The following is a 112,808-nucleotide window of genomic DNA, read 5'->3' as shown; positions in this document are numbered from 1 at the left end:
GGTCACTAGGTCAAGGTCATGGTGACCTGAAATAGTAAAATGGTTTCCGGATGATAACTCAAGAATGCATACGCCTAGGGTCATGAAACTTCATGGGTAGATTGATCATGACTCGCAGATGACCCCTATTGATTTTGAGGTCACTAGGTCAAAGGTCAAGGTCACGGTGACCGGAAATAGTAAAATGGTTTTCGGATGATAACTCAAGAACGCATACGCCTAGGATCATGAAACTTCATAGGTAGATTGATCATGACTTGCAGATGACCCCTATTGATTTTGAGGTCACAAGGTCAAGGGTCAAGGTCACGGTGACCCGAAATAGTAAAATGATTTTCGGATGATAACTTAAGAACGCTTTTGCCTAGGATCATGACACTTCATAGGTACATTGATCGTGACTCGCAGATGACCCCTAGGTCACTAGATCAAAGGACAAGATCACAGTGACAAAAATCGTATTCACACAATGGCTGCCACTACAACGGACAGCCCATATGGGGGGCATGCATGTTTTACAAACAGCCCTTGTTAATTTTATTATTGTGCCCCCAAAAAGTGGGAGGCATAAAGAATTGCAGGTGTCCGTCCGTACATAACCTCAAAGCTTTTGCTATCAACTCCTCTTAAACTGTTGGTATGATGATTGTCCAGAATTTTGGAAAAATAACGGTCACTTAATATATAAAATTCATTTATTTATGCCTTCTTTTTCAAGAATAAAGTATTATTAGATTAATGTTTAGTGAAAGTCCTCTGCATCTGACTAGAGGATCTCCAAAAATGTCAGGGGACATCAGTGTCTTTGACAAATCTAGTGATTATTGTCTTAAAGATGAGTTTTAACAGCCAATTTATACAACTGTATGCTCTTGTTCAGCAGTAGTATTACAATGCACACACAGAAACCAAATGAGCCGAGTTATGTGCAAAATGGGTGTCATTCCACATGCGCCCAGCATAACTCCAGACCAGCCTGTGCATTCACAGTCTGGTCAAGAGCTATGCTTACCCCTATTAAGTAATGCAAGGTTGAGTAGTTTTATTAGCAATCAGGATAGCTACTGGCCAGACGGGGAAGTAATGCAAGGTTGAGTAGTCTTATTAGCAATCAGGATAGCTACTGGCCAGATGGGGCTTATAAGCAGATTGGTCTTATGCTATTTTGGCCACATATGGTATAAGACCAATGTTTGCATTTGTTTTAATATTTTGGCTGGCTTTAAACATGGTTTTGTTTGTTAAAGAAAAAGGCGATCAAAGGGTGGTTTCTGGATATATTTTAGTTTGTATCGACCAATCTTAATAAAGCTTAATATGCAGCAGGCTTGAATGAAGATTTATCTTGGAATTGTTTTTGGGTGATGTCATTTGTTTTAGTATTTTGGCTGGCTTTAAACATGGTTTTGTTTGTTAAAGAAAAAGGCGAGCAAAGGGTGGTTTCTGGAATATATTTTAGTTTGTATCGACCAATCTTAATAAAGCTTAATATGCAGCAGGCTTGAATGAAGATCTATCTTGGAATTGTTTTTGGGTCATGTCAGCCCAATGTGACAAAAGTAAATAAATTGTAAACACTTTATAACTCGAATTTGTATGGAGATATTGCACTGAAATGTTGTGGTGAATAGGTATCTTACATGAAGACCTAGTTTAGAAGTCAATGCCACTTTTAATACAAAATAAAATAAAAAAGCACTAGACATGTGGTTTCCAATCAATAACTTAGTAAGCATCAACAAATCTTGATGAAACTTTGCAAGCTTGCATGCAGACCAAGCTAAAGATTTAAGTTAGGGTGTATCAGGAAAAGGTTAAGATCACAGTAGCTAAAAATTGAAATATGGCTTATGCTCAATAAATTAAGTCAAGATTGAGGTATTGTATTGAAATTTTGTTTGAAAGTAGTTTACATTAACTCTTTCAGTACGGGAACCGAATTTTGAAAGCCTTTGCAAACAGTTTGGATCCAGATGAGACGCCACAGAACGTGGCGTCTCATCAGGATCCAAACTGTTTGCTATTCTGATAGTATTCTTTGAAAAAAATCGAAGAAAATGCTAATTTTAGTAATTCAGCAGGTGACATTTTAGCAGATGACAAATTTCCCAGCATGCAAAGGGTTAATACTAACCATGTGATTGTATTTGGGGTCAGTCATGTCAAGGCCATTGTGATTAAAAATAGATACTTTTGGTGTTCATATAAGGTAAATTGGGTTGAGGTCAAGATTGTTGTGACTAAAAATAGAAACAACGTCAGAAGTTGGAAGAACACATTGTGCTAAAAAAATCTGTGTAAGAAGCTTTACATGCATGCTAAGCTTGGGAATCTTTTTGGGAACAGTTTGGTCTCGATCAAGTTTACTGTTACTAAAAACTTCCCCTAAATGAACTGAGTTTGGATGGTGGAATGAATTTAGTTGCAATAATCCAAGCTATTAACCCTCCTGGTCTCTGAGCTGTACGTATGTACTCATAAAAGCTCATAGTAGTCAAAAAGAACTAGGAATGGATTGTTGGTTTCGTGGAAGTGCCGCATATCCACTTGACCTATGTATTAATGGCGATACTTATCAAAGCTTGTTCTTTGTGAGTAATGCGCTGACATTTTATACCTAGCAATGTAGCCTTGTAAGTGACATACATTCAAGCCTGTGTTGCTTTAACAGACTGTCTAATCTGTGTAGAAATGACTTTATGATTTTTTTTATTTATTAATGTGTCAATTATCATATAAATATACCCCCCCCCCCCCCCCCCCCCCCCCCCCCCCGAAAAGATGCATTAACAATTACACATAACTACATAATTACGACGGGATTTAACAAGCCTGATCTTTTCGTTCAACAAGGCTTTCTTTCACTTTCACTGCTTTAAAAATAGCTTACTTTCAGTTACTTTCCCGTATTTCATGACGTCAGAGGTCAAAGGCACCGCCATCTTTGAACTTGTTGCTGAAGTTAGCGAAGTTTACCATGCGATCGATTGTGCCAAGCACCCCCTTTTCGCAGTTCCAATAACTGGATGTTGATTTAAAATCAGTAAGTAATGCGTAATTGCAATGTAAATGTATGCGTTTGTCTCAAATTCTACATTCAGTCGTTGCTTAATTGAGTTTGACAGGTGCCCGTAAATTGACTCAGAATCCTAGTTTCCAGACGCTTGGCTATTTTCGTTTAACACATATACTTCTTTGTTTAAGTAATTAATTTTATCCCTTAAATGTAGAAGAAAGAAGTTTTTAATAGCAAAATTCAGTACTTATCAAATCATAAATTAGCATTATTATAAATAAATGTCATACTCCATGTAAAGGTACTCACTTTAAAAGGTAAAATATTTAAATTAATAAAAAAGAAAACTGTGATACTGATCTTAATTGCCTGATGTAACAATACTAGTTATAACTTAATTTGATTATATTCTGATAGTCCAGTCAGTCTGTTGCATGCATTTTAGTAAAAATACCAACATCAACAGCAATCCTATATACGTATTTAACCCTTTACCATTTAAATATATATTTTCATGCATTTGTAGTCCCTAAGACAGTTATATTTAATTTAAGACCTTTTTTACTAGATTCAAATTTTTAAGGTTTCATTGTGAAACCTTAGATACTGATGAGCAGCAAACAGCATAAAACCTGAACAGACTGCGAGTTACTCGAAGGCTGATTCTGGTTTTATGCTGTTTGCACATTGCCAGTTTCACTTTTGCTTCAAAGTGGGAAAATGTTAAGGGTAGTATGCATACTAAAGAATAGCTTTAGTTTTTCACTATTTTGGAAATGGGGCTGTGTCCCGATGTATTGTGAAAAATAGCATTGTTTTGACTAAAATTGGGAAATAAGTACCGGTATGTTGCTGTTTTGCTAACCAATATTTGAATATTTAGAATGAAGGTTATTTCAGTATTATATATTTCCTAAGGTTCAACTTATATCGCTTAATTTTAGACTTTACTTTTTTGGAAACCTTCTATTGGGAATCTTAGGTCCTATTTAGGAAAATAATACTTTCTTCAATTGCGAATGGGCCCTCCTACCGGACCCAAATGGAATAAAAACAGCACTGCTCACTATCCACCAAGATCTAACATTTACAGCTTTCACTTGCATTTACACATTTACAGGCTTCTAAAATCTCTCAGCAAGCAGCATAAAAACTTAACAGAATACGAGTTGCCCTAAGGCTGTTCTAGTTTTATGCTGATTGCATACAGCCATTTCACTTTGCTTCTAAATGCAAAAGGGTTAAGTTATTGGTTATTTTAAGTTTATGTCTAGTATCTCAAAATGGCTTGTCAAGTCTCAAAAGAAGTTTTTTATAATTTATGAAATTATTTTGTTATAATGCAAATGCCTAGGAAGGAGGAAGTCATCGGTCTGATCCTCCTGTTGGCGCATTTTTTAGATCTCAAAATACACCAAGAACTGGTTTTACCCTGCAAATGGAGTCAAGATTGGTTCATTAAGCCTAAGTCTTTCAATGCAACGGAGCTAACATTAATGGGTTTAAACTATTGTTGAAAGCAACCATAGCGTGGCAACACAGAAGGAAATTGGTCACAGCTGATTCAATTTGTATTTTATTTCTAGAATATGTGACATCTATGAAAAAAGCATAGTTAATTAACCAGCGGGTAAAATCTTTTAAAAGCCATATGCCCTTAAGAGCTATTAGCTGGCCATAATTTCTTACTTCTTTAAGTTGCACTTAATTAATTTTAACGTTTTCCACTGTCTCTAATACCAAGACATTTTCCGCAAATGAATTGGGAATATCAAGTTTTTTTGTCATTGGCTGACGTGCATAAAAGATGTAAATGAAACAGTTGTCCAAACAGGTACGCCCATTGGCACAGTCAAATCACGCCTCTACCAGGCAGGAAATTGTTTTTATATAGCGGTACTGACTGCACTGAAAAAAGGGGAAGCCTGTTTGAACGAGTATTTCTTATATCCTTTTGGTCCAAAGTTAAACTTTTAAGTCCCCAATTAAAGCAGGTGAGTCAGAGAGCAATTTTACAAGTCATACGTCTGACAGGTTTGTAAAACAAACAAAGCTTAATTTAAATCACTGTGATGAGTAAACTCTGCACTTTAAAATGCTTTCAACATGTTAAATTTTCAGACAGGACAGTGATTGTATTTGTACATATGTGACTAAAATATTGTTATATTCAAAATAAGCTGTATTTCATTGTTTGTTTGATGCTACTATTGCACTTAAATAGTAATTTTTGAGGTCAATCAACTTTTTAACTGTATAATGTGCGGATCTGTTTTGTGGCTGTTATCTATGCAGTTGGGGCTATTTTACTCTTAAAGGAAGTGTGTATTTCCACTTTGTTAGTACAAAAAAGAAAGCATGGGAAAGGACAGGGTTCTTAAAAAAAATGTTGAGCAATTAATAATACACTGTTGAACAATTTATTAAAGTTATAACTGTTGTGGCAATCATGAAATCTTGTATCATTTTGACTCAGAGGATGTAATTTTTCACATGTCAAGAATGGGCAATTAAAGAAGGTTGAATATTGCTTCAAAATATGTAATTGCAGCGATTTTTTTTGTCCAATTGGGAAAAGTACCCGTACCGGTCCAATTGGGAAAAATTGAGCCGTGAAAGCCTGAAAATTGGGAAAAATCGAGTCGTGAAACCCTCAAATTGGGAAATTAGTGTATTTGATTTTATGCTCCCAAATACTTTAAAATTGATAACTAAGTGTTTTCAAGCTGTCAATATTATATTTACCTAGGTTCAAACCATAGAGCTGCATAGGGAAACTAACAAGATGTTGCATTTTCCAAAAAAAAAAGACTTTATTATTTATTTTTTTTACTTTAAATTGGGAATTTTTGGACAGCAATTGGGAAATTTGTAGTTTTTTCGTAATTGGGAATGTGCCGTTCACCGGTACTTTTTAAAGAAGGAAAAAAATCGCTGAATTGTCAGAAGTATGTAAATATCCGAGCAATTAAAGTGTCAAAAATAACCATAACAAAAACATATTCAAATAGGTGAAATCAGTTGTATAGTATAAGCTTATTAATATAAAAAAATATTGTTATTCCTGTCTTTTTTTTTGAGTTGCTCAATGTATTGAATTTCAAATTAAAAGCTCTTTCTCTGAATTTCTGTGCATGCACCATGCTACCCATCAGCATAATATTGTGCTCGTGCTTTGCTTTACTTAAACAAAATTAAAATTAACAAACAAGTTTTAATAAAGCAAACATTATGAAACTTCAGTGCCTCTTGTTCTGTTTGACAGCTTACATTAAGTAAACATTTTTTCAATGATGTCAAACACAAAACACGGCTCTTCAATTGCAGGGAACACATACTGCTCTTAGAATTGTGTTAATTGTGCACTGAAAAGAGATGGTTTATACAAAAGTGAGTGTGTTTCAAGTAAAGGCATTTCAAACTCTTAAATATATGTTTAAAATCAAGATATTGTTTTCAACAATGATTCTGTTCTAGAACTGCAGACTGTTTTAAGTTGGACTGTATCTGAATGCTGTTGATAATTTAAAAAGGGAGATAACAAATGTAAACTTGTCATTTTATTTCAAGGGAGGTAAGGCAATACTTTTAAAGGTTCTAGCAGCTTAATTTACTCATTGCAGTGGTGCTATCCAAAGCTCTAAATTAACTGTTGTTTCCCAACCCATGACTGGCCCAATTTAATTCCTGTGACCACATATAGTGGTGTTTCTGTTAATTTTTATGTCAGTAGTCCGGAAATGTTATGATTCTAAACCTGTAAAAAAAGTAGTCGTTGTTTCCCAAATCAAAACATACTTATTGGAGATATACATTATAAATAACTATTGATGCAAGATTTGAAGTTATCTATAAAAGTATGAATGTTTCATTGCAAATTAATATCACCTTTCAATACATAATTTATGTATGTTTACATTTTCCTGGTTTTGCGTTGATAAATGATGGAGTCTTTGAAGCACTTAGGAGCTTTACATGACACATTGTCATCACATTTATGTCTACACAAACATTTCTGGAGATAATCATCAAAACAGTCATGTAACCCTTTGCATGCTGGGAAATTTGTCGTCTACAAAAATGTCTTCTGCTGAATCTTTAAAATTAGCATTTTCTTTGATTTTTTTCAAAGAATACTATCAGAATAGCAAACAGTTTGGATCCTGATGAGACGCCATGTTCTGTGGCGTCTCATCTGGATCCAAACTGTTTGCAAAGGCCTTCAAAATTCAGTTCCAGGACTGGAAGAGTTAAAATATAAGTAATCAAACCCAAAAATGCTGGCAGCTGTTTTCTTCTAAGTCATTTTTTCACTTTTGTAAGACTTGTCAATATTCTCAGTAGGAAGTAATTCAAACTTTGTGGATTTGGATCCGTTCCTAAATTTTCTTTTGAAACAAAATTTATTTACATTTTTTTTAAATACGGATTCTGCATCTTTAAAAAATTTGTCAAATAATATCCTGCAAATTTACTTTTTGGATGTTCAATTTGAAGTTAATTAAGAAACTTAATAACAAAAATACTGTTAAATTGCTGACAGACAAAAACATACTGAAAAAAATAAGAGAATGTAAAAAAAGTAATAATGAACAGAATATTCCACCAGACAACTTGTCCTTTATCCCTTTACCACTTAGATACGTATTTTAATGCATTTGTAGTACCTTAGAAAGTTACATTTAACTAAAGACCTTTCTTACTAGATTTAAGTTTTAAAGGCTTCGTGTCTAACCCTTAGATACTGATTAGCAGCAAACAGCATAAAACCTGAACAGACTGAAAGTTACTCACAGGCTGTTCTGCTTTTATGCTGTTTGCACATAGCCATTTTCACTTTGCTTCTGAGTGGGAAAGAGTTATAAGCATGTGTTATTTTAGTGGAAGCAAACATTATAATTTCAGCCTCAGTTTATTAATTTAAACAGCACTAAGCTTTTGTTCTTTGAGTCTATTAAATAATAGTTATAGTATATCCAATCAGTGCTCCAGCTAGGATTTGAAAAAGGAAGGGGGGCTATTTTGTCAAAAGGGCACTTTCAACGCGCAGAATTATGTCAAAAGGGCACTTTCGAGCGCGTGTTCGTATCTGGATGCTCCCTGTTGCATATTTATTTTTATGTTATGAATAATTGTTACTTCCACAGGCTTTTTCCGCCCTATGCCACGGGTCCGAAATTCGGCCCCATTCCCAATGCAAATCTGGTTGTTTTTTTCCCAATTGAAAAAAAACATTCCCAATTCCCCCAAAAAAAAACAAAAAAAAACACTATAAGTTAACCTTATCCGGTGTAGAAAATAGAAAGTGTTGCATAATAAAATTATCTGTTGCTTTGAATTTGTTTTAAAAACTATAAAATATATTAATGATTATTTAAGACTTTCCTTATTTTCCTCAAAATCCGGCGCTTCGCACGATTTTTTTCACCTCAAAAAAGGCCAGGCCTTTTTCCCAAATTCAGATTAAAAAACCTGCACTTATCTCACATGTTCATAATACTTTGTAAAATGTCAATAATAAGTTATCAAAATAGTCGTTATTTACCAGTTAACGGCTTCTTTGAAATATAAGAAACACTTTTTACATGCGATTATTTTTCCCAATTGAGCCAATTTTGCGAATAATTTTTTTCCCAAAATGGGTGTTTTCACGACGCGAAATTCCAAAAATTCCAGTGTGGCGTATTCCCAAAATGGAGCGGAAAAAGCCTGTTCCATTATTATTAAACCATGCAAAGAACATGGCTACAATGAGGATTAAATTATTTACAATGTTATAAGAGATTTAGATCTATAAACTAAAATATGTCTAAAAAAAAGTTTATTTAGTGCTGGCGTTTCTCTGAAATTCACAAAGTTAGCCAATGGCTACAAATTGATCCAGTTGACTTAAACTTCTCTATTTGGCAACAATATGTTTTTCTTGTTTATTTAGTGCTGGAGTTTCTCTGAAATTCCCCAAGTTAGCCAATGGCTACAAATTGATCCATTTGACTTTAACATTTCTATATTTGGCTAACAATATTTCCTCATTAAAACCCATTTAAAAAGCCAAATCAAGAATTTCGCTATACATAGTCAAATTTGGCTCAAGAAAATGGCAGCCATGAAAAGCCCTGTAAAAGTTTTGCAATCCTTAAGAAATATATATGTTGTGAGTTTATTTGAACAAGTGAATTAACACATTAGTGAGCAGAATACTCTTTTGACAATGAATTTGTGTCAGCTAATAGGAATATCTGGTATAAAATGAAGTAATTTAATAAGAAAACTGCATGCTTCAATGTAACATTGAGCCAGTTTCATTATGTAATAGGATTTAGTAAAAATACACTAAGCAGTTCCATAAAACCATATAACAAAGCTGTTAAAAGCTTTGCAGTTTGAAATACCAAATGTTAATGTTGCAGAGTGGTTTTAAGGATAACCATGTTTATTGCTCAAATGCTAAGTTATCCTTTTAAATTTTCTTTAATTTTGTTATTTCTTCATCATGTAATTTTTAACACACTTAATTTCACTGTTCACTGTTTGACCCATATTTGCTGAAATCAGTGCTATTCTAGTATTAAAAAGTCCTCTGTATAAATCATTAGAGTAGTAAATTCACTGCAATGTTTAAACTGGGCCTATCTCAGTTATCAAGTTTACGCTTTATACAGGGAGTCACACATCGCTGAGCAGTGTAACAAGTTTTTTCTCCTTTCTTTACATTATTCTTAAACATAAAACCGCAAAGGTTTTGTAATGAGACAAGGGGAGGGATTTTCTATTCACAAGCCAGTTGACATTACGATAGGACTGATACAATCGTAGCATGGAAGGCGGGCAACTGCACGGTGATTACTGACCCTATGAAAAACGGCACCTATGAGTGACTAACTGAGGTTGTAGTCAATACACTGGGGCTTTGATTTTTAGATAGGCAAAACAGTGGAAAAGATTTAAGCCCTCCGAAATATGATGTAGTGCAGGATACGTTTTTCTATCAGGCAGGGCTGACAGATTTATACTTTACCTGAGTGATAACTGAAATGCTGGATTTATGACGGTGAGCTGAACAGAATTTGTACATTTTCTTGCTGTGCCATATTTTTATTGTTTTATTTGAATCGGTAACAGAGGGATTTAGCTTTGCTGCAGATTTACAGCATAGGGAGAGAATAGTTTTAAAAGTTCTATCTGCTTGATAAATCAGTGAGTGAAGACATTTGCCAGTACATTATACGGGGTTGTATTTAAGTGGTGCATAATTATTGCTGGGAGCTTGAAGACAGAGTTGTTGTTGGATTATTGTTGATTGTAAGGTAACTACTTATTGTATGTACTTTATGATAATGCTGACAGAAGACTAATTTTAAGACAATTTGTTTCAATGTTTTAATGAAAAATATATGAGTTTTGTGTTACATGTTTTATCATAAATATGTGCAGAATATGTAATAAGCCTGGTGGTAAACTACTTTAAAATGTGTTTGCCAGAATTGTAGACATTTTTTAACAAGAGTTTTGCATTTTAAGTAAGAACAAAGGTTAATTTACATATACAACAGTAAATTGTCAATTAAATGGTAATTTAGAATGATGCACCATGAACAATCAATTTTCTGTTGTGGGGCGAATGTGAAAAATCGTCTGGTATTTTATCTGTATTTTATTGGTTTACAACATACAAAAGCATTGTTTTGATAGATCATACATGCATATAAATTTTTAAACGCATGTGGTATGAAACCCAGATTGATAGTTCCATAGGGCTTGACTGGGCCATAAAACACATACACAGTTAGCGTTTGTACAGATTTTTATCTTCCCATACTTTTAAAAGTATGATCTGACTTATGCATTTGTGGTTGATAAATCTGACAATTTTTGTAAAATGTGTACATCCCTTTTTATATGAGGTAGACTTACTACTGATTTTTCACGGTAAACAAAATAACAACACTTATGCTTAATGGGCTAAGCAAAGAATACTATGATGGGGGCTCAGCAAATTATACATCAAAGGGACTTAGAGCAAAAATAGACTAGAGGGACAAACAAAAAATAGACTATAGGGACTAAAAAATACATTAAAGGGAGTAATAAAAAAATTCACTGGAGGGCTAAGCAAAAAATACACTAAAAGGACAAAGCAAAAAATTACACTAAAGGGACTAAGCAAAAATACACTAAAAACACTAAGAAAAATGCACTTAAGGGGCTAAGCAAAAAAAAACACTAAAGGGGCTAAGCAAAAAAAAGGTGCTATGAAAAAAAAACACTCAAGGGGCTAAGTAAAACAATACACTTTATGGACTAAGCAAAAAATACACTAAAAACATTAAGCAAAAAATGCACCCAAGGGGCTAAGCAAAAAGAATACAGTGAATGGTCTTTGCAAAATATACACTTAAGGGGCTAAGCAAAACAATAAACTAACTGGACTTAGCAAATTAAAAAGCAGCATCACCAAACGAAAGAATCCACTAACAGAGGCTTTGAAAATTATACACTAGTGGGATAAAGTAAACACCAGAAATACACTTAAAGGGTTAAGCAAAATTTTACAGTTGCAGGAATAAGCAAAATAAGCTAATGGTTGATTGGAGCTACGCAAAAAATACTGTAGGTTTCCTCGTATAGCACCATCCCCTGTATAGCGCGCAGGCTGTTTTTTAAATGGAGAAAAAATATTTAAAGACAATAAAACCACCAAATCGGACCGAAAATGGCCGCCATTTTACTATTGCACAATCCAATAATCCGGGGCATTGGAAAGCTTTATTAAGCATTCAAAATAGGAAGCGTCATTATGATTAGGAGCATGGGTTGCATTATGAGCACTATACTTTTCTGACAATTTTGTAATCTTCTAGCAAAAGATTAACAGTCCACGAGCATTTCGTGAAAAACGTGAGAAAATAAGAATAAGTGTACATCGTGTAATTTTTCCTCGGGGAAAGCATGGGCATTAAATTTGAATGTCGCATGGGAGACAGGTATACAGTTGTTGAGGTATGCGGGCGTAGCACTATATTTTGACAATTTTAACGAATGTTTGAAACGCCACTGTTGAACGTTCAATATTTATACGAACAAAATGCGATTGCATATTTTCACGTTCTCAAGTGTCAATTAGTGTCTCAAATGTCAATTAGCGTCTTAACAAGGCGTGGCACATATTACTCAATAACATCTGCCAATAAATTACGAAGTGCAAAATGACCCCCTTTCACACCTACCGTTACAAGCAAAAAGACCTCGTTTGCACCTTCCCTTGCCTGCTCTCCGGAATGTCGACAACAGTCCCCATCGCAATTGACCAGTCGCCAAATTATCGATCGCTCCGCCCACATAGTCAAATGGTCTAGTGATTAGAAAAGTCCGACAAGCAGATCGCAATTATAGCGGATTACGTGAGTGAAATACTATTTTTGTAACGATGTATCATGCTCTTTTCTAAAATATAAATTATTAAAGCCGCACACTTAACTAAACTGCTTTGTAAAACTATCATAAATGCTTAAGAGAAAAAAAGCGTAATAAAAATAAATGAGTTTACGGCAGACTGACTATCAGAAATGTTTCTTATACATATTATCGGGAGTTGATGAAAAATCCTTTGTAAAAATGAGCATTTATTTCATATTGATTTTGAACTTGTATAAACCGTCTGACATTCTGAGATCCACGCAACATACTGTCATTTATTAATCATCGACAATTACGCTGAGATTAATAAGCACGTGTGGCAATTATTATGTTGCCAAAACTGCTTAATAATATTGTGCATCAAACGGTATAACACGTTTTATAGAGCACACAACTGTTGTGGTTAAACTATTTATTGTGTTTGTTTTCTCATTACTCGTTCATATGTTCAAGAAATAAAGATAAAATAATAACCTTTTATAAAGTATATATAGCACCTACAATTTTCAATAATGATCGAACAGTAATGGTCATGCATTTGATATAAAAGCTGTGTAAACTCTTAAAAATTATGTCCATTCCATATGTACTACACACTTTGTTTGTCGGACAAAATGGCGGCCAGATAAGCGTTGTTGAGGGGTGTGTGAAAAATCGATATCTGATTGGCTGATCGAAAACTGTGGGCGAAGCGATCGATACTTTGGCGACTGGTCAATTCATCAATAAAGAAGTGTAAAAACACAAACAAAGAAATGTCCGCAAGTTTATTCAAACAAATTTATTTTTGACCCAAACTTCTTCTACCGCGTTCATATCTACCATTTACTGTAGCGACTTCTTGTTGTTTCAACAATGGCCCCTCTGAGTCTGTACGATTATAGGGTGGTAGTTTTCTGAAAAAATAAATGGCGGCCGTTTTGATTATTTACGATTACAAACATATTTTTACCAATTTAGCAGCCAGAATAGCATTGTATCAATGTATAGCGCGCACTAGCTTTTTAATTTGAATTTTGGAGGTAAAACACTGCGCGCTATACGAGGAAACCTACGGTACACTAATATGGAAAGCAATATTATGCAATTATAGTGTTAAAGAAAATAATGCACTTAATGGCTGAAACAATGAATACACTTGCGCTTAAGGGGCTTATTTAAATTCAAATACTGTTTACAGTGATTTTTTTTGCTCAAATTTACAGCCAATTTTCGGCTGCTTCCCAATCGCAAAAATACACGTTTTTTCCCAAAAATCTTACCAAAATGTTCCAAAAAAAAAACAACTTCAAAAAAACAATTTTTTTTTTTTTTTTTTTTTTTTTTTTTTTATTAGAAAGAAGTCTCATATAACTTAATTATGATTTCTTAAATCTAGGTCTCAACTTTATTTTTTAAACATCTTACAAAATATATAACTTGAGTTTAGTCATTTTTGTCCATAAATCATTCCCAAACTTGCCACTTTTATTGATTAAAAAAAATCCCAATTTGACCAGACTCCTTTTCTAGGAAACTCCCTGAACATGCACTTTAAAACAATATCACTTCTGTTACTTATAATCCTATTTATAATGCTTAATTTTTCCCAATTTCATGGTTTATCGCTCTATTTTTCCCAATATTTATGGTTTATTGCGCTAATTTTCCCAATTCAAATGGCACAGGCTGTAACAAATTAAAGCAAAAAAATCACTGGTTTAGGGGCTTTGGAAAAAAACACTGTAGCAAATACTCAATTACATTTATTTGCCAGAATAGTTTGCATAAAAGATGTGGGGCAAAACAAATGCTTGATTTTTTTGGTCCCTGGCAAATTAATGAGTTCATAAATATTTTATAGTTCATGCAATTTGAAAAGTAATGGCTTAGTTTGAAGATGTTACATATAGGTAGGTCGGTTTCAGTTAAGGCTTCACATTTCACTTTTAGTCACTACGTACCTATTACTGACATTTATTTGAATTGAACTGTTCAAATGTAAATTCCAAAAAAAATGATGATACCTTACATATAAATGAATTAAATAAATGATCATGATTGTTGTTTAATATATGCAAAAATAGCAAATCTTTTATTTATTAGCCTAAGACACACTAGTACTTTGTTATTTCTCAACTGTTTGCCTTTGTTATTAACCAATTAAACGGGTCTTTATGCTTAATTATGACTTGGTTTTCATTTTCTAAAGCAAGTTAACAAAATAAATATTGACCTGTACAATTTATAAGTTTAGTGCATACTATAATGGTGTATGATAAAAATGTTTTGCCATGTTGTTAACATTCTGCAAGTTAATAGCATTGCCTGAATTGCAAGGAAAAGCTTTAGAGCTTATAGTTATGGATACTAGAATTGTATTATTGAATAATTTGTCAGGAATGCCTTGACATTTGTAATATTTAAAATAAAGATATAATGTTTATTACATCTCTTACTTGAATCATTTACTATGTGTCCAGTTTAAACTGTTTGAGTATTTAAGTTTTCTGTAAAAAAAACAACATATGTACATAAGACTAAATGTTAGATGCACAGTCTGCACAGGCTAATCAGGGACAACACTTTCCGCCTAAACTTGATTTTTGTTAACAAGAGATTTTCTTAAAACGAAAAATATCACAGGAGCGGAAAGTGTTTTCCCTGAAAAGCCTGTGTGAACTGCACAAGCTAATCTGGAACGACTCTTAACACACATGCATTTAACCCCTTTTTCACAGAGCAAGGCTCATTTGTATGTATTGGAAGGTATTCGCTCTCCTTCGCCTTTGCAATTTTTGTACAACTGCTCTATACCAGGATAATGCAGAAATGGAAATTACCATTCTCATCAAGTACCCTTGAACATTGTTTACCTTTGTTATAAATTAGGAAACTTGAATGCCATTCAGTCTACTGTTAGGTTCTGACTGTTAAGATTGCTATGGTAATGAATTATACTGCAGTCCTTTATTTATCTTTTTAGAAGTAAATGTGGCAATCATTCTTTCTTCATTTAATAAACCTTTCTTTTGAATAAGTGGTCTGGTGTTTAACCCTTACTAAAATTGTAAAAGAATTTGTGACCATCACATCTGGAAAAATCTGACAATCAGCAGTCTTTGCATTTTTATCTTTAACTGTCCCCTACCGGTTTCACCGGAGAGGACTTATGGTTTGCGCTCTGTGTGTCCGTCTGTCTGTGAGTCTGTCTGTCACACTTTTCTGAATCCTGCGATAACTTTAAAAGTTTGTTATATTTTTTCATAAAACTTGACACATGGATAGATGGCAATATGGACATTATGCACGTCATTTCATTTTGTTCCTACGTCAAAAGTTCGGGTTGCTATGGAAACAAATAGACTAGAAATACTGCTGAAAATGTTGGTTTTCTGGATCCTGCGATATCTTAAAAAGCTCTTAATATTTTTTCATGAAACTTGCAACATGGATAGATGGCAATATGGACATTATGCGCGTCATTTCATTTTGTTCCTACGTCAAAAATTGTGGTTGCTATGGCAACCAAAAAACAAACAAAACATCTGAAAATGGTGGAATTTCTGACAATGGTGGAGCCGGTAGGGGACCATATTGCTTGACAATAGCCTTGTTACATGTAGAACAATAGTAAATATACACAAATTGGATTTTTAGCTGCACCTGAGCAGGAGACAAACCATGTTTTATCCGATGATAGGCACTTGAAGCGTGATTGCAAACTTAGGTGATTAAAACAGTTTTTAAGGAGCTTCAACCCTCACACATGGCACAGAATTATTCATCAAACTTCCAATAGTATAAACAAATTATATCACTCATAGCATCACGATTCAAATTAAATACCTATACAAAATATAAAATAAATACATTTAATTAGCATTTAACTGCTCAGTGGTTAATTACGTACCTGAGCTCCAGAACCATGACTTTATGAGTCACTATTTAATGGCAACTAGAACAAGTTTCAACTACATCTGGTGTTTAATAACAAAATATATTGAGATCATAATTGTGAAACTCGGTAAGAATCTTAATAATATTGTGAAAATCCAAATTACAAACATTTGTTGTGTCGATCTATCTTTAGTCACATAAAAGCAGGGCTTTTTTTCCTGATTTTGTGAAGCGGTCCTGGCCCCCTCATTTTGTGAAAAATGAGTCGCGAACTTTTCAAAATTGTGAAAAATGAATTGCGAACTACTGAAAATTGTGAAAAAACGAGTCGCGAATTGTGCAAACTGTGAAATTCAGAAATCAATGCATAAGTATAGTAAAAGCATGTTTAGCACTTAAATATTTTGAAAATTTCCTCAAATAATGTAATAAAATCATATCTTCCTTGTATGAATAGTATATTCAGGGGTTTCACTGGCCCCAAAAAAGTTGTGCAACTTTATCGCGGTGTGAAAACCGCCAGTTATTCCGACTTTATTAATAAGAACAATAATTTAAAGAACCTTACTACATTAATGAATGATGGTATTGACTGTATTTATTATTATGCTCCCCTTTGAAGAAGAGGGGGTATATTGCTTTGCACATGTCGGTCGGTCTATCGGTCGGTCGGTCGGTCCGTCCACCAGGTGCTTTACGGATGATTACTCAAGAACGCTTGGGCCTAGGATCATGAAACTTCATAGGTAGATTGATAATGACTCGCAGATGACCCCTATTGATTTTGAGGTCACTAGGTCAAAGGTCAAGGTCATGCTGACCCGGAATCGTAAAATGGTTTCCGGATGATAACTCAAGAACGCATACGCCTAGGATCATGAAAATTCATAGGTAGATTGATCATGACTCGCAGATGACCCCTATTGATTTTGAGGTCACTAGGTCAAAGGTCAAGGTCACAGTGACCCGAAATAGTTAAATGGTTTCCGGATGATAACTCAAGAACCCATACGCCTAGGATCATGAAACTTCATCGTTAGATAGATCATGACTCGCAGATGACCCCTATTGATTTTGAGGTCACTAGGTCAAAGGTCAAGGTCACGGTGACCCGAAATAGTAAAATGGTTTCCAGATGATAACTCAAGAACGCATACGCCTAGGATCATGAAACTTCATAGGTAGATTGATCATGACTCGCAGATGACCTCTATTGATTTTGAGGTCACTAGGTCAAAGGTCAAGGTCATGGTGACCTGAAATAGTTAAATGGTTTCCGGATGATAACTTGAGAACGCTTACGCCTAGGATCATGAAACTTAATAGGTACATTGGTCATGACTCGCAGATGACCCATATTGATTTTCAGGTCACTAGGTCAAAGGTCAAGGTCACTGTGACCCGAAACAGTAAAATTGTTTCCGGATGATAACTCAAGAACTCTTGCCTAGGATCATGACACTTTATAGATACATTGATCATGACTCGCAGATGACCCCTATTGATTTTCAGGTCACTAGGTCAAAGGTCAAGGTCACAGTGACAACAAACGTATTCACACTATGGTTGCCACTACAACGGACAGCCCATATGTGGGGCATGCATGTTTTATTACTTTAAGAAGTATGTTAATAAACTTAATTAATACATAAATAACAACAAGTACCTTCATAAGTCTTAATAAGCTTTATTTTTATATAAATAACTCGTTTTCACTTGATAAACCAGATAACCAACATAATATAATAAGTTTAACAATAATGTAACAGTATCCTGCATAAATGTATCAGAATTATTTATTGAAACCTAGAATCACACAAATGTATATCATCTGAAAGGAAAAATGAATCAAAAATCAGAAAATAAAGCATCTTAATTCAAATTGTTAATCAGTTACATTTAGTCATTTGGACATATATATTTTCTTTTCTAGATTTCCAGAAATGTAATGGCAATACGGTTCTCTGGTACTTTCTGAAAATAATTTAACAATTTATTAATATTTATTTTTAAAAATGTGTTTAACTAATTTTTGCAATGTGATTTTCTAAATTATTAATAAATAATTGTTAATGATTATTTTGCAAACAATGTTTATTATATTGGTTTATATTGATCTGTAAGGCCAACATTTTTTTATAAATTGGTTTACGGGAAATTTTTTAGAAAAATAGGGTCGGGGGGTCGAAATGAAAATAAAAATAAAAGAACAAAAACCACAGAGTCGACAAAAAGAATAAAAATAAAAGTTTAAACTTGTCTATTTATTTTTATTTTTATAAATCAACTTTTTATGTTACTTTTGTTATATATATCTTATTTGTAGTATATATATATATATATTATTAATGATAACAGTTAGTCATTAGAAGCAATAGAAATAGTGTTATTTAAATAAATGCTTTTATCAATAACATTTCTTTTTAATCTTAATTCTTGTTAAATGTTCTCATTGTTTGCTATTGTCAGAATAAAAAATGTACATTATTAAAAGAAATCTAGGTTCAAAGTTAATATCAAAAATTGATCCCTTGGAAACACATATTTTTCTTTGTATAAACAGTTCTTTTAATAATGACTGAGTATTAAAGACTAAATAATTGACAGGTGTAAAGAAATATTTTTCAAAAAAGACAAAAGCATAGACATACTGCATTTATTTTATTATTAATACCAGAGCAAAATGTACGAAAAAAGACGAACCCGAAATCCTTTTAGACACCGAACGTGATAGTTTTGTCAATCTGTGTCCGATTTTCTACAAATATGTTTTTGACGAGAACTATCTCATCTCCGTCGACAAACATCTCAGCCACAACATCCGCCACCGACATGGATAATGTAATATTCATAATGTGAGACTTAACCTTATTATTCTCAATAATTTCTATCTTAAAATCATTCCGTTGACGCTGGTCATTGTTATTGTCGTCAACGAACACTTTAGAACACGCCATTTTGCATGCGTAAACGAAGCTTTTACGTAAACACGAATACGATTGGTTTATTCTATTTTAAACAGCCAATGAAATGTACCGATAGTAATATTATATATAATCGGACGCGATTAAACGCTTGCGAATATAAATTTTGATTGTTGTCTTCGAAAGTTTTATTTCTTCACGCGGGACTAAAACACTGTCGGCGTACATTATGAAAATAAAATTGGAGAAAGATACTTTTATTTTTATTACATTTTGACATAAAATACGGTCGGCGCTCCCGTAAACCAATTTATAAAAAAATGTTGGCCTAAGATGTCCATTTGAAATAATTTCTGCTAATTTTTTTGGACCTGCTAATCAACAATTGATATTTTATATGACTAGAACTATATTTATTCCACATGATTGTTCCTTATTTAAATTAAATATGTAAGGTGGCATAAGTACTTTTGTTCAGAATGCATGCAAGCAAGAAGATTTTTATTAAGTAGCAATGTAAAATGTCAATGGACAGGTTTAGGTATACCCACACCCTGTATTTAGATACAGAAAAGTCTGTGTGTGTTTTTATCACAGCTTGTCCTACATATATTCAGTTTGTTGATAATAATTTTGTAGGGAAAAACTGTGTAACAAAGACATTAATGTAATGTCAAAAAGGTTACAGTGGATGAGTTATGGCATGTAACCTAATATCCTTGGAGTTACAGGTCATACCTCTCCAAGTGCAGGTTTTTATTATTATTCAGTACAGGCAGATAATTGGTGTAATTTAACCTGCATTCTTGTTGAAGATTGGCCCATGCAATATTTGCAGTTGGAAGTTTGTAAAATTGCATAAAGCATACATTCATTTTGAATTTAAAATCAATTAGTGCAATGTTTATTTAAGGCAATTATGTAAATGACTTGCCAATATAGTAACATATCTATGTTCTCAAATTAATTTATGAAATTATGAAACTAAATCCTGCAGCCACTGATGTTCACACTGGTCAATGTTTCATATGAAAATTATGTGCCAAATAAATTAAATTCCCAATTACTTTAGTATGGAGTTTAGGATTTAAAAACTAAAAATCTAGTTTTAAGCATTTGATATGTATAAAAAAAAAATTTTTCAACAACATAAATATTGTATGTATGTTATTTGAATGTAAATGAACCACACTCCTGAAAAAACTGGGCTTAATGAATATGAGAAAAAGTATTGTCCCCGATAAATGTGGGACATACCGGCACCTAATTAAATCTGGTACAATTCTTTCCATCTAGACTTGATTTACCTTAAGAAGAGACTGTCTTGACAAAAAAAAATCATACAAGCTGAAACTGTGTAGGATAATCATGGAGGATACTTTATGCACATGCACTATGATTGGTTTTCCCAGAGTGGGACTCCCTGCACATGCACTAAGATTGGTTTTCCCAGAGTGGGACTCCCTGCACATGCACTAAGATTGGTTTTCCCAGAGTGGGACTCCCTGCACATGCACTATGATTGGTTTTCCCAGAGTGGGACTCCCTGCACATGCACTAAGATTGGTTTTCCCAGAGTGGGACTCCCTGCACATGCACTATGATTGGTTTTCCCAGAGGTGGACTCCCTGCACATGCACTATGATTGGTTTTCCCAGAGGTGGACTCCCTGCACATGCACTATGATTGGTTTTCCCAGAGGTGGACTCCCTGCACATGCACTATGATTGGTTTTCCCAGAGGTGGACTCCTTGGTTTATTTTAGGGGTTTGTCTTGGGTATGATCTTTTATAATTATTGATTAATTATGCAAAGCACTGATTGACAAATTAGGAACACATTTCTGATTGAAATGATGACTGCAGGCTATTGAAATATTTCATTAAGGTGTTACAATAGATTTTATCAGCGTAAAGTAAATAAATTCACAATTTATTATAGTGTTTATGTGTGTATGCACCTGTCAAATTTTGATTGCATTCTGTCACCATGTCATTTTCAAGCCCCATCACATAGGGAAGATTTAGGGTGTGGGAAGGGGGACACGAAAATGATTTAAAGGTTTTAACAGATGGTCTTCCTTCAATCCTTTCAACACAAGATTTCTATCAGCTTATCTGATCTTTTGGTAAAAAAACTGTGTCCTGTACAGCAAAACAGGAAAAAGGTTCCCTGCCCTCACTGCTACCCCCACCCTCCCCCCAATAAAATAAATAAAATAATATATTTAAATATTGTATAAATCTGTATAATAAAAATAAAAATGCTTAAGCGCATACATTATTTTATGTTTCCATTTCCTTACAGTATTCTTATGAGTATTTATACAGTTTGATAAAGCATTGCAATTTTAATAACCCTTTCCCCCATAAGAAGCAAAGTGAAAATGGCTTTTGCAACCAGCATAAAACAAGAACAGCCTATGAGTAACTCGTCAAAATACGTATCTTATGTGGTAATGGGATAAGCAATAGAATATTGTTTTATATCTTGAAAGCAAACCTATTGAACAAATGATCTAAAGTTTTAAGTTCCTCTGAAAATTTTTATTGTAAATATTTAGTGACCAGAAAAACTTTGTTTGAGAAAGAATGAAAGCCTGAATGTTTTCATACCCAAGAACCTCGATTTCACCATCATAATTATGGCCATCAGCTTTCATATCAAAAAGGTAATATTCAATACTGAAAATATGGTGTGAATAGCATAGCCCTTATTTTACTTGCAGACGTGATGTATAACACAGGATGGCATCAGTCAACATAAACCATGAGGCCCGTGTGGAGAGCCCGGGCCCCTCCAAGCCCCCCGCAGGCCCCTCTGGTGGGCTGGGCAAGGGGAAGCCTGGGGAGCAGTCGTTCCACGCGCTGCAGGGGCTTGTGATGGCAGAGGACAGGCGCAGCAAGGAGAAAGAAATGAGCTCCTTTCAGAACGTAAGTCGATTGTAGCTTAACGCTTGAGAAATTAAGTCTTGAGTCTTACTTATTTAATCTAAGGTAACTGCATCATCCCTGTTGTTTATTAACAATGACAATAGTTTGCAATAGTCTGAACTAACATTTTGACCACATAATGATCACATCAACTCCTTTCAGAACCTAAATCGATGGTAGCTTTTTATACACCCATTTTAAAAACGGGACGTATTATAGTTTCACCCTTGGCAGGCGGCGTCCAGGGTTGGCACCAATCAACCGCCCCCGGTTTTAACCGGCGGTTTTTACCGGTTAAAACCGCCCCGGTCAATACTTCCAAAGTGGTCATTACTGGTTGATTGAACTTTACCCCCAATTCTGATAAATATTCCATGCTTAATTAAACAATATTGATAATATAAATTAAACAGACATGTTGCCAATAATGTCTTAAGCTATTAAAACCCACTATTTTATACCTGTTCATGCAATTTGTAGGCCAATCTCTCAAAATTTTGCAAATGAGTCAAGTTGGTCAATTGGATTTTGCTGGTCGATTGAATTTTTTTTCAATTCTAACGAATTATGAATGCTCAGAAAATTCTGTGCTTGATTCAACAAGAACCTGTCAATTACTGTGTATTAGTTGTTCCTAATGCCCCACTGTCTCAACAGTCTTTCACAGTCTTCAAACCTATACAGGTTAGGGCACCCAAAACTGATAATATTATAGGGCCTTACATGGCACCTTTGACACAAGCCTTACTTGTCATGTATTTTTGTCTGCTCCCGTTTTTTCATGGGAGGCTTTTTTGTCCGCCCCAGTTTTTTCATGGGAGGGTTTTTGTCTGCCCCTACGAAAATGACGGGATGGTTTTTGTCCGGGAGGGGTTTTGTCCATATTCCGAGCTGACAATGACCAATTTAAAATCTAGCTTCATTAACCAACAACAAAAAAAGATGAAACTGTACTTTTCTTAGTGAATTTTTTTTTTTAAAACAAAACAAATGTACCAGTACGATTTTTGAGTGATTGAGGTGTTATTCTGTACCTTTTCTTTTAAAATGTTTACCTTAGAATTTAGAAATGTTCTATGAATTAATGACAACTGTTAAACAAACGGGTTATACACTATAATGTTTGTATCAATATTGTGAAGCAAGTGAAAATGGCTGTTCTGTAAAAAAAAATGCCTTGCATGGGCCAGCATCAAGTAATTTAAAGCCAGAAGTTGAAGGCTGTCCTCTTTTTGTCGCTCAACAGTTTCCAACAGTTGTAAATTACAGCGTAAAAGCATAAATTCACTACCCCACTTGTGATTACAGAACAGGAGAATTACAGGCATTGTAAACTGTGTATAGTGGGTTAATGTTCAAGAAGCTAGCAGCTGTAAATCACAAAATCCTTCATAAAGAAAAGTAGGTCTGGATTGTGTCATGCATGGGGCAAAGCCCGTCATGCATGGAGTAACCCTGATAAAATCTAAAATCATGTTCAGTAATAATGGTTCCTGTTGGAGCTTTCTTACAGGGACCCTAAACCAGGGTCTAGCTGACAGTTGGGGGTCCAATGTAATCATAGCTGGTCTGGCTCTGTATTTGTCAACATTCCATTATATAACCATTAGATGAGTACTCTCCACAGTCTGGAGTGCAGTGTGTGTTTTATTACTGTACCTGGGCTATCTACCAGATGGTGTTATGCCTAAAAGATGAAACCGAGTCATGAAATTTATCAAACATCGTGTTAATTGTTATAGTCTGAAATTGTGTTATGTATGTATAATTTGCATAGCATAAGTGTCCAAACTAAGCAACTGTTCTCTAGTTAAGAATTAAGTCTCAACTCTCCACGAATGGAAGGCATTGAGCATTGCACTTTTCAGTCATTGGACCGGTATGTACATAGGTCTGAAGCTTGTGGTTTGAACTTTTCTTTACATTTTTTTAAGTCATAGCTAATTGTATAAATATGGATAACTTTAGTCAATATAATAGAAGTATTCAAAAAGTCATCTTAAAGAAATTTAGTTTTGGTTGGTTACTTTTAACTTAAAAAAAAGATTGCAATCATCCCCAATGGGTTTTCCAGTCAAGGTCAAAGGTTTTGTCACAGTGCTTTGGGATGGTTTGCCTAACGTCTTTTACATGGCTCTTGTTTGCTACTACAACTAAGGTTTGTTTTTTTCTGAGCTCTTTCAACCTGTTAGATCTGATTCCAATGTATACATATAAATTCAGGTTAAGAAAACTATGATTTTTTACTGTGATATTGTTTGGAATCTACCAGAAAGTTTCTGAAATGGTTTTGAAATTTAGAATCTAGAATCCCTCAACCTCTCATGGCATGGCTTTGATTTCTGTTCAAAGGACTAGCTTTTGGGGTATTCAAGCAAACTTACAATAAGATTTCCTACCCATACGTTTTTCTTGGGCCTTTTTCTATAGCCTTTTTCTACCAATGTGTGTCAATGTTACTTTTCATTCAACCCAGTGTGTCACTGTGACGAAAATGTCAAAATGGAGTAGTATTTTGAACAGCTTTTCATAAATTTGTTATTAATAAATTGGAGCTAAGACAGCAATGAATAATACTAAGGTTTCTGTTTTATAAGTGAAAAATATGAAGCTTGTGTTTTCAACTAACTAGTTAACAGCATTCAGTCAATAATCTTAAAAGTTCTTTCCCATTATATATTTATTTTTTATGCATAATTATACACTGTAACTCCAATATAGCGCGGTCAATGGGGTCCAAGCCGCGAAACAGCGTTATAACGGATCCGCGTTATAGGTTTTGAGCTCATTAACTGCAGGGCGCTATAAAAAAAAAACAGGTATAGAATAGCCTATAATATAGGTCATGTATATTGCCATGCTGTGTTGACGCAAATACATGCTTATAAACCGAATCGTATCGATAACAGTATACATACCGCTTTTCTTATGTGCACATTTATCCGATAATCCAATAAAATTGCAACATCACTTAAAAATAATAATCTTGAACATTAATGACGATATATGTTTAAGAAATTCGTAAACACAACCGTACGCATATATGCCATTTTCAGAAGTGTTAAGAGTACAGTGCATTATGGGGCAGAGATTTCATTGGACGAGCGACTTTAAATTTAGATTGAATGCAATACGACTCGTGTACAAAAAATTGTTTTATTGCGTCATACGCATGCAAAAAACGTGTTTCCCGGGGACTTTCTGATACCGCGCGAAAATGAAACTCTGTTAACAATTGCCGGTACACTGCATTCGCATGTAAATAAATCGTCTGCATTATTTAATTTCTTATACACGAACTGAAAGATTAAATGACAAAATACTAGAATGATAATGAAATGACAGAAAAATTTGTTTTATACAGTAGGCAGTATATTTCACAGCCGCTCATTTAATATAGTCAAACTGCAACCATATCAAAGTAAGAATTTTCAATCGTTTTGAATTACTTGAATTGTATAACTATCCCGCTTGCACTTAACTTATGGAAATTATCGCACTGAACCGCTCTGATGAGGAGTACATGTAATAAACACTGACACGCGAGTTTTTCACACCTTTATTGACATTACACAACAGATTAACACCAATTAGCTGTCGGTGTTGTTTAACCTCGAGGCGATTATAGTCGGTTCAACGGACGGTTGAATAAAGCAATCAACATGACTGTGATTGCCGCCATCTTTGAATTGTCTGAAAATACATGAAGTTGCATTTCATTCATGATATAATTTGTCATGTTAAGTTTCATGATGATCTAATTTTGTTTTGCTCGATAATGAATAATTAATTTTAATTAATTATCACTTTTTGAAATTTCACATTAACATTAAGCATGTTACTCAATCAGTGGAGGTAATCTCTATTGGATATTAATGAGACCCACCATTGGGTTCCCTCAGACAGATACAAATTAGGGGACAATTCGGGGCCACTCTGAATAACATTCCATCAGTGGCTGTGAAAAAAGCCAGCCTAATTGGATTAGAATCTGGTGTATTACATCAATACTGCTAGAAGGTGCAAATTATACAAAAATGGTGGTAATTACATTAACAGCAAACACAATATTATTAGAGTTTACTCTTTCCATACCATTTGATGCTCAGGTAAACACATTTATTGATGGCCAATCAAGATGTTTGAAAGAGTTCTTGTAGATCAAAGGAAGTGCAACAAAATTGTGTGAAACAGCTTGTATAGTAACAGATTGCTAATAACTTTGGACCACAAGCCATGGCTGGGGTCTCCCATTTGCACCTGCTTTGTGTAAATCTGATTTCTGCTCCTGGCTAAATAATAAATATTTAAAATATGCTAAAAATTTGAATAGTTAAATATTATTTTTAAGTAAAACTTGTTTGAACTCTTTTGTTTTGCTATATGTATTTTTAATATATAGAGTAACTTAAAATAAATGCTTGTTTATAAATGAAGTACATATAATATAAATTATTAATATATGTGTACTTTTTAACATATATGTTGCTGGAAACTAAATATTAATCTTATATGTACAAAGAAACATGTACATATAATTTTTAACCGATGTATGTCTTGGGCTTTTCATGTTTATATGTGAGTGTTTGCTTCATTATCATGCATACGGCCTAATTAATATTAAATTAGTGTTAATGCATTACAATAAATAGCTGTGACTGTTTTATAACTTAAATATCACTTATGTTATAAATTTAACATTATCATCCTCCCATCTAATCATAATTTAATTTTTTATTGAGCATAATTTTTAAATCACATCAAAAGAGACATAATCCCCTAGGGCATTCAACCAGTGTGTGTTATAACATCAATCAATACAACATGTGAAGGCATTTGGTCCTGCTTTCAAGGTTTCAAAGCAATTTTCATGAAGCAGGTGGTCCAGTTGTTTTTCATGGATTTTGCCCTTTGATTGGTTACTTGCTCACCCAGGCAGCCAATCAGAAGATTTGGTGCAACATTCAAACAGAGTACAGGTCTTTGTTGGTGAAAAGCTTGGAAAGATTACACTATCTGTGAATGAATGAAACTGGAAAGAAAGACTTATTTCTTACTTATCCTGTATGTTCTGATAAGTTTGTGTGAACATAAGAACAGAGTTGATTATTTAGAAGGCTTAAGTACAGGTTTTGTGTGGATTCTATCTGTGATATATGGGAAATTAAAGTTTAAATCACCACTGGCCAGTCATGCTCCACTGACCACAAACTGACCACACTGAATGTACACAGGACATATCTGAAAGGAAAGACATTGTTAATAGACAATCAACAGTGAAAATTTGTTGTGGTGTGTGAGAACCTTGCTTCATAAAAAGGATTTGTTGCATACATAGAATCATACAAATCACTGTGAAGCTTGCATCATTTAATTACTGTGAATTTATGTTTGAAACAGTTCTGTCTTCTAAGTTTGATTTGATAAAAAGCACAATGTAGAAGCAAAAAAAAAGTATTCAGCGAAAGAGTATTAACAGACAGCGTGCAGGCAGGAGGTGTGGGTTGTGTAAGTGATGCAGTGAATGTCTGATGATTAGATGACAATGTTATACAGTACTGTAAGTCCAGATTCTACGCAAACGGACGCAGAGAAACAAGATGTCATCGACAAGAAAAACTGCCTGGACCCATGTGAAAAACTCGCTGAATTCATCAAAGATCACTCTGACAATGGTTTTGAGTTTTGTAAACCGAACGCGTTAGCATTCAGCACCTATCGTGATCGCACGAGAGATGCGCACTCAGTGCTTAACAGTCCTTGCAAGCCTAGGGTGATTACGGACACGCAGAAGACCGGGAGGCTTGGGAACTCCAGACCGACCAAGCGGTCTAGGGACACTGACAGTCCCGTGTCCACACTTGATGATGTATGTATCGTGGTTTCAGGTTTTAAAAAATGCTGAACAATGGCTTTGGTGTTAGTTGTATACAGTATGTTACCGACAGAACAAGGGATAAACTTATTATTTCTGTAATAGAATTCTTTTTCTTTTAGACCCCTCTTTAGCTTTTTTTTCAAACATGCATATTTTCAGCATGTGTGCGAGAATATGCTCTTGATATCCTTTTATTGTCCCCTACTGGTTTCACCGGAGGGGACTTATGGTTTGCACTCTGTGTGTCTGTCTGTCTGTCAGTTTGTCACACTTTTCTGGATCCTGCAATAGATTTTAAAGTTCTTCATATTTTGTCACGAAACTTGAAACATGGATAGTTGGCAATATGGACATTAGGCATGTCATATCATTTTGTTCCCACATCAAAAATTCTGGTTTCTATGGCAACAAATATTTTTTTAAATCTGACAATGATGGAGCCGGTAGTGGACATATATTGCTTGGCAATAGCCTTGTTACTCTTAAAAGCTGCTACATTCCATTCCACCTATTTTTTTGACAGGTACATCGGAAGACAACGGGGATTAACAATTTGTGTTTTAGGAGAAGAGGAAAACATTATTTTAAATGAAAACCATGTGAAACATATCTTCATCTCTATACTCAAGTCAGTGAGATTGGATGGAAAGTGCTATTTTATTGTATATAAGTCACCATGATATTTCACTGACCTGACTCCGTGTTGAAAAGTGTAATGTAGAAAAAGTTGCCATTGATGCTCAAATGTAACAAAAAATGGAAAGAAACCATACCGCACAGTCCTTTTGAAAATAACTTTCAATAATCATTAAAGAATTGTCTGTTTTTATTCCAATTAGAATTATCGAAACAAAATTGAATAATATATAAGGTAATTGTGAAAAAAATATCCTGTAACAATTAGTTGCAAACTTTCAAGAAATACTAGAGAGCCAGGGGGAAATTAACAGCTTCATTTTCTTTATTTAAACTGTTTATGGTGCAGTCATGTTTAATAATACTCAGAAATAATTTCTTGAAGTGCAGTGTTAACAGTCCGTGGACAGTTATGCTATAATTTGTATAAGGGCCATAAAAGTTGTCTAGCCAGACAAATTTGTATCTCAATTTAGGAGGGACTGTTCATAATTACCTTGGGGCAGTATTTCACAAGAATTGAAGCAGGTGGTCATAGCTTCTCCATCATCTTTATATCTCCCAGTTGTCACTTCAAAGGGGGTCCATCAGAACTTGGGGCCACATAACACTATTGCCCAAGTTATGCATGCAACAAGTGTGTTTACAATCTATCATTGCTTGCCCATGCTGTTGATTTGTTATCAAATTTCTGTATCAGTAAATCTGTGCACTGTTGCAATAGTGGTTTATGTAGTATTGGCCTTAGCCATGTTTATAGCCCTTTATTGCACCAACACAGGCCTGCATTTTATGGCCCCTTGAGAGTAGAAGATAAATAGATCAGGGTCAATATTATCCCAAAATCACTTTGCTTTCAAAACAATGTGTTTTTATAAGAAATACAAATGATTGTTATCTGTGGCTTGCTTTATTGAGAACTTGTGTGACATTTTATAATGTTTCAGAAACCTTTGTTACATGCCAAGAATAATTTGCATGGCTGTAATTGACACCCATATTACAGTTTAATTTAAATGGTCTGTTTAAACTGCTGAATGTTTTTGAGGTCTTGCATATTAGAATGTTTATGTTATTAAAGGCCATAAAACACACAATTTTAAGTTCTGTAATTTTTGTATAAATGTGAAATAGTTCTTGATCAATTTAAAGGTTGTAGTTTATTTGCCTTGACTTAAAAACATATTGTAAAACAATATATAAAAATCTATGCATTTGTTAAAAATTTCCTAACATATTGAAATTCCAAACAAAGACTCACACCTTTTGTTCATTATACCCACTGATCTTTTTGAAAATGAAGAATTTAATAATTGTTGATTCTTAATGGACTAAACAATGCAAGCACAAGTCCCAAGCCGTGCATCATAGTAATGTATTATATTATATGGTTCAGGTCATAATGCTGCAAATATATTTATTAGGGCATGTTAGAATAAAATTAATTTTACAGTATTATTAATGTAAGAATATCCCCCCTCAGTAACAAAACTCTTTGAACTTCTTATGTAGCAGTTCAAATCAAATGATCATTTAACCCTTTGCATGCTGGGTAACTTGTCATCTGCTAAAATGTTGTCTGCTGAATTTCTAAAATTAGCATTTTCTTCGATTTTTTTCAAAGAATACTAACAGAATAGCAAACAGTTTGGATCCAGATGAGACGCCACATTCTGTGGCGTCTCATCTGGATCCAAAATGTTTGCAAAGGCCTTTAAAATTCTGTTCCAGCACTGTAAGGGTTAAGATAAATGCAGTTGAAATCAATGGGGTTTTTTCACCGTTTTGACAATGGTGCTGGGTCCCTTTGGATTGAGAAAATTTGCGGCGTTTTGACTAAAATAGGGAAAATAGTATTGTTTTGCTAAAAAAAATGCTTCAAAATTGAGAGTTCATGTGTTTTCAGTATTATATTTACTAAGGTTGAACTTATATGACTTGGAGATAAACAAAATATTAAGATCTAAAAAATATTATTTTATTTTTTTGGAAACCTTCCATTACCAATTTTTATCTCCCATTAGGGACAAATATATACTATTTTCCATTGGAAATGGGACCGAAAACGGGACCTGATTTTGAATGAAAAAACACACTGGTTAATTATTATGAAAAATATTTATTAGGCCTGTAAAAATTAAATAAATTTCAAATTTAAGCATCAAAATTTTTATTTTAAAGCCCATTATAAACTCTTTTGCCTTCTCATGAAGCGCTTAAAAAGTAAAGATGATCATTGGTCAATATAAGAGGTAAGTACTTAGTCAAGTCTTAAACTTGTATCACCATCTTCCTCAACAGAAGAAACACTGCTAAAGGTTATCATATGCCAGTAATTCATCCACAAAATGTAACTGTTATTAATGGTTACAGCATTAGTATGTGTCAGTCATAATTCTTTAATTTTCTTCTAACAACAGCTAAGTCGTACAGAACATGAGAGTTGAAATTCTTACTTTTCTTCTATGAAAGACTTACAGGGTACATAGCTATGCTAATATTTGGCTTTTCTTGTCATGTTATTCAGTAAAAACAAAACAAAAAGGTAACTCCATAAATAATTTTAGTTATTGGTGTGGTAATTTGTGACATTCAAAGTGGACTATTTTAATGACTTCTCAGGTATTGCAAATGAGGTGTTTACTTTGTCTTTTCTTCACTGGTTAACTGTTAAAAAAAACACCACTGTTGGTGTACAACCAGATTTGTGATATGTGTTAGGAATTGAAAAGCCACCAGGGAATGATTGTTCCTTGCAATTATGGTCACATGTTCACTGGCTTGATCTTGTCCATCAGCTTCCCACGTGAATTTCTTTTCTGTCTGAAACAGGTCATTTGTTCAGCTTCTTTAAGAAGGGATCAATTGAATATAAATGACACACTTGCTTTAAGAATATTTTTGGGAAATGTTTGTTTAAATCTGACCAGCTTTTGTCACTAGGAAGAAACTCATCCATTTGCTTCACCCAGTGTTTTGGACATCCGTCCATAATAGGTTTTTAAAGCATGAATATTTAATCCTTTATCAAGAAATTCCATCACAGCTACCGTCCGAAGGACCCTGTAGACCTTTCATGTGAAATAAAAGACGTTTTAATAACAACATTTCGTGAATGATTTACATCCAGCTCTCACATGAATGAAATCATTGGCTATTGTCAAAGTCCAGCGAATGTTTAATTAAAATGTGACCTTCCATTTAAAGGAGTTACCTGATCTTCTAAACATCGAGTGAAGTTAGTGGGAAGGGTCGTGATTATTCGCGATTAATTTCTGTAAACTTCGCCGCCCCATACCGCTGGTTGGCAATCATCGTCTTTGTGCGAAATGACAAATGGTGAATTCAGTGATAATGGACCGAGATTACTTTATTTTTCAATGAATCTCAAGTATATGGCCTACACTGGTTATCTTAAGCAAATACTGAGAGAAAAAGTTGTTGAATTTTTAAACCCCTGACCAGATCGGCATGTGTTTATGATGGTCAAGTTTGGCCCTTTAAAATGTATGACTTACCGTTAAAGCATTTGCAAAAAGCCTGTTTAGTTTTATATTTAATTTAAAAAAGGGAAAAACTATTGTGGTTTCAAAATTTTGGCTGATATTTGTGTGTAACAATCTTAGCATTCTAAACAGCTTTTGACAGTTTTTAGGCATTGAAAGGTCATGCCAATATCACCCAATTCTGTCTATTAGCATGTGTAAGAAAGAATAACATTGTGAATGTCAGAAAATGATTATCAATGTTACACCAATGCACCCTTCTCTTCACGAGCTGGAAGGCTCTTTCAAAGGTAACTGGCCAACACGCTAATTGCCTGTGGAAATGCAATGGATTTATTGGGGTATTGATTCAGTTGAACTTAACAACAACAAAAAAACTTACAAAGGCGGCTTTCTGGTCTACATTTTGATGCCCTTGCATGAGTGGTCAGGATTATTCTACCAGCAGGAACACCAAGAATATCCTTTCATAAAGAGTAATTAAATTTATTACCTGAGAGGACACGGGGAACACATCAAACAGTCTGTACAGAATCAATGAATAAAAGATGAACTGATTGTTTTACTGTCGCATTTCAATTGCTGATGAGATTTCCTGGAACAATTAATACAAAATGTTTATGGCCATTTTTACTGGCACATAACTTTGTACAATAAACAGTGTGGGCACATTTTGTTGAAGACTAAGGTAGCAGTTCATGTACATTTTTTAAGGCTTTATTATATGTAACTTAAGACTAGTTTGGAGTGGATACATGACATTTTTATGTGAAAGTAAAACATAAATGGATAGATCCCTTCCAATTTTCTTTAATAGATGTAAATTTCATGACTCATTACCTTGAAGGCTGCCACTGTTACGCTTACATCAATATTCGTACAAATAATTATCCCCCGCCATAGGCAGAGGGATATTGTTTTGGCGTTGTCCGTCCATCCGGCTTTCCGTCCGTCCGGCACTTTTGTGTCCGGAGTCATATCTTGGAAGTGCTTTGGCGGATTTCAAAACTTGGTATGAGTATATATATGGATAAGTCGATGATGCACGCCAAATGGCATTGTACACCATCTGTTAATAATGGAGTTATGGCCCTTTGTATATTGAAAAAATGCCTTTTTGAGTGTCAAATATTACACTTTTGTGTCCAGAAGCATATTGGCGGGGGGATATCAATTCAACGAATTTGCTTGTTAGATGTTGTTTTTCTGGTTGTTAATACTACCACAATATTGTCCACTTTGTGTTACGCCATAAAATTCAGTAGCAAATATTAGAAGCCGCGTCATGTGAAAATTGGTCGTATGTGGCATACGCAACGCCCATTGAAGATCCAGCCCAGCCTGCGCAGCCAAGTAATCTGGTCAGGAGCATTATGCTGTCTGCAGTTCACTCTAGGTTTCATGGTCTCATTTGTGGACAGGTTAGCAGCTCCTTAAACCTTGAGCAATCCTGGATGCATATGGCTTAAGAACCTTTTTGGAGTGATAAGTTTTTACCGCCCCCAAAGGAGGGCATAGAGTGATCGCACTGTCCGTCCGTCTTTCCGTCACACTTTCTTTTAAGTTGCGAAAAATGTTGTTTCAGATGTAACCTTCATATTTGGTATGCATGTGTTTATGGACAAGGCCTTTCCACACGCACAAAAAATTTGACCCCTTTAACCTTGACCTTGAACTTAGGGTCGGCGTTTAGGTTTCGAAATCTGCTTTTTGTTTTCATAAAAGCGTTTTTCTGTGGCATATGTCTTCCGATGGAGACATCTCTTGTTAATGATATATATATACAGGCATCATATTTTTTTCTGTTTTGTTGGTCCTAGACCGATTGGGGTCATGAAAGACCGATTGAAAATCCCAAATAGTTGGTCCGATTCTGTTTGCTAAAATTCCCATGTCATGAAATCGATTACATAGTGTACATGCTAACTAATGACATTCTTATCTTGATTAGGTGTGATAAACCATTCACTGCTGTCTCTAAACCGGTCAGGACCGGTTTATTGCACATCAACCAAGAATCAAAAACTTGTGAACAGCGGATTAAAGACGCATCCGAAAAGACACGTCTGAAAGCACGTGCTGTAACTAAACAAAACATGCCAATACATTTTCCACCAGCGTAATAATCTGGTAATATTATGAATGAAAGTCACGGATCTGATAGACAGAACAGCCGAAAGTTATGTTTATGCGCGGAACTTCACATAAAATAGTACACAAGAAAAATAATATACATTGTATAAATCTTTAGTAAAACCGTGTTAGAATCGAAATAATTTGTGTACTTTATATCTTGTTGTTGAATAACTCACGACCGGAAAATTAGATGCGTGGTTTCAAATGTTTTGCTCTCGGGATAAAATCCCTACGCATCTAAACTATCGGCCGTGGGTTATTTGACAACAAACTATAATGTACACAAATTATTTCTTAATTACTTGGTGTGTTATTGTCAGTAGCCAACCTACGCACAGACATTTGTTTGGTTCAGTGCATGTTTGTAAGTTATTATCGAGTCAACAACAATTTAAAACATCGGTATAGACTAACACAGATTAAATATTGACATCAATGATCGATGAAAAAGTCTGATAAAACAGCACACGAAACAATGAAATAGCAAATGATAAAACCAGTTGAGAAAACTTGTTCCGTTTAAAAAAATGCCTAAGGGAATTTTACTTGCACATTTATTATACCACTTTCATGAATGGCAAAATCAATGGTATATATTTATATATTTTAACGTAATTTGTCATGATTTCGGACATAAATTTTCGGATTTCCCAATTTCTATCGGACCGATTGATGTTGTGGGCAAATATGATCCCTGTATATATATATATATATATATATATATATATATATATATATATATATATATATATATATAAGCATGCAGTCTCTTTGCATCCTTATCACCAACTCTTCAGATTGTCAGATTTGGTGCTGACAATAGCAACCCAGCACCTCCTCATTATCACTATTTGTTTGCCAGTCTGAGAGGACCCTAATCCACATAAATAGACCTCCAACTCCTTACAAAGGCAGGTTACGTAATGTTTGACAAGAACACAATTGGTCACTGTCCCTAGGGGCTGTTTAGGGAGTTAAGGGAGATTGATAGAACACACTCTCCATTATCTGTGATGCTTTACCTAAGCTGGTGGACAATATAACTAATCAACTTAATCAATTGCTCAGCTGTGTTGGCTTTTTAAAAAGTAGCTGGAACTGATTAAACTTGTGCCAGTGGTTTTTCCAATAATATTTTTTAAAGTTTTAATTTTCTTGCAATAAGATAACCAGGTGCGATTTTATATGTATAACATATGAACTCAAAATATTTGATTATTCTGATAGTCAACATAAAATTATTAACTCAATTGGTATTGAAATATTCTGATAGTCTTCTGTACATTCCTTTAAACTGATGATCGGACTGAAAGAGAAAAACATTAAATACTCAAGAATAAGAAGGGTTCTTACATAAAAACATAATATTGTCCTTGAAGTAGCTAAGTATCCCTATCTAGTGAATCATGAGCTCTTAAGAGACCACAGGCTCGGGAACATTGTTATAGAAGTGGCTCGCTGATGCCAGAAAGTCCTGGTCCTCACTCGGTGTTTGTTGTGTTTGTAACACCTTAACACATGAATACTCAAGTGCTGAAGTGTAAAATGAAGAGTTTGATAATGTATTGTAATAAATCTACTAGTTTATCTTAAATGTCTTAATTATAATTGACATGAGAAACCACTTTCTTATTTATTTTTTTCTGACCTACTGACCTTTTGTTCTGAGGACTGTATGAATATTAATATTTCTTACAAATTGTATCTGATGAAGTTATTTGTTGAAGTTACCACAGTTTTACACTCAATTCTTAATACACCAGCATGTTGATTTGAATTGTTTTGAAAATGAACCTCCAAACAGCATGTTTTGCATGTTACATTGGGGAATTTCTTGTTTCTTTTTATTTGTGACTTCAGTTGCGAAAAACTAAAGACATGGGAATGTGTTTAATGTATGTGGAACGTTAATTATGTAAATGTTGGTAATGAAGAACATGCTTGTTTGTTGCCTAGTTACAAGGGGATACTGAGCATTTGTATGTTTTTGGTAACTGTTTACATATTTATTTTTCTCCAACTTTGGGGTTTAATATGTATGCATGACATATATGAAAGTCACCATTATCAATTTAAAATCATTTACAATTAAGTTATAACATGTTCTTTGTAACAATATATTTGATAAACATTCGATCAAACTATTTTAAAATGTTTTCTATATCTATCTTTATCTTAACCAACTATATTAATTTTCAACATTGGATTTATCCATCTTGTGATAAATTGCTAATACAGGAATGTAATCAATTCAGTTATAAATCCCCAGCTATGTAATTGATTGAAAATTTTATCAGTTGTTTTAAGTATTAATTTTCTTTACTATAAAACTTGAAATTTGTGATGAATAAGCTGCTGTTTAGAAATACAGGAATTTATTTCTAGAAGAGATTTTTAGATAAGATTTATTAAGATCGATTCGTAGCCTTGTTTTACACTTTGTTAAACAGGGTCATGTAAATACATTTATAAATTAAATTTTTAATTTAGCGCATTGATTTTATGGACCAACAGCAGTCTTTCAAAAATGTAACTCCTTCAAATCCACCTAACTGCAAACACCTGTGCAAGCAGATATGAATCTACCAATAAATTGTAATCTGTTATGGTTGTTTCATTCACACAAAAGCAGGTTTCCATGTGTCCATGTTGAATGTAAAATAGAATATCCTGCATTCTTGGTCTGCAAACCTTATGGCCAGGGATCATATTTTTTTCGGTTTTGTCGGTCCTAGACCGATTGGGGTCATGAAAGACCGATTGAAAATCCCAAACTGTCGGTCCGATTCTGTTTGTTCAACGTTGCTATTAAAATTCCCATGTCATGAAATCGATTACACAGTGTACATGCTTACACACCCTAATGAAATTCTTATCTCGATTATGTCTGATAAACCATTCGCTGCAGTCTCTAAACCGGTCAGGACCGGTTTATTGCACGTCAGACCAAGAATCAAAAACTTGTGAACAGCGGATTAAAGACGCATCCGAAAAGACGCGTCTGAATGCACGCGCTGTAATTAAACAAAACATGCCGATACATTTTCCACCAGCGTAATAATCCGGTAATATAATTATGAATGAAAGTCGCGGATCTGATCGACAGAACAGCCGAAAGTTATTTTTATGGGCGGAACTTCACATAAAATAGTACACAAGAAAAATAATATACATTGAATAAATCTTTAGTAAAACCGTGTTAGAATCGAAATAATTTGTGTACTTTATACTTTGTTGTTGAATAGCTCACGACCGGAAAATTAGATGCGTGGTTTCAAATGCTTCGCTCTCGTGATTAAATCCCTACGCATCTAAACTATCGGCCGTGGGTTATTTGACAACAAATTATTTAATAAATTTTTGGTTTTTTGTTGTCAGTAGCCAATCTCGCACAGACATTTGTTTGGTTCAGTGCATGTTTGTAAGCTATTATCGAGTCGACAACAACATTAAAACAGTATAGACTTACTCAGATTAATAATATTGACAACGATGAAAAAAGTCTGATAAAACAGCACACGAAACAACAATGAAATACCAAATGATACAACAAGTTGAGAAAACTCGTTCTGTTTAAAAAAAAATGCCTAATGGAATTTTACTTGTACATATATTATACAACCGTCATGAATGGCAAAATCAATGGTATATATTTTAACGTAATTTGTCATGATTTCGGATATACATTTTCGGATACGTTTCCCCATTTATATCCGGACCGATTGATGTTGCGGGAAAATATGATCCCTGCTTATGGCCCATGTCACTCTCTATCCTATCCCACCTCTATGTTTATGTAATGTTAATATTTCATATTGTTTGTGATTCACTTTTTAATTTGATTGCGATTTTCTGTGTACATTGATTTTTTCAGTGACTTGCAAGTTGCATCTTCTAGTTGAAGTTTTAGTAAAGGCATTATGTTTGAAAACTGTTCCCCTTTAAATTTGGATCTGTTGGCATAACATTTACCAATGCCTTTTGAGTCCCATGCAAGCGTTCCATTATCTTTAATAGCCAATGATTATAAGTCCCTTACTGGACACAATAATTACTGAAAAGATTTTTATGTCCCCCACTATAGTATTGGGGGACATATTGTTTTTGCCCTGTCTGTTGGTCTGTCTGTTTGTGCCAACTTTAACATTTTGCAATAACTTTTGCTATATTGAAGATAGCAACTTCATATTTGGCATGCATGTGTATCTCATGAAGCTGCACATTTTGAGTGGTGAAAGGTCAAGGTCATCCTTCAAGGTCAGAGGTCAAATATATGTGGCCAAAATCGCTCATTTTATGAATACTTTTGCAATATTGAAGATAGCAACTTGATATTTGGAATGCATGTGTATCTCATGGAGCTGCACATTTTGAATGGTGAAAGGTCAAGGTCATCCTTCAAGATAAGAGGTCAAATATATGTGGCCCAAATCGCTTATTTTATAAATACTTTTGCAATATTGAAGATAGCATCTTGATATTTGGCATGCATGTGCATCTCATGGAGCTGCACATTTTGAGTGGTGAAAGGTCAAGGTCAAGGTCATCCTTCAAGGTCAGAGGTCAAATATATGTGGCCCAAATCGCTTATTTTATGAATACTTTTGCAATATTAAAGATAGCAACTTGATATTTGGCATGCATGTGTATCTCATGGAGCTGCACATTTTGAATGGTGAAATGTCATGGTCAAGGTCATCCTTCACAAGGTCAAGGTCATCCTACAAGGTCAAACATCATATAGGGGGACATTGTGTTTCACAAACACATCTTGTTATATTTAACAGTTTCTGCGTTATTCTTAGCTCCAACCTAGCCTGTGACAGTATAAATGTCAGTAAGCGAAGAATAGCTGTTAAAGTTTTAACGCTTTCCCACTTAAAAGCGAAGTGAAATGGGCTTAACGCAACCAGCGTAAAAACAGAACAGCTTGAGGGTAACTCACAGTCTGTTCAGATTTTATGCTGTTTGCTGCTTATCAATAGCTTAGCTTTGGAAATGAATCCTTTAAAACTGGAATCTAGTAAGAAAGGTCTTCAATGAGATTTTCCAAGGGACGACAAATACGTGGAAGTGGAAATGCAAATATGAGACGGAAAGGGTTAAAAGATTCTGCAGTAATTTTTTCCCAGTGGCATTCCTTATGTCGACTAATTTTTGTTTCTACCCGCCTACAGAGCCTGTATAACGCTAAGGGAAAGAAGTATAGATTTTTAAGTTCTAATCCTTGTGTTTGTCTCTTCCACAGCTGATGGAGTACCGAGAGGCCCCAGCGAGTCCCTCAGCCTCGTCCGTGACCACCACACTGTCGCTGGAAAATGGCGGGTCCCCAGACACACCAAACTCCCCGCCTGCCCCTGACAATGCGGAGATGGATGAGCGGCTCCCAAACGAACTCCTGGAGGAGCTGTATGAGGATATCGGCCTCAAGGAGGGCATGGAACTGGACTTTGTGGAGTACCTCATGGAACAGGACGCGGGCGATCCCTCTCAGTACATGACCGCCGAGGCGCTACGATCGTCTGGGTTCCCGACCCCAACCAACCAGAGCCAGGCTAACAGCGCCCTGAATACTCCCACCAATAAGACCTCCAGTGACAGTATATGGAACACAATCGCTAATAATTCTAGTGCTGTGAATGGCAATAACAGGAACTGTGGATCTCCATCGTATTCAATAGCATCTAGTACCAATGTTACTATTGCTACGTCCAGCGGTTCGAGTAGTCCGGTGAGCAAGCGATTCCACATGTCAAACTCTGGGCCTCCCAGTCCACCTCCTCTTTCTCACATGGGCGCAAACACAGTGTTTAAAGCTCCGCATACTCCACCGACACCAAGAAGACCAATGCCCAATAATTCACAAGGTGCCATGTCTCCTAGGTCAAACCTCTCTTTAAGCTCAAACCAAAGCAACCAGAGCGAGCACAGTTGCCATAGCAACCATTCAAGTGTTCATGGTAACCAAAATGTTGCCGGTTCGAACCAAAGCCATCTACCACAGCGGTGCTATTCCCCTCGCACTCTGGGCGGGGCGCCATCTCCACAGATGCCCCACAGTACTACCGGTGTTCCAGGGTATAAACCACCCCCTCAGTATGGACAATACCCAGGTCAAAGTCAAGGTCAGAATATGGCTATGCCACATCAGCATAAGCCGCCAATGCAGGGTCAGCCGTTTCGTCATGGTAGGCCTGTACCACCAAATGTCAATGTGCAGAACTTTCAGCAGCAGAATAGTGGTAAGTTCATGCCTCAAAATATTTCGCAAGGGGGACAGTCGTGTGCCATGAGTGGAAGTGGTAACCATGGCAACATGGCTTTACAAGGTCAGACCATGAACTCTTTGTATAACCGTCCATTAGAATCTCCGCTTGATCAGGGATATTTCACGTCATCTGATTCAATGAGCTCAAGAAGTTTTGACTCAGCAGCATCATCAGTGCCATCTAGTTTATCTGTGAATTCTGGACTCATGAACGGGCAGCAGCAGAAAATGCACATGGGCGCAGTGACACCTCAAAAGTCTGTGCATTTCGCTGAGAACTCCAGTGCTAATTGTGCTCAACAGAATGGTGGTTTGCCGTACGAACCATGCTATAGAACAAATGTTCCTGATTGTGAATTAGAGGAATATAGGAATAGCATTCAAAGAATGCATTCAAAAAATCCGAAAATGATGCCACATTTGAAGCATCATGTGAAAACAGAAACCGCTCCCTATACTGTTCCTACAAACTCTGGTCAAACCAATGTAAACTCCTTTGAATACTCAAACACAAACAATATGCAGCCGTTTGATTTCCACACGGCAAAGTCTTCCAGTAGAAACAACTTTGGAATGGACAGTAACCAGAACTTGGTGATGCAAAACTACGGTGATAACATGCCAAATCAGTCGAATATGAACTGTCAGATGCCAAATGGTGCAATAGGCCCTATGCAACATCATTCAATGGAGCAATATAGGGGCCAAGGGCCGTGTCAAATGGGTCAGGACCCTTCAAAAGGGAATTCTATGTACGGTCCTATGAATATGCAAAATAATAACATCATGAAAAATGCAAACTGTCAGTTTTCAGGACAGACTCAGGGTAATATGAATGAGAACTGTGGAGGCATGGGAATGTCTGCGCAGCAAGGCATGTTAGCAAATGGGGGTCAAATGGGGCCGCATTCAAATATGAATCAAAACTTTGGACCCGGGCAGGACTATCAGGGTATGGGTCCTAGTTCACAAACAGGGTTTCAGGGTTCAATGCCGCGATCTATGAACGCCGGTTGTGCAAGTGGTGGTCCTATGATGGGATATGACCCTCAATTTGCTCAGCAAAACCGAGGTCAGATGGGTGACCATATGAACATGAACAATATAGACGAACAAATGTTCCCACAGGGTACCAATATGGGTGACGAAATGGGCTGGAATGGCGGCATACCTCAGACACCACAACAACCCCATCAAATGGGAGTCGCACCCCAGTCCATGCCTATTGGAATCCCCGGGCAAGGCATGGGTCCCAGCTCAGGTCAATGTGGTCAGCTGACTGGGGAACCATGTGTCATACCAAACTGTTCAAACTGCAAAAACATGGCCTCGCCAAACCGTCCACCGATGATGGCGTCACAACAACGTTTTATTCAGCATCTTATTACTGACCGTTCAAATGCTTTTAGGTCGCATCCACTGTTTCCGTTATTGCGAGATCTCATAATAGCAGACATGAACTTCAGTACGCCAAATTTTCCATATCAGTTGATATCGAATCTTCCAGCCGATTTTGACAAATTGTTGCAGAACTTCTTGCACCGGAACCCACCAGCTGGAAATTACCAGACAAACTTTGCAGTTGAGAGTGTGGTAATGGATGCCCTGAAGTATGCTCACCATTGCCTGATAGGTGAGGAAAGAGTGGCTTAATCTTTATTTTAATTATCCCCACGCTTTTTGAAAAAAAGGTGGGGATATTGTGGTGATCTCCGCCGTCCGTCCGTCTGTCCGTCTGTCCGTCCGTCCTGGCCACTATCTCCTCCTACACTAAAAGCACTAGAACCTTGAAATTTACACACATGGTAGCTATGAGCATATGTGCGACCCTGCACTATTTGGAATTTTGATCTGACCCCTGGGTCAAAAGTTATAGGGGTTGGGGTGGGGCCGCGTCAGAAATTATCACTCATTTTTTTAGGTTATTTTACATTTACTTCTTTATTTCTACACCGATTCACTTCAAATTGATACTGGACCTCACCTATGACAATACGGTCAATCTCAACCATGCATGGCCCCATTCCCAACCCTGGGGCGCCCCGCCCACATAGGCCACACCCACCAAAAATTTCCATTTACTATAATTTTTTCATTTCTACACGGATTCACTTCAAATTGATACTGAACTTTTGTTATGACATTAGGGTCAATCTCAACTATGCATGGCCCCAATCCCAACCCTGGGGCGCCCGCCCACATAGGCCACACCCACCAAAAAATTCCATTTACTATAATTTTTTCATTTCTACACGGATTCACTTCAAATTGATACTGAACTTCTCTTATGACATTAGGGTCAATCTCAACTATGCATGTTCCCATAACCAACCCTGGGGCCCCGCCCACATAGACCACACCCACCCAAAATTGCCTTTACTATAATTTCTTCATTTCTACACCGATTCACTTCAAATTGATATTGAACTTCTCTTATGACAATACAGTCAATCTCAACTATGCATGGCCCCATTACCAACCCTGGGGCGCCCCGCCCACATAGACCACACCCACCCAAAATTGCCTTTTACTATAATTTCTTCATTTCTACACCGATTCACTTCAAATTGATACTGAACCTCTCTTATGACAATACGGTCAATCTCAACTATGCATGGCCCCATTACCAACCCTGGGGCGCCCTGCCCACATATGTCACACCCACCCAAAATTGCCTTTTACTATAACTTCTTCATTTCTACACCAATTCACTTCTAATTGATGATGAACTTCTCTTATGACAATACGGTCAATCTCAGCTATGCATGGCCCCATTACCAACCCTGGGGCACACCTAGGTCAAACATTCGGCGTGGGGATACGCGTCGGCCTCTGCCGCGCCATTTCTAGTTAATATATGTGATTTATAGTCTATTCTCAGAAATCTGGTGTTATGCACTGGTTGCCCGGACATTGCTAGCCAAAATTATACCGGTATTAATAATACAGCTCATCCTTTATTGAAGAATGATGAATAGCATTTAATTTCTCATTAATATTCAATGTTGCGTAGGCATATATAGTCTTTTAATTTATTAATGAAGACCTTTTAGATAAAAGCACATGTAATAATGTACATATATTATTACATTAAAAAAATGGTCTTTCAAAAAAAAACTGCTTTCTTATGTTTAAGGCACTAACTTTTACATGCGTTTTTTTTATTTACACATTCCACATTTTCTATTAGACTAAAGTGTTTTTCAAATTAAACTTGCTATGTTTTTATTTCCCCCACCACTTTAGTAGGAGACATATTGTTTTTGCCCTGTCTGTTGGTTGGTTGGTTTGTGTGTTTGTTTTCCCCAACTTTAACATTTCCATAACTTTTGCAATATTGAAGATAGCAACTTCATATTTGGCATGCATGTTTGTCTCATGGAGCTGCACATTTTGAGTGGTGAAAAGTCAAGGTCATCGTTCAAGGTCAAAGGTCAAATATATGTGTCAAAATGGCTCATTTAATGTACACTTTGGCAATATTGAAGATAGCAACTTGATATTTGGCATGCATGTGTATCTCATGGAGCTGCACATTTTGAGTGGTGAAAGGTCAAGGTCATCCTTTAAGGTCAAATATAAGGGGAAATAGTGTTTCACAAACACATCGCTTGTTTAACTTTAAGCTTATAATTTTGTATGTTTTAGGAGTTGAGGACTTATGTATTAAAAACTTTCCTAGCAAAGAAAAAGAAAGTTTCCATGCATTTCTATGCGTTACCATGATTGACTAGTTTTCTACAGACCGAGAAACATAAATAACATAAATGTATTTTATTTAATTTTTGACATTCTTTGTAAAACTGAGAATAATGGTCTGGTTTATAATAGTTCATTGTTTTTACCTGAAATTGCAACTTGAAAGACAACAAAAAAAGTACAAAAAGTAATGTCTGGGGGGGGGGATTGTGCAGGTGAGAAATCAATGGTCATCTTGGCACTCTTTAAGTTTTGATAAATTCTGCATGAAAAGGGTTATGAGATGTTTTGTTTCTAAATGTAAATATAATGAACCTTTTAATGATGCTTCATTGTGTTATAAATAGTTGCAATGAAGACTGAAAGTTTTACCAATCTCTATTTACACTTTGTTTCTTACCCGTTATAAACTTGAAAAAATCATGAAGTAACATTGTGTTTAGTTCATCATATATGTTATTTTGCAGAGAAAATTCGTCAAAAGCAGGACCAGGAAGCAGACAAGCATGGCAAGTCCTCGTCCAAATCACTCAGCGCTATTGAAGAGTTCTGTGAAAAGTTCGACAAATCAGTACGCAACAGCTACATCAAGGTACATAAAACTATGGTCTTTACTTCATGGCAGTTTTAACTTCTATAAAAGGGGTCCCTCTCTTGCAAGCAATTTGCGTTAGCCAAGTTTATTGTGATTTTTATATCAAATTCTTTTTGTTTCTAGCTCATCTGAGCAATGTGCTGGTGGTTAACTTTGAGAATGGCTTATTGTCTTTTTAACACCCTAAAGCCATATTTATTGCCCAATCTTCTTGAAACTTAGTCAGAACATATCTCCCAATGAAATGAAATGTCACTAGGTAACATTAACAGTGCTCCAGCTAAATTTGAACAGGGCATAGGGGCTTTTTTGTTTAAAGGGCACTTTGGCCGCGCAGTATTTTGTCAAAAGGGCACTTTCAAGCGCAGCGGCGTTTCTGGAACGCATCCTCTTGCATGTTAATTTATATGTTATTAATAATTGTAAGAATATAATATTCCCATTATTATTAAACAATTCAAATACAATGTCTACAATGAGAAATTAATTATTTACAATGTATTGTAGTATGAGATTTATTAATCATCATATTTAAAAAAAAAAAAAAAAAAAAAACTTTTTTTTTAAGGGCAGGGGGACCCTAGAAAGGGCAGGGCGGAGGTTCGGGAGGGCAGGGCAGAGGTTCGGGAGGGCAGGGCGGGGCGCCCTCCAATTTAGGCCTAGCTGGAGCACTGATAAAAGAATTAAACAGCATGTGCACACACTAGAGGAAACATTTATTGCCCAATGTTAATGAAATGCTTATTTGTACTAAGACAGCGCCCTCACACTACTTTGGGGGAAGGGGTCCGCAGCCCTTAGGAGGGGGAATTTTCGCAGCGTTTCCCTTTTTGGGGGATTTTTTTACTTACTCTCTCATTATTACATTTGTACACATTTGCACATTGCATTTTTCATAATTTAGTATGTTTGCAAAGATTAAATTGAAATAGAATTGAGATATAATAATCATGAGACACATCTTTCTATTAAAAAAAAAAAAAAAAAACTTTTTTGTGTGTTTTTTTTTTAGGGGGAATTTTTCCCCCATAAAAGGGAAAAAAGTATACTTTTCAGATAACTAGGTCATTAGGTCAAATTAAAGAAAAAACATGTTCATGCTAGAGGCCACATCGATTATATGATCAGAACTTTTAGTGCCTTGAGGTCTCAACTGATTACAAAAAGCTAAGGCCTTTGACCATAATGTTTATATTTCTTAAGATTTAATGGGGGAAAAACTTAAAAAAACATAATTTTCTTTTTCCAAATGTTTTTATTGGACATCGACTTATTTTTCCTGTTTCAGTAAAAGCCCTAAACTTATTAGTCCCCTACCGGTTTCACCGGAGGGGACTTATGGTTTTGTCTCCGTCCGTCCGTCACACTTTTCTGGATCCTGCAATAACTTTTAAAGTTCTTAATATTTTTTCATGAAACTTGAAACATGGATAGATGGCAATTTGGACATTATGCACGTCATTTCATTTTGTTCCTATATAAAAAAATTGGTTGCTATGGCAACAAATATATATTTAAAAAAATATCTGGAATTTCTGACAATGGTGGAGCCAGTAGGGGACCTATATTGCTTGACAATAGTCTTGTTTTAACTAATGTATGGATATATAAATTGAAATAAGCTCACATGGTGAACCCACTTCGCATAAAATATATGGGTTAATTGTGATAATATAGAATGCAAACTTTATTTATAAATACTTCAACTGATTTACCATGTCTCTAGACTTTTCTTTTGTGGCAGATTGGTTTCCCTGTTTTGTTTACCTTGCAAACAACTGTGTTATGTGCTGTTGAGATGTAAATTGCTAATTATCAGATATTTAATTAAACCAATAATTCAATGATCAAACTGACACAAGTGCCTAAAAAACAACCTTTGTGATATGTTTTGCCCATGTTAGGAAGCTCATGTCAATGGACATTCAATGGTTGCATCAGTGTGTATTTTATGTAAATGTGGAAGGAAGTCAGTAATTTTCAATAAGAATATTTAAAATTTGATGCAGTTTTGTGTTGATCCAAACTATGTAAGTGTGCAAGTCAGTGACTTTCAAGAAGAATTTTTAAAATTTGATGCAGTTTTGTGTTGATCCAAACTTGAAGTTTCTTCATGCCATTATACAGAAGCTGTACTTTTTTAAGTCAGAAGTGTACTAGTTTCAGCTTGTGACGTGTGCAGCCTGTTCCCCATTCCAAGCTTAATCTTACATGACTTTGTTTTCTAAATCTTTAGGGCATAGCCATGACATGAGCTTTCTTAAAATCTTAAACTATTTAGATTCATACAAAATCCCTCTGTCCTGATAAGGGACATGTTTTTCCGCCACATTCCTTTGTTGCCCTGATAAAAATTCTATAGGCATACCCCCATAGGTGGCCATTATTGATGTAGGTTTAAATGTAAATCTGTCAATCATATGGGTTGTAGGATAGGCTTTGGGTTTAATATAAGCCTGAATAGTACATGTTTAATTGCAATTGAGAATGATGCACACTAACATTTGTTTAACCCATTTATGCCTAGCGTCCTGAAAAAAGGACATTGCAAACAGCGTAGACCCAGATGAGACGCCGCATAATGCGGCGTCTCATCTGGGTCTGCGCTGTTTGCTTAAAGGAATTTCTGTAAGAAATATTCTAAATATATAAACAAATATACTAGACATCCCTAATTTTTGAAATAAATTGATCCAATTTAGAAGGATGGGAGAGTCCACTAGGCATAAATGGGTTAATTGATGGAACAAGCAGATAAGTCAGAAAAAGAAAGAGTAATTTTTGTTTTTGTCTTTTTCAAAACAGGAAATGCCTACGTTATATTGGTAGATTGCATGAATTTTGTAAGGTGTAGGGCTGTTTAGGTCGGCAATTTGATTTTTTTATCAATATTTTGAATGATGAATTGTTCTCGTTTGTAGGTACTAAATTCCTCCACAAATTTCATCCATGATGTAGGTTTGTTTTCCAAACAGATAACAACTATAACTAATCTAAATGTACCGTACAAAAGTGACATTTTTTCAAACAGCCCGTGCAACTACAACTGTTGTTTGTTTCCAATATATCTGATTACCGTGAGGTAAATAGGCTGACATGTACTGGACTGAAGGTATTGAAATTGTAATCAACCTTCAGAGTGGGTGGGTGGTCTAAAATGTAAACTAAGGCTTGAAAATAATGTTTAAATTACTTAATTCATGCATGGTAATTGTAAGCAGCACAACTCATTGATACAATTATCATTGTTGTTTACTCACCCATGTGTTTACTCCAGAGGTATTGCAGTGTTTTCTTCATTACTTCTGTTCAAAATTTAACAATTTGGGCTGTAGCTAATGCTTATCAAAAAATTGTTCCAAAATAAAGAATTTAAAATTTTTTTTGCCATATATTTAAAGGGATAATATGTTACACCTTTTGTATTAAACATTTTATAATGACTGGTATTATTAACCTTCATGTACATATTTTGACAAATGTTATACATTTTTTTATCATCAAATTTCCTGTTGGTGAATTTGTTTATTTTAAAATGAGCTCATTGAATGAAAAAAAATGTTGAAACTATTCATGCGCATTTTGCCAAGTTTATTAAATAGTTAATGGGTCATTTTCATATTCTCCAATAGTGAAACTTCTTATGATGTTTGAATGAATGCAACAATGTCGAATGATTGTGCAATCAAGCTCTGTAAGTGGCTATTGTTTCTTGATAAAATATTTCCAGTTCTGCACTTTTAATAAAATATCTTTATGTTTTTGATCTAGATACACAGGTGCATTTAGACAATCGGACAAATATCTACACTCTTTCGTAATTTCAACATGTGACAGAAACTAAAAACATAAGATTGAAATACAATTAAATTTCCATTGAACTAATTATATGGTTTTTACTCTGACAAGGACAATGCTATTAGTGTTTTAATTGATTACTCATCGGTCATAAATCTCAAAATTAAGAAAGGGGGCAATGTTTTAAAATGACTTCATGACTGCCGCAATCTTTACCTACATTGTTTAGCACTTAAAGGTTTAAGGTCATTGATATTGAATCTTAATTAAGACATGTTGTTTTTTCTTGTCTCTACCTCTTGTTTTACTTGTAGCTCTTATGTATAATTGAACATCCATTATGGTAATTAAAAGGAAAGAAGTGTTTGCAGATGAAAGTAAAAGTAAAAGAAATGGAACAGAAGGCTTCAATATTACTATAAATTGATAATTATGGAAGTTAGCACTATAGGTTTTAAGCCTTTGAAAACTGTACATAACTCTTGCAATCTTTAATGTTCATGCAAATGATAGAGCAGCTCTATAAATACTATCCAATGATAGAGCAGCTCTATAAATACTATCCAATGCATAAACATCACTGTCAAACAACTTTCTAGTGGGTTGATTGACAGATTGATATCCAAAGGAAGTAAACAAATCCTGTGTTTCTCATCTTGCTAAATACTTTGATATCGAGTATCCCAAAAATTCTGGTATTCTTGGAAACCTTACCCCTTGGATGGAATTTCAGCCCTAAAGTATCCGTCAACTGAAACCCATTGAACAATTCTAATAATATCATGTTACAATATGGATATTTATGTCCATATTTTAAACCACATTTTTTTATAATAATATATTATTCTAGCCTAAAAATGCTAGAATGTGCTTGTGTGCATTTTCAATAATGTAGTGTTTTTTTTATTGATAAATGTGTGCTATTTACACATTATATTTCAATACTTGATTTTTTTATTAATAAATGTGTGCCATTTACACATATTTCAATACTTGATTTTTTTATTATTAAATGTGTGCCATTTACACATTCTATTGCAATACTTGATATTTTTATTAATAAGGTGTGCCATTTAAACATTATATTGCAATACTTGATATTTTTATTAATAAGGTGTGCCATTTACACATTATATTGCAATACTTGATATTTTTATTAATAAGGTGTGCCATTTACACATTATATTGCAATACTTGATATTTTTATTAATAAGGTGTGCCATTTACACATTATATTGCAATACTTGATTTTTTTATTAATAAAGGTGTGCCATTTACACATTATATTGCAATACTTGAAGTTTCACATAGCTAACTGGGACTAAACCTTCAAGTCTTTTTACACAAAAAATAAATTTATATGTAAGTTTACCACCTCACATTTATGTGAGATAAAATAAATAAACCTGCAGAATCATCAGAAAGGTTTGAAATGTTTATGATGCTACATGCATATAGACATCTTTGTTATGTTTGTCCTCAAACACCAAACCTACATTCCAGTATTGGTAATTAATAGATAACTGACACGACCATCATTTATCTCGCCTGTAAATCAAAAGCAGGAAACTGAGCTCATCTTTTTGTTATGCCTGAGATAGTTTATTGCCTTTTTCATCATATTTTTCTTCTTTTGGTGTTTTGTGGCGAAGTGGGGCATTAAGTGTGCGTTACCTCAACGTAACATAGATGATTTTTAAATACAACTTATGCATATTTTTAATTATGAAACAACATTAAAATGTTCATTATTGGTTCACCCTATCATTTCAGTTGTGAAATAGAAAAAAAAATCAAGACTTTTAATTTTCACTTAGGGCTGTTAAATTAAGATTGTCATTTTAATTTGAATTTCTATTAAAATCGAGTTATTATTATAATTTGTAAGCCAAGCTCTGCCAGAGTCACAACCTCTATGATCAGTGTCATTCTGCAAAAAAAAACACTATCAAAATCCATCATTCAACATGGTATAACTCCAAGCTTTATGGCATACAATTCTCGGGTTTTAATTCTGTAATATGAGCGGCATCATGCAAAAATGGGTCTTATGCAGCATGCCTGCAGTGCAGCAAGAGCTACCCTAGCTGACAGGGTATCTACTGACATGTCTGCACAAATGCACAGGCTGGTCTGATGCTAAGATGGCCACATATGTGATAAGACCCTTTTTTGCATGACACGGCTCTTATGCTATCGGTGAGCGTAGCAGACCTAATCCTGCAATGGGAGTTCAGGGTATGTGTTTTGTGCAGGATAATCAGCGAGTGATTATAAGTCATTAGAGTCGTTGATAAGGTTGGAAGTTCTGCAGAAGTAATCACTCGTGTATCGGGTTGCTAATAAATGCAATCACTTACCTATCTTTGGAATATCAGGGCTCATTAGAATCGCGTGGCAGCACGAACAAGGCCTGGATTAACCCCTGAGTCATCACCTGAATGATTTTCCCTCCCATTATGTTTCTGAACAAATATAATGGGGCTATGTTGTAACCTGAATTATTTCCCTACCATACTTTTTCTGAACAAACATTAAGGTGCTATGTTGTAACCTGAATGATTTTTCCTCCCATGCTGTTTCTGAACAAACATGATTCAGCTATGTTGTAAACTTTGTCCAACTATCTTTTCAACTTAGTCTTCCTATATATTCCTATTTAAACTGATAATGTCCTTGATGTATTAACTGTTATATTTGCTGTGTTATTTAAAATTTTGATGTATTCCTATGTGGGGTATTAAAGCTGTAGTCATGAATCACCTATGTATAAAATTGAGCAAGAACTAATTTTGACTAAAACATTTTAAGCCTAGGTAATTTGGTGTTGCATGTGTTAATCTAAGCCTTTATCATCAATAGTTTTCCTGATAATGAGTTAGGAAAATTGATTTTACTTGGATTTTAATCTTGTTCTATTCAGCTGAAAAAGATCATAAGAAATATTCAGTTGTTGAACTTCTTCAGACCTGTGTAAGTTCAATGATTTAAGGGGCAGGGACAGTTTTATCAGTTTAGGCAACATTTATATTCTATTGACAAATATTGTTGGCATACTTGGCATTTCATTATGCTGTTAAAAAAAATGAGCAGCAATTTTGGAAAACAGGGCTTAACGCATGTGTGTAAAGTGTCATGCCTGATAAGACTGTGATTATCAACACAGGCTAATCAGGATGACACTTTCCGCTGAAACCTCTAAGAAGAAACATCCTTTGAAAGACAAGTACTATTACAACGGAAAGTGTTTTCCCTTATTAGCCTGTGTGGACTGCACAGTCTAATCTGGAAGGACAATTTACACACATGCGTTAACCCTGTTTTCCCAGAGCAAGACACAAATAATGCTGTCATGGTTATTGTTTATCTTCTGCAGCCGGCCACTCTTCAGCTTGGTGGTAGTGTTGGTCCTGGTGGTAACCATGGCAATATGGGGGTGGGGCCTCCGCAGATGGCTGGACCAATGGGAATGCAGGAAATGGGCACACCCCAGAAGGACATGAAATACATGGGCATGGGTAACATGATGGTGAGTGTCACAATTTTATGAAAAAAATATACTATTGTACGTACTGGTCAATGTCATGGTTGTCAATAGGGACTCTGAGTAAGACTGCAATAGACCCACATGTAATTGAAAATGAATACTGTCAATGAAGGCATGTGATCGCATTGTTGTAGAATTATGTGCCTCAAGTGTTCAGATGTTGTACTGTTGATGAGGCATATGCCATTTGCTTCATTTGCATTATTATAGCTAAATAAGGTAATGTTTAACTTTTGCTTGTATTAAAGCCAATGATATCCATGAGTCAGACATGTGGCTGCAAATTGTAATGCTTGGTTGAATGAAATTCTGTAAAATTTTGTTCTTTTTCACAGAAAAGTATTGTAATATTACATAAAAAATAGATTTCATTAAGTCAAGTAACATAATTTTGTCTGAATTTTCTGCAACTTTTTGACCTGCTGCAAGCCTTATTGTATTCTTCTTCATAAAGTGTGCTTTAACCCTTAAATAACAATGACCATGCAGCACAACTGTCTTGGTAGCAGCCGCCAATGACAGTTTCCATCAGATATTGTCGTAATCCATCTTTTACAAATTCATATAATCATACTTAAATTAATCTTGCGACAAATGTTGCAAAAAATCGTAAAACTGGAACCATATGGTGGTTGTGTTAAGTTATTAGTATAATAAACATTATAAACTTTTATTGACGTATGAAAAAAAATAATTATTTACGGCATGATTTTTAGATTGAAGTTCTGATGAGAGTTTAGGTATTTAACAGAATTTTTTGTTTGGTTGAAGCACATTACAATGTTTTGTAAGATGTTTGTTAAACAAACGCGTAAATCCTAAATTGGTCATTAAAAGAGATCCATAATTTATGTACCCAGTTTCAAATGGTCTTGATGTCTAACGTTATAAATACCTGTAGGGAAAATGAGGTTACTTAAACTGTTTCAATGAGGCATTTTACAATGTGTTTTATTGTCTTTTTGATACCAATAACAACTCCAAAAGTCTTGAAAAATAGTTCATGGGAATTGCATGTACGATTTCCATGTTTCAAAATGGTACTTGACTTGTTTATTATTTGGGTTGGTGTTCCCATTAACACATTTATGCCTAGCGTCTAGAAAAAAGGCCTTGGCAAACAGCGTAGACCCAGATGAGACGCCGCATGATGGGGCGCCTCATCTGGGTCTACCCTGTTTGCTTAAAGGAATTTCTGTAAGAAATATTCTAAATATAGAAATTAATAATACTAGATATTCCTAATGTTGGAAATAAATTGATCCAATTTAGAGGGATGGGAGAGTCCACTAGGCATAAATGGGTTAAAGTTGATAGGATGTAGATGTTTTTGCTATGTCACAAAATAAAAGAGAATTTCAGTGTTCATTAATTTAAGGCTGGTCACCTGTCTTTATTAAAAAAACAAAATTGAAATTGAATTTTTTGTTATCACTTGAAAGACATGAATAAAAACAAAAGTTAAGATCAAAATTAGATTTTTAATCTTTCAAAATAACGATATTTATTAGAAACTTGTAAAAACAGTTTATAATATTATTTATTCAGTTAAGAAATTAAATATTTTGCAAGGTAATTGCGCCATTTTTAATAAGTTCCCACTTCACAAATGTGCTTTATCTATGTTAAATGACTCAGACTTTATTAAAAACCCTATTGTCAATATTTAAGTTCAATGCTTGGCGCACCAAAAAAACGTTTTATTATCAATATTAATTCTAAAGGTTTCTTAATGGAATAATAGCGAACAAGATTATTTTTGGGCGATCAAGTACCATGATTTTGTGACAGATCTATCTGAGTGACAGATTAAGAACGACTAATAAAGCATTTTGCGGCATTTCTGTTGACAGAAGGGGTCGGACTATTTAACGAATGGATCATTGCCTCTGTATTGGTTTCGATCGGAGAAGTTGATACCATTGTTTAATGGGGGCGGAGCACTTGTTTAACCTCCACAATCATTTGAAGTAATCACAAAACAAATCTCATGTAGTTAAACACGCCATTTGTTAATTCTTGTTTGCGTGTTGTGCACATTTGTTTTTAGCTCATCTATTTTTTGAAAAAAAATTATGAGCTATTGTCATCACCTTGGCGTCGGCGTCGGCGTTGGCGTCGGCGTCCGGTTAAGTTTTGCGTTTAGGTCCACTTTTCTCAGAAAGTATCAATGCTATTGCATTCAAACTTGGTACACTTACTTACTATCATGAGGGGACTAGGCAGGCAAAGTTAGATAACTCTGGCGTGCATTTTGACAGAATTATGTGCCCTTTTATACTTAAAAAATGGAAAATTTTGGTTAAGTTTTGCGTTTAGTTCCACTTTTCTCAGTAAGTATCAATGCTATTGCATTCAAACTTGGTACACTTACTTACTATCATGAGGGGACTGGGCAGGCAAAGTTAGATAACTCTGGCATGCATTTTGACAGAATTATGTGCCCTTTTTATACTTAGAAAATTGACAATTTTGGTTAAGTTTTGTGTTTAGGTCCATTTTATTCCTTAAGCATCAAAGCTATTGCTTTCATACTTGCAACACTTACTAACTATCATAAGGGGACTGTGCAGGCAAAGTAATGTAACTCTGACTGGCATTTTGACAGAATTATGTGCCCTTTTTATACTTAGAAAATCGAAAATATGATTAAGTTTTGTGTTTAGGTCCACTTTATTCCTACAGTATCAAAGCTATTGCTTTCATACTTGCAAGATTTATGAACTATCATAAGGGGACGGTGCAGGCAAAGTTATGTAACTCTGACTGGCATTTGGACGGAATTATGGGCCCTTTATACTTAGAAAATTGAAAATTTGGTTAAGATTTATGTTTTGGTCACTTTACCCCTAAAGTATCATAGATACTGCTTTCATACTTGGAACACTCACAAACTATCATAAGGGTACAGTAAAAGGACAAGTTGCATAACTCTGGTTGTCATTGTTACGGAATTATGGCCCTTTTTTGACTTAGTAACTTTTAATATATGGTTAAATTTTGTGTTTCGATCCACTCGAAGTATCAAGGCTATTGCTTTCAAACTTCAAATACTTACATGCTATCATGAGGTTACTGTACCTGGCAACTTGAATTTTACTTTGACCTTTGAATGACCTTGACTCTCAAGGTCAAATTATTAAATTTTGCTAAAATTGCCATAACTTCTTTATTTATGATTAGATTTGATTGATACTTTGATGAAACTACTCTTACCTGACATACCACTATAGACTTCACCCAAACCATCCCCCGTGCCCTCCCCCCCCCTCCCCCCCCTCCCCCCCCCAATTTTTTTTAATTTTTTTTTTTTTTTTTTTTTTTTAAAGATCATCTCACAAATGACCACCACACCCTCACACTATACCCCCACCCCACCCCCCCCCCACCCCACCCCACCCCCCCAATTTTTTTTTTTGATTTTTTTTTTTTTTTTTTTTTTTAAGATCATCTCACAAATTATCACCACACCCTCACACTATACCCACCCCCCCCCCCCCCCCCCCCCCCCCCCCCCCCCCCCCGATTTTTTTTTTTTTTTTTTTTTTTTTTTTTTCGCTTTTTTGGAAGATAATGTAATAAATGTCCACAACCCCACACTATACACCCCTCTTCACTCCACTCCTCCCTCCTTTGTGATTGAAAATGAGAGTCCCTTCACCTTTAAAAAGAAAATAGATGAGCGGTCTGCACCCGCAAGGCGGTGCTCTTGTTCTATCATGGTTTGTTGTCGAAAAACCCACAGTAAGGAGTATAGATGCGTAGGAATTAAATCACGAGTGCGAAGCACGAGTGATTTGATAACACGCATCAATACAACTTACTGTGGGTTATTCGACAACAAACCATCATATAAAAATATTATTTCGATTCTAACACGATTCTGATTGATTTGGTTCAAGCTTTAGGACGTGAACTATATTTTTCAATATCCCGCCCTTCTTAGTACTAAGTTCACTATTTAGTGACGTCATTGAATTGTACAAACATATGACGTCATTTTCATTCATAAATATTTTGCAAATGACGTCACTTTCATTGAAAACAACAATCGTAGAAACTTAATGACGTCACGTGTATTGATGCTACTGAAAAGCTGACATGCTATAAATGTTTTCTGAATAACGTTTTTCTAACAAATCACATTCTTTGTAGACGTGGTTATGCCACTTATCACCAAATACACAATTTGTTGTTTTATTAGCTCATCTATTTTTTGAAAAAAAATTATGAGCTATTGTCATCACCTTGGCGTCTGCGTCGGCGTCTGCGTCGGCGTTGGCGTCCGGTTAAGTTTTGCGTTTAGGTCCACTTTTCTAAGAAAGTATCAATGCTATTGCATTCAAACTTGGTACACTTACTTACTATCATGAGGGGACTGGGCAGGCAAAGTAAGATAACTCTGGCGTGCAATTTGACAGAATTATGTGCCCTTTTTATACTTAGAAAATTGAAAATTTTGGTTAAGTTTTGCGTTTAGGTCCACTTTTCTCAGAAAGTATCAATGCTATTGCATTCAAACTTGGTACACTTACTTACTATCATGAGGGGACTGGGCAGGCAAAGTTAGATAACTCTGGCGTGCATTTTTACAGAATTATGTGCCCTTTTTATACTTAGAAAATAGAAAATTTTGGTTAAGTTTTGTGTTTAGGTCCATTTTATTCCGTAAGTATCAAAGCTATTGCTTTCATACTTGCAACACTTACTAACTATCATAAGGGGACTGTGCAGGCAAAGTAATGTAACTCTGACTGGCATTTTGACAGAATTATGGGCCCTTTTTATACTTAGAAAATTGAAAATTTGGTTAAGTTTTGTGTTTAGGTCCACTTTATTCCTACAGTATCAAAGCTATTGCTTTCATGCTTGCAACACTTATTAACTATCATAAGGGGACTGTGCAGGCAAAGTTATGTAACTCTGACTCGCATTTGGACGGAATTATGGGCCCTTTATACTTAGAAAATTGAAAATTTGGTTAAGTTTTGTGTTTTGGTCAACTTTACCCCTAAAGTATCATAGATATTGCTTTCATACTTGGAACACTCGCAAACTATCATAAGGGTACAGTAAAAGGACAAGTTGCATAACTCTGGTTGTCATTTTTACGGAATTATGGCCCTTTTTTGACTTAGTAACTTTGAATATATGGTTAAATTTTGTGTTTCGATCCACTTTACTTCTTAACTATCAAGGCTATTGCTTTCAAACTTCAAATACTTTCATGCTATCATGAGGTTACTGTACCTGGCAAGTTGAATTTTACCTTGACCTTTGAATGACCTTGACTCTCAAGGTCAAATTATTAAATTTTGCTAAAATTGCCATAACTTCTGTATTTATGATTAGATTTGATTGACAAAACTACTCTTACCTGACATACCACAATAGACTCCACCCAACCATCCCCCGTGCCCTCCCCCCCCTCCCCCCCCCCCTCCCTCCACCCCCCCCCCCCCCCCCCCCCCCCCCCCCCGAATCCCCCTCCTATTTTTTTTTTTTTTTTTTTTTTTAAGATCATCTCACAAATGACCACCACACCCTCACACTATACCCCCCACCCCCCCCACCCCACCCCCCCAAATTATTTTTTTGGTTTTTAAAACGTTAAAAAACACAAATATTTATTTTTATTATTTATGTTTGAAATACCGTCATCCTTCGCACCCAAGAATTCAACCCCCCCCCTGCCCCCCACCAGAATCCCCACCTCCCCCCCCATCCCCCCCCCCCCACCCCCTAATTTTTTTTTTTTTTTTTTTTTTTTTAAGATCATCTCAGCAAATGACCCAAACACACCATCACACTAATACACCCCCCCCCCCCCCCCAAATTTCATTTTTTTTAAACGGTTAAAAAACACAAATATTTATTTTTATTATTTTATGTTTGAAATACCGTCCACCATCGCACCCAAGAATCCCCCCCACCCCCCCACCCCCATGTGTTTGTGTGTTTTTTTTTGCATTTTTTTTCCGCATTTTTGGAAAATAATGTAATAAATGTCCACACCTCCACACTATACACCCCTCTTCACTCCACCCCTCCCTCCTTTGTGATTGAAAATGAGAGTCCCTTCACCTTTAAAAAGAAAATAGATGAGCGGTCTTCACCCGCAAGGCGGTGCTCTTGTTTAATTGTGACATTGCAATGTTTCGGTTGTTTTTATTCTGTAAGAAAAATAAGACACAATTGCCGCCAAGTTTTTATTTCACTAAAGCAGGTATATCATGTTAATTTAATAGGCCAAATCCAGTTGGTGTGTTTGTTCTTATAGAGAAATGTAATAAGCATGTAATTTTAGTGTAAACCACGAGTATGAACATTGTTTCAAAATTAAAATTAACCTACATGTTTGTTTTGTGTTGATGCACAGATAGATAGATACACAGACAGATTGATTGATTGTTTGATTGATTGATTGATTGATTGATTGATTGATTTACTGATACTTACACAAATCTTGATGATTATTGCTTGAGTTTTTTATCAACAGTTCAATCATACCAAATGTGGGCTTACCAGTCTTGTCAACTATTAATATAATTAATGAGACTGGTTAGAGACTGGTTAACATAAATTAACGAGACTATCCCATTTTCTACCAGACCCAAAGAATTTAGTATTCATATATTGTATTGAAATAACATTATATTTAAATATGAAGCAAAATATAATACTTATTTTGATGAATTAAAATTTGCAAAAAAAAAACAGGGGCTAGATATTTTGAAATTTCTGTCATGATCAAGAATGTCCTTCAATAATGTCTGTAAAGGTTTATACGCCGTTATTTTACCATGTTAATTAAAAAATATCTGCGGAGGTTTACTTCCTTTTCTGTCAATGCATGTCAGATAAAATTAAACCGTTTTGTGTATTGATCTTTATAATTCAGACTGGAGTGATTGTAATAATTTGCACAAAAAATGAAATGTGAACAGTTAGCTTTCTGGAGTTAATCAAAGTTTAATACCAATTTTTCAATATATTCATCCAAAGAAAAGTTTTAATTGGGTATTTAATGCTATCAGCTCTTGAATGGTATTTACTGCAATCATAAGTGAACAAAAATTGTTTGCTTATTCAGTCCTTCACAAATCTGGAACTGTAAAATACGTGAGACCATCTTCCAAAACTGAACAACAGTTAGTGAAATGTATTCATTTTGAGGGTGAACATGTGTGTGCTTGAGTCATAAATGCTTATTTCCTGCAAAGGTATTTAGAATTGTGTAAATCTTTTTAAGTTTGCTTCAGTTAACATACTTCTATGAGTGGTTGAGGCTTAAGCTAAACAAGTTTTATTGAATATTTAAGCATAGCTTAAGTCATGTAAACTATTTATCCAGGCTTTTTCCGCTCCATTTTGGGAATACGCCACACTGGAATTTTGGAAATTTCGCGTCGTGAAAACCCCCATTTTGGGAAAAAAATTATTCGCAAAATTGGCTCAATTGGGAAAAATTATCGCATGTAAATAGTGTTTCTTATATTTCAAAGAAGCCGTTAATTGGTAAATAACGACTATTTTGATAACTTATTATTAAAATTTTACAAAGTATTATGAACATGTGAGATAAGTGCAGGTTTTTTAATCTGAATTTCGGGAAAAGGCCTGGCCTTTTTTTAGGTGAAAAAAATCTTGCGAAGCGCCGGATTTTGAGGAAAATAAGGAAAGTCTTAAATAATCATTAACATATTTTACAGTTTTTAAAACAAATTCAAGGCAACAGATAATTTAATTATGCAACACTTTCTATTTTCTACACCGGATCAGGTTAACTTATATTTTTTTTTTGGGGGGGGGGGGGGGGGGAACAACCAGATTTGCATTGGGAATGGGGCCGAATTTCAGCATAGGGCGGAAACAGCATGTTATCTTAAAAAATCCTGTGGTGACCCAAGGAAATCCAACTGTAACCAAACTGACCCCAATTCAGTGCAATGTACCCATCATCTTCATAATCATAAAAAGTTCAATCCACTGCCTGGGGTAATAGAATATTTGTACGTTATACTGGTTGCTGTGCAAACTAATGAGCTTTTTGTATTTGTTTGTAATTTAATATACAGGGCAAGTTCAAAAAAATAATTTATTTTGTTCGCCTGGTTTCATTTTGAGTTAATAGTATTTTCACTGAGCGCCGTTGGTTTATTTAAATCTCTAAAAAAACAAAGAGGATGGAACCAACAAATTCATTTACAATTATCAGCAAAATTATCTTCAAAAAAATAATTGAAAAAAAAATTAACATTTATTCCTTATAGTCATTATAAAATAATGATTAATTTAGCAATGCTCCTATTTCAACATCCTCAATTTAACTCTTAACCTTTTCCCCCATAAGAAGCAAAGTGAAAATGGCTTTTGCAAACAGCATAAAACCAGAACAGCCTGCGAGTAACTCGCAGTCTGTTCAGGTTTTATGCTGTTTGATACTCATCAGTAAAATCAGTAACTAAGGGTTTGAAATCATGCCTTTAAAACTTGAATTTAGTAAGAAAGGTATATAATTAAATGTAACTTTCTAAGGGACAAAATTGCGTCAAAATACTTCTTTAAGTTGTAGAGGGTTAAAAGAAATATATTTATTATGCGTATGGTTTTGATTCACAATCCTGATGTGGGTTATCATAACTGACATCCAATATGCTCATTTGGGAGAATATTTTGTTCCAAGATAACCTTGTTTTGATTGTCTTGTTGTTGTTTACACAAGTTTTCCAGAGTGCAGGAACAAAAACATTCAAAACAACCGGCAACCAGCTTAGTTTCAACCAGCTCCATTGTTAGGATCAATTCACAAACCAAGGAGAACACATTTTTGCAAACCTTCTTCTTTCTCCTAGCATCTGGTACATTATAATTATGAGAAAAACTTATCTTTTTTCGGTTTGGAATTCAAAATCATGTGTTTCCAAGGGGTGAGTCACTGTTTGCTAAAGCACTTTGTGTGGAACATGTAGGCAGCTTCTAGGTTGAACGGATATCATGTAATGCATGTTTTGAAATTAAGTTTGGAGCAGAAGGGGGAGTCATGCAAAAGGCCTCAAGATTATACAATCATTTGCCAATCTTTATCTTTGTGTGTGGTCTGCTTCTAAATTGATATGTTATACAGACTCTGGTATTAATCTGTATTTAATTACCAGTGTCTTATGCCTAGCAATTGTACCTGTTTGAGATGTTCATGTGCTCAAAACAATGATGCCAAAAATGATGACTGCATTTGGTGCACTCGCTGGGATTTTTATGCCCCCAGATCGAATGATCAGGGGGTATATTGTTTTTGGCCTGTCTGTCTGTCCAAAATTTGCATTGATATTTGGCTAAGTTATCATGGGCCTCAATTTCTCTAAAAAAAAATAGCTGCTGTGGGACTTCAAAAGCGCAGCGCAGTAGGGGGCATTGTGTATCACAAAAACAGCTTTTGTTTCCTGTTGCCTTTGCCCTTTGCCCCCCCCCCCCCCCCCTCCAACACACACACCCCATTTTGTGAAAATTTGAGTCATGACCTTTTAAAAATATTGAAAAAATGAGTCACAAACTGTTGAAAATTGTGAAAAAATGAGTCACTATTTTTCTAAAATTGTGAAAATTTAAGTTGCGAACTTCTTGAAATTGTGAAAATTTGAGTTGCAAATTTCACAAATTTGTGAAAAACGGCCATTCTCACAGAAGGAAAAAAAGCCCTGACTTCGATTTTATTGTTGTTTGTATTTTTATGCCCCCCTTCGAAGAAGAGGGGGTATATTGCTTTGCTCATGTCGGTCTGTCGGTCGGTCTGTCGGTCTGTCCGTCCACCAGGTGGTTGTCAGACGATAACTCAAGAACGCTTGGGCCTAGGATCATGAAACTTCATAGGTACATTGATCATGACTCGCAGATGACCCCTATTGATTTTGAGGTCACTAGGTCAAAGGTCAAGGTCACGGTGACCCGAAATAGTAAAATGGTTTTTGAATGATAACTCAAGAACACATACGCCTAGGATCATGAAACTTCATGGGTAGATTGATCATGACTCTCAGATGACCCCTATTGATTTTGAGGTCACTAGGTCAAAGGTCAAGGTCACGGTGACCCGAAATAGTAAAATGGTTTCCGGATGATAACTCAAGAATGCATACGCCTAGGATCATGAAACTTCATTGGTAGATTGATCATGACTCGCAGATGACCCCTATTGATTTTGAGGTCACTAGGTCAAAGGTCAAGGTCACGGTGACCCGAAATAGTAAAATGGTTTTCGGATGATAACTCAAGAACGCATATGCCAAAGATCATGAAACTTGATAGGTAGATTGATCATGACTCGCAGATGACCCCTATTGATTTTGAGGTCACAAGGTCAAAGGTCAAGGTCACGGTGACCTGAAATAGTAAAATGGTGTCCGGATGATAACTCAAGAATGCTTATGGCTAGGAGCATGAAACTTCATAGGTACATTGATCATGACTGGCAGATGACCCCTATTGATTTTCAGGTCACCAGGTCAAAGGTCAAGGTCACAGTGACAAAAAAACATATTCACACAATGGCTCTCACTACAACGGAGAGCCCATATGGGGGGCATGCATGTTTTACAAACAGCCCTTGTTCATACCAGTAGCTGTAGGTCTTATCATTATGCTCCCCCAAAATTTATTTTGGAGGGAGCATACAGTCACCGCTTCGTCTGTCTGTGTGTGCGTCTGTCTGTCTGTCTGTCCCTGCACAATTTTTGTCCGGGCTATTTCTCAGCAACTAATGACCGGAATTCAATTAAACTTTATGGGAAGCTTCACTACCAAGAGGAGAAGTGCATATTATCAGCGGGTTCTGGTCGGATGATTTTTCACAGAGTTATGGTCCTTTGAAATTTTCCATAAACTGTACATTTAGTGCAATTCTTGTCCGGGCTATTTCTCAGCAACTAATGACCGGAATTCAATGAAACTTTATGGGAAGCTTCACTACCAAGAGGAGATGTGCATATTATCAGTGGGTTCTGGTCGGATGATTTTCCGACGGTTTCTTGTTTTTATTCTGTTTTTGATTTTTTAAATTGTTTATCAAATACATGTATCACAAAAGCAGTGACAGAAATATTTTTACTCAAATATTTAGGGTTTTTTGGCTTAAAGTAGCGTGAAAGAATGCACCACAAGCTCCAATTGGTGTTTTTGCCAGTGATAAACCTTAAAATAGTGTGAAATAATGCACCACAAGGTCCAAGTGGTGTTTTTGCCAGTGATAATGTTACAGAGGATTTCCTGGTTTGTTCAAGAACATTGCATCCATCCCTTTAATTTAATGAGGAATCTAAATGAAGTAGGTAATTTAAAAACAGTTAATGGCCAGGAAAGCATGAATTGATAAGTGTGCAAGAGAAGGGCCTTCAAGTGAAGAGCCTTTGAGAGAGGCTGATTGACCGGTTGTTGGAAGCACTTGAAAACTTGTTACTATTTACATTGGGGAGGAATTTCCGGCACTATTCCTCCTTAAGGATGGGCAGCTTTTTAAGTGGTGCAGCTTAACCCTAGAAAGGATATTGTAAAATGGGCCTCTCAGATCTGCAGGCACAGTCTTTGTAAACTTGCATGGTGGATTGTTCTGTTTTGGGGTTTTCTTGTTTTCAAGATTTGGTTGTAGTTGTTTTAAATGTATTTTTAAATGCCCTCAAAGGAGGGCATATAGTGATCGCACTGTCTGTCTGTCTATCCGTCTGTCTGTCCGTCACACTTTGCGTTTGGGTTTCGAAAAAGTGCTCATAACTTCTATGTCCCTTGAGAAATAACCTTCATAGTTAGTATGCATGTGTATATGGACAAGGCCTTGCCATACACACACAAATTTTGACCCCTGTGACCTTGACTTTGAACTAAGGGTCCGCATTTAGGTTTCAAAATCTGCGTTTAGGTTTCGAAAAATGCTCATAACTTCTATCAAAGCGTTTATAGGGGGCATATGTAATCCTATGGTGACAGCTCTTGTTTTATCTGAAAAAAATGGTCAACTAAATATACAAACAAGTTAGAAAAAGTTATACAATTTACAGCATGGTCAAATATTTTGATACACTGTTTTATATCATGCTTTTTGGATAGTTTTAGTTAAACCATTGTCAATGAATGATATAAAACACTTCTCTTTCACTTTGTATTAATTGCTTATTATATTAAATGCTAATACATTCAGAAAAGAAAGAATACTTTTAGGTATGATGCAATCTTCATCTACATAATGTTTAAAAGACACACTGAAATTGTATTCATTTGCATAATTAAGTGACATGAGTTTATCAATAGACCCAGATGATTTTAAATTCCTTTGTGTAAAATGCATGGCTTGGGGGTAAAGCTTCTTAAGTTCAAACACAAAAAGTCCTAAGAGAAATTCAGATTTCATAAATACTTAAACAAACTAAACAATTTATGCTGCTTATGCTTTGGACAGTAATTACTATAACAGTACTTGAAAGCCATTATTTTAGCTTTATGTTATTATTACTATAATTGCTGCTAGAATGGACATGTTAAAATGTATTTGGTCACAAAACAATTGCTTCTGTCAGGTATTATTAATCATAAATGCTTGTAAAGATTTTACTGTCATTTTTGATGTTATGATAGCGCATTAAGTGGACAGCCAATTTAGTCAGTGATAGTGCAAAACACCAGCTATTGCTTTAAGCACCTTTAAGAGCGACTTGATGAACAACTATGAGACCATGAATATGATTTTATTACTGTTGTTTCCTGCTATCAATGCCCATGGAATATGTCTCAACAAATAGAGGACAATTACTTTTATGTATAAATTGTTTACTTTTGACATACATGCAGGGTCTTTTTTGCATCTTTGTGTTTTTGCGGTTGAATTCTAAATTTGTGGAAAAAAATAAATCACCATTTTTTTCAAAGTTGAGAAAAATTGAGACACCAAAAGACTTCCAAAATTGTGGGAAAAAAAAAGTTGCGTCCATGCAAACATGATAAAATTCAGTGTTTTTATCCCATTTGTAGTCCCATAGAAAGTTAAATATAATTAAATACCTTTCTTACTGATTTCAAATTTTAAAGGCTACATTTCCAACCCTTAGTTACTGATGAGCAGCAAACAGCATAAAACATGAACAGGCTGCGAGTTACTCGCAGGCTGTTCTGCTTTAAAGCTGGTTGCAAAAGCCATTTTCACTTTGCTTCTTATGAAGGAACGGGCTAAATGATGCTATCAGAGACTCTTGATTTATTTAAGAAGATTCAGTTGAATAAACAAAGCAAACATCGCTAATATTGTTTCTGTTTTTCCCTAGAGAAAGTTATATTCAATCCAAATGCTTTTTCTCCGTACCATTTGTTAAATTACCTAGTTATTCATGCAAATGCAAATTTGTTAAAAATATACATGCCATTTATGTATAATCATTAATAAAATATGACAGCGTTGCAATGTAGCAGTCCTTAATCAAGCTTTTAAGTGTTATTTTCCGCTCTGATATTGAATTAACATGAGCAAGGTGCTACAGTAATCAATTAAGCTCTCGAATATAATGTTGAATCAATCCTATAGAAGTGTTAGGGAGGAAATATTGTATCCGCTTGTGATCGAGGACACAAACACAGTTTCTATCCACTGGTTGTAGTTGGTGTTGCAGTCGCTGCTGCTAATGCTGCTGCTGTTGTTTGTCTTGATATTGTGACATTTCACTTTAATAAAATTATATTAATTACATGGAAATTGTACTAGAATTACCTGTATTGCATGTTTTCTTACATGTTTACGTTAGGAAGAGCGCACACATTGAAATATTTCAATAAAATTTAAGTATATGTTTGTGATTGTACAAACCATGTTAATGTTTAAGTGATTGAGTTTGTGGCTTTGATTGCGGTATGCACTTTAAACATTCTTTACACTGAGTTTCACCTCATAAGAGAATGTTTTGCATCCTGATAATTGAAATCCCATAATGAACATGGTGGCCATTTCCTAGATGAGGAGTAAAGTTTGATTTATAATCATCCGAAATGCAATATGTGTCACTTTCTGGGTGCATAGAGATCCATCAAGCAAAAAGCAAACTACCATAGTGTATGGAAAAGTTAGTGATGAATGTTGTAAACGGACAATCAAATAATCCATTAATGAAATTGAGCCAGTTTGTTTGAATGATTGAGGTAGATATTTTTTAAAGTATGGTTTTCAATGGTAAATTTCATGCGATGTATTAAATATGCAATGTATCTTGTATATTACAATAAAAAATGGAAAAATATACATTGCATTTCGCCTTGATATCTTGATATATTTTTTTATTGCATCTGCTGATAATGGGATGATCGAAAAATCTTCCCTGAAATTGCATTATATTTTCAATTTAAGCTCAGCAACAAACAACAAATATGTTCAAAAGCAGGAGTTGGACGATGCCAAGTAGTACAATAAAGAGCATTTACACATACCAGCAATGTATTGTTTAAGTACTCGTGTGTTCAGTTAAGGTAATTTAATATTTACCACTGTACAATTCAATAATATTGGCTACGCCGACTAAGTGGCCGCAATTTTAGCAATAATATGTGTAACGTGGGGTGAGAGCATAATACCTTATAGTTTGTTTCATTTGATTATATTTTGTCTATTAAAATGAATATTTATTGCAAAATCTTTTTTTATGAATTTTCTTGAATGTTCATTTCACCAGAAATACTGGTGAACTAGAAAAACCTGCAATAAATATTTCAGGGAAAAAAAGCCCTGAAACTTTGACTATTTGTTGTTTGGATTGAATTCATGTCATGGATTGAATTCATGTCAATAAATTTACAATATGTGAAAATTTCACAGCTCTGTGTAACAGTGATCTGTGTTTTATTTTAAAAAGAAAGTTCTTTCTAATACTTTCCCCCACTCAATGTTTTTCACACAGTATAGAGATTATGCAATTGATTGGAAAACGGTGAAAATTGTACCTGCTATAATCAATAGGCAAGTCTTTGAAAACAGTGCCTCTGTATTGGGGATCAATCAAATGTTTGAAAGGGTTATTGAAAGCTATGAACATGTTTGCAGGTATTTACAAGTGTAATTAATTAAAGTCCACAGGTTCCAGATCTATTTCTGTGGGGAAGTGTGTCTTACTTGTTACAACTGAGGAAGTTGGGTAGGAGCCAGAAAGTCTGCCTCTTGGAATAAGTCTATTAAAATTTAACCCCCCCCCCCTCCTACCCCTCACAAAAAAAACAGAGGGGAGAGAGAGTATATTATGCAGTTGTAATGTTCACACAGCCTGTTCTTGCTGAAATTATCATCAAATATAATTATGCTAAATGGAAGCTTGATCTCCAATGGTTTTTTTTTTCAGTGCCATATTTTGCATTCATACCTACAGGGGTGTGATTTTACATCAATTTAGCTCCTTGCCTCAGTTTTAATGCCAATGTAATTTTACAACTAGTTATTAACATTTTTAGACCTGTTAAAAAAGTGCCCCCCCCCCCCCCCAGTGAGACCCCTTGTACCAGGGTTAAAGTATTTTACCTTACCCCCCTTAGGTGTTACAAAAAGCACATCTCTTTTAATTATACCCCCACAAACGAAGTTTAAGGGGGTATATAGGAGTGAACTTGTCTGTCGGTCTGTCTTTCGGTCCGTATTAAGTGTCCGCTCTCTAATTCAAGTAGTTTTCATCCGATCTTCACCAAACTTGGTCAGAAGTTGTATCTACATGATGTCTAGGCCAAGTTCGACATGGGCCTTGCCGGGTCAAAAGCTAGGTCACAGGGTCACTTAGTGCGTTTTAAACATTCAGCATGTTGTCCGCTCTCTATTTCAAGTAGTTTTCATCGATCTTCACCAAACTTGGTCAGAAGTTTATCTACATGATGTCTAGGCCAAGTTCGACATGGGCCTTGCCGGGTGAAAAATTAGGTCACGGGGTCACTTAGTGAGTTTTAAACATTCTGCATGTTGTCTGCTCTCTAATTTAAGTAGTTTTCATCCGATCTTCACCAAACTTGGTCAGAAGTTGTATCTAGATGATCATAAGGCCAAGTTTGAACATGGGCCTTGCTGGGTCAAAAACTAGGTCAGGGGGTCACTTAGTGCATTTTTAGCTCATCTATTTTTTGAAAAAAAATTATGAGCTATTGTCATCACCTTGGCGTCGGCGTCGGCGTTGGCGTTGGCGTCGGCGTCCGGTTAAGTTTTGCGTTTAGGTCCACTTTTCTCAGAAAGTATCAATGCTATTGCATTCAAACTTGGTACACTTACTTACTATCATGAGGGGACTAGGCAGGCAAAGTTAGATAACTCTGGCGTGCATTTTGACAGAATTATGTGCCCTTTTTATACTTAAAAAATTGCAAATTTTGGTTAAGTTTTGCGTTTAGTTCCACTTTTCTCAGTAAGTATCAATGCTATTGCATTCAAACTTGGTACACTTACTTACTATCATGAGGGGACTGGGCAGGCAAAGTTAGATAACTCTGGCATGCATTTTGACAGAATTATGTGCCCTTTTTATACTTAGAAAATTGACAATTTTGGTTAAGTTTTGTGTTTAGGTCCATTTTATTCCTTAAGCATCAAAGCTATTGCTTTCATACTTGCAACACTTACTAACTATCATAAGGGGACTGTGCAGGCAAAGTAATGTAACTCTGACTGGCATTTTGACAGAATTATGTGCCCTTTTTATACTTAGAAAATTGAAAATTTGATTAAGTTTTGTGTTTAGGTCCACTTTATTCCTACAGTATCAAAGCTATTGCTTTCATACTTGCAAGATTTATGAACTATCATAAGGGGACGGTGCAGGCAAAGTTATGTAACTCTGACTGGCATTTGGACGGAATTATGGGCCCTTTATACTTAGAAAATTGAAAATTTGGTTAAGATTTATGTTTTGGTCACTTTACCCCTAAAGTATCATAGATATTGCTTTCATACTTGGAACACTCACAAACTATCATAAGGGTACAGTAAAAGGACAAGTTGCATAACTCTGGTTGTCATTGTTACGGAATTATGGCCCTTTTTTGACTTAGTAACTTTTAATATATGGTTAAATTTTGTGTTTCGATCCACTCGAAGTATCAAGGCTATTGCTTTCAAACTTCAAATACTTACATGCTATCATGAGGTTACTGTACCTGGCAACTTGAATTTTACTTTGACCTTTGAATGACCTTGACTCTCAAGGTCAAATTATTAAATTTTGCTAAAATTGCCATAACTTCTTTATTTATGATTAGATTTGATTGATACTTTGATGAAACTACTCTTACCTGACATACCACAATAGACTTCACCCAAACCATCCCCCGTGCCCTCCCCCCCCCTCCCCCCCCCCCCCCTAATTTTTTTTTTTTTTTTTTTTTTTTTTTATAAGATCATCTCACAAATGACCACCACACCCTCACACTATACCCCCACCCCACCCCCCCACCCCCCCCCCCCCCCCCAAATTTTTTTTTTTAATTTTTTTTTTTTTTTTTTTTTTTTTAAGATCATCTCACAAATTATCACCACACCCTCACACTATACCCCCCCCCCCCCCCCCGATTTTTTTATTTATTTTTTTTTTTTTCGCTTTTTTGGAAGATAATGTAATAAATGTCCACAACCCCACACTATACACCCCTCTTCACTCCACTCCTCCCTCCTTTGTGATTGAAAATGAGAGTCCCTTCACCTTTAAAAAGAAAATAGATGAGCGGTCTGCACCCGCAAGGCGGTGCTCTTGTTAGCTCACCTGATTGCGCAGTTGAGCTTTTGTGACCGGTCTTTGTCCGTTGTCCGTCCGTCCACATTTGTTCGTAAACACTCTAGGGGCCAAATTTATTGTCCGATCTTCATGAAACTTGGTCAGAAGCTTTGTCCCAATAAAATCTCTGTCAAGTTTGAAACTGGGTCGTGCCGGGTCAAAAACTAGGTCACTAGGTAAAAAAAAAAAAACTTGTAAACACTGTAGTGTCACATTTCATGCCCAATCTTCATATAACTTTGTCAAAATGTTTGTCTTAATGATATGTTGGTTGAGTTCAAAAGTGGTTCCGGTCCGTTGAAAAACATGGCCAATGGGCGGGGCAGTTTTCCTTATTTGGTTATAGAGAAACCTTGTAAACACTCTAGAAGTCACAATTTTTGTCCAATCATCATGAAAGTTGGTCAAAACATTGGTTTTATTGATATCTCGGACGAGTTCGAAAATGGTCCAGATCGGTGAAAAAACATGGCCGCCAGTGGGCGGGGCATTTTTCTCTATATGTATATAGTGAAAACCTGTGAACACTCTAGAAGTCACATTTTTGGCCCAATTTTCATGAAATTTGGTCAGAACATTTGTTTCCTTGATATGAGAGTTGAGTTTGAAAATGGTTCTGGTCAGTCGAATAACATGGCTGCCAGGGGGGAGGGGGGCAGTTTTCCTTATTTGGCTATTGAGAAACGTTGTAAACACTCTAGAAGTCACAATCTTTGCCCAATCATCATGAAAGTTGGTCAAAACATTGGTTTTATTGATATCTTGGACGAGTTCGAAAATGGTCCAGATCGGTGAAAAAACATGGCCGCCAGTGGGTGGGGCATTTTCTCTATATGTATATAGTGAAAACATGTGAACACTCTAGAAGTCACATTTTTTGCCCAATTTTCATGAAATTTGGTCAGAACATTTGTTTCCTTGATATGAGAGTTGAGTTTGAAAATGGTTCCGGTCAGTTAAATAACATGGCTGCCAGGGGGGGGGGCAGTTTTCCTTATTTGGCTATTGAGAAACCTTGTAAACACTCTTGAGGTCACAATTTTTGCCCAATCATCATGAAAGTTGGTCAAAACATTGGTTTTATTGATATCTTGGACGAGTTCGAAAATGGTCCAGATTGGTGAAAAAACATGGCCGCCAGTGGGTGGGGCATTTTTCTCTATATGTATATAGTGAAAACATGTGAACACTCTAGAAGACACATTTTTGGCCCAATGTTCATGAAATTTGGTCAGAACATTTGTTTCCTTGATATGAGAGTTGAGTTTGAAAATGGTTCCGGTCAGTTGAATAACATGGCTGCCGGGGGGGGCAGTTTTCTTATATTTATATAGTAAAAAAAGCTTGTGAACACTCTACAAGTCACATGTTTAGCCCAATCATCATGAAACTTGGTGGAAAGATTGATTTTATATATATCACATTATTAATGCCATAATTATTGCCCTTAGATTGTCCAAAATTTCATTATATTATACAAAATCCTTGTAAACACTCTAGAGGTCACAATTTTGATTCAGATTTTATGAATCTTGGTCATAATATTTATTTTTGTAAGCAAAGTTTAATGTTTGGTAAGGGGTTCTACTCAAAATAAAGGTCACCAGATCAAATCTTACAAAAACAAAATCACTCCATATGCCAGAGTTTTGGTTCAATAATGATGAAACTTGGCCAGGATGTTTGTCTGGACAATATCTAGATCAAGTTTGACGTTTGGTAAAGATTGAATGAACCGACTCCTCTCAGGTGAGCGAACTAGGGCCATCATCTGATCTTCACCAAACTTGGTCAGAAGTTTTATCTAGATGATCTGAAGGCCAAGTTCGAACATGGGCCATGCCAGATCAAAAACTAGGTCACAGGGTCACTTAGTACATTTAACACATTGAGCATGGTGTCCGCTCTCTATTTCAAGTAGTTTAAATCCGATCTTCACCACACTTGGTCAGAAGTTGTAACTAGATGATGTGTAGGTCAAGTCGAACATGGGCCATGCCGGGTCAAAATCTAGGTCACGGTGTCACTTAGTGGCAAGTTATAATATGGGTCATAGTCAAAAACAAGGTCACGGGGTCACTTAGTGCGTTTTAAACATCACAATGTTGTCTGCTCTCTAATTCAAGTAGTTATCATCCAATCTTCACCAAACTTGGTCAGAAGTTGTATCTAGATGATATCTAGGTCAAGTTTGAATATGGGTCATGCCAGGTCAAAAACTATTTGACAGGGTATCTTAGTGCGTTTTAAACCTCACCATTGTCTGCTCTCTAATTCAAGTAGTTTTCATCCAATCCTCACCCAACTTGGTCACAAGTTTTATCTAAATGATTTTTAGGACAAGTTTGAACATGTGCCATTTCGGGCCTAAAACTAGGTCAAGGGGTCACTTAGTTCATTTTTTAACATTCAGCATGGTGTCCGCTCTCTAATTCAAGTAGTTTACATCCGATCTTCACCAAACTTGGTCAGAAGTTTTATGGAGATGATCTTAAGGCCAAGTTAGAACATGGGCCTTTCTGGGTCAAAAACTAGGTCAAGGGGTCACTTAGTGCGTTTTAAAAATTGAGCATGGTTTTCGCCTTTTTTTGTGAAGACAACATGCAAAATATGTGTCAATGCGGCATGTGGGGGTATTCGTCACGTCTGTGACAAAGCTCTAGTTATTATTATTGTTAACTATCCCTGCTGAAAAAGAAAAAAAACAGCTTCCACAGTATTCAGTGTGTTGTGAATGTTGTTTCCTGCTTTGTTTCAGATGCATTCGGACATGATGTACTCCCCACAAGCCAAGAAAGGTCTGGAGTTCGGAGGCATGATGTCTCCAGGCTTCAAGCTCATGGTGGATTTCGACACGGCCAGCGATTGTGGTAGCATTGTCAGTAGCAGCAGTCATCCCGGCAAGCCAGAGTCCAAGAAACACCCAAGTCTGCCAAAAGAGGTTTGTACAGGACTCTAACGGGCGAAGTAAAAAATCAATAAAAAGAAATTGACTATTATAGCATACAATGCCTAAATTAGCTGATTAATCCTTATTCATTTGCTACCTGTTAGATGTCCAATAAGCATTGTAAAATACATCAGATTTACACTTGAAAAAAGAAAGGGAGTTCCTAAATAAATAATGTTTTGCCATAGAATGCATTGTAGCATTATTGTTCAAGGGAGACAAATCCTTATGTTTTGCATATTTTGTTTACCCACTATCTGACCTTGGTTAATTTTCAATATAGACTGTAATAAAAGTCTATGATATAACAGAATGTTGATATAAAAAATTATCCCCCTATTTGTTTGTTTTTATTGCCCCCCCCCCCCCCCCCCCACCCCCCTCACCCCCCGGGATCGAATAATCGGGGGTATATTGTTTTTGGCCTGTCTGTCTGTCACTCTGTCATTCTGTCACTGTCATTCTGTCCCAAAACTTAAACCTTGGTCATAACTTTTGCAATATTGATGATAGCAACTTGATATTTGGCATGCTTGTGTATCTCATGGAGCTGCACATTTTGAGTGGTGAAAGGTTTAGGTCAAGGTCATCCTTCAAGGTCAAACGTCAAATATATGGCTTCAATGTGGCGCAGTATGGGGCATTGTGTTTCTGACAAACACATCTCTTGGTTCCTATATAAATTAGTCAAAATGAAACAAACTGAATGATTAATGTTCCCACAACTGGAACAAAAAAATTAGTTTGATTGATGACTTAAAAGGAAGTGTGATTAATAACTTATAAATGTATTCCAGGCGGTTGCCATCATGTTAGACTGGTTACGACAACACAAGGACAACCCCTACCCCAATGACGACGAGAAGGCCATGCTGATCAAACAGACTGGTTTGACGATCAACCAGATCAACTATTGGTTCACCAATGCCAGGCGTAGAATATTGCCCAAGTGGGCGCAACAGTGCAAAACGTAGATCAGATTTTGGTCTTATTTATAATTGTAATACACATGATTATTGTTTTAATGTAATTTCAGCTAATTTAAGATTCTTAATATTTGGCAATGTTTTGAAAAGCAAAAGACAGTTTTCTTGAAGAACATATTTCTATTTTTAATATCTTGAAATTTGTTTGAAGCAAAGACCGAGATTTATGTGTGCAATTTTTTTTTTGGACAAAGAAAATCAAGATTGTAATTTAGTATGGGCCTTCCCTCAACAGGTTAAAGGTTCATGTAACTATTAAATTGGTGCAGGTATGAATGTTGGATTGTAAGGTTTGTTTACCCAGTAACTTACTTCATTGAAAAGTGTGCATGTAGTGTACATTATTGAGGCTGAAGAGTGTCAGAATGAAGCTGAAACATGTCTGCAAACACAAAATATACCATAATTGTTCTAAGAATTTCAGGAAAAAAATATTTTTTCTTGATGAACTATTTTGTAAAATCACTGTAAAATAAGAAATCTGGTGTGTAATAATTTATACATATGGTAACTTATTAGTTTAGTTACTATTTGAATTTTCTAATGTATAGACGATGGTGAAGAAAAACATCTCTGAAAGACTGTGATATATACCAAAATGGTGAAAATAATATTGAGATTACTGCCCCTCTCATATAAAGGGCAATAATTCTGTGTTGTAGATTGTTGTATTTTGTTATTTAAAAACGTTCAGAAAAAAAATCTTTATTGTATCTTATACAATATTTGCCTTACCTTTCTTTAAACATTGCTTTTTGATGAAGATACATGTAATTTTTTTACTTCACGAATAATCTCTTAAATGTCTTGATGGTTAAAAGTTTATATTTCAACTTTTGAACTGATGCTAAACGCAAGTATTTCAATTCCTTAAAACGGTTCAATGTATTGCCTTTTGTCATTTAAAAAATAGCCATCTGTTTTAGATTTTTAAGAAGGAATAATTAAATTAACTTCATTCAGAGCTTTCATGTCTATTTTCAGGCAGCTATGAACCATTTTATTTTTGACTGGTTTTAGATTCTGCTTTCTGGTTAGTCAAGCACTATTTCACAGTCTATGCTTTAACAGAGCTTTTCCGATTTTGACAGAGAGAAGTGGCATGTTTGTCATGTTTGTCGATGGTTTCGATATTTACTGTGTATTATATGATAGTTTTATTTATCTATGTATATTAAGACAAACAACATAGAATCATGCTTATTTCTGTATATATGTAAATATTTTATGTATATACTTTTAGAAATAATAGTGCTTTATATTTAATTTTATGAAATCCCAAAGATGTATTTTTTATTTTAAAGGTTTTAGTGAACAAACATGTGAGATCATTATCATTATTTGATAATGTGACAAAAAAACTAAGCATTTCGGGTCCTTTTATACCAATTATGTTATTGTTTCTTCATAAGAAATTAATATCATACTTTTTCACCATGTTTTCTTCTGTGCCTTTATCTATCTTTTACTAATATGCCTTGTGCAACTTCATAATATTTACTGCAAAATATGTGCCTTCCAAGGAATATTGATATTGGGTAATACAAGGAATTGTGGGTGCCTTGAAATACATGTCTACTAAAATATTTACATGATGTGGATATAATAATTGTGCAACCATTCTGTATCCCTTGTTTATAAAAACGATCTATGTTTAAGCTGTTTCTTTAACTTTAAGTATCATTTATTTTCCAAAGAATTTCTTCTACTAACTGTTATGGTTGAACACATACCAAGGTTGTGGTAAAAGCTGATTATTTGTGCCTTCTTTGCAATATATTATGTAGTAGTTGTGGACAATTATAATATAGTAATGTATGAGCGGCGCTCTCCGAAACCGGGCTTAACCCTTTGCATGCTGGGAAATTTGTCGTCTGCTAAAATGTCGTCTGCTGAATTTCTAAAATTAGCATTTTCTTCGATTTTTTTCAAAGAATATTATCAGAATAGCAAACAGTTTGGATCCTGATGAGACGCCACGTTTTGTGGCGTCTCATCTGGACCCAAACTGTTTGCAAAGGCCTTCAAAATTCGGTTCCCGCACTGAAAGGGTTAATTCATTTTCGTTAACATCCCTGATAAGTGTGTATAGTCTGTATAGTAATTTTTGTTAAAATGAAGTGTCTTCTAAAATTGAATCAATGCGGATTGCACAGGCTAGTCTGGGACGACACTTTACCCACATTAATTAAGCAAGGTTTTCCCAAAGACCGTTTCATATGTCATCTGCATGACGGTATTGTTTATCACTTAGCGTTAAAATGCCTTTGTTATTTAAAATTTTGTGTTACATGTTTCAATACATTAAATCATGTTTTCCAAACTGCTGTAACTCTGTGGCCATATTTTGGTATTACAGTGAATTTTGTATTGTAATTGAAAAGCCTTCCTATCATTTTTGATAATTTTTAACATTTGTAACAATTAATTTCTAACGAAATGTTCTCCCCATATCTGCTAGCTTAAGACCAAAGAGGATTTTGCACTTATCATTTTTCCATTGAATTCTAGAGAATCATTTTCAATTCAAGTAATTAGTTGAAAGTTTTAAAGCCATGATATTCGCTAACATTTTAAGAATTACGCATTCTTTTCATATTTGTTGAACTGACAAATTTAACATGATACATGATCGCATTATTTTATGAACATAGTAAGATTTTTAAGAGTTTTTAAAAGAGTGTCTTTTAAATGTGTGTTAAATAATGACACCTGTTAATATTTGTTATAAATACAGGCATGTTTTAAGATTGTTCAGTTGTTTTAGCACAGGGTTGTTTGATTTATTTGAAAACTTCTGTTTGCAATTTGTTTGATTTATTTGAAAACTTCTGTTTGCAATGTTAGCAAGTACTGGTCTGTTAACTTTATCTGAGAAGTTGTGTGAGCTTTGGGTTGTAAATATTGTTTTATTTGTTACCCACCTTATGGCTAAAAGCCACTTTGTGCAAGGTAGTGTCATGTTTTAATATAAGTATATATACATTATATAACTTAAATGTACTTCAGCGGAGTTGTATTACATACATTTGCAGCTGTCAAATATATTTATTTTACATGACGAGGCAATATAAGAGGTTTTTTTACCTGGTATGCACAATGTCTTTGTTGCATATATGACCCACATCATGCAAAAATGGGTCTTATGCCACATTGGCACAGTCTGGTCAAGAGCTGCAGAGTCCCTTACAAAGTCACGTAAGCTCCCATGTTCTCATTTATTGACATAGTATATCCTTACCAGACTGTGAGAATGTGCAGGCTGTACTGGCACTATGCTAGCTGTAAATAGCATAAGAACCATTTTCGCATGATGCAGATCAATTGTATTGCAGTATGCACATGGACATTGATCATTATGCAAATGGCCACATAAATGGCAGTTTGTAAAATGCAATAGGTTGTCTGAAAATAAACATAGTAATTATAAAAATCTATGTATTGGCATTGTGAACATTTCTGTTGATGTATGCTTTTTATGTGTTTCTAGTTGTTTCACTTTTCTTCATTTCACGAACTAAACAAACAAATTTAAACCCCATCTTAGTATGTTTCTCTTTTGTACAAAGTTGTGTTACTCCTTTATATTTCATGTTTTCAACCACTCAGCATGGCATGCCTTGCAAAATGATTTATTTGGATGTTCAGATATGTTTTTACTTTGATACAATCATTATTTTATTGTAAAAGAAAATAAACATGTTTTAATGCATACTATTCATAGTATATCTTTGTCTTTGCCCTTATTTATCCCTGTTAAATCTAAATCCATCCCCGCCATATTTGACCAGCATAGCCCCAACTGGGCCTTCAGGTTATAAGCTAGCATGTCTGCATATCAGACCACGAGCCCCTGTGTGACCTTATAAAGGACAGCGTATATCCTGACCAGGAAGTGTGCATTTGGCATAATAACCATTTTAGCATGACGCGGGTCGTATTTTAGTAAGAGGTGTTGATTCTTGAGGAAAAAGGACTATCTAGTTAATCAATATTTATTTATTTTCTCAAGTGCCGGTTGAATGATGTAGGTGAATGAAATAGGCCTGTCTAATTGCTTAAAATCAAAGAATTTCAGCAATTAGAAAAAAATAACCTGTAACAAATGGACCGGACATTCATAATACGGCTCGCCCATCAGGTTGCTTAAGGAGGTGGGGGGGGGGGCATAATGTCGGAATTATTTAAAATCTTAATGTCGGAAATCATGTCGGAATTATTCCAAATAATATGTAGAATAGATTAAAATCATAATGTCGAATGATTTAAAATCATCTGTCAAATGATATATATGATCAAGTTAGAATGATGTAAACGTATGATGTCAGTAGCCGAAGGATAAAAGAAACTTTGGCACAAGCAATATGGTACCAACTCTATGACTGTTCCTTAGAAAGACCCCTTTCTCGCGATGTACATGCATATTTATATCGAACACGTTTGCTCGCCAGTTACTATGTATCATGAAAGACACTCATTTACGCAAGCAAGTACGGTCATCGATGCCCGAACGTTAAAATAGGACCGCACGATATGGGACTTGATTGAAAGACTATCGTGAATGTGTCAGATATCGTTGGCGATCATCGACCATATACAACGCATGGTTCACACGATTTGCATTTAACGGAAGTTTTGGAATATTTTTCTTACACAAAACAACCCAAAACTTCTAGTTGTCGATTTCCCCAGATATCTGGAAAGGAAGCACCGTCAAGTAAAAGTGAAGGAACACTAAGTTGTTTGTTGTTTATTTTAGTGTTAAGATGTAATGTTTTTTTTTAATGATTTGTCGTATACGAAATAATTGAAAAAAATGCCCCTGATTTGATAACAAATGATGAACATTTAACTTTGTTTAAATTTCGAAAATTCCAGAACTTCCGTCCCACATTGTCTTTAAGTATTTAGGAATAACTTCCACGCACGGATATCATGAGATTTAAATTTTTCAAAAGCAAATCCAAACCCTGTGTACATAAATCATATTATTTTTATTGTTACATATTGTTCTTAAAAAGGTTCTGGTCCTAAACTGTTGTTCTGTTTAATTGATTTTATAAATATCTTCCCACTCTATTAACTACTTCACAGCGTCCGAAACAGTCAATTTCGTTGTGCTTACAACTAAAAGTATAAATAAGAATGACGAGGGTATGTTCTGTTTTCCGTCCTTTCTGTTTGTTCTGCGATTGAGTAAGGCGATTCCACACCGGCCTTATAACGTATTATGCGTTAAATCATTACAGGTCGTCCAGGAACGCATCGTATACTTCTACAAATAGCAACCTCATAATGGAAACCCCGAAAAAAACGTGGTAGACATCGTTGGGTCGCCCACAAAAGTTTTACTACCGAAAAACAAACGCCTTTTAAGAAAGCTATAGACTAGGAGTTACAAATTGTGAAAAAATCCCAAACTTTACAGTAAGGTCGCTGTACATAGAGTCTCGACCGATCCATATATCATGTCTGTGTCTCTACACTGAAACCCTAACATGTTTTCGTTCATCTGGCGTTCTTGACGTTCCTGCTGCGTTGCTTCTTCTGTTGAACGACCATCCGATGTTAATGTTTGATGCTGATGCGTACTATTTTCGATGTCATCAAAAAGCCAAACACCGCAGTTACATTTGAAGTATTTCAAACAAGACGTCGTCAGCCTGGGACCTGATGCGCTGTTCGAGTACCCGTGGCGACTTACAGTGTTTCCAACCATGTTACACAGCAAATATCGCAAGCATCCCGTGGAAAACATGTAGGGCGTTTGTTTCTTCTAACAATTCCAAAAAATATGTTGATTAGTCGACCGAACTTCCTTCACTAACGTTATTTATTGGGTAGATACCTACTTTATTTCCCACTTTTATAAGGATTTTCGATGACAAACATCTTCCAGATTGCTCTGCATCACATATCTTTATGTATGCATGTTAGTTTATTTTGAAAATATCGTCGTTTGGTACGAGTTTTCGAAATCTCAACCTGGAGTAGTTTAGGGTCTGTCCCAAACAAATAAAGGTTGGTCCGGTTAGAGGAATCAAGCATTTGTGTAGTCCTCAACGTAAACAGTAAATAAGACCGCAGCCGAGAACCAGGTCAGCTTTGTTCAGTGTACGTTGGGTGCAACAATAATTTAAATTTATATGTTAACCCATACAACACAATTAACCCATTCATGCCTAGCGTCCTGAAAAAAGGACATTGCAAACAGCGTAAACCCAGATGAGACGCCGCATGATGCGGCGTCTCATCTGGGTCTACGCTGTTTGCTTTAAGGAATTTCTGTAAGAATTGTTCTAAATATAGAAATAAATATACTAGACATCCCTAATTTTGGAAATAAATTGATCCAATTTAGAAGGATGGGAGAGTCCACTAGGCATAAATGGGTTAAAATGGATATAAATTCCAGCCAAGGTAATAAAATATAAACATACAGGTCGGTTTGAATCTTGTTGTAACTTATCAAGAAACATATAATGTTTATGATTCTGGTTTCGAGGCATTCGAAGCGCAATATAGATTAAAAAAATATCTGTATGTCTTCGCCACTGAGTAAGGAAGAAAACAACCGATAAGCAAACGGGTTTATTTACATACAATAGATATATGGACAAAATCAGGCATATCGCTCTGCGGAGGTTGCCTGTATGCAGCATACGTACCGGTACGTGCAGAAAGCTAAACCGATGATATATATGAAATCTTTGTATGTTTTCCGTTCGATTGAGAAGAGGCGTGATTTTGTTTTCTAAAAATGTAAAATGCCATTATATTGCTTTGGCAAGCTGATGGGAACTATTAGGAAACTGCCAAGAAACAGATTGCCCTACAAGCGCCGATCCTGAGCTTTGTAGCCTGCTAGAACATGGAGAGGGCGTTGGGAACGAAAGACTGGTCTCCATTTGTGTGGCTCGTTTGGTCAGCTCGGGTACAACTAACATGTACCCCGGGTACAGTAAATATACTAAAACGTACACTGGAATTGTAACGCTTTATCTGTCTTTGTCGACTATATTTTTATTAATTATGTCCACATTTATGTAATTTTTCTGTTGAATGGCCTCTATATTATCGAAACTCATACTAAAGAGCATGTTGATGCATTTTTTTAAGAGAAGTTTTTTAAAAATAAACAATATCGTTTTACGGTAATCGGTAGCGCGTTTTACCACATCGGATTTTGGGCGGGAATACATCTCGGGTACAGTCTTATATCGACCGGGTACGTTAAGTATATTTACCGTACCCGGGGTAAATGTAAGTATACTTAAGAGTACCCGGGGTACATGTAAGTAGTACCAGAGCCGATAATGACCAATCGAGCAATTGTGTGGCCCAGAAGTGGCAGATATGAGATATGTAAACCATACATTGAACATGGCTGCGTTCGGCGGATATTAAGCTATATGTTTGTTTTATTTGCAAAAAAAATGATTGGAACATGCATATATTAAAAGTTAACGGAAACTCATTATTCTATCAGCGTTACAGATGATGGAATGGGTACTTATGGTGTTTTCTCATCTGGGCTGGAATCATGGTCGGTGAGCGTTCTAACAAAAACACATAGTACTTTTATTCTAGAAAACGGAATCGCAATTGTTTATATAACCTGATGATTTCGGGCAACATCGACACGAAAATAAGTAGGTTTGAACTATATGCTAAGAGTCGTGTATGTGTTCCCTATTATTTCAACAAGGGGTATCATTTGAAGTATGTCGTTTAACTGCGCCAGTTAGTTGGCAGTCGGGTAATTCAGAGAATTGCTAAAACAATCTTTCTAAGTTCTATGGAACAAAGGCTACGATAAGCGACGGAAACGGAACCAACCAACAAACAAGTGTTTAACAACCGCCATCACAATAAACCTAAATTAGACGATATAAATATGGCGTCTCGCAACTGATATTGTCTTCTGTTTAGCATGCCGTTTACTAATAGCCGATTTGCATATGGGGAGGAGTTTGTTCTTTTATCTTGAGTGTAATGTAACCCCCGTACGTTATCGATAACTCTAAATATATTCGTGATTTGTTTTGGACACGTAATTTTAACAAACTTCCGGTTTCGGTTTATTTTGACATTTCAGTGTAATACCCATTATTTCATCTGTCAAAATGAAGTGGTTTACAGGAGGAATTCCACAGGCAATAAAAGTAGCAAAAGATCGTGGAACATTGTTTGTTGTGTATATTTACGGTATGTTGTTAGGGTTAAAGGCTGTAGCAATATGATTTCGCGACCTGTCATTTTTGTGTTTTGTCATTTTATTAATTTTCTGTTTATGTCTCAGGCTGTGAAAATTTCTTCATTAAGTTTAAAAGTCTACTGATCAGTCCGTACAAGTCGGTCCTTCTTTAGACTTGTTGTGATATCATTAGACAGAATATGGAAATCAATAAAGTATGTCACACACTATTTGACTGTTAGCATGTCTTTCCGTGGTATCGGCCCTCTTAATGAATACATACGAATTTTGGAAGTGAACAAATACAAAAACACGCATGTGTTATATGCCAATATATACTTAAATGTGTATTCTTGGACATAACAACTAAAACTGCATTTAAATCGGCCATGTTTTGATAAAATGCTGGTTATACTTAGCTCCCTTGAGTAATCTGTTTCATCTACACCTTGTCTCATTGTATGGTCGCTTCTGATTGGTAGGTAAGATTTGTTACTTTGCTCACGTGCTTGTCCTTAAAATAGTATCCTAATGGAAAACCTAAACTCTTGCTCATTTTGTTTTTAAAATACTTATACACTTTATTGAAAAATAAGCGGCATATAACACATTTGATAAAGCTACTATTAATCCATTAACAAACTACTTACTTGTGAGTTACGTAATTTAAAAATCATAGCATCTCCCTGGAATAAACATGACCTACTTTCCAATGAATACCGGAAATCCTGAGAATGATCATCGTAATAGTCATGGATAACCATCAAATACATTACAACTTCTAAAAATGGAAAAACATTAACTTTCCAGCACTTCATAAAGGTTTTTTGTTAAGGGGACAATACTATGAGGAGGGCCTATACGATGAAAGTAAGGGATACCCTCACCCCCCTGTCACAAAGTGTTACAAATCTCGAACCCTTCACCCCCTTAAAGTGCTTAAAAGTTTTTTTGTCAATAGTTGTTTATGTTAGACCTAAAGCGCTGTAGATGACTTAATTGTCTATTACCGGTACTACCCCGGTATATATAGTTATTTACCCAATAATGCAAATGTTAAGATCCATTACCTGAAGACATTCGTCGGCCTAGTTTTATGACCTTAATGTGTAAAACACATGATCGAAGTATCACCAGAAAAGCACAGTATTCTGGTGAAATAGAATTTTGAAATTAACTGTCCACATAAATTAAAAGCCATTAATTATGGATGAAAAACTGTATGTCTGAAAATGAAGAGTAACACAAAAAATTTTTTTTTGCTAAAATTGTGCTTGTCAGAACATTTAGAATGTCCGAAAACTTAGAGTAATTACAGTATACATGTTTTCTTGTTTGTATTCTGCAGGGAGTGATGAGATGTCTCTAGAGATGAATCAGAGCTGGGAAAATGATGAAGTCACAGTTGCCCTTAGTGATGTTGTTGCCATTAGAATTGACGGCAGCACTGAGGATAGCAAACATTTCTCACAAATATGTATCCTTGTCTGGAATTGGCATGTCTGAGCCTTGTCTTGAACAAGTATCCCATGTCTGAGCCTTGTATTGAACAAGTATCACATGTCTGAGCCTTGTCTTGAACAAGTATCGCATGTCTGAGCCTTGTCTTGAACAAGTATCGCATGACTGAGCCTTGTCTTGAACAAGTATTGCATGTCTGAGCCTTGTCTTGAACAAGTATCGCATTTCTGAGCCTTGTCTTGAACAAGTATCGCATTTCTGAGCCTTGTCTTGGACAAGTCTCCCAATTGTACTGCATAGTGGGGCAATGTGTCTAAAGCACAGTCTGGTTTTCTAGTGAGACATAACATCCATTATCACATATATCTTTCAACACAATAAAATGTTTATAAGCAGTATCTCATAAGCCATGTCACCTGAACAATACAACAAGACGTTGGAAAAGAACAAGTGTAGGTACTACATTGGGCTAGCTTTATTGTGCAGATCTATTTATGCATTTAATTATTATTTCCTGAATGTATGTCAGATCCTATAGTTGTTATACCGGCTACATATTGTATAGGGGAGAATGGAGTGCCTCTGGAGGTCATAGGTGGAGCTCTGAAACCAGAGGAACTTATTACACGAATAAAGAAAGTTCAGGAGGTATGGTTGATTAAAAATTAAATTGACAAAAATATAATTATTCATAGATAATCAGGCATTTAAATTATTGTACAAGTTAGTTTGAAATGTTTGATTTTATATCATCAGATTTTTCAATAATCGAAATGCCCATGTCTGTGATAATTCTTATTTGCATGTACCTCCCATGTTTTGGATAATGTTGTTATGTTTTTATGTACCCCACCACTATAGTGGGGGACATATTGTTTTTGCCCTGTCTGTTGGTTGGTTTGTGTGTTTGTTTGCCCCAACTTTAGCATTTGTCATAACTTTTGCAATATTGAACTTCATATTTGGCATGCATTTGTATCTCATGGAGCTGCACATTTTGATTTGTGAAAAGTCAAGGTCAAGGTCATCCTTCAAGGTCAAAGGTCAAATATATGGGTCATAATTGCTCATTTAATGTACACTATTGCAATATTGAAGATAGCAACTTGATGTTTAGCATGCATGTGTTTCTCATGGAGCTGCACATTTTGAGTGGTGAAAGGTCAAGGTCATCCTTCAAGGTCAAAGGTCAAATATATGGGGACATAGTGTTTCACAAACACATTTCTTGTTTTATATTTTGTTTAACGCTGATCTGTCAGGGGTTTTCTAGTATATTATAATTTCAGATAATAAATATAATTAATAAGATCAATTTAATACTTTGGAATATATTCTTCACATTGGAACATGTTTTTTTCAATGACAGTTACATGTAATTGACCAGTCGCCAACTCCGCCCACATTTTGTCGATCAGCCAATCAGATATCGATTTTTCACACACCCCTCAGCAACGCTTATCTGGCCGCCATTTTGTCCGACAAACAAAGCGTGTTGTGCATATGGAATGGACGTAATTTTTAAGGGTTTACACAGATTTTATATCAAATGCATGATCATTACTGTTCGATCATTATTCAAAATTGTAGGTGCTATACTTTATAAAAGGTTATTATTTTATCTTTATTTCTTGAACATATGAAGGAGTAATGAGAAAACAAAAACAATAAATAGTTTAACCACACCAGGTGTGTGTTCTATAAAACGTGTTATACCGTTTGATGCACATTATTATTAAGCAGTTTGGGCAACATAATAATTGCCACACATGCTTATTAATCTTAGCGTAATTGTCGATGATTAATAAATAACAGTATGTTGCGTGGATCTCGGAATGAAGGAACATTAAGGCATTGTTAGGTATTGTACACAAGAAAAGAAAACTATTTAATTACTTAAATGATTTCCAATTATATATTTATTTTCTATGGATCAAAAACAAGGGAAATCATTATAAATTGTTAACTTAAATATTGTTTTACCTAAAGTTAAAACAACAAAAAGGTGATTTCAACGCGGCTTAGCCAGCTTAAAGAGACTTCAAGTGTAAAAATGTACGGCTTATAATACAACAACAACATTTCTAATACAACATATATTGATACGGGGAGAAATGTGAAAATTGCAATTAACATATAAGGGCCATCTTGTTATAAATAAGCAAATGCATAATATGCTGAATGTATTCAATTCGAATGTTCGTGAACAGCACCGTAATACCAACATTTCATTTTTTGATAGTGAAATGTAACAGGTTCGCATTAAACATAAATGAAATAAAATGCATATTAGATTTCTGTTAATGAAACCACGAAATTAGGCCTGTATTAAATTATGGTTACAATCAAAATTTAATTTATATCTAAATAAAAAAAATCGGTGTCTTTTTAAAAATAACACATACAAAAAACCCATCATGATATGGATATGTCATTTGCATTTAATAAAAATATTTTCAAAATTATATATGAATAGCCACCGGGTTCACTGTCAGACGGTTGAATACAAGTTCAAAATCAATATGAAATAAATGCTCATTTTTACAACGGATTTTTCATCAACTCCCTTTATAATATGTATAAGAAACGTTTCTGATAGTCAGTATGCCGTTAACTCATTTATTTTGATTACGCCATTTCTCTCTAAAGTTTTTATGATTGCATTAAAGTTTTACAAAGCAGTTTAGTTTAGTGTGCGGCTTTAATAATTATATTATAGAAAAGAGCATAATATATCATTACAAATATAGAATTTCCCTCACGTAATCCGCTATAATTGCGATATGCTTGTCGGAGTTTTCTAATCACTAGACCACGTGACTATGTGGGCGGAGCGATCGATAATTTGGCGACTGGTCAATTAAGTCCTGAAAACAAAGGTAACAGGCTACACAGCGGACTCTATCAAAACATGATGCTATGCGACGCTGCAAAACATGACACATCACTTAATTTAAATGAAACTGCCTTTACATAAGAAGACATTTGTTAAGGGTTTAATGCATCTTGAGCTTATTGTACAATTAATAGATGCATGCAGCCCAGAAGTTAAGTCTATCAGGGGGTGCCACAAACAGTAGTTCAACAAGACAGGTAACCAGCGCAAATCAAGACACAGTGCAAGGGGGTGAGTAATAGAGTTCACTTTGTACATGAAGTATGTTTATAAAGAAGGATAAGAAAGCCTTGATCAGGTACACAAAGATTCACATTATTTTTGGGATAAAGTTAATTTAACACCAGTGAGGTATTTATTCATTTTTTTGTCTTAGTAAAGAAAACAAATTTAAAAAAAATCGCCATCACACAATCAGTGTTGTCATAAAACTATTCATGATAGCATTAATCCGTAGTGTGCTAATCCAGCCTCTGTGTATTCCACAGAATGTTTATTTATTGTCAATAATGCCATGGTTTAAAATAACACAGTTTTTATGCTCCCCGAAATAAAATTTTGGCGGAGCATATAGTTGCCAGTTTGTCCTTCATTACTTCCTTCCTTCCATCACACTTTTGCTACCGTTTCTCATAGCGCCTTCAATACTTTACCAATCGCTTTCATATTTGGCATGTAGGTACCTTGCATGGACCTCTACCGTTTGATGAGGTTTGAGGTCACTGGGGTCAAGGTCATGGAGGCTAATAATAGACTTCCTTCTGTCACACTTTTGCTACCGTTTCTCATGGCTCCTTCAATACTTTACCAATCGCTTTCATATTTACCATGTAGGTACCTTGCATGGACCTCTACCTTTTGATGAGGTTTGAGGTTACTGGGGTCAAGGTCAAGGTCACCGAGGCTAATAATAGACTTCCTTCTGTCACACTTTTGTTACCGTTTCTCATAGCGCCTTCAATACTTTACCAATCGCTTTCAGATTTGGCATGTAGGTACCTTGCATGAACCTCTACCTTTTGATGAGGTTTGAGGTCAAGGTCACCGAGGCTAATAATAGACTTCCTTCTGTCACACTTTTGCTACCGTTTCTCATAGCGCCTTCAATACTTTACCAATCGCTTTCAGATTTGGCATGTAGGTACCTTGCATGGACCTCTACCTTTTGATGAGGTTTGAGGTCACTGGGGTCAAGGTCTCCAAGGCTAATAAGAGATTTTTTAGGTGTTTATTAACACATACATTGACAAAGCGCATCATCGGGGAGCATCCATCAGTTTCACTGATATTCTTGTTCTATCTGTTTATTCATAATTATTGAATGACACTTAATAATTTATCTTATTTTAACAACGACTTTCAGCTCAGAATTGATGAATAAAACCTCCATAACGCTCAAAACCAAAAAAAAATTTGTCAAGTATTTCGTAAAATTAAGTTAACACCTAAACAATCATTGTTTCTTATAGCAATCGCCACAATTTCAACGCTAGATGTGGTATGATTACATTGATTTTTGTAGATACAAAATGCTAGTGTTTATTTATTTGTGACACAATTTATTCCATTTTAATTTCCCGCAACGATATCTATTCATACAACACACGAACACTGAAATGTTAGTGTTCATGTGTTGTATGCATAGATATCTTTGCGGGGAGATTAAAATGGAAATAAATTTGCAAAACAATAATAAAAATGAACTTTTTGTATCTACAAACATCTATTTTGCCTGAATACATCTGGCGTTGAAATTTTGCAATTGCCACAAGGAACACTGATTTTTAATTGTTGAACTTTATTTTACGAAATTTTGTACGAAATTTTCGATGATTTTGAGTAGTAATGGGGCTTTTAATATTGACTTATAATTTTATAATAATATAATTTTTTTCCAGAATCTCCTGGACCAAGTGCGATGCAAGAGGAACAGGGTGCTGCAGGGGACCCATCTACCAGTGCCCCATTGGAGGAGAAACAAGCCAGGTATAGTGCACTTACCTGTGTCAGCATTCTCATCTACAATTAAAACACTCCCACTCAGCCCCCATTCAATGGCCCCATAGGCCCAGTTTGTTGTATCCAATTTGGAAATTTTCAAAATTAAGGACCTTTTAGCACTTTTACATATAAGCTGTATGGACTTATAACAGCTGATCCAACTTATTGGTAGTTATTTTAATTAACCTTCATATGTAGTTACCTTGTATCAAAGATCCCCCTCTCTTCTAATAGCTTCTGGGGTGGGTGGCAGGTATTTCAATAGGGTTTGAAAACAATGAGTCAAATGACTCCTGTACTTAAAATGTTCAGAAGTCACATGAAACTTGCAGGGGTCAAAATACTGAAGTCTAGATATTATGTTTTTGGATCTTTGTTGATTGCTCTAAAAAAATTTCTTTGTATAATTGTTAGTATATATTGCATAACTTAAGACACAACATTTTGTGTAACATAAAATACATGTAATGTTCATAATTTAGTTTCATAATAAGATTTGCATCAAAATGATGCAAGGAAGATTATTTGGAGGAGTCAAAAGTGACAAAATTGCATCATAAAGCAGGATTCTGCTTCATTTGAAATCCCTTGATGAAGTTGTTGTTACTTCCAATAGCAAAATAAATTTCTCAATAACATACTAGTATTGGGTTATTGTAATTAAAGGTCGTAGACCAATAATTTGTATCCAAACCTAGTTTGGGTTGAATAAAGCGTGGTTTTTATTGAAGTCAAGGTCATGTTAAGTAAATGTTTAAAAATAGTTACTTCTCATTTACTTAAAATAGTTACTTCTCATTTACTTAAAATAGTTACTTCTCATTTACTTAAAATAGTTACTTCTCATTTACTTAAAATAGTTACTCCTCATTTACTTTAAAATAAATTAAGCTATTTTAATGCAATTAAATATTTGTCATGTGTGTAGGTTGATTTCATGTAAACATAGTTGGGGACTGCATTTTGGTCCAGTTTTGTAAAGGTCAAGGACACTGTTGCTATGAATAGAAAAATAGTATTTTCTCTATAACTTTAGTTTTGATGGAGGAATTATGCTGACATTTTGTATGTAGGTAGACGTAACTTGAGATTGCACATTAATTTATTTTTATTGAATTTGATTGCTTCATTAAACATTCAAGACCTTGGTTTAATGGCATCAACATGTTTCTTGTTGTGCTCATTATTTTCTGTGCTGTCATTTACAGATTTAAGTAACTCAGTCCTTGAAACAGGTTTATAGTGTGAAGAGTTGACATTTATTGTAATGTTTTACCTGATACTGTGTAAAACGTTTCATGATGATTAAATGTAGTCAATCAAAATGTTATTTTGTTTTGAAATTCTTTTAGAGCAAAAGAGTTAATTGAACGAAAACGAATTGAGAAAGAACAACAGGAATTTGAGGTAAGTGCTATTCCCGGAACAAATGGGGGAGAAGTTCAGAATGCCAGTAAAAGAAATGTAATATTAACAACACTTTTTTTCAACACAATTACAATTTTAAAAGAAAACAATTTTATCTGCTGTATCACTAGATTGACTGAATTTAAGGTTTTTAAGGTTTCACAGGTTTTTCCTAGACCAGCCCAAAGCTGAAATCTTAATACTGTCAGATTGGTTGATCTGCAGGATCCAGTCTTATTTTTATTGCAATCAAATGTACAGGAATTATAATCAAAGTAAAATTTTGAAATATGACTAGAGGCTTTTAACTAACATCTTTGATAATTTTAATAAATACATATGTGTAGGTAATAATTTTCCTTTTGTTACAAAGTTCAACGTAAACTTACTCTTGTCATATGATCTTCATTCATTTGTTTGTTGTTATCTGAACAGCGATTGGTTCTACACATGTTTCAAAGTTAATTGATTGGTTAGTGAACTTGGCATACCTCTGCGGCAATAAGGATTTCGACTTAAAAATAAAAATATCAAAAATTAAAATATTCAAATAATTATTGTAACTAATAAATGTATGATATTATAAATATAAATGTATATTAAATATAATAAGTATAAAGATAAAACAAAGATATAAGTGTTTCTTTTGTTTTATTAGAATAAAATATTACCAGTTAATGCATTATATAGTAAAACGAGGCTCCATTTCAAAATTATGCATGAAAAAAGCAAAACCAAATTGTTAAGGCCTAAAATTCAAAGTACTTAATGTCAGCATAGTTGTTTACACAATTTTACATTCAGTTTCACTTGTATTTGCATGATTATATAAATGTTCTTAAAAGTGTCTCATGCTCATGTCAGAAAGCACGTGAGGAGGAGATCAAGAGACGTAAGTTGGGCCAGGACCTGCTGAAGCTGAAATCAACACAACAGGAGATCCAGATGAAGGAACTCAAGGACCAGATGAAAAAAGAGAAGGATGACGAGAAGAAGGCTAGGGAAAGGGTGAAACAGCAGATTGCTAAGGACAGGTGAGGTTGAAACAGCAGATTGCTAAGGACAGGTGAGGGTGAAACAGCAGATTGCTAATGACAGGTGAGGGTGAAACAGCAGGCTGCTAAGGACAGGTGAGGGTGAAACAGCAGATTGCTAAGGACAGGCAAGGGTGAAACAGCAATTGCTAAGGACAGGTAAGGATGAAACAGCAGATTGCTAAGAACAGGTAAGGGTGAAACAGCAGATTGCTAAGGACAGGTGAGTATGAAACAGCTGATTGCTACCGACAGGTGTAGGTGAAATAGCAGATTGCTGCTAATAATAAGTGAGCGGTGAATTAGCAAATTGCAAAGGACAAGTGAGGGTGAAACATTAGATTGCTGAGGACATGTGAGAAAAAAACAGTAGATTGCAAAGTAAAGGTGAAGGTGAAACAACATCATATTATGCACAGGTAATGGTGAAACAGCAGATTGGCAAGGACAAGTGAGGGTGAGGGTGAAAAATCAGATTGCTAAGGATAGGTGATGGTGAAAATGTTTATTACTTAGGACATTAGATGAGAAAATGTAATTGTGGATTGCTAAGGATGGTGAAAGTGAAACAACAGAATGGTTAGACAATGTCAGTCTAAACAGCAGATTGCTAAGAACTGGTGAGTCTGAAATTATGATTTTTTAAGGACAGTTGAGTCTGAAATCATTAATTGCAAAGGACAGGTGAAGGTTATATAGCAGATTGGTAAGGAAAGTTCAGAGTAAACAGCAAGATTTCTACAGACAGATGCCGTTGAAATTGTGGATATTCTAGCACAGGGGGTGATTGTGTTAAATGATCAAGTAGTTAGTGAGGACTTTGTATGTACAGTGACAAGTTGCATGAATTAACATCTTGAATAAAGAATCTAATGGAATCACATACACATCAATGCTGTTTGGGACTTTATTTGTTGTCTTTGTATAATCATCTTGATAAAAACAACAAATAATTAACATATTGTTATTTCTTTTCCAATTTAGAATGATGGTACATGTAATTATGTGCAAGTATTTGGTTTGCTGGCTTTCTTGCAGTTACAGAATTTTGGAAATAAACACAATTTTGCAAAGCTTGTACCAGTTATGTGATAATTGTAATAATAATATAGCTATAATGTATTTATTCTTGTAGAGAAGACAGGGCCAAGAAATTTGATGCGGAGAAACAAGAGAGGGAGAAGCAATTAGAGGACAAAAAAAAGGAGAAGTTGTTACAACAGCAGGCAGAGGCTGCTGCGGAGGAAGCCAGAAAAAGGTCAACATTCACTGGAAAATGTTATGGTTTGATTTAAGGATTACGTAGTCTAGTATTTTTCTGCATTTGGGCGGAGTATGAACTGTCTGAAAAGTATGCCTAATTTGCATTAATTTTTACAAATTTTTCTAGACAGTTCATACACCAATGAAATGCAGGTTAAGCTTCTAAGTTCTTATTGTCACAGTACAATTTTCATCCAAACTTGGTCAGATGTTGTATCTAGATGATGTCTAGGTCAAGTTCGAATATGGGTCATGCCGGGTCAAAAACTAGGTCACGGGGTCACTCAGTGCGTTTTAAACATTCAGCATGGTGTTCTCTCTCTTATTCAAGTAGCTTTCATCCGAGCTTCACCACACTTGGTCAGAAGTTGTATCTAGATGATGTGTAGCTAAAGTTCGAACATGGGCCATGCCGGGTCAAAAACTAGGTCACAGGGACACTTAGTTTGTTTTTAAACATTGAGCATGGTGTCCGCTGTTTTATGTGACGACAACATAAAAAAATATTCTGTGTCAACGCGGCATGTAGAGGTATTCGTCACGTCTTCGACAAAGCTCTAGTTTTTGCTTGCTTCGGTTCATTTAGTCTTCAAATTTAATTAAATATGACAAAGTCATACAGTATTCAACATTAAGTAAATATTTTTGACAAAATTTGATGTAAGTTATAATTCTTATTCACAAAACAAAATTGTCTAGATTGTTTATATGTTTGAATGCAACAGCAAAGAGGAAGTGTAAGTCATATATAGAAAATACTTACATATATGTATATATCTTCCCAAATGGCATTTGGTTGTTCTGTTGGTTTGGAGTCTTTTTTGACACAATTATGTTTCCCAACGTTGTTATTTATTTCAGTTGTTATTTGTATTTGCCTTTTAGTCTTTTCAAGCCAGGGTTGGTAATGAGATATTAACTTGTTAGTTTGAATATTCAAGCCAGCGTTGGTAATGAGATATCCACTTGTAAGCTTGAATAGTCATTAAAAATGATCAATACTACTCACCATTGCGTCAATGCCAGTATAATGCTGTGGTTAAGGTTTGCATGCAAGACCTATATTTCTTCATCAGGAATATTATTGGATAGTGCAAACCAGGGGACCGTTTCAAAAAACATCGTAGTACACATTTACGATACGATACATTTTTCGAAGATACATAATTGCTAAAGTCCATATCATACGTTTATAAATCTTCAGTACTGAATTACTTACATTGGCATCTCTAACGCGGTATATATTTGAGGAGCATGCCGAGCTAGTTCGTCTACTTATTAAGAGACAAAATTCTCTCATAAGTTAAATTTGTCGTACAATTGTTTATGAAACAGTCCCCTGGCTTATAACTCCTACCTGTATTTTAGCAGAATAATGGCATTTTTTATACTTAGAAAATTCAGATTAATGTTCGTGTCTTACAAATCTTTATCTTAATATGTATGAGGCATTCTCAAGATCTATTAATAGACACCAAGAACTTTTTTGTCTAAAATCAGACTTGAGAGTGCTTTTGTACAAGTCCAATTCTTTTAATGCTATGGAGCTATAATAACTATATCTAATTTGTTATACTTCTGTTCCTGTTCCCAGTGAGACAGCCAGGATCCAGGTACGTCTGCCAGATGGCTCCTCCCTCACCCACACATTCCCGTCCACTGACACGTTCAGGTGCCTGTACAGCCTAGTTGCAGAGGTAAGTCCATATACACACACATTCCCGTCTACTGACACATTTAGGTGTCTGTACAGCCTAGTGGCAGAGGTAAGTCCATATACACACATTCCCGTCCACTGACACGTTCAGGTGTCTGTACAGCCTAGTGGCAGAGGTAAGTCTATATACACACACATTCCCGTCCACTGACACGTTCAGGTGCCTGTACAGCCTAGTGGCAGAGGTAAGTCTATATACACACACATTCCCGTCCACTGACACGTTTAAGTGTCTGTACAGCCTAGTGGCAGAGGTAAGTCTATATACCCACACATTCCCGTCCACTGACACGTTCAGGTGCCTGTACAGCCTAGTGGCAGAGGTATGTCCATATATACCCACACATTCCCGTCCACTGACACGTTCAGGTGCCTGTACAGCCTAGTGGCAGAGGTAAGTCCATATACACACACATTCCCGTCCACTGACACGTTCAGGTGCCTGTACAGCCTAGTGGCAGAGGTATGTCCATATATGCCCACACATTCCCGTCCACTGACACGTTCAGGTGCCTGTACAGCCTAGTGGCAGAGGTATGTCCATATACACACACATTCCCGTCCACTGACACGTTCAGGTGCCTGTACAGCCTAGTGGCAGAGGTATGTCCATATATACCCACACATTCCCGTCCACTGACACGTTCAGGTGCCTGTACAGCCTAGTGGCAGAGGTAAGTCTATATACCCACACATTCCCGTCCACTGACACGTTCAGGTGCCTGTACAGCCTAGTGGCAGAGGTATGTCCATATATACCCACACATTCCCGTCCACTGACACGTTCAGGTGCCTGTACAGCCTAGTGGCAGAGGTATGTCCATATACACACACATTCCCGTCCACTGACAGGTTCAGGTGCCTGTACAGCCTAGTGGCAGAGGTAAGTCCATATACCCACACATTCCCGTCCACTGACACGTTCAGGTGCCTGTACAGCCTAGTGGCAGAGGTAAGTCTATATACACACACATTCCCGTCCACTGACACGTTCAGGTGCCTGTACAGCCTAGTTGCAGAGGTAAGTCCATATACACACACATTCCCGTCCACTGACACGTTCAGGTGCTTGTACAGCCTAGTGGCAGAGGTAAGTCCATATACACACACATTCCCGTCCACTGACACGTTCAGGTGTCTGTACAGCCTAGTTGCAGAGGTATGTCCATATACACACACATTCCCGTCCACTGACACGTTCAGGTGCTTGTACAGCCTAGTGGCAGAGGTAAGTCCATATACACACACATTCCCGTCCACTGACATGTTCAGGTGCCTGTACAGCCTAGTGGCAGAGGTAAGTCTATATACACACACATTCCCGTCCACTGACACGTTCAGGTGCTTGTACAGCCTAGTAGCAGAGGTATGTCTATATACACACACATTCCCGTCCACTGACACGTTCAGGTGCTTGTACAGCCTAGTGGCAGAGGTATGTCCATATACACACACATTCCCGTCCACTGACACGTTCAGGTGTCTGTACAGCCTAGTGGCAGAGGTAAGTCCATATGCACACACATTCCCGTCCACTGACACGTTCAGGTGCCTGTACAGCCTAGTGGCAGAGGTAAGTCTATATACACACACATTCCCGTCCACTGACAGGTTCAGGTGCTTGTACAGCCTAGTGGCAGAGGTATGTCCATATACCCACACATTCCCGTCCACTGACACGTTCAGGTGCCTGTACAGCCTTGTGGCAGAGGTAAGTCCATATACACACACATTCCCGTCCACTGACACGTTTAGGTGCCTGTACAGCCTAGTGGCAGAGGTAAGTCTATATACACACACATTCCCGTCCACTGACAGGTTCAGGTGCCTGTACAGCCTAGTGGCAGAGGTAAGTCTATATACACACACATTCCCGTCCACTGACACGTTCAGGTGCTTGTACAGCCTAGTAGCAGAGGTATGTCTATATACACACACATTCCCGTCCACTGACACGTTCAGGTGCTTGTACAGCCTAGTGGCAGAGGTATGTCCATATACACACACATTCCCGTCCACTGACACGTTCAGGTGTCTGTACAGCCTAGTGGCAGAGGTAAGTCCATATACACACACATTCCCGTCCACTGACACGTTCAGGTGCCTGTACAGCCTAGTGGCAGAGGTAAGTCTATATACACACACATTCCCGTCCACTGACAGGTTCAGGTGCTTGTACAGCCTAGTGGCAGAGGTATGTCCATATACCCACACATTCCCGTCCACTGACACGTTCAGGTGCCTGTACAGCCTTGTGGCAGAGGTAAGTCCATATACACACACATTCCCGTCCACTGACATGTTTAGGTGCCTGTACAGCCTAGTGGCAGAGGTAAGTCTATATACACACACATTCCCGTCCACTGACACATTCAGGTGCTTGTACAGCCTAGTGGCAGAGGTAAGTCCATATACACTCACATTCCCGTCCACTGACAGGTTCAGGTGCCTGTACAGCCTAGTGGCAGAGGTAAGTCCATATACACACACATTCCCGTCCACTGACACGTTCAGGTGCTTGTACAGCCTAGTGGCAGAGGTAAGTCTATATACACACACATTCCCGTCCACTGACACGTTCAGGTGCCTGTACAGCCTAGTGGCAGAGGTATGTCCATATACACACACATTCCCGTCCACTGACACGTTCAGGTGCCTGTACAGCCTAGTGGCAGAGGTAAGTCCATATACCCACACATTCCCGTCCACTGACACGTTCAGGTGCCTGTACAGCCTAGTTGCAGAGGTAAGTCTATATACACACACATTCCCGTCCACTGACACGTTCAGGTGCCTGTACAGCCTTGTGGCAGAGGTATGTCCATATACACACGCATTCCCGTCCACTTACACGTTCAGGTGCCTGTACAGCCTAGTTGCAGAGGTATGTCCATATACACACACATTCCTGTCCACTGACACGTTCAGGTGCCTGTACAGCCTAGTGGCAGAGGTAAGTCCATATACACACACATTCCCGTCCACTGACACGTTCAGGTGCCTGTACAGCCTAGTGGCAGAGGTATGTCCATATACACACACATTCCCGTCCACTGACACGTTTAGGTGCTTGTACAGCCTAGTGGCAGAGGTAAGTCCATATACACACACATTCCCGTCCACTGACACGTTCAGGTGCCTGTACAGCCTAGTGGCAGAGGTATGTCCATATACACACACTTTCCCGTCCACTGACACATTCAGGTGCCTGTACAGCCTAGTGGCAGAGGTAAGTCTATATACACACACTTTCCCGTCCACTGACACGTTCAGGTGCCTGTACAGCCTAGTGGCAGAGGTAAGTCCATATACACACACATTCCCGTCCACTGACACGTTCAGGTGCCTGTACAGCCTAGTTGCAGAGGTATGTCCATATACACACACATTCCCGTCCACTGACAGGTTCAGGTGCTTGTACAGCCTAGTGGCAGAGGTATGTCCATATACACACACATTCCCGTCCACTGACACGTTCAGGTGCCTGTACAGCCTAGTTGCAGAGGTATGTCCATATACACACACATTCCCGTCCACTGACACGTTCAGGTGCTTGTACAGCCTAGTGGCAGAGGTAAGTCCATATACACACACATTCCCGTCCACTGACACGTTCAGGTGTCTGTACAGCCTAGTGGCAGAGGTAAGTCTATATACACACACATTCCCGTCCACTGACACGTTCAGGTGCTTGTACAGCCTAGTGGCAGAGGTATGTCTATATATACCCGCACATTCCCGTTCACTGACACGTTTAGGTGCCTGTACAGCCTAGTGGCAGAGGTAAGTCCATATACACACACATTCCCGTCCACTGACACGTTTAGGTGCTTGTACAGCCTAGTGGCAGAGGTAAGTCTATATACACACACATTCCCGTCCACTGACACGTTCAGGTGCCTGCCTGTACAGCCTAGTGGCAGAGGAAAGTCCATATACACACACATTCCCGTCCACTGACACGTTTAGGTGTCTGTACAGCCTAGTGGCAGAGGTAAGTCCATATACACACACATTCCCGTCCACTGACAGGTTCAGGTGCTTGTACAGCCTAGTGGCAGAGGTATGTCCATATACACACACATTCCCGTCCACTGACACGTTTAGGTGTCTGTACAGCCTAGTGGCAGAGGTAAGTCCATATACACACACATTCCCGTCCACTGACAGGTTCAGGTGCTTGTACAGCCTAGTGGCAGAGGTAAGTCTATATACCCACACATTCCCGTCCACTGACATGTTCAGGTGCTTGTACAGCCTAGTGGCAGAGGTAAGTCTATATACACACACATTCCCGTCCACTGACACGTTTAGGTGCCTGTACAGCCTAGTGGCAGAGGTAAGTCCATATACCCACACATTCCCGTCCACTGACACGTTTAGGTGTCTGTACAGCCTAGTGGCAGAGGTAAGTCCATATACACACACATTCCCGTCCACTGACAGGTTCAGGTGCTTGTACAGCCTAGTTGCAGAGGTAAGTCCATATACACACACATTCCCGTCCACTGACACGTTCAGGTGCCTGTACAGCCTAGTGGCAGAGGTAAGTCCATATACACACACATTCCCGTCCACTGACAGGTTCAGGTGCCTGTACAGCCTAGTGGCAGAGGTAAGTCCATATACACACACATTCTCGTTCACTGACACGTTCAGGTGCTTGTACAGCCTAGTGGCAGAGGTAAGTCCATATACACACACATTCCCGTCCACTGACACGTTCAGGTGCCTGTACAGCCTAGTGGCAGAGGTAAGTCTATATGCACACACATTCCCGTCCACTGACACGTTCAGGTGCTTGTACAGCCTAGTGGCAGAGGTAAGTCTATATACACACACATTCCCGTCCACTGACACGTTCAGGTGCCTGTACAGCCTAGTTGCAGAGGTATGTCCATATACACACACATTCCCGTCCACTGACACGTTCAGGTGCCTGTACAGCCTAGTGGCAGAGGTAAGTCCATATACACACACATTCCTGTCCACTGACACGTTTAGGTGCCTGTACAGCCTAGTGGCAGAGGTAAGTCTATATACACACACATTCCCGTCCACTGACAGGTTTAGGTGTCTGTACAGCCTAGTGGCAGAGGTATGTCTATATACACACACATTCCCGTCCACTGACACGTTCAGGTGCCTGTACAGCCTAGTTGCAGAGGTAAGTCCATATACACCCACATTCCCGTCCACTGACAAGTTCAGGTGCCTGTACAGCCAAGTGGCAGAGGAATGTCTATATACCAGAAGCACTAATACCTACAAAGCTTTCAAGTGATGAGTAACAATTGCAGTAAATTTGCAACTGTCATGTTCCAATAAAAGCCTTAAAGTCAGATTGATTGTTAAGTTACGTTTATCTTTACTATGTGGTTCACATTTTTTGTTATGTGATGCATGTATTATCTTACTTAGTGCAAGTTTTGTCCTATGATTGAAGGTTGTTGTCTGATGTGATGCACATTTTGTATTATTTAGTTCATGTTTTGTCTTACATGTTTTTTGTCTTAAACGATGCACATTTTGTGAGCACAAATGGCGTCACGTTTTGCCTTATGAGGTGTAGAACCTGTACTTTGTGTCATGGGAAAGAGCTAGGTTACGATCCACAGTGGGGATTCAACAGTGACCTCCAGGTCGCTAGGCATACACCATTGCCTTTGACACCATGGCGACTCGATGTTTGGTTATTTGATGCACATTATGTCTGATGTTGTGCACCTTTAATTGTCTTATGTGGCAATTTTTACTTAATATGTGAATCTTTGATATAATATTGTGCACATTACTTCCTATGTTATGCACCTTTTGTATTATTTGGTGCTCTTTTCGTCATAATTTGTGAATGTTAAATCATATGTGATTCAAAATTTGCCTAATGTGGTGCATGTTTTGTATTATGTGCTGCACTATTTGTTTAATGTGGTGCATGTCTTGTATTATGTTGTGCACTTTTTATGCCCCCGAAGGAGGGCATATCGTGATTGAACTGTCCGTCTGTCTGTCCGTCACACTTTGCGTTTAGGTTTCGAAAAATGCTCATAACTTTTATGTCGCTTCAGATAGCAATTTCATATTTGGCATGCATGTGTATTAGGACAAAGCCTTTCCATACGCACACAAATTTGGACCCCTGTGACCTTGAACTTAAAGTCCGCGTTGAGGTTTCGAAATGTGCGTTTGGGTTTCGAAAAAAGCTGATAACTTCTATCAAGCAATTATAGGGGGCATAAGTCATCCTATGGTGACAGCTCTTGTTGTCTTAGGTGGTGCTTGGTTTGAGTTCAAAAGGTTGTTAGTGTTGACATATGTCTAGAAGTACTACCTTAATAATTTTTTGTCCTTTTGTCTTTTGTGGGTACAACGCTGATATATTTTACAACTGGTTCGATGATATTTCTTTTAACAGAGAACATTATACTTGTTTAATCAAACATGCATTACTAGTATTATTTGAACTTCATGGATAAAATGTGATCACATACTGGTAATCTGAAAAATCAGGGAAAAATCAGGGGTTTTAGTGGGCTTTTTAGGCAAAAGGGACCGAAAGTGAAAGAAGACATTAGAAGAGAGTCAAACCCTATTGATATTTATGTTTCTTTACACCAAAAAATAACTCATTTTGATGATACATATTTTTTTGATTTTGGAATTGTAAGTTTGTCTTAAATGAATGTGTGATTCTTGATGATTGTAGAGGCTTAAAGGAAGCGTGAGTCTTTCCCAGACATTTCCACGCCGCCGATTTGAGGAGGAGGATATGGACAGAACATTCATGGAGTTACAGCTCGCACCATCAGCAGTGCTTATAGCCTTACCTGTAAGTGAACTTAGCTATACCTGTCAGTGAACATTGAATTACAGAACAATCATGGAGTTATCTGTAAGTGAACATTTCTTTAACTGTAAGTGATAATAGCATAACCTGTAAGTTAACTAAACTTTGCCTGTCAATGAACATTGTCTAACCTGTATGTTTTTATAGCCTGTTATGGAATTGTATTGTTTGTTGCTGAACATTGCAATCTTTTCTTTAATTTAGCTTCACATTGCATTTCTTAAGAGAATATGACTGATCATTGCGTAACCTTCAAGTTAATCTAGCTTGAATTTTCAAAGTTAAGTTATACTGGAAAGTAATGCTGATTGAACATGCATTAAATGTACATTAATATGACAATATATTTATAATAACGTACAAGTTGCTATAGCTAAATATTGAACACAATGATGTTAAAAATAGCGATTCGCTGAACATATTTAAATCTTAACTGAAAAGAAGACTAGCTAAAACTCCATCCTATAATTATGTAGGTAAACATCACCTGCATGCGAAAAATATCATTTCGTCGCCCATTTGTTAATGCGGTGCTATTTAATCTAACAACGACTTCTTTTTCATATGTCCTTATTATAATGAAATCGCCATGAATTAGTTAACAACATTTCTAGTATAACTAGTGATATTGAGCTTGATACAATTCTTTTTGGAAGTAGATATCTCGACGAAAATGAATATCCCCAAGTATTTTGTATAATTCTCATTTCTGGTGCAAATGAAAATATGTTTAAAAGCACACCCATCTATTGCATAAATACTACTGCGAGGAGAGAAACTATACAAGAATTTATTCTTTCTTTTCAATCCTTTTTCTTATAATAATTGTATTGTGCATGATTGAGGTACACTGTATTTGCCAAAAGAAATTCATATGTTTAACCCTTTCAGTGCGGGAACCGAATTTTGCAGGCCTGTGCAAACAGTTTGGATCCAGATGAGATGCCACAGAACGTGGCGTCTCATCAGGATCCAAACTGTTTGCTATTTGGATAGTATTCTTTGAAAAAAATCAAAGAAAATGCTAATTTTAGAAATTCAGCAGACGACATTTTAGCAGAAGACAAATTTCCCAGCATGCAAAGGGTTAAACTAAATATTGAACATGTATCAGACACAGACTCAACAAATCCTCTCAATGTTTATACATTTAGACCAAACATTGTATGACAGGTAAGGGAATCTTGCATAAAACAACATTTCATTTAATTAGAAGTATATCTATTTGAATATTTTGTACATGGCATTATGATTCTTGTAATATATGCTTATACAATTTTACCCATTACATGTATTTGGTCAATTAAGGCGAATAATAACCAATCTCGTCTTTTCTATTAATGTTATATTATCCTAATAATTTTTAGCTCGGCGTTTTCGCAGAAAACCTGAGGTATTGTCATAGCCAGCTCGTCGTGTCGTCCGCTGTCCGCGTCGTGCTAAAACCTTAACATTAGCTCTAAAATCAATGTGCTTCTACCTACAACTTTTAAACTTCATATGTAGATGCACCTTGATGAGTTCTACACGCCACACCCATTTTGGGGTTACTAGGTCATAGGTCATGGTCATTGTGACCTCTAAAAAAAACAAATTCTGACAATCTTTTATTTATTAGCTCATCTATTTTTTTTTAAAAAATTATGAGCTATTGTCATCACCTTGGCATCGGCGTCGGCGTTGGCGTTGGCGTCCGCGTCCGGTTAAGTTTTGCGTTTAGGTCCACTTTTCTCAGAAAGTATCAATGCTATTGCATTCAAACTTGGTACACTTACTTACTATCATGAGGGGACTGGGCAGGCAAAGTTAGATAACTCTGGCGTGCATTTTGACAGAATTATGTGCCCTTTTTATACTTAGAAAATCGAAAATTTTGGTTAAGTTTTGCGTTTAGGTCCACTTTTCTCAGAAAGTATCAATGCTATTGCATTCAAACTTGGTACACTTACTTACTATCATGAGGGGACTGGGCAGGCAAAGTTAGATAACTCTGGCGTGCATTTTGACAAAATAATGTGCCCTTTTTATACTTAGAAAATTGAAAATTTTGGTTAAGTTTTGTGTTTAGGTCAATTTTATTCCTTAAGTATCAAAGCTATTGCTTTCATACTTGCAACACTTACTAACTATCATAAGGGGACTGTGCAGGCAAAGAAATGTAACTCTGACTGGCATTTTGACAGAATTATGTGCCCTTTTTATACTTAGAAAATTGAAAATTTGGTTAAGTTATGTGTTTAGGTCCACTTTATACCTACAGTATCAAAGCTATTGCTTTCATACTTGCAACACTTACTAACTATCATAAGGGGACTGTGCAGGCAAAGAAATGTAACTCTGACTGGCATTTGGACAGAATTATGTGCCCTTTTTATACTTAGAAAATTGAAAATTTGGTTAAGTTATGTGTTTAGGTCCACTTTATACCTACAGTATCAAAGCTATTGCTTTCATACTTGCAACACTTATTAACTATCATAAGGGGACTGTGCAGGCAAAGTTATGTAACTCTGACTGGCATTTGGACGGAATTATGGGCCCTTTATACTTAGAAAATTGAAAATTTGGTTAAGTTTTGTGTTTGGGTCCACTTTACCCCTAAAGTATCATAGAAATTGCTTTCATACTTGGAACACTTGCAAACTATCATAAGGGTACAGTAAAAGGACAAGTTGCATTACTCTGGTTGTCATTTTTACGGAATTATGGCCCTTTTTTGACTTAGTCACTTTGAATATATGGTTAAATTTTGTGTTTCAATCCACTTTACTTCTTAAGTATCAAGGCTTTTGCTTTCAAACTTCAAATACTTTCATGCTATCATGAGGTTACTGTACCTGGCAAGTTGAATTTTACCTTGACCTTTGAATGACCTTGACTCTCAAGGTTAAATTATAAAATTTTGCTAAAATTGCCATAACTTCTTTATTTATGATTAGATTTGATTGATACTTTGACAAAACTACTCTTACCTGACAAACCACAATAGACTCCACCCAAACCATCCCCCGTGCACTCCCCCCCCTCCCCCCCTAATTTTTTTTTTTTAAAGATCATCTCACAAATGACCACCACACCCTCACACTATACCCCCCCCCCACCCCACCCCCCCCCCACATTTTATTTTTGAAACGGTTTAAAAACACAAATATTTATTTTTATTATTTTATGTTTGAAATACCGTCCAACCATCGCAACCAAGAATCCCCCCCCCACCCCCCCTCCCCCCACCCTAATCTCCCCCCCTAATTTTTTTTTTTGTTAAGATCATCTCACAAATTACCACCACACCCTCACACTATACCCCCACCCTCCAACCCCACCACCCCAATTTTTTTTTTTTTTGAAACGGTTAAAAAACACATATATTTATTTTTATTATTTTATGTTTGAAATACCGTTTGAAATACCGTCCAACCATCGCACCCATGCATCCCCCCCCACTCCCCCCCACCCCCCCACCCCCGATTTTTTTTTTGCGTTTTTGTTTCGTATTTTTGGAAGATAATGTAATAAATTCCACACCCCCACACTTTACACCCCTCTTCACTCCACCCCTCCCTCCTTTGTGATTGAAAATGAGAGTCCCTTCACCTTTAAAAAGAAAATAGATGAGCGGTCTGCACCCGCAAGGCGGTGCTCTTGTTCAAAACTGCACCCGTAGCCGAGCATGGCACCCGTTAAGTGGTGCTCTTGTTACAATTATGTAACACGAATCTTGATTTTAGACATGCTGTGGGAAAATGGGGCTTAATACATGTGCGTAAATTTTCGTCCCAGATTATCTTGAACCATCCACACAGGATAAACAGGGTCAACACTTGTGATCTTTTATGGACTTTTTTGTTTAAAGCAAGGCACTTCTCTAGGAAAATCCAGTCAAAGCAGAAAGTGTAATCCCATATTAGCCTGTGCAAACTGTACTAAAACAGGCTATTCTGGGACAACACTTTACGCACATGCATGAAGCCCCGTTTTCCCCAAGCCAGATCATTTATATTTTTTAGTGTTATTTTGGTGTTACTAGTTGTCCTTCACACGTAATGTCATCTTACAGGCCAGCCAATCCAGCTATTTAGCGTTCTGATTATAGTAAAGGCCAAATATGAAACATGAAACTTGATTTATATTTAACAGTATAATTTGTTGTGCTATTCATGTTATGTCTTCTCCCAGGCAAGCCAGTCTAGCTACCAAGCCTCCTCCTCCTCCTCCTCCCTAAGTCTGCCTGGTATCCTCTCCATGCTCATGTACCCGCTCATGATGCTGTGGAAGTTTATCTTCTCCATGTTCGGAGGGGGCAGCAGTCGGTCCACACCAGGTGGAGCCACTGGCGGCTCGGCGAGGGGGAGTGTGTCATCGTCCTCATCTCAGCAACAGACCCCTCGATCAGACAGGCCCACTACGTATGTATTCCAGTATAGTTGGGCTCTATACAATTGAGTGAAGAAAGAATTAGCAAGATGCTAAATTGACCTTTTTGTTTTAGTTTTGATGTATTTATCATGAATTGTTTATTAAAATTGAGTTGAAAAATTCATTGAATATGCTCATTATTATGGAGCAAAGCTCTGGTAATACTGGGCTTAACAGATTTGCACAAAGTATCAGATTAGCAAAATATTGCATACAAGCGTAAAGTGTTGTCCCTGAATAATCTGGCAGGATACTTTATTCACATGCATTATGCCTGGTTTTTCCAGAAACTTGGTATTATTAACTCAAAAATAACAAAACGTTTGCTTCCCATTTGACATTATTATATTTCAGTAATTTATTACTGTATTTTTGTATTTTAATTTTATAACAACCTTGGCCTTGTAAATAGGAATATACTTAAGCCAAATGTAGTCTTCCACTGCAAATGTAACATGGATTCCCAACACTTATATTTTAAGTTAAGTTTAGATGTAGGATTTTTCCATTCAGTCCAGTTGATATTCTACAAAGGATATATTTGTATATTTGATTATTGATTAGGCCTGTCCTCATGAAAAAAAAGCATTTGGTAAGTGCAGTATTAATCACAAAAAGTTTGTACTAGTCAATGATCATTAGAGATTCAGCATGTTTTAGTTTAACCCTTTCACACTGAGAAGCAAAGTGAAATGGCTATAGGCAAACAGCATAAAACTAGAACAGCCTGCAAGTAACTGGCAGTCTGTTCAGGTTTTATGCTGTTTGCTGCTCATTAGTAGATAATGGTTGGAAATTAAGCCTTTAAAACTTGGTAAGAAAGGTCTTTTTTTTTAATTTTACTTTCTATGGACTACAAATGCGGCAAAATACGTATCTAAGTGGTAAAGGGTAAATATTTTAAGTTTGGGCTAAACTGGATATGGAGCATCATGGTGGGACTTATTATTGTGTTAATTTGTTTCAGAGCCCGCCAGCGTGGGGGCAACATGGGGCGAATGACAGACTTGAGAGATGACGAGGATGACATGAACACATACAATGGCAACTCCACTCAACAAATGTAGTGTTGCTTTGGGAGAATAAGAAATACTGCAACAAATGAAACAAACAGGGATCAAGACCTTAATTGGCAAACCTAAGTAGGTTTAGACTGAAACTGACCCAGTTTTGTCATTTGAAACTACATGATTTTTGACTGGGGTCATTGCATACCGCACGGGCGAAGGTCAGGGGTCATGGAAAACTAGTCTTGATAGTAGTGGTGTTTGTAAGTATATTGTCATAAATCTGTTATCAAATCTAGTGCTGGTATTAAATACTTCTTGGCTTTGTGATGTATGATGATCTTAAAAGACCTTTCAGCTTGTTGTGTTAGTTACTATTGAAATGTATTGTTTCAAAAAGATTATTCTATTCAGTTGACATTGGTTAGCACTTGTACGGATAAAAGTATTGTTCCCTAACAATCAGCAATCAAAAGTTGAATACTATTGTTTAAATGATTTAAAGTTTACCAGTTTGAGCTGGAATTCCTTTTTTAACTGGGCACCCAAAAATCATGTTTGTAATGCAAGTAAATCCAATGGAATAATTTAGTACAGGGGTATGTTTTTTTCTCTTATTTAAGCAACATTTACGCACTTTCATACAAAGAATTAAAAGTAATTATTAAGACATGCTATCTTAACGAAAACTGGTAACCTGTTTTGGTTGTTTTTTCATGCTTGTTTTGATCAAGTATGATTATTTATTTTATATGTTGGGTACAAGTGCATTATTGCCTCAGTATGTTGAAACATTGATTGTAATTGTTGTTTTTGTTAATCTTATTCAATATTAACTTTGCTTGTTTATTGTGAAACAATAGTTCTTGTAAACATTTTTGTTAATTTCCAAGAAAGATTTTATTGTGTCTTCTTGCAAAATCTTGAGGGCTTCATTTGTTGTATTGTATAATATTTGTTCAATCTTTAACACAGTTCTTAAAATTTCAAAATCCTTGAACATTGTAGGTTGGTGCTTGTATTAAATACTGTCACTATTATATCATTGTTATGGATAGAAAATTGTTTTGCTGCATTTTTCTATAAAACCAAAACCTAAACACATTTTATCTATATTTGTATTCTTCAAAGGATTTAATATTTGCAGTATAATTCTGTTCTTGGGTAAATAAGTCTGTTTATCCAGAATTCGCCATTCCATATATGGCCATTAAATCTTTGCCAATGCATTTGGTGTATATTGTAGGTGGCTACTTTCAAGTTATATTCATTTGCTAAGGCAAAAAAGCACATTAAATGCAAGCATTTAATGAGCATATTAATTATATCTTTCATACAGTATACACAAACACTTGTCAATAATAGTGGTATCCCCATCTAATGGAGGGCAAATCATCAGTTATCTTTGTGCTATACATATATGTGAGTTTTTAAGTCTGCTTTGCTACTCTAATACTTTTGATGCTTATGAACAGTATCCAACCATATTTCCCAACCTCACATTGACATATACCTTGACCTGGTTTGGAAATTTGCATAATTGAAATAAATGTTTTAACTGAATACATTTTACTGTTTTCTAGCAGCAGAACTGCTTGCTTAAACGTTTGAATACTTACACAGGTGTTGTTTATGACCATTCACAATCTAGTTATATCGTAATACTTTGTACATTTGGATTAATGTTTTTGTCACTGGTAACCTGTTATACATGAACTGAATGAAAACTTAAGACTATAGATGCAAATTTCCATGTATATGAACCGTTTCTAAATTCTATGACTGTAATATATTTATTAATTAAATGTCAACACAAACAAGTATGCATTGTTTCTTTAGTAAAATTGTTAACTAGGATGAAGTCGGAGTATAGTTTTCATGTTGTAATAATATTTTCGATGTGATATTATGTGTTATCTTGGTCTGTTGACAGTTGTAAATGCTAATTAAACACGAAAATAATCTCCTGCAAATCCTCAACATCAAAATTTTACAACCAAACTGGGACCAGTCCTATGGTAAAATAACCTTTCAATGCAGTTTAAAAAATGCTAAAGTCACCAAAATCTATGCCTTTTAATACTGGTCATTTCTGATTATTAATAGTGTAGTGTACCTCTCCCTTAGAAACGCAGGGCTTCCCCTGGCTCAAAAATTTCTTTAGCCAAATTCGCCTTGTTTTGGCAAAATTCTTCTATTTTTGGCTATTTTTAAGTTTTAATGAAGAAAAAGTTGTAGCCAAATAGAATTTTCTTTAGCCAAATAGTTCAATTTGTAGCCATTTGCTAATTTGGCGAATGGCAGAGTAAGCCCTGGAAACGATATATTGTTATTTGATCCAATGTCATGATGTCCGGGTATTCGCTACAAGAATAATTTGGATCCAAATAGACCAGTGTACGGTGGCCAATGAAACACCAATGCGCATTGGTAGACAATTTCAAAACAATTCATTTTTGTTTCCCCATGTTCGATAGGACAAGGATTCTCCGCCAAGGGAGTGCTTACAATATGAAAATATATCTTCCAGCTCCAGGCGTATTTCGCCTTTTGTGGCTACTCTAGACCTCATCAGCCGTCTACCCGAACCCCTGAACGGTTTTCTCAGCACATTTAAAGCACTGAGTACCGACTCCCTGGGGAACTTCCACAATCTTCATTAAACCCTCGAAGTCCTGGTCTGCATCACTGTTCCAGTTCCGCCCGTCTGTCTTTTACGCTGCCACTTCCGCCGCCTCGCTGCTCCCGTTTTCCGAATATATAGGGAAAACCACCAACCACACACGGACCATAACCAGTTCGCTCGGCGAATCTTTCAATTTCTGGGAGTCAGCGAAGTCTGCGGGAGAGGACGTCCGGCTCGAGGGAAGACGGAACTCGCTGGCACCTACCTGCAAAGTTCCCAGTCCCCGATCCTCTAGAGACGATGTAGTGAAAATCACTATTAACCTACCGGGCCATTCGCGATTCTTCCGAGAAGTGTTCAAGAATATTCTCTGCGAGTGTCTCTCGGCGCGACTTGCACACTCCGGTTGCTGAAATGTTGTATATTAGCGGTATTTGCAGTTATGACAGGGAAGATATATTTCAGGAACAAAATGCACGAAAGGATACTACATGTAAATATTTTTTTGGAAATGGCGGTATTTCAGCAAATAAAAACACACATGGATATAATGAAAGGGCAATCAGTAGTGTCATAAAGTAACATGTAGTCGTATTATTTTAAGAATGCAATTTTAAATTAGAAAGATATGAATATAACCGATAGAATCATTGCCAGGTGCGGTTGGGCTAGCATCCTTGCACTTCAGACATTGACGGTGAGTTTTAGAATCTATGTTCTGTTCATCATCACTAGATAAAACTTATTTAAATGATTATTATCAGTTCGTATAACACTGAAACACTACAGTATCATCATCATCATCATTTTAATGTAAGATCTGATGGATGAGTCAATTTTACGTAAAAAGAAGGTTGTTTACAATATGAACTTACAAATAAAAAAACAAGGTACATGTAGAAGGGCCTTACAATTATTGAATATTTAATTTGCAATTCAATATTCAATCATGCCTTAAACACGACATAATGTCAAAACCGACCCCAGATGCAGTTATTATCACTTATTAACACTTTTTATAGACCATGTTTTTCAAATAGAAATATTGAAATATCAAATTAATATATGCTGTGTAAATACTGTATGTTTCTTTAGAAAATTGATTTTGAATCTCGGGTGGATGCGATATTTAGTATTTGTATCAGAACATTATCGTTTATTCAACCATAACGTTTTTTATGAAACACCATGTATTATGAATATATGAATGATATGATATATGTTGAACAAGGACCATAATGGCCTATTTCAACTGTGTAAATATGAATATGTATTTGTCGACATAAAAGTTCTTCTTCTTAAAGTCAATTTCCTGATTTAGACAGTTGTTGTTTGTGATATGAAATTTACATTCATTGATGCGTCACTGTGTACGCATGTTGCATATCCGGATAAGTGTGATCCACATTATAATATTATTGCACGGTGTAAATAATGCATGTTAACTCTCTTAACTACAAATTCTTATCTTCCTACATACCTACAATGTATACACGTCGTTCTTCTGACAATCCTTTACATCGGCATTCAGGTTGTTTAAAGCAAAAATGCCGGTCCACAAAGGGGAACCATTCAGCTCGATATGTTGGAAACAATGTCCATTAGTTGCCTCCCATATGCTTTAACTCCCGGGAATTTGTATACAAGAATGTGGAAGGTGCCTATTTTCCATGTCGGCAGTAGGGTAAAATTGTTGTATTCACATACATTTGATAAAAAATGATAAAATACATAATTTCATTTAAATTTGCCCAACTAAAAAGCACTTGCAAGCACTATAACATAATAATAAGTTTTTTGTTTTTTTTTCAAGACTTAGTCATTAGAAACATGTTAAGTTGGAAACACTGGTATTCAACCAATTTGGAGATACAATTTGATTGTGAACTGACCGTTGACACCAGCAATGTGATGTAAACAACACGGCTTTAGGTCAGTGTTTATACCTGCTGGAAAGCGTTATCAACATATTCCCTCTAGGCTGGTCAAATCAGCTAAGTTATTGGCAGTATTAACATAACAATCCACAATCCACCTGTTGGATATACAGCGAATGTCGATAGACCCTACCGCACGTTCGGGTTTCAGCACGCGGACCACTGTAGAAGTATAGAACTTGCACTCAAAAGAAAGTTATGTAAAGTGCTAGTAAATTAAAAAGATGAAGCATGCCGAGGGTTAATAATGAAACTTGGGCAACTGCTTAATATTTCTTTATTATATAACTGTACCCTCGCTTTGCTTTTAAGCGTCGATACGTACATTTTACTGAACCTGCTTTGAATACTGATATTAACTTATCCGTTTTTTCAATATCTCCTCAAACATTCTGGTCATGTTCGAAAACGATGTTTGGTTTCCATATGATGTCATAAACACCGGCTGTGGAATTGCTTTGTTTTACAACATTTGTTTTTATAGATAATAGTTTTTTTAATTGCATGTATGAACATTTACACGGACAGTGCAATTGAAGCTATTAAATGTGTCGACGTCTAAGGCATGTTTAATTTCTATCTATGTCTAGTATATTCTAGTCGTCTATGTCATAAGTTACTTCCGGTCTGCGTCCTATTTCAATAGCCACCTTTGAAATAGTTCACTTTCTGTCTATGTCAAATTTCCGCATCTGTCTGCATAATTTGTTGTCACCGGCTGCTTTAGTGACTTTGCTGTCTATGTTATATTATTTTGTGCAGCCGTAGACTTCTTCCTTTTTGTGTTTTCTTTAATCTCTCTTGCTTTAGATGCATACGTTTCTTATACTGACTTACCTACAATGGTCATATCATTTCTCCCTTTGCATGTCTATTCGAACACTACCGAACTAGATTTCCGCACATTTGGGTCATATTTCAGGGGCTCTTTATGCGTTTTCCTGTCCATGTCATATTACTATTTTTGGCCTGAGATATTCGTCTTTTTCGTTTGCTGCCAACATCTCTTGCTTCAGATGCATAGGTCTGTTACAATGCATTTACTACAGTCGTCTCATCATGTCTAATACATCACCATCAAACTACATTTTTTTCTGTCGTTGCCTATGTAATGCTTTTAGATACGTCAGATTTTTGCGCTACCTTCGTCGTATTTGGCTGGAAGCGTCACATATCTGTTATCGCATGTGAAATAAATTTTGCAATTGAATAATATTATATTTACATCATATTTCCTTCGCCCACTATGTCATAGTTGCTGGTTATGTAATTTTCCAGTGACTATTATATCTCCTATGCTGTGATATTCCGTCAAAACTGTTTTGCCTCCCACAGCGTACTGGTAAAATTTTTATTTCGAGCTTATAAATCTCTTCTGACGCAGCCATGCGAATTTTGCCATACTTAACAGAAATTTTCGTGAACCGATTTCGTTCAAATCACTGAGAATATATCTAGAAAATTAATGTTGCCATAGCATTATAAAGCTTACACTAATACAAAACACAAAAATACTGTCCGAAACTTCTGTGTGGATAAAAAACAACTCGCTTCTATGTGAATCTATCATATGTGTCTTCAAATATTTGTATTCGTTAATAATTTCTTTTATGATTAAAGTAGAATTAATAAAACCTTTTCCGAAACATTTGGTGTCTGGTCCCTTGGGCCTAAAGCGACCATTGCTTTTTGGTCCTCTAGTTTATCACATGATGAAGAAACTGTAAGCATTTAACTTTTAATTGATATCAGTAGCAGTGCTTTCTTATGTAAATTCTGGAGTTAAAAGCTTGAAATTCACACGCGTTTCTTTGTGTTTAGGTGTTTTATATAGAACTTGTTTTGTATGGTGATAGCATAAAAAACGCAGAGCGTTCTGAGCACATTTTAATCATCAACATATTTAGTACATGTTCTTTAATTTAAATTCACCAATCGTATACATATCAGAAATTTATACAAATGATTGCAGAAGGAGCACATAGTCTATACAAAGTCATGTCAAACAAACAAAATGATACTTTGTAGAATTTGCTCTACTTGCAAGAACTCCTAATTTAACCCATTTATGC

The 112,808-nt window shown here is 36.0% G+C and overlaps 2 protein-coding genes and 1 long non-coding RNA gene across 10 annotated transcripts; all 3 read left to right on the top strand.

Moving 5' to 3' along the window:
* Positions 1-2,912: 2,912 nt before the first annotated feature.
* Positions 2,913-77,653, top strand: LOC127860064 (uncharacterized). Of its 5 annotated transcripts, none has more exons than XM_052397824.1 (7): positions 2,913-3,043; positions 21,965-22,169; positions 39,574-42,226; positions 44,760-44,884; positions 52,062-52,214; positions 72,750-72,932; positions 73,739-77,653. In XM_052397824.1, exons 2-7 carry the CDS (start codon positions 21,984-21,986, stop codon positions 73,913-73,915), a joined length of 3,477 nt encoding a protein of 1,158 aa, XP_052253784.1. In that variant the 5' UTR covers positions 2,913-3,043; positions 21,965-21,983; the 3' UTR covers positions 73,916-77,653. The 5 variants fall into 5 exon arrangements, with proteins under 5 accessions (XP_052253784.1, XP_052253786.1, XP_052253783.1 ...); XM_052397826.1 differs by lacking the exon at positions 2,913-3,043 and adding an exon at positions 3,203-3,333; XM_052397823.1 differs by lacking the exon at positions 2,913-3,043 and adding an exon at positions 9,679-10,067.
* LOC127860077 (uncharacterized) lies at positions 38,394-39,573 on the top strand. The gene is made up of 2 exons (XR_008039593.1): positions 38,394-38,589; positions 38,736-39,573. It is a non-coding gene; the product is annotated as an uncharacterized LOC127860077 (long non-coding RNA).
* Positions 77,654-81,963: 4,310 nt separating the features above from the next.
* LOC127860241 (UBX domain-containing protein 4-like) lies at positions 81,964-107,993 on the top strand. Of its 4 annotated transcripts, none has more exons than XM_052398176.1 (13): positions 81,964-82,135; positions 83,473-83,601; positions 84,115-84,233; positions 86,616-86,712; positions 88,380-88,467; positions 89,835-89,889; positions 90,754-90,923; positions 92,059-92,181; positions 93,781-93,858; positions 96,694-96,718; positions 100,610-100,732; positions 104,927-105,156; positions 106,134-107,993. In XM_052398176.1, the coding sequence occupies exons 1-13, from the start codon at positions 82,054-82,056 to the stop codon at positions 106,231-106,233; spliced, it is 1,419 nt and encodes a 472-aa protein (XP_052254136.1). In that variant the 5' UTR covers positions 81,964-82,053; the 3' UTR covers positions 106,234-107,993. The 4 variants fall into 4 exon arrangements, with proteins under 4 accessions (XP_052254136.1, XP_052254134.1, XP_052254135.1 ...); XM_052398174.1 differs by lacking the exon at positions 96,694-96,718 and adding an exon at positions 96,142-96,166; XM_052398175.1 differs by lacking the exon at positions 96,694-96,718 and adding an exon at positions 95,590-95,614.
* The last annotated feature ends 4,815 nt before the right edge of the window (positions 107,994-112,808 follow it).

This window comes from Dreissena polymorpha, chromosome 15, assembly GCF_020536995.1.
Source record: "Dreissena polymorpha isolate Duluth1 chromosome 15, UMN_Dpol_1.0, whole genome shotgun sequence".
NCBI classification, from domain to species: Eukaryota; Metazoa; Mollusca; class Bivalvia; order Myida; family Dreissenidae; genus Dreissena; species Dreissena polymorpha.
The sequence above is the reverse complement of the archived record's forward strand: the minus strand, read 5'-3'. Positions and strand labels throughout refer to the sequence as shown.

What these genes read in the sequence shown, in the direction of transcription:
- LOC127860064 (XM_052397822.1), top strand. Translation starts at nt 27,709, where the DNA reads ATGACAATGTTATACAGTACTGTAAGTCCAGATTCTACGCAAACGGAC. An exon ending in TGCTCACCATTGCCTGATAG is followed by an intron (nt 42,227 to 44,759) that starts GTGAGGAAAGAG and finishes GTTATTTTGCAG; the next exon opens with AGAAAATTCGTCAAAAGCAG. An exon ending in ACCCAAGTCTGCCAAAAGAG is followed by an intron (nt 72,933 to 73,738) that starts GTTTGTACAGGA and finishes AATGTATTCCAG; the next exon opens with GCGGTTGCCATCATGTTAGA.
- LOC127860241 (XM_052398176.1), top strand. Translation starts at nt 82,054, where the DNA reads ATGAAGTGGTTTACAGGAGGAATTCCACAGGCAATAAAAGTAGCAAAA. An exon ending in CAAACATTTCTCACAAATAT is followed by an intron (nt 83,602 to 84,114) that starts GTATCCTTGTCT and finishes AATGTATGTCAG; the next exon opens with ATCCTATAGTTGTTATACCG. An exon ending in GCGGAGGAAGCCAGAAAAAG is followed by an intron (nt 92,182 to 93,780) that starts GTCAACATTCAC and finishes TCCTGTTCCCAG; the next exon opens with TGAGACAGCCAGGATCCAGG.